This window comes from Biomphalaria glabrata, chromosome 18 (genome assembly GCF_947242115.1).
Source record: "Biomphalaria glabrata chromosome 18, xgBioGlab47.1, whole genome shotgun sequence".
Lineage (NCBI taxonomy): Eukaryota > Metazoa > Mollusca > Gastropoda > Planorbidae > Biomphalaria > Biomphalaria glabrata.
The window spans coordinates 11,095,522-11,223,904 of NC_074728.1; the positions used below are offsets into that span (position 1 = coordinate 11,095,522).

At 37.1% G+C, this 128,383-nt stretch overlaps 3 protein-coding genes across 14 annotated transcripts in view; 2 read left to right on the forward strand and 1 right to left on the reverse strand.

Annotated features, from left to right (window-relative positions):
* The window catches only part of LOC106050710 (uncharacterized), a 12,902-nt gene extending 8,764 nt beyond the window's left edge, over positions 1-4,138 (forward strand). For all 3 annotated transcript variants that reach the window (XM_013205736.2, XM_013205739.2, XM_013205737.2), the window contains exon 6: positions 1,687-4,138. In XM_013205736.2, the coding sequence (XP_013061190.1) occupies positions 1,687-1,835 (149 nt within the window). In that variant the 3' untranslated portion in view covers positions 1,836-4,138. The remainder of the gene's footprint in view (positions 1-1,686) is intronic.
* A 4,960-nt stretch (positions 4,139-9,098) lies between these two features.
* On the forward strand, positions 9,099-67,729 carry LOC106063677 (ras-related protein Rab-27B-like). Of its 6 annotated transcripts, none has more exons than XM_056017756.1 (9): positions 9,099-9,423; positions 9,776-9,831; positions 47,579-47,636; positions 51,786-51,887; positions 57,008-57,114; positions 58,233-58,318; positions 60,571-60,685; positions 62,037-62,149; positions 62,865-67,729. In XM_056017756.1, the coding sequence occupies exons 3-9, from the start codon at positions 47,612-47,614 to the stop codon at positions 63,049-63,051; spliced, it is 735 nt and encodes a 244-aa protein (XP_055873731.1). In that variant the 5' UTR covers positions 9,099-9,423; positions 9,776-9,831; positions 47,579-47,611; the 3' UTR covers positions 63,052-67,729. The 6 variants fall into 6 exon arrangements, with proteins under 6 accessions (XP_055873731.1, XP_055873730.1, XP_055873733.1 ...); XM_056017755.1 differs by having other exon boundaries at positions 9,099-9,397; XM_056017758.1 differs by lacking the exon at positions 47,579-47,636 and having other exon boundaries at positions 9,100-9,423.
* An 8,545-nt stretch (positions 67,730-76,274) lies between these two features.
* Positions 76,275-109,168, reverse strand: LOC106051226 (basic proline-rich protein-like). 5 transcript variants are annotated; one of them, XM_056017761.1, is made up of 13 exons: positions 108,980-109,168; positions 97,226-97,267; positions 94,306-94,356; positions 94,051-94,116; positions 91,245-91,355; positions 90,884-90,982; positions 90,507-90,551; positions 90,311-90,370; positions 86,875-86,919; positions 86,234-86,269; positions 79,320-79,361; positions 78,212-78,226; positions 76,275-76,474 (listed from the first exon to the last, which is right to left on the reverse strand). In XM_056017761.1, exons 1-13 carry the CDS (start codon positions 109,011-109,013, stop codon positions 76,467-76,469), a joined length of 654 nt encoding a protein of 217 aa, XP_055873736.1. In that variant the 5' UTR covers positions 109,014-109,168; the 3' UTR covers positions 76,275-76,466. The 5 variants fall into 5 exon arrangements, with proteins under 5 accessions (XP_055873736.1, XP_055873738.1, XP_055873739.1 ...); XM_056017763.1 differs by lacking the exon at positions 94,306-94,356; XM_056017764.1 differs by lacking the exon at positions 94,051-94,116.
* Between the last annotated feature and the right edge of the window lie 19,215 nt (positions 109,169-128,383).

A 128,383-nucleotide genomic window follows, 5' to 3' on the forward strand; every position in this document is an offset into this window, starting at 1 on the left:
GTAAGCTAACTAATATAATTTTTTGAAAATTATATAATGCGATTTTATAGGTTTTAAATTTTTTTTTAAAAACTAATCTTGGAATTATTTTGTGTCCTTGGATTTTACACGCTTCTTGTAGAAAATATTTTAAAGCACTGACACCCATGTATATAATCTCAAACATAATTACAAACATATTCCATGTTATGTTTTGTTACCTTCAAAGTGTGACATGCAGGCGTTCTATAGAATGCCTGGCATTTTTAGGCAAAGTACAAAATGATTCTCCATTTCTTACTTTGCCTAGGCATTCTATAGAATGACTAGTTGTTCATCAGGCAAACTAAAAATGTCTTGATTGGAAAGTTATTTATAAATTAAGCATGGATGACTATAAACAACAGGATTTCTTAAGATTAAAAATACATTTGTAGGTCTTTACCCTATAAGTGCCACTTCAACTTTTAAATAATCAAATAACTCTTGAAATTAATGAATAGTAAAATACATTAATAAATATATAATTGTTTTATAGTTTACTAAAATGAGAAGTTAAAAGATGCTGAAACATTAAGCAGGTAAAACTATCTACAAGAATCAAAGTAATTCATAAATCTCTATAAAACTGTACACTATATAAACTGCATATTGTTAATTTCTTTTTAAATAGAAATATAAAATCAATATAGTATCTCCATCAGTTGTCTTAACTTGTATTATGAATGTGTTAGACAAACATATCTGTCAATAAAGCCAAGAAAAAAGTTTTGACTACCACATGTTCTGTTTGTACATGTTTTTATTACAGTCCCCAGATTTTTTTTCTTTTCTTCGTATAAATTATCTTGTGTTGAGAAAAACTTACACTTAGGGCTTACAAAATAAAATATGCAACTCCATGTTGGATATTTTCTTCTCATAGTATTAAGTTGGGAAAAAAGCTTTCTATTGGGTAATTTTATTCTATTTAATTTTTCTCTAGGTGGCACTTTTAGACAATTAGATCAACCTGATAACAAGAATTTAAATGAAAAAACACCTTATTATTAAACTCTTTTTTAAGATAAGTGTAATCGGGTGTAAGTTGTTTTTTTTTTCAATGGCAAAATATGTGTCAACATCTCAGACAAAAAATGAATTGCACTGATGCCTTGATTAATGATAAATTAACGTTCGTTTTTCACAATCATCACAACAAAACAATTAATCAGCTTTGAAATCAACATGTAGTCAAGCGGCTCCTTCTTAGTAGTTGTATTTCCCTTCATTAGGCATATTTTCTTTCACAGTCCAAAGAAACACAATATGAAACATCTTATGTATAAACTTTTACCTTGAACAATGCAGTTGCACATAGCATGTAGACTAAGACAGTCGTAATTAAACAAATTCCATACTTTAAACAACAGGACCAAATTATTTATAGTACTGGCAAATAGAAATATTCTGAGAAATGTATATTATTAATAAACAAATGTAAAAAATCATTTCACACATTACCTAAAGCAATTCTAGTCATTCTATAGAATGCCTAGGCATTCATTTGGCTAGCAAGAATCAGACATACCCTTTTGTGTTAAAAATCTTAATGAATTACATGTTATGATCATTATAGTCTTAAATGGTCTTCTTATATTAAAATTTCAGATTTAGAAGAAAAAAAAAGCAAAAGTATTGATTTTGTCTTAACTACATTAATTTCAGGTTTTGTCTGCCATTGTGGAAAATTGTTCTGCAGTTTACATCGCTACTCTGATACACATGATTGTACATTTGATTTTAAGGAGAAAGGACAGGAGGAGATTCGAAAGAATAACCCAGTCATTAAGGGTGAGAAGATACAAAAGATATGAAGTAGGTTGTCTCTTTCTTACCCCCCGTCCCCTTCCCTTTTTGTCAAAGCAGGGCATTTCATGCTGCCCCATAGTGGACTTGTTGAATCAGCCCTTGCCTAGGAAATCATCCTTCCGAGGAGTGAACTCATTTTTTTTTTGTTCGGATTGGATGATTATATGATACTGTATTATAATTATATATATACATGGAATCTTTTTTCCTTCGGATTTTAAACTTGTGCGTTAAAATTATGTCGTATGTGGTGAATTGGGTATAAACTAGTGAAAACCTCCTTTATGTTAGTATGCGTGTATGTTCATTATTTGTACAGATTTATTTGATGTGTATGATTATAGTGTGCCCCTAGTATTCATTTGGTAAATTATTTTACATCTATCATTTTATTTAGTCATTTTAATTGTGGTCTTGCTACCAGCCTAAGACTAATTCTTTTGAAACACATAGTTTTGAAATTTTCTTTTTTTTTTTCTCTGGGCTTTTTATTGAAAATGGTTTTTTTTTTTTTTTCCCTGCAATTAAACAAAATTATTTGGCTTAGTTTTTTCCATTTTTTGTGGTTAAGTGTACCGCATGGTGGTGAAATGTCATATATTTGGAATCTGTGATAGTACTGAAATGACTGCAGTTTGTGTGTGTGGTATCTTTAAATGGGCTGGCAGATAGCTGTCCTAAGTGTGGTACAAAGAAGTGCATATTATGGATTTTATTTCCAAAAAAAAAAGTTTGTGTGTGTGGGTTGAAGGTGCTGGTAATTGATTCTAGTGCAGATGGTGCCATTAATAACTAGGTCATGATTCTGTGATCACATCTGCGGCACTGTGTGGTTCAATAGCATGAAGATTGTGTCTGAGGGTGTTTGCTGTGCAGATGTGGAAAACAAAGCAAATAATAATAAATGTATGAAATTATTTATGATGTTATGTTTTAAATGAGAATTGTAAAATAAAAAAAATTAAATAAAAGGTAGTTAAGATAATTAACCCCCTTTTTAACCGTATTCAAATTGTATATTTTATTCATTGATAAAACACTAAACTATTCTTTCATCATTGTTTAGTCTCTCCATGTTTTTTTTGTTTTTTTAATGACTTTTTTGTTGTGTCTATTAATAATAGTTGTAATTTAGAGGTGTGGACTAATTCAAGAACATTCATTTGTTTGGGATTGCATATATATATATATATATTACTTTAATTTGTAATCAGATGACAGCCTTTGTTGGTTTTTCTCCCAGTAAGCCCATGATTCAAAACATGTCACCGAAACATCTTAATAACTTTATAGTATTTCTTTCCTTCAACACATTTCAAATTCTTAGGTAAAGAGGAATAGATTTCTGCAACTTATCATTACAGAAATTATGATCTTGACAAAGTATGCTTCTGTCTTCAAATGTACTTTATAGGGAAACAACTTTTTTTTTTACTTTCCAATAAAGAACAGTTAATTGCATTATAATGTGAGGATAGTCCACAAAATTGTGGAAGGAAAAAAATGGTTACAAAAAGTTTTTCCAAGCAGCAGAAAGCTCAGTAAATTTGATGAAAGAGAAACAAGTTTGGCCAAATAAAATCTTGTGTTGAACACTATTTTCATAATTTGAGAAAAGTTTACATTTTAAAAAGTTATTCCTCTCTTCAATTTGCCATCACTTTCAAGAAAGAGTTGTAACAAGTCAGTGAAGTTTTCAGAAAGTAATTGACATTATGATTAGTTACACCCATGGGTTATCTTCACATCAAGAACATGTTTGCACTTAAGCCAAGTTTCAGTATTTCACGCACATTATATCTGCTATGAATAATATTGTCATGCTTTTTTTTTTTTTTTTTCTTCAAATACATGAGATTACTTTTTGAAAATAACAAATTCAGGTTGGTTTCAAGATTTGCTATTTTTTTTACTAGGATTTGAAAGATTTTTTTAGTATTTTAATTTTAGATTATTTTTTTTTAAATGCTTTTTGTAAAAGAAAGAAAAAATAATTTTTGTTTGGGTAGTTGCATTACTAGAAGACAAGAAACCAGCAAAAATCTAATATAATCAACAACTGTTAGCTAGCTTCTTGTTTTAAATTACAGTGTCTTGTAGCGTCTGTGACTACTACTTTTATCTTATTAAATGGGTGAATTTAGGGTTTGCTGTTTAGCATGTGTTGGTCTTGTCTTTCATGTCTTGGTCAATGTGTCTGTCCTATTTTAGTTTCTTTTTGCATTTTTCATGTTGATAATTATTATTACTATTCTATTATGCTGATGATGTGAAATTTAAAAAAAATAAATATTCTGATGCAATTAAAGTGGCATTTTTTAATTTGTTTTATTAATTCTATCAGGTATCCTTGAAATGTACTTACTTTTGGTAGTTTATTTATTTCTCCAAGTTTATGTCTTAAGTCCTTCTCAACATTTTAATGTCATCAATAAATGCAAATAAAGTAATGAAGTTATTAGATGGCCAAGGTGTTGGCCTCAGTGTAATCTGCCTCTTGACATCTGGACACTTCTTGCTGGATCTATTTCTAGGAATGAAAGTAATTATTTAAAGTAAAGAGAAAATATAAATAAGCTTGTTGAAAGCAAAGTCTCAGCTACTAAAGATAATGCACACTATTTGTATTCCTACGTTATAAATAGCTACCATTTGGTGTATCTAGGTTATGGAAAAAAATTGTTGATAGGGCTATATTGTTATAATAGAATCATTTTTAACACTGCACAATAAAATTTTCTAAGCTCTTTGTAGCTTTTTTTTAAAATTTAGTTTGCGCCATTAAAGCTTAATGTCTTTGACATTGCCTAGTTTGTCCTGGAAATTCCTAATACTTTTTTTGTTTCAATATTGATTTAAAGAAGCTTATAAAGTTTAAAATAAGCTATTTAAAACAATTATTTATTCTCATTAAAAGTGTCTCTAACATAATTGAAATACATGAAATAGAAAAGTTGTCTTCAACAAAATATTAATTAAAATATAGCCACTAATCATATTTGCTTTTCAAACTTTGTTCAATCAGTTGAAGTATTGAAAACTCTTAGTATCACTATTTGTAATTTCAATAAACTAGACTTGTGTACTAGATTTACTCTCGAATATCACATTTCACATTTTAAATACTGGTTTAGGAACATATCGTAAGATCATAAATCTTGTATATCTCCATACCACTGACTCAATATAAAGTTTCGGACAGGATGGGCTCGTTAGTCATTGCTGGCTACCCATCTAGGAGAAGGAAAACTCTGAATTAAAACTTCTGCTGCCTTGCAGCTATGCCCAAAAGTGGGAAAGACTTCAGGAATCAATCCTGACGAAAAAATCAGGAGCCGGTGACCCTTAGGCAGTTTGCTGCACTCAGTGTTACAACCTAGCAGAACTTGCGACGTTGCTACCCAGAAACTGTATCGGCACTTACGTTGCTTTAGATACATCAGCTGCTTGGAAAAGGGAAAACTGATATGTGGCAAACATCGTTCTGACCACAGCTAATGCCCAGGCATTCATCTCATTTCCATGAGATGATCCATAGTCGCTTCGCGAATGATGGAGTTCGCATATACCACTCCGTACCAGGGAAGATAAATGATTTTTGAAAAGTTTTATTTAGTATTGATTCAATTCAAAATTTTATTTTTAAAAGACTTCTCTTCACCACTTGCACAAGGCCACATTAGATTTCTAAGGACGAGGTCTAACTGTACCTTTTTTTTTTTTTTTTTTTGTAAGGGAAGTCAGCATGATTCTTCATGTCTCTATTTTTCCCATGATTTGTTTTATTACAATTACTGCCCTTGACATTTCGTCTCCTTTATATCAACCGGTAAAATAATTAGAATAGATTCAATAGACGAATACATCGATGATATCTAGAGATAAATACACTATCTTGAACTGTTTGATTTAACAAAAAATTCTAATGTAAAAAAGGTGAGATCACATTCTAGCGTCATAGCCTAACCGTTGAGCAATAGCAAGATCTTTTTCGGCGAGCAGTCATTTTGAAATGTAATGGACTTGCTGTCAATGTTCAAGTAATTAAGTAACAATATCGGTAACTCGAGAATAAATAGCTGTTGGCTAAATTGTCGAAAATAGTTGTCAAAAAAACATCCAAAGGAAGTTAATGAAAATTGCGTTCTGAAAAAAAATTTTTTTTGTTGTTGCAGGGGCTATGCATAGCTCCAGTGCTTCCATCTTCTTAACCGCCCCTCCTTTTTTTTTCCCCCAAATAAAAAAGAATTGAAGCCAAATAGAAAGAAAATATGCGGTAATATTTTTTACTTATCTAAGACTGTTTTATGGATCTTTTTCGGAACACACAAATTAATGGACTTTTTTTTTTTTTTTTTTTTTTTACAAAAGAAGAACAGTTACAATTTGATATAAATAATATTGCGTTGTTTTTAAGTTAAAAGTTGTAAAAATCGTTGGTGTCGCAAATGCGACTTTTGTTATGTGCGAAACGAATGAATGCAGGCAAGAAGCAAACGTCTGGTACAGTCAAAGGTGTGACTGGACTGGAGCTCGAGGCTAAAGAACCTAGCGATTGTACTCAGGTATACACCTATGTCAACATTGTCCTCTTGATGAAAGGGTTTCGGTACGTACTTTGTATTTTTGGTGCCTGTTTCTTTGTTTGTGTACATAGTTGTTGTCTTTTTTTTTTTTCTGTTTGTCTGCGCAAAGGTCATGTTTATTGTTGATTGATAGAATCTTTTCCCGCCTTGTTCCATCTCCATGGAAGGTCCAGTTTTGTGTGTCCTGAAACTTTTTGGTTCTTTGAGCTGTAGCGTTCCCGGAACAGGACGCGGTTTTTCCTGTTTAGCCCCGTTTAAACGGTTTAGACATCTTTTGGGTGCTAAATACTGTAGGATAGCGTTTGCAAGAATATTAATAATAATAATCTTTATTATCCATAAGAAAATTTGTCTTAACAATTTATGCATTACACCAAACAAAACATCATAAGTATAGAAAATCAAAATATACATTCACACCAGACTCACTCATAATTTACATGTGAACAGATTGTTGAATTTTATTTCATGATTTGATTGCCAGAGAGACAAAAGAATTTATTGGTGTCTTGTATCTCTTTTGTGATGGTAAAATCACAAAGTCCTGACCCAAAGGGCGTTTTTTTTTTTTTTTTAGAATCTTTTTAGCTTTCTTATGAGTGTCTTTCTCAAACACTCAAAAAAACAAAGATTTACTGCTGCAGGGGTAAACGACTGTATAGAAAATACGAAAAACATGCATATATGTGACCCTGCCGGACCAAGTAAAACAAAGGACGTTTGGGCCACGAGGCCTTCATCAGCTACAAAACAAACAAAAAATAAAAAACAATTAACACAAAATAGTCTTAAGTTAACTTATCTGTCCGATGTTGTTCTCTATCGAGGCAGAAAAGAAATGAGCTACGCTGGTGTAAAAGCGCGGGAAAACGGAAGGGGGCGGAGATGTCAGGCAAAGATGAATGGGGAAAGGGGGTACCGTAGTGTTAGTGCCCATCGTGTATTAAATAAAAGTGTGCTGGTTGTTGATCCCGTTAGGTTGGAGGGTGCCTGACATGTAAATAAGTTTGTTTTCTATCTGCAGACGGGTGTTTTTGTCGTTGCATTGTTGTATGGCAGTGACGAGGAGGTCGGTGGTACCCCTATGATGTGTGCTATTAAAATGGATCATCCATTTTAATAGCACACATCATAGGGGTACCACCGACCTCCTCGTCACTGCCATACAACAATGCAACGACAAAAACACCCGTCTGCAGATAGAAAACAAACTTATTTACATGTCAGGCACCCTCCAACCTAACGGGATCAACAACCAGCACACTTTTATTTAATACACGATGGGCACTAACACTACGGTACCCCCTTTCCCCATTCATCTTTGCCTGACATCTCCGCCCCCTTCCGTTTTCCCGCGCTTTTACACCAGCGTAGCTCATTTCTTTTCTGCCTCGATAGAGAACAACATCGGACAGATAAGTTAACTTAAGACTATTTTGTGTTAATTGTTTTTTATTTTTTGTTTGTTTTGTAGCTGATGAAGGCCTCGTGGCCCAAACGTCCTTTGTTTTACTTGGTCCGGCAGGGTCACATATATGCATGTTTTTCGTACTTTCTCAAACAGCTGCCCAAATGGAGTTTGTTATTTTGCCAATGCCGAGACTATTGGCGGTGTCTACTGAGCCGGCGTTGTGGCTGTCATGATTGATGCCCGGCTGATAGGTCTATAAGCCTTCAGTGCAATGCGGTCCCGTGTTAGCTGTCATGCCTGCACTAAGGTTATTGTTTCCTAGTTGCGACAATTGTTGTGTAGATATTTTAGAGTTACATTGTTACTATGTAAGCCTATTATGTTTGCCAGTGGACTGGCAATAGAGGGACCTTTCCCACTTTTTGGTATCGTGTCCTTCCTACGGCAGTCATTTGCATAAGTTCTTTTTAATTCATTTGCATTTTATCCATCAATCAGAATTCTGTCTTTCATCTTTTCTTTCAATCATGCAACTTGTACAGAACTAGCAGAAAGTTGGCAAGTTTTTTTTTACAACTTCCTTCATGAAGGGATGTTCGTCTTTACAGGGCAGGATGGCAGCCTAGGTGTGTGGTATATAATATGCTCTTCGTAAGTGGCCACGATGGTCGCGAGTTCGAATCTTGCCCCCTTTCTTTCCCCGCCGTAGCCTACCTACTACGTAACATACTGCAGAGAGTTTGGGACGCACCTATCCCTTAGACTTTAGACTGTTGAACCGTTGGGGCACCACGCATGATCTGCCGACCGTCTCTCTTTATTCCTTTTGCCTTAAAAATAATCTGTTTCAATGGCAGGCCCGTCCATTCTATGATGCTGTCTTCCCATCGCTTTCTCTGCTTCTTCTTTTTCGTGGTAGCTTCTGTTACCTACATGAAGGTCTATGTGTGGGAAGTGTGGTCGAGAGGCTAAGTGCGCTTGAACTTGGCTTGTCTTGGCTACCTAGAAGGGGGCTCGAGGTTCGACACCCGACTCGGGCAGAGTTGCGTTTACTGAGCGCCTAAAGGCAGCACGGAAAACCAACTCCTAGATACCCCCTTCCCCCCACCGATCCACAAATGAGATTGGACCAAAGCGCTCTGATCATGCTATAAGCATGAAAGTAGCGCTATATAAAAGCTATAATAATTATGTGATATATCATTCTAAAGTTGTGTTCGTTGTTCATGTAGAATAGATCTTGATCAAGCTCTCCTTTCACCGTTGGTATTTTTCTCCTCCTCTCGCCCTCATTTTACCTTCTAGCTTAATCAATACTTCATGTTTGTGTGAGTGTGCGTGATGGGAACCGGATCTGCTTCGTGGACTACCTCTTCTCTTTTAGCGAGCAAAATTGTTTTTCCTCTTCAGTTCATAGGATAACCACCGCGTAAAGTAGGCTATTTAGAAAAACTTCTGTTAGACTTGTATATTTACAAATCTAGTCTAGATTTCTAGAGATAGAGTAGATTTATTGAAAATAAAGTTTTTAGATCTAGACTCCACATTCAGTGTCTTTACTCGATCTACAGTAAGTGTCGTAACTTAAAAAACTTCGTAAGTTTTTAAGTTGAACTTATCGTCTTATAGTATAGACTTATACTTTTATAGTTATTTATACTATTAAGTTTAAGTATTATACTAGCCTTTTTATATTAACTTATTAAGCCTGTTACTTTTATTATTTAACTTTTACATACTGTAACATAGCCTCATAGACTATAGCCTATACTGTCTATAGGACTATGTCACTATACTATAGGTTAATTTGTTACTGATAGACATCTAGTTACACTGTTACTGATACTGTGTTAGTGTTAGGTGTAACTATAAACTAAAATGACAAAACTTGTCAAAACTGTAACTTCAATTTCAAAGTGGGAAAATAAACTTGAGTCTTAAATTACAGAGCTACAGCTGAAGACACGGTGACAGTCAAATTCGGCTTAGACTTAGAAAAAAAAGGTACACCAACTTTGTCTTTGTCACACTTTGTGTATGAGTATACTATGAGTATAGTAATAGTGAGTGTAAGAAAATTAAGTAGATCTATTATGACTATGTTACAATGACAATGTTACAATAAAAATGTAGACATAGATCTACACTCTATATAGATAAGTATTTTATCTATATCTAATAATAAATAATCTAATTAATTAGATCTAAACTTTCTAGACAATTTTATAGAATTAATAATAGATCTAATATTCTACAATTACATTGTCATTGATTATTTAAATATCTCTAGAGATTATATTCTATCTAGATCTAAAATAAGAATCTAGATTCTAGATTATTCTAAATCGAGTAATCTAGATATTATCATTAGTCATTATTTATATTATATTAGTATTAGATCTAGTACTGAGTTAATTGTTAATTATATATATATATCTTTCTTTTTGTTATAGTTATAGATCTAGGCCTATAAACTAGATCTAGACTAGGCCTAGATTTAGCTTTAGAGATCTAGATAAATAGACTCGATTTATCGAGATCTAGATGTGCTTAATTTCTATCTAGATCTAGATAAATAAGCTCGATTTGTCTAGATCTTGATCTTGAATCTATATCAACTCTAGTAATGACAAAAACTGCTTTCTGTAAAAAGTGTGGTTATTTTTTTGAGTCAGTCAGTTGATTAAAACTTCATGTTTTATTAATGTTTATTTTAAAAAAGTCATGGAAGAAGAAAAGAAAATGTGTACAAAATGTTTAGTTTGCTAAATATGTTTTGGACGTTCCTTCAGAACTGAAGATTATTACTACATCCTAGTGAATCTCTCATCGATTAACTTTACAAATAACTTTCAACCTAACTATGAAATTTATAATTTAAAATTTGTTCTAATGACTTAAAGCTTAAAAAATTATAATGGAAAAAGAAGAACTTTCTTTCAGTTAAAATTACTTCAACATCATTACTGTATTTTATACAGAGACATTATTGAACAAATATTTAAGGAACAACTATGGTAAAGTTGTTGAATGGGCTTGGCATTGGTTTGTAGCTGGAGACAACTTGTCCAACTTACTTTTCTATTTTTTTTTTTTTTTCAAATTAAATTTTGTTTACATACATATTAAATATATTTACAGCTTTTAATTGCAGTGTCAAAAAGTTTATATACCGGTATTACAGGATTTCAAATGATTTTAAAGCATAAGTCTACAGCCTACTTTAGAACTACTTCCTTTTAACATATAAACTAATCTCATATTGTTCTGTCTTCTGTCTTTTTCTCTTCAGCCACATATATATCCACTCTTCTCAGCATAAATTAATCTCATACATGGTTCTATTTTCTGTCCCTCCTTTTTCTCTTCAGCCCCTTTTGTCCACTCTTTTATCCTCTCATCTGCCATAATCCTGCTGAAAGTATCCTCAGGAACTACTCACACAGACACTATTATATGACTACAACACTACATACAGGCAAAGTTAAAGGCCCCATTTTTGTCCAGTTATGAAGGTGTGACCACTAAGGCTTTCTAGGTTGATTTCAGTTTACACTCAAGTAATTGACAAGGTGTGAGTCAAGCAGATGTGTCTAAAAGAGCAATTAATTTTCAATTGCTAAGAATAATTACATTTGAAAGATGAGCAGATTAAAAAAAAAAAGATTAACCTAAATTATTATCATTATTATTTTTGATGCCCTGCTAGGGTCCTGTTCTCTGGCTCAGTGGCAAGCCAACTAGAGGCTCCTCCCAAACTGTTAAAGAAACGACTTCCTATTCAGTACACATTTCATGGTTCACTATCTATATTTCTGTAATATTTTGTAATCAATGCACAAACAAGCAGCTTTATTTGTTTTAATACCTTATCGAATGAAGCCGGTATAATGCATACACCACTTTTTAAGCTTGTCTTTGAAATCTTTTATTTTTATTTGAATAAACTTTAAGGTTTCATGTTTTGTATTTTTAAAAATCTTTTGATTTGTTTAACTCTCTCTTTTCCCATAATGATGTTTTTTTGTGTGCCTTATAGCAAGTTGCCATGAGCTGACTCTAAGTTGTAATAAGAGCTTTAAACGTATCCCTTTGCTTTGTCTCTACCATGACTAAGTCTTGTCATAGGAAAATGGTGTCTGAAGTGTAGGCCTACTTAAGCTGCCACTCTTGGGGGGATTTCCAGATTGTTCATCATTTATGATAGAGCTGAGATATATAAGATACATAAATACCGGTATATATATATATTTTGATTAGAGACCTTTTTGATAGAAGCCTGTGTATCCCTTTTTGTTTTAACCGGAAAGCACTGACAAAATTTAAGCTTAGCCATGATTTGATTTTCACACGTGTTTTATCAGCTGCGCTGTACCCCTCTTTTATACACCGTACAGCAATCATTCTAATGATTACATCAGCTAACACACACAGGGTGAAGCCTGGTCGTGCGGAATGCGCGCTGGATTGTCGTTCAGACCGGTCGTCATGCGGGAGGTTTGGACTATGAAGTAAATATCTTGATCTCTGAAGTAACATCCGAAACATGTATTACATTGTAAAACAAACACACACAAACTCCATAAATGTTACTAAACCCTTTTTTATTACATTAACTATATTCAGCTTGCAAATTCTTTATGAGAAAAGGAAAAAGAATTAATGCCTGGACACGGTTCTCGAAAACGGCTCTAACGATTTTCCTTGAAATTTGGCAGTTCATTTATATTTTAGGGAAAAGAATTATAAGCTAATTGGTCACACAGGGAAATCTCTGGTTTGACCGTCATAATAGTTGGAAGTAAAATGATTCTAATAATCAAATTGATCTTTAGGACTAGACAATCTTTATCTTGAAAATACAAACTTCAGCGGGTATTCCCGCATGATTTCATTCAAGAATGAAATAAATACATAACTAAATACATAATTAATGCTATCATCACAGGTTCCCTTTTACCTTATGTCGATACATAATTTTAATTTGCATTAAAAAATAATCGCATTCTACTCTTTGATTTCGGATGTATTTCTTCTCAATGATTTGTTCGGAGCGGTACGTGCACATCCTTGGTCCTATGCTTGGTGCCGCGATCTGAGCGAGTGTAGAAGGTGGTTGATGTCTCACAGTTTTGCCTCTTTCAATTCGCATGGTACTAGCCCTTAAGGATAAACATATCTTTTATTTCTTCCGCCAGTGAAACGTTCCAATAGGTACAGACAGCTCTTGTCACATTTAGCACTCACCTTTTACGTACGTACAGATACACTTCTTTGGTCCATGGGGTTGTCTTCCTTAGATTAGGGCAATGATTTCATTATTTAAAATCTATCCCTTTTCTCTCTACCATTCTCTGATTTTTCTCATTCCTTTCTCTCTCTCTCTCTCTCTCTCTCTCTCTCTCTCTCTCTCTCTCTGTCTCTCTCTGTGTCTGTCTGTCTGTCTCTCTCTCTGTCTGTCTTTCTATTCAGACGAAGTAGCATTATACGTCTTCGCCCCCCCCCCCATCCCCCGTGCCCTGTTTTACTAAGCTTAAATGGCGGTCATGTCTCTGCCGATGGAAGTAACAATGTGTCTCTGCTCATGGAAGTAACACTGTGTCTCAGCCCATGGAAGTAACACTGTGTCTCTGCCCATGGAAGTAACACCGCGTCTCTGCCCATGGAAGTAACACTGCGTCTCTGCCCATGGAAGTAACACTGCGTCTCAGCCCATGGAAGTATCACTGTGGCTCTGCCCATGGAAGTAACACTGCGTCTCTGCCCATGAAAGTATCACTGTGGCTCTGCCCATGGAAGTAACACTGTGTCTCTGCCCATGAAAGTATCACTGTCGCTCTGCCCATGAAAGTATCACTGTCGCTCTGTCCATGGAAGTAACACTGTGTCTCTGCCCATGAAAGTATCACTGTGGCTCTGCCCATGGAAGTAACACTGTGTCTCTGCCCATGAAAGTAACACTGTGTCTCTGCCCATGAAAGTATCACTGTGGCTCTGCACATGGAAGTAACACTGCATCTCAGCCCATGGAAGTATCACTGTGGCTCTGCCCATGGAAGTAACACTGCGTCTCAGCCCATGGAAGTATCACTGTGGTTCTGCCCATGGAAGTAACACTGTCTCTGCCCATGGAAGTATCACTGTGTCTCTGCCCATGAAAGTAACACTGTGTCTCTACCCATGGAAGTAACACTGCGTCTCAGCCCATGGAAGTATCACTGTGGCTCTGCCCATGGAAGTAACACTGCGTCTCAGCCCATGGAAGTATCACTGTGGCTCTGCCCATGGAAGTAACACTGTCTCTGCCCATGGAAGTAACACTGTGTCTCTGCCGGACGTTGTAACACTGAAGTTATGAAGACAGCCGGAGATTTATTGGGATTTTTTGTATCCGGTCCTTTCTATTCTGGATTGTCTTTCCCTTTTCTCCGCGCGCGCTTGTCCGCTTGTGTGAGTCCGATCTGATCATCCGCCCCCCAGAGACATCTGGTCTCAGATATTTGCTGACCCATGTTATTGATACAACACGCTGGCTGTATCGTGTTTCTATTTGGTATAAATTAGATGTTTGGTCGTATTTCTGCTTCCTAGAAAATCAAACACATGGTCGTATTTCTACTTTGTATGAAATCAAACACATGGTCGTATTTTTACTTTGTATGAATCAAACACATGGTCGTATTTTTACTTTGTATGAATCAAACACATGGTCGTATTTTTACTTTGTATGAATCAAACACATGGTCGTATTTTTACTTTGTATGAATCAAACACATGGTCGTATTTCAACTTTGTATGAATCAAACACATGGTCGTATTTTTACTTTGTATGAATCAAACACATGGTCGTATTTTTACTTTGTATGAATCAAACACATGGTCGTATTTTTACTTTGTATGAATCAAACACATGGTCGTATTTTTACTTTGTATGAATCAAACACATGGTCGTATTTTTACTTTGTATGAATCAAACACATGGTCGTATTTTTACTTTGTATGAATCAAACACATGGTCGTATTTTTACTTTGTATGAATCAAACACATAGTCGTATTTTTACTTTGTATGAATCAAACACATGGTCGTATTTTTACTTTGTATGAATCAAACACATGGTCGTATTTCAACTTTGTATGAATCAAACACATGGTCGTATTTCTACTTTGTATGAATCAAACACATGGTCGTATTTTTACTTTGTATGAATCAAACACATGGTCGTATTTTTACTTTGTATGAATCAAACACATGGTCGTATTTCAACTTTGTATGAATCAAACACATGGTCGTATTTCAACTTTGTATGAATCAAACACATGGTCGTATTTCAACTTTGTATGAATCAAACACATGGTCGTATTTTTACTTTGTATGAATCAAACACATGGTCGTATTTTTACTTTGTATGAATCAAACACATGGTCGTATTTTTACTTTGTATGAATCAAACACATGGTCGTATTTTTACTTTGTATGAATCAAACACATGGTCGTATTTTTACTTTGTATGAATCAAACACATGGTCGTATTTTTACTTTGTATGAATCAAACACATGGTCGTATTTTTACTTTGTATGAATCAAACACATGGTCGTATTTTTACTTTGTATGAAATCAAACACATGGTCGTATTTTTACTTTGTATGAAATCAAACACATGGTCATATATTTTATTTGTATGAATCAAACACATGGTCGTATTTTTACTTTGTATGAATCAAACACATGGTCGTATTTTTACTTTGTATGAATCAAACACATGGTCGTATTTTTACTTTGTATGAATCAAACACATGGTCGTATTTTTACTTTGTATGAATCAAACACATGTTCGTATTTTTACTTTGTATGAATCAAACACATGGTCGTATTTTTACTTTGTATGAATCAAACACATGGTCGTATTTTTACTTTGTATGAATCAAACACATGGTCGTATTTTTACTTTGTATGAAATCAAACACATGGTCGTATTTTTACTTTGTATGAAATCAAACACATGGTCATATATTTTATTTGTATGAAATCAAACACATGGTCGTATTTTTACTTTGTATGAAATCAAACACATGGTCGTATTTTTACTTTGTATGAAATGAAAAGTTGTGATTGAACGTTTAGTCAACCAATCTTTATTTCTTTGTTTTCACGTCTTTAAAAAAAATCTTGATGTCTATCTACGTCAAAGTTCCCATTTTATAAGCCGTTGAACATGCTTTGATGCCCAAAACTAAGGCCCGCGGTCTTTATCCGGTCCGTGGCGAGGTGTTATCTGGCCTGTTGAAACTTCTATCCGGTTCACATAGAAGCCACCGAGGCTCGGTTCCATTGAACTTGACGACTTTTCTGAGGCGATGAGGCCAGCGACACGTGTGTCTGAAATCTCCATGTCCCCATGCCCAAATAGTTTGAACATCACTACACGTGTCTTGTATTTACTCAACTAAATCCTATGCGTATGGCCTAAAATGTGCCGTTGTGCCCCCCCCCCCCAAAAAAAAAATCAAATCAAATGACCTGGTGAGATTAGGCAGGAAGACGTCTTCTCTAATAATGCATTGTTTAATTATACCAATCAAGTGATCTGTTTTGTTGTTCTATTAACGAGATCTATAAGCCTTGAGTTGAAGACGAAACAGCGCCAGGACCTGTTCGTTTGTGTTGACATAATGGGTAAGACAGGCCCTTAGAGGCAGCCTCTGAGTTTATAGCACAAACTCCTTTGTTGTCTTCATAATAGTGATGATAATACTGAAATTATTTCGAAGGATGTTGTCTTAAGCTTTACCGTTGTTTGTTTTAGATAATGACATTTTGAATAAACATGAAAAATACTTTCATTCGACAACTAATCTCAATGAATTTAAATGGCATTATATACACTATATGTACATGTGTATTTATTACATAAATCACAAAACGTTGAGTTTCAGATATAGATGACAAATGAGATATTGTGTTTGCACTTTTAGCTCATCGATTTCAAGGCCTTATTGGAAGAGAGAGAGAGAGAGTAGCCTGGTGAAGCGTATTAAATTCATGATTTAGCTTTAAATAATTGATTGTAAAACTGTTTTCCACTTCGCACTGTTGTAAGTCCATTGACTTTGACAATATCAGTTAAGAGTCGAGGCCAAGTCTTTTGAGATCCTTTTGATCGCTGAAAAGTCTCTCCCAGAGGTCAGCAATGAGATGAACTCATTGTTTGCAGGGCAGGATTCCTCCCGGGCTTTGCAACGGCAGCCTCCCTTGTAAGAGAGGGGACGCTAGACGTGCCTACTCTCAAGGCACCTTTGGTCTGGAATGAGTCAAGGCTCATGGCTCTCCCTCTGTTGTTGGGGCTCCATTAGTATTAAGATAATAAAATTGGAACATTACAGGATCCTTACCCCCCCCCCTCCACTTCCCTCTGGGAATGGGAAAAAGTTCACATTTACATTTGAATATCTCAGTAATGTTGAAGTTATTTCCCTTTTTGATATAAAAATTAATTATTTCACTTATTGGTTATTTTTTAAAATTGATTCATGTTTTGTAAGTTGCAGTAAATAATTGTTGAAAGTTTCAGCTTGATCCTAGAATGGGCGTGGAAGAAATAGCGTGTTCAAACTTTTTACCAGACAGAGTGAGTTGATATAAGCTTAACACATTATGTATTTAAAAAAAAGGTGTGCATGTATCAATGAAAGTCTTTGAGCCCTTTCTTTCCATTTTATAAAGTTAAAATTAGAGGCAGCCTCTGAGTTTATAGCACAAACTCCTTTGTTGTCTTCATAATAGTGATGATAATACTGAAATTATTTCGAAGGATGTTGTCTTAAGCTTTACCGTTGTTTGTTTTAGATAATGACATTTTGAATAAACATGAAAAATACTTTCATTCGACAACTAATCTCAATGAATTTAAATGGCATTATATACACTATATGTACATGTGTATTTATTACATAAATCACAAAACGTTGAGTTTCAGATATAGATGACAAATGAGATATTGTGTTTGCACTTTTAGCTCATCGATTTCAAGGCCTTATTGGAAGAGAGAGAGAGAGAGTAGCCTGGTGAAGCGTATTAAATTCATGATTTAGCTTTAAATAATTGATTGTAAAACTGTTTTCCACTTCGCACTGTTGTAAGTCCATTGACTTTGACAATATCAGTTAAGAGTCGAGGCCAAGTCTTTTGAGATCCTTTTGATCGCTGAAAAGTCTCTCCCAGAGGTCAGCAATGAGATGAACTCATTGTTTGCAGGGCAGGATTCCTCCCGGGCTTTGCAACGGCAGCCTCCCTTGTAAGAGAGGGGACGCTAGACGTGCCTACTCTCAAGGCACCTTTGGTCTGGAATGAGTCAAGGCTCATGGCTCTCCCTCTGTTGTTGGGGCTCCATTAGTATTAAGATAATAAAATTGGAACATTACAGGATCCTTACCCCCCCCCCTCCACTTCCCTCTGGGAATGGGAAAAAGTTCACATTTACATTTGAATATCTCAGTAATGTTGAAGTTATTTCCCTTTTTGATATAAAAATTAATTATTTCACTTATTGGTTATTTTTTAAAATTGATTCATGTTTTGTAAGTTGCAGTAAATAATTGTTGAAAGTTTCAGCTTGATCCTAGAATGGGCGTGGAAGAAATAGCGTGTTCAAACTTTTTACCAGACAGAGTGAGTTGATATAAGCTTAACACATTATGTATTTAAAAAAAAGGTGTGCATGTATCAATGAAAGTCTTTGAGCCCTTTCTTTCCATTTTATAAAGTTAAGCAGTTAATTGAAACAAAGATACCGGCAGTTATTATTACACTGAACCTCCTCAATCCTGTTAATTGTCTTATTAATTTTGGTGACACTCTTTCCACCTCCGCTATTGCTCACTCTAGATCTAGATAACAAACAAGTAAACAAAACGTACTTGTGTTTGTAAAATAGCTTCGTCAACAGAATGATCCTGTATCCTATTATAAATATTATACATTTTTTTGCAAAAAGTTTACAGTTTGTTTCTTCATACAGGTTCGTTTGTTAAGTAATCAATATTTTGTCCCTCGCTGTCATAAGCTATAAGCCTAGAATTGTCTTGGGACTGGCCCGGCAATGGTTTAGCGTGAGTGCTGCCATTCACTCATTGTTTAATGCAGCACGCTCTCAGCATCAATGAGCAACGCATTGAGTAACATCATTTCCTTGGCGCACACACTTGGTAGCTTTTTATGCTACATGGTGCATCTTATCAATTTCTCATCTTATAAATTACAGCAGTTCCCTCAGAAGAGAAGACAATGGCGTCCCTTGCCTATATATGTGTTAATCATGTCGAACATGTTGATTGGAGACTTCAACTCTGCTAAGGCATTGGCTTTCCTAGCTATGTTCTAGTGGCGCTAGGTACACATGGAATAAGAAAGTGGACTCTAAATAGTCTGACACTTTATAATCCGACACAACGCCGAGGTAAATAAATGCTGTGAATGGACATTATTTTTAATCATTTGGCCGTGTAGCATTTAGCTCTTGAGCTATAAAGAGGGAATAACCCATGGGGGATTATGGGCACGACATGGTCAAAATTGTGCCGATGTGCCAAAAAAACCCAAAATATGAAATATCATAATAAATAAATGCAGTTTTTCATCAATGAATTCTATGCTTTATTTTATACCCCCTTTTCATGTTATAATGGCACTGGGGAAGAAGAACACATGGAATAAAAAATGTGCCTTTATCTTTGAGTCATTCTGAGCACAGTTGAATTTTGATAATCCGACACACTCAGCAATCCGACGTGACGCAAAAGTAAATTGATGCAGATCTACTTATTAATGACTTCTATAGTACCTCTATGTTTAGAATATAGGTAGCCTTAAATTGTAATTAAGTAAAATCTCTGAAAGCTAAGATCAAAACATTTCAATGATAGCCACATTCGTTATCCAGGGGGCTGGAGGCTTTGCACTGGGGTTCTGTGCCTCCTCATGTGGCTGGTGAGACCTATGTGAGCCCGTAATGTTCGGCTGCACACTGGGCAGGTTATTCCAGCTGGAGCTAGTGTCATTGGCCTTGCTTTTTTTTTCTCTGACGCTTTTTCTCTGCCAGCGCTGTTCTTTTGTCCTCAGCAATTTACAGCGCGATGTCATGATGATCTATCATGTGCTTCCGTCTTCCAGGTGGCAGGGTTAATACTGAAGGCTTTCAGAGAAGCTTTGAGGGTATCCCTGCAGCATTTTCTTTGTCCACCTTGTGAGAGCTTCCTTTCCTTGGGCAGGAGTTGTACAGGATTCGGGAATTTTCTGTTCTGCAGATGTAACCTGCCCTTCGCAGCTGGGACTGCATCAGGATTGTGTGGATGCTTTGCAGGACCGCTCTTTGAAGGACTTCAGTATTTGGTATTTTTCTTGCCATTAAAGGGTTGGTATTTTTCTGAGACAGATCCTGTGGAAGTGGTCTTAAAACACCATAAATATATGATATTGACATATTCTGTTAAATTCTTTGTGTCACAGCTAACATTTGGTGTTTTCTGCTCATCGCTTATATCAGAATCTATTGATTTAATTGAAACACATTATCTGCCATAGTTTTAGACTCATTGGTTAAACGGGAACCACGAACACACACACATATGGCATAGATGATCTTGGAAATGAAAATGCTTACACGAAGACTAGTGAACGGCCTAGAAAACTGCTTGTTGATTATTGATTTGTTTTCTCTGCATGTCTGTTAACGTTACTTTCTCCATTGAATTTGCGTTTTATTGAAAGAGATGTGCAGGAAACGTAAAGTCATTGTGATAAGATGTCTGATAAACGTGACATGTAATATAGACGTACATACGCGTAACATGCACTAGCAACACTAGTTAACAGATGAGGACTCGATCTACAGACCCCTGAACCGGCCCACAGTGACAAAAACCTGACTTGACCATCAAATATTCTCCAAAAAAGAACCTTTTCACGTTAATAGTTATACTGGCCCGATATGATGCCTGGTAGCCAAATAAACTCAGGGATTTATATATGTGACATGCTTCCTGGCCATACAATAAACTCGGGGTATAGGATGTCGTAATACTGTAATAAATGTCTTATAGATTTATTCTTAAAAGGAACCTAAATAGCAGTGATGGAAAAAGAGTATTGATTAATTTCAATCTAAATCAAACAGTGTGTTATAGATAAACATGAAACCAGGTCGCTGTTTTAAAATAGATGCACACTGCAAGACTCTCAGGCACAAAACGACGTCCTTCATTGGAGCTTTCCTCTTGGGAGGGGAGGGCTGTGATGAGACAAAGTCTGCTACCATCGCTCGGCTTTACTCTGTTGGTTTGTTTTCCCGATTATACATTTAGGTGAAAACTCCAAGATGTTGCAATACTAATTCTTTTAAGACTCGGTTCCCACCTCTTTAACGCCCTTCTAAAGAGTGAAACAAAACAAAAATAAATGCTTGCTTATTTAAATGAAGTTTATGACGTTGTCCCCCATACTCTTGAATTCGAGTATTCCTGATACTCACACGTGGCTACCTTAAAATAGTTGATGGGCAATGGGTTGTTTATCCCCCTTTTTTAACATTTCATGCCTCGTTGTAACTGCCCCATTATAACGCTCTTCCTTACATACATTTGGGCAGTGAATTCTATTATCTTTTACTGAATTCTACTATTTTCTACTTCAGCTGAATTCTAGTAGCGTTTACTGAATTACTTTTAAATAGGTGACTTGTTTTTGGTTTGCATATATTTAATGGCGGGAAACTTTTGTTTTTACACGTAATAACGCATACTTTTGATCCGTGAATTCTAGTGCCCCCCCCTCCTCACACACACACAAAGATTCGAATATAAGTTGCTTATCACGTTTCATTTTTTTTTCTAGACTTTTGTATTCTAGGATCTATTTTTTTCTTGTTTTTTTTTGTTCAAGTTTATTTACAAGTATGTAAGTTAAGGACCAGTACATTGCTTTCCTTTAAGAAGGACTGGTTAGGTTTTTACCATGCTTTGCTTGGGTTTTTATATTATTCTGTTGTTTTTTTTTGGGGGGGGCATCTGTTGTTTAATAGTAACAATCTATATCAAGATGCCTTATTGACGCAAATCAAGTGACACAAATCATGTAAGCTCTCTTGTTGTAGGGCAACTTGACACATCCTAAGATCACCGCTGTTGTCTAAGGAACGTTCATGCCAAGTTTTATTAAGATAGGTCAGACCGTTTGGATTTCTATGAAAGACATGGATACATAAACCTAACATTAAAATAGAATGTTAGGTTTATGTATGTATATGTATGTATATATATATATATATATATATATATATATATATATATATATATATATATATATATATATATATATATATATATATATATATATATATATATATATATATATATATATATATATATATATATACATATACAGTCACGACAGCCCTTTTTTTTTTTTGTAAAAAAAAAAATAGGTGCCGGTACTCGGTAGTTGATTGCCTAACTTTTAACTACTAAAAATTAATAATGTACGTTAAAATGCAAGAAAAGTAAAATAAAATTTTTCGAAAAGGTGCCGGTACGCCGTGCCGGTGCGTACCGTCACAAAAGACCTGTATATGCATCTAATTTTAACTTTACCCGGTTTTATTCTAGAAGCTTCGATACGGAAGAGCTATGACGTCACCTCATGCTGAGGTGATTGGGCGTGGTTTGTCTGGGGAAATGGGGATTGTTTGAGCTGAGCTAGTTAGTTGTAGACGGGACTTCATAGGAGAAAGTTGTAGACGAAAACTTGTCAATAGAAGTCGCATAGTTATAGAGTTATTACAGAGTTGCCTACAAGTACGCATCTTACGTATTTTGTACGCAAATGGACAGGAAAATACGCGAGTACCGTGTATCATCTAAAAATACGCATTTCCCCCTCTAAAGCAAAAAAAATAAAAAAAAATCACCCCCCCCCCCCCCCAAAAAAAAAAAAAATTAGTTCTTGCTAATCTTATACAGATAAGTGCGTCAATGCCTGGAAATGAACTATTCTTAGTAATCTACCATGAAATAGTATCGTTTGTTTGTTGTTGTTTTTTTCAAGCGCGCTGACGCGCGAAGATTTAAATGTATACTAGTTCTTGCTGATGAAAGTAAGAAGGGCAGAGGTTTTTAATAGAAGAAATATTGATTGAGCTTAATCTCTCTCTTAGCATGATAAAGGGAATCTAACGGATGTTCCCTGACTTGCAGAACAAATCTTGTGTAGCACATCGAAATCTACTATTATAGTCACTAGCGACTAGCTAGGTTCCATTACTTATGAAGGGCTCAATTCAAAGAATGAAATCAGGGGCACTCAAGGCTGATTGTTTTGCAAAAAAGCTTTAATTATGCTGACAAAAACGATTAAATTCTTCATTCCTAGCGCTCTCCTTCATCACATCTGTTTGTTTTATAGAACAACTTCAAGCATCAGAAACCATCTTACAACAGCTATTCAGCAGACTCAATAGACCAGCTTTTCTGTTAGAAACAAGCTCAATGACTAATTAAGAATTACAAATTTCCCTTTTGGCATGTAGGCATCTCTGAGTTGTAGAATTAATACATTTGTTTAAATCTATTTTATTACGAGCTCCGAAGAAGATATTCAACTGAACTATTTCATATTGTGTATGTGTACATTGTGAGTGAGTTCTAGTTCCTGAATTGAAGTTTTTGTATTTTGAATTCAATAATGTTCATTATTTGAATTAGTAGAGATATCTATATCTCCGGCTTAAAGGTGTTCCTTGTTTAAGCGTTTAAACAAATATCAAAGATATGCATCTTCAACAAGTCAAGTACTAAAATGAGCATTGTCTGATCAATACAATCATATTGTAGTCTCAAATCAACTTTCACATTTAGCACTCAAAAGAAACATCCCGCGACATATACATTAGCTTAGAAAATCTTGTACCACAAAGTGTGTAGCTTAGGAAGGTCTTCCGTCAGTCTTTTTTTTTTTTTTTTTTTTATTGTGTGTGGTCATTTTGTTTTACGGTCTAATATCTATGAACTTGAAGTACTTTTGAGATTTTCTCTTGTTCACAAAATTTGAGGCCGTAGCAAGGCTCGCCCCCTCCCCCCCCCCACCCCCCCATTTCTCGCGACGTGTTTGTGGGTTTACTTGTTAGTGAAATGAGATTATCCTTGTGGTGGATATTGATCATGAGGGTGTCCATTACACGGCCGGCAGACGTTGGCGATAACTTCCAGGGCATCCTGATGTCACTTTTTTTTTTTTTTTTTTTTGGGGGGGGGGGTAGTGGATTACTTTGAACTCTACTGGTTGATAACTTTGTTGTATCTAGCTGTGTCGTCTTAGGTTGACGATAAAGTCAGCGATTTTCATTGGTACTCGGTGGTGGATAGAAGCGGTTCTCGAAAACTTCTCTAACGAATTTCCTAGAAATCTGACACTTGTATATCTTTGATTTTGAGAAAAGAATTACTAGCTAATTGGCCACTCTGGGAAAACTCTAGTTTGACATGAATAATTTTTTTAAAGTCTAAAAAAAAATAATCTAAATTTGGCTTGAGGACTACAAAATCTTTCTCTTGAACAGACTAGGTCTTCGGGTATTTCCGCATGTAGGCAATGTTCATGAAAGAGTTGAGAACAATACTATGTTTAGGAACATTTTGCGCACCGTCTTCTAAGTCTAGATCTCTATGTTTATCATTAGAATTTTATAGACTCTGTGAAGATTTATACGTAGACTTAACCAGGAGTGTGTTCGTGAGGAGGGGGAATTGAGGTAAGGTAGAAAATGTTCCTTTTTTTTTGGTATAAATCTTAACTGTCATTAGCTTCATAAAGCATTATCTTTATAAAAAAAAGTATTTTTTTTACATGTTTTTTTTTAAATGTTAAATGTCTGCATAGTTTAATGTTGTAATTTGTTTGGAACCTACCGTAATATATATGACTCGGTTGCGACATACATATTGCCACATGTGATGCAGACAATGCTTTGTCTGCTGGAGGTCCAAGTTTTTTTTTTTTTTGTTTTTTTTTTTTACAAACATGTCTGCATAATGTGAATTTGAAATGTCAGGCAATGTATTTTATATGGAAAAAATAGCACATAAGTTTTATAGGCCGTCGTCATTGTCTCAAAATCTAAGACACGTGTCAGCTTATAGATTTTAGTAAGAAAGTCACTATGTACAAGTATTAATCTTAGTTATAAGAAGAACAGATGACATCGATAAAACCTATAGAGCAGAATGACGCCACAATCTGATGTTCACATGACCGGCTTACTTCAAGACAAGAAAAAGACAAGAGCATTCAGAATGGACTCGCTTTTCGTACAGTTTTTTTTCTCTTTTTTTTTTTTTTTTTACATTCATCTACATCTCCATCTTCTCTTTTTTTTTACATTCATCTACATCTCCATCATCTCTTTTTTTACATTCATCTACATTTCTATCATCTCTTTTTTTTTACATTCATCTACATCTCCATCATCTCTTTTTTTACATTCATCTACATCTCCACCATCTCTTTTTTTACATTCATCTACATCTCTATCATCTCTTTTTTTTTTCTTACGTTGTGTTTCTGTCCGTTGGCAAAACTTGACATACGAGAGAAGAGAAAAAAAAAAGTCTAGCTTTTAGGCCGAGAGCTTTCCTGGCATGACAGAGCTTGCGATGGGTAATCCGTAAATCTTGGGGGAATTGACAGTGGATGTTGCATCGCACGAAAACAGTTTGAGAACACGTCCACATATTCTGGCGTACAGTATGTTGCGACACTTCGTCTGTGACCGACTTTTGTCCATGTACAAAGACACTAAAATTTGAACCCACTTTGGGTCCTAGCATACGTGGCTTCAGTCCAAAGGATGCTACGTTCTTTTTCACTTTGTAAATCTTATGTAATAGCTTTTTGCCTGAAGTTTTATTAAATACACAAAACACACACATTGTGGCGGAAAAAAGACCGCCAAGATACGTGGTCACCTTGTAGATTTATACTTAACACAAGGTTGCCAGTCAAGGCAGTTGAAACCAAACTCGTTAAGCACAGTATTCGTAGATATTTGAAATTTGTATAGATTGTTCCATAAATTATTCAATGAAAAGGTCAGGATGTCCTTTCCTCTGCGATGTGGCTAAATCCGTTACGATCATCAAACCGGGGTGGGGGGGGGGGACTTGCCACTGATGTGGCTAAATCCGTTACGATTGTTTCGGACTAGTCCGTGATTGTATGACCGTAACAGATTGCATTTTGTTTAGGCCCTCGATATTGTAGTGAAACGTATTGGTGACTAGCGTTGACCATTGATAACTTCATCTATAGCAGTGGAATACTTCATTGCCAGTTGACCATTTCTTCATCAATACGTGTTCTACTCGTAGCCTCAGCGATGAAGTTTTGCACCCACATTTTGTTGTACCTCTAATAATTTATTATGCTACATCATACCGCCAAGTTCTACATTGGGGGGGGGGAGAGCGTGGTTTGTCTAACTACGAGGGACAGAGTGATTTGTTTCAATCATGCGAACGAATCATTTTGCCCGTCCTGGAGCCGCTGGCCAGACCTCCCTACGAACGAATTGCTGCACGCATGTAGACCACGCACGCCAGGCCAGATGAAGGCGATAAACTAGATCTTATTGCCAATCTAGGGTTTGGTTGCGGAGTTGATAGTATTGTTATAAACCTGGTGGTGGCACAGATGGGGGTAGTATGTGTGTGTGTAGTCAGCCAACGCAAATCGCCCCATGCCAGCGCTAGACGAGCGGTCAACCGTGACGAGGTACGACTGTCAGGCGAGTCGTGTCAACAGGACGGTTCGAGAAGGATCGCAGCGTCACGAGAGTTGTAGTCAACTGACCACCTAGAAACGTCGAGCGGCGTTCTGTCCGGTTCGAGAAGGCCAGTAGGGACCCTATATAAGAGCGGAGGCGACGCAGTCAAGACGGTTGAGAAAAGGGGCTCAATACAGCAAGGTTCACGACGGAAGGTTCAGAAAGCGGGTTCACGACAGGAGTTCAGAACACGGTCGACTACAGCACAGTTCAACGGTGTGGTTCTGTACGGAGCATTACGACGGTTCAGTGCGGAGTACTGTCAAGTACAGTTGAGACGAACGGCGTCTTGATCTTGGTCTGTGATCGAGTCCGACACAACGAGCCCAAGTGTGTGAAGTCAGTCCCGAACTGTTGAACCCAGTGCAAGCCCGGAACGAGACGGAGAGACCAGTGCAAGACTTGATACGGCGGAACGGTGTGATCGGAGAGATATTTGTTATCGCAGAGCTATTTGTACTGTTCTACGTGCTGCCAATTGTACAGTATTGGCTGTTATTTATGGACATTAAACCTTTACGTTATTTTGGAGCCCTGACTTGTCAAGTTCTTTAAGTTGGTGGTGTATGGTGCAGTTTGCAGAGAGCCTGGATAGAGAGATTCGTAACAGTATGTTGTTGTTTTGTGTGTGTCCCTGCTTGGTCATGTATTACCTCTCGATAAGAAACTCAATAGATTTAATCCTTTCCGGCTGTTCCTAGGAATTGGAGTGCCCCTAGCAGTTTAAAGGCGGGGGGTGGGGGGGGGGAACTAATTGGAAGAACATCAATTGATTGTTTTACGAAACAACTAGATCTAGTTTCAAAGAAAAGCCGTTGATCAGCTTGCGGTGTTTCCACCATACCCCCTCTTCCCACACACAAGCACAGAGACAGATATATGATGATGTATTTTCCATCTATGTTAAATTTGTTTAATAAGGAAATTAAAATAAATGGAAATTAAAAAAACAACAACTACACACCTTCAACTTCAATTTGATTAAAGCAATTTCATAATAAGTATTTTTTTTTTTAAATATCTGGATTAAACTGCTGATACAAAATAAAACAAAGAAATGATATTGTGTTACTAAGCTAAATGTCTATCGCCCATTCTTTCTCCAGTTTTAGCGCTATCCAATGTATCATATATTAGTGAGGATTCTATCTCGGTGATTCTCAAGTCCTTGGATTGTGGTAATGTCCCAGTGTACATCTCAATACTGAACGACCCTCACACTAGTTCTCTTTACTGGAGACCTTTTTGAGAACCTTTTTCTCGGATGTCTAACTTGGACTATCAGGAGTTTGATATTCTGATTCACTGTGACACGAAGTCGCCCCTTGACTGACCTCTTTGTGTCCACCGGGGGACCTTATCACTGTCTACTACCTAGTAGACCGAACCCCTGTTTGTGTTTGTTTCAAATCTGGCCACATGGACTCGTATTTTGTTCTGGCAAATACAATCTGGTCAGACATGACGTCACCAAAGCTAGCTGTTGAAATGTCTCGCTGGTTTTATTTTAATTTGTACGTCTTAGATTTCATATTGTTTGTTCCATTGTTGACATTATCTGGACTGTATTACATTTAAAGGTCGCGAGATTGATTTTTAGTCTAGTTTTAAAAGATACTTAACAATCAGAGGCGACCTTAAGGGTTGCCTAGTGGGGGTGAACCATCAGCCCTTCCTATAAATATGCGGGGCCTCTGCCACACATTTTACTGCACCGCACCAAATCTGTTATAGACTGAACTACGATGTGGTGGATAGCGTGAGAGACAGATGAACTAGTACTTGTTATTCAATGCTCTACAAGCTTTTCCGATGAGCTGTTAGCAAGATATCTTTGTGTTTTGTTTGAAAATATCGTACTAATGACGGTCCTCTATTTCGGTTTTAAACTGAATAAATTGTTAGTTAACAAGTAAAGATAGATTGATTGCAAATATTTTATCGCTGGCCCTTTTTATGATACATAGGCTAAATATCGAGGACTTTGGAAATAGTGTACTTTGGTCCAGTCTTGACTAGCCGGTCATTTGGAAATAGTGTACTTTGGTCCAGTCTTGACTAGCCTGTCATTTGGAAATAGTGTACTTTGGTCCAGCCTTGACTAGCCGGCCATTCGGAAATAGTGTACTTTGGTCCAGTATTGACTAGCCTGCCATTTCGAAATAGTGTACTTTGGTCCAGTCTTGACTAGCCGGCCATTCGGAAATAGTGTACTTTGATCCAGTCTTGACTAGCCGGCCATTTCGAAATAGTGTACTTTGGTCCAGTCTTGACTAGCCTGCCATTTCGAAATAGTGTACTTTGGTCCAGTCTTGACTAGCCGGCCATTCGGAAATAGTGTACTTTGGTCCAGTCTTGACTAGCCGGCCATTCGGAAATAGTGTACTTTGGTCCAGTCTTGACTAGCCGGCCATTCGGAAATAGTGTACTTTATAAATGTTTAAAAAAAACAAAAAAAAACATCACAAGTATTCTTTTAACAAGCCGCATGTGTAGCTACTGTCCACGTTGTCCAGACCAAAAATGTATACAAATGACAAAACTTTGGTCCTGGCTTGACTAACCGGCCATTTTGACTTGATCACATTACATATTTGTACCGGAAGTAGATAAAATTAGACTATTTTCTTGTTCGAAGACCGATGTCAATAAATGATGACTAGCTGGTTCCTTTTTGAATGCATCAGTAATAGCACTTTTAAGTATCGATTGCTTTCTGTTACATTTCCATCTCGCCTGTTTCTTTTTTTTTATATTTATATTAATTGAACGTATAATATTTCACTCTTTTAAAAAAAACTTTGTTTCAGGATTTCATTTTATGTTTTTCAATGTCATTTTTGTTTCTATTTTTACTTTTTATCCATTCTTGTTGATTAGAGCATGGAACTATACTAATGGAACAACAGCTCCTAGTTTTTACTAGGGGAGTGCCGTCGCGCATCATTTTCACGCATGGTGCAATATGGAGAAATTCAGGAGGATGCAAAAGAAGAAATTTACTCCTCCAGTCACTTGGACTGACCTTCAATGAGAGTAAAACTTTCCTACGCTTTATTTTATTAGATCTCTAAAAACTTCATCCATTTTCTCACAATGTTTTGTGATTTATAAAATTTTCCTGAATAAGGGATCGTCACAAAAGTTATTTTTTTAAGGCCACCCCATTAAAATAGCTGTTTTCAGTACTTTCACATTTGGGTATTTTACACAAAATCTGGATATTTTTTTATGTACATTAAATCATTATCATCTGTCCCGCGTAACTAAATCCTCCACTTTTCCCGGTCACCAATGTTCTTAACAAGAGAGAGAGGCTGGTCCATTATTTGCGTAGTCCAGCCAGCTTTTCTTCTGACAAACCATTTTTCGTTTATTCTCTTAAAGGATATTTTTTTAAAAGTTAGTCTTACAAAATACAATTCCAAACCAACTCATGCAGTTATCGTCTTTTCACAGTAGGAGGAGTCATCCTTTTTGCCAGCCAGAGTGTTAATTGGCAAAAGTAAAAAATTCATTATTTTAATTTTTTTAGTAAATATTCACAACTATATCTTTTATATAATAATATATTTTTTTAATAATAATATCTTTTATATAGACATGCTTTAATATATCTAATAAATGATTAACGCGGCCCTACCAATATGGGTATATTAATACTTAAATCTGGGTATTTTAAATTTCGAATGCGCATTTTTAAAAAACCGAACTTATCTATAGATCTCTTATATCTAGAATAATCTAGATCTACAACACCCAGACTTAGACTATGGTTCTAGATCTATTTAAAAGATATTTTTTTAAAAATAACTCAACAGATCTAATAAAGTCATGATTTCCACTCTATTTTCTCTAGATCTAGACCATACATGAGGTCAATATGAATGTTTATAGATCTAGTATCTAGTCTACGTCTAGAACTCAGATCTATCGATCATCATCATGACTATAGTATAGTATAGTTGACTATAGACTGAGACTCTACTATAGTCTATAGACTGTATTATACTGTAACTGTATTACTAGTATTATATTAGTGTATAGTGACGGTAATTATAGTCACTATAATCAATAGTGTATTGCCTGTAGATCTAGTACCTGTACTAATATTAGTAGATGTAGATCTATAATAATAATACTTTTTAATAGTAGAAAGTAGATTTATAATCTATCTAATCTAGATCTAAATCTAGACTTCACTTTCACATCACATGATTATTGATACAGACAGTGAATGAAACGAATGCAGTGATTATATTTAATATATTATAGTTTATACTGACTTATAGCTCTACCAGTTGATTATCATCATCATCATCTGAGGTCATCTCGAATAATAATCTAGACTAGTATGTCAATGTCTCTATTAAAATAATTAATATCATCAGCCATATATCATTTTAAATATTAAAATAGTAGACATAGATTTCTATATTATAAATAGATAGATTAGATCTGATCTATAAAATATAATTTTACAAACTTTAGAAATGATTGATTTTATTTTTAATTGATCAGCCTTCTAGACTAGATCTAGCATCTCTAGCTAGACTCTAACCTGTAGTTTGTAGATCTTGGAATTGGATCGAAATTCACCTTCCTAAATTGTCTCTAAAGTCTGTAGCTGATTTGAGAGGCCCAACGAGGCAAGAGTCTATTACTATTAGTACTCTGTCTCTTGATCTATCTAGTAGGCCTACTTAGTTAGTGCATTAGCCTTAGCCATAGTGTAGTCAAATCTTGACAACTAGTCTTCTAGATCTAAGCTTCTAGAATAATTAGATCTAAATCCAGTTTAGATTTAGAATATAAAAGTATTTTACTAGCTAAAATACTAAATCTACTGATCTAAATTCTAGATAGATATACAATATATAGATCCAGTTTAGATTTGGAATATAAAAATATTTACTAGCTAAAATTCTAAATCTACTGATCTATACTTAATATTTTAGATATTATATGACATCTACAAAAATTATTATTAAGATATAATTATAGAATCTAGACTAGTTATTTATGTACATAAAATATATAAATAAAAGATAAAATTTATGCAGGCCTAGATCCCATAAATTTATAATTGATCCAGATCTATCAGTAAAAGTTACCTTCGATGGGAAGTTTTACCCAATCTAATCTATACAAGACAATTTATAATCCATGCCTCGCGTACACCCCATACATTAAATAATAGTTCCCATTCCATGCCATGCCCAGACCCATGAGTTCATGAAATAATAAATGATGTGGTGTCAAGTTGGATCTATCCCCTGAAATTCAGCACTTTAATATAAAACTCTCATATCTAGTTAATTATTTGCTATGACACTCTGATCAACTTGGACTTGTGTGATACATATATGTTTCTTATCAGATTTAATGAATGAAGTTTTGGTGCATTTTAAGGCTACAAAAGTATCATCAGGTGCATTCTAACCATTGGTATTTTTCCTGGCAACATTTCTATTCTAGTCTGTGATAAATTATAAATTTAAAAAAATGTTTGTAATGTTTCAGTTATTAACAAGTAGAACCATGCCAACCAGTTCTGATGATGTACCAGAATGGCTCAAGGATCATACTTATACTATTTCTACTCTCTGGGCAGACATTAATAATATTAGCATCCATTCAATATTTATTGTAAGTACTACTATACAATTTTTATTTTAGTTATCTAAAAGATGTTTTATGAAGTGTGATTTTCATGGTCAAGCAACATCCAAATATCGGGGGATGGAATTTAACATTTTTCTCTAGTTTTTTTTTTATAACACTCTTAAGCAAATTCATCTTTCATGAATGCCTAATATACTTGGCTGTTGTGCAGGCCATTCCTTTACAATAAACTGTTAGATGAAATTAGGCAAAATTATGTCTGATAATTTGTATGTTTGATACAACAATGTATTCAATTTAATAATATTATTTTTTAATTTTAATGTTTTCAAAAGAAATTAGCCATTATGCCTAATTGTATAATTACAGTTATGTTTGGAAATGCAAGAAAAAGGCATGCATTCCTGACAAGTCAATGATTGGTTGCACCTCTTAAAGGTAAGGTACTGCAATTTTTCCCTATGCACTTTTCTCATAAGCTGAAGTACTTGTATTTTTGAAAAACTAGTTTTCCATGAAAATGTAAATCATAATATATGTTATAGTTGCTTTTAGATGAGTGCAATGTCCATCAAATTAACTGAATATCTGCCTTCACCTTTAGTAATAATTCATAACTATTAAGGTCAGGGCCATGTCTACACATTAACGCAGTAGCTCCTTTTAGGTACAGACTATTTTTAGAATAGCAAAATTATATAATTATACTTAATAACATATATACGTTTAGCATGGTCAACACATATGTCACACATATTTTTATTTTTTTAAAATCCTTTTATTTATTTTTATAACTAGATAACTTTCTGTTATGAGAAAAGATGAGATTCTTGGACTCCTGCATAGCACCACCAGAAAGGAAAATCCCATCATGTTGCAAAATAAAAGTCTTGGACCAATTTTAATTTAAGATATATATATTATACTGTAAGCTCTATACATATTTATGTATATCCTGTCATTCAGCCAACAGGTTTGGATTTAGTATTTCTTTAAATCTGTTTGATATTGTACTTGAAAACTATTAATCTGAGCCCCATTAAAACAATAGGGAGTGCAGTGAATGAGTGGTAAAGCACTTGGCTTCTGAACTGAGGGTTCCTGGGTTCAATTAAGACTGGGATTTTCAATTTCAGAATTCATAAGGCTAGGGATACATGGCAATAGTAAGGAATAAGTAAAGGCAGTTTGGGGATCCATGGCTGAATGGTTAAGTCATGGGTTTGAATCTCTGTGAAGACTCGGGTTAAATTTTTTTTAGATTTTTGGGTGCCCCTGAGTCCACCTAACTCTAATGGGTAGCTGACTTTTGTTTTGGAAAGTAAAGATGGTTGGTTGTTGTGCTGGCCACATGATGCACTGGCCAAAGAATCAAATGACCTTAACATCATCTGCTCTATAGATTGTGACGTCTGAAATGGGATTTTTTTTCAAAAGGTGGTTGGTTGTTGTGCTGGGTACATGACACCCTCGCTAACCATGGGGCACAGAAACTGATAAACTTTATATCATCTGCCCCATAGATGGCAAGATATGTAAGGGAAATTTTACTTTTTTAAAATTAAAATAAGAATCTATCAAAAGTAAACATAAAATATGGTGCATTCTCCTTAAAACTAAAACCTGGTGCGAAGGTTTAAAATGTTGGCAAAAAAAAGCAACATCATATATTCTTAATTCCCTTTGCAAAACTTACTGAGAAGAACATGCATGTTGTTCCCTCATAATTTTCTTGACAGAGGAAATCTTGTTTATATTAGATTTGAATTAAGCAAATTAAGAAAAAAATTATAATCATTATTTCAAATGGTTGTATCTAAACCTTATGAATTATTTTTCCGTTATAAGTATATTGAGATTAATGGATAATCATGAAATTGTAAAATAATTGCTGCTATCATTCCATTGACTAAAGAACCATAATTTTTTTTTTTTTAAATTAATTTCAAAATGATTTTTTTCAAGCATAGAGTTCACATAGATCTGTGAATTTTTTTTTTATTTGACTAATGCTTCAATTTTATTGTATCATATTAGTTGTTAATTTTTATTACCCAGAATATTTAAAAAATGAGTACACTATTTTCATGTAATAATGTAACTTGGTATTCACACAATACTCAAAATACACCATAATCTTTAGGCCATACAGATTTGTATAAATTAACTTGTTTAAATACATTGTAAATGTATACTGTTTGGATAAGAATAAAGTTTTTCTGTAGACAATTATTGTTCAAGATTTGTTGATGCTCCTGCTTAATCAATTATATATACAGGTCATTAGTTTTAACACGTCTGATAATAAATGACAGTACAAGTTAGTGAATGAAAATTGGTCATTATTTCAGCTGCTTTAGTCCTACATCAATGTGAGGTACCAGTACTTTGATTGTGTCATGTAATAATTTAAAGCAATATTTTGAAATGAATAGTCTGTAGAATTGACAGTAAATACATTTAAGTGATGGGCTGTGATCTGCGTGAATTGGGAGCTGATCATGTATTAAATTTGTGTTTTTGATCTTTACTTCAAGTAAATGTTAATGAGCAATTAATTTTTAATGAATAAATAATTTAAAAATAAATACAAAAGAACCATAAACATCTACTTTAGTTTAATAATTTTTTTTCATCAGAACAGAATTTCCAACTTTGCATTCTTAAAATAAAATATAATTTATTAAGAGTAGAGTCAGAACACAAAATCATAGTTTTAAAATATTAAGTAAATTAAGCTAAGCTGTGATCTCTTATAAACATTTGTATATAGACTATACACAATTTAATTATTATTTTTCATCAAATTGCAGGAACTAGTAAAACCATAGTCAATGAAATAGTAATACTAGTAAATGAGATAAAAGTAAACTAAATATCATCAATGCTATTGAAGCCACACTTGTTTTTTTTTTTTTATCTAGTTTGGTGGACTGCAATTAAAGTTGCTATTAATTTTACTGATCGTCTTAGCTGAAGTGCCAGTGTCGTCTCTTTGAAACCTAAGCTTATTTTCTTGGTAACTGGAAGTCCAGATATTTGGAGTTTCATTTTAAGCACCTATACTTTCCGAAATGGCATTCCGATAGGCTAAACCATTTGCCTAACATGTCATGCACGTAAAGAGGTACCACAGAAATGCTTAGGCGCCAACTTACTTTAACTGACATAGAATAAGAGAGCACCTGGTTGCATACAGCTTCAGAACGAGACAGCTGGAGGTCACTTACAAAGGTGTGGTATACACCAATGAAAATTAATTGCCGAGGGTAGATGGCAAAAAAAAAAAAACTGATTCTACCACAGGTGGACAATGGTTATGCCTGTGCTCAGTGTGGCATAATATGTAGGTCACAGCTGGGGCTGAGTAGCCTCTGGAAACATAGCATTCCTCATAAGTCTTAGGAATCAAAGACAAGCCTATCATTTTTGTAGCATAGTTTGTAGCTTCTGTAAATGCATGAAATGCCGACACAAGTCCTCTGTGAGTTTGATGGATTATAAACATCTTACTTCTTTGCCTTATATTAAATGGTCCTTCTCTCTGTTCCTCTAGGTACTTGCGTTTATCTAAATATCATTGATATATCGTAACATGTCATCAAAATAAAAGATAGAATCTCTGCAACTCGTGTACAAGTCAGAAGTCATCAATCACACTTGCCATTTAAAAAATAACAATTTAGATTAGTCAAATTAGTGACTTATTATTCGATTCATTTAGGCCTATAAATTTTTTATTTGAATATATAATGATCCTTTACACTTTGTGACTTTACTAGTATACTTTGGAGTAGACTTGTTGAGCTAAAGTCGGAAGTACACATTGAGTTTTACTGTGATCTACTAGATTACTAGATCTAGATCTATATATATATATTATATAGTTATATTGACGTAGAGAGAGTATCTCATCAATAGTATCTGTCATATCCGATCGTGATCAGTAGGCGGCTGCAGGTTTATAGATCTATTCCATGACAAAAACCCTGGCTAGATTTAGATCTACTGGTCTAGACATCTAGATCTAACTAGAATTAAACTAGAAAACTGAATTAGAGAAGTAGCTTTCTGGATCTAGAACCAGAATCTATATTATTAATATTAGATCTAGTTGCGTCGAACGCTTAATTTTTGGTTGTTGTTTTTAATAAATGCACATAAAATACATTGTATTTTGGCAATAAAAATACCCAGTTGGTAGTCAAGTAATTCTAATAATTAATTAATGAATAGTACTATAAGTATTTGTTTTAGATCTATCAGATTCATATGACTATGACTTATTATTTATACTTATTTTGTATCGTTCGTCCAAGAAAATCTAGCTTTAGATCTATTTCATTTTAGATTAGGCTATAGTTGTTTTTTTTTTTGGTCATTTTTTTTAGGCTACAATATTACCGAGATGAACTTTTTCTTTGTTTCCCACGAGACATGTATGCCTATAGCCTAGTCCTTTCGATAATAATAATAAAAAAAACGATTAGAAATGCGTAGCTTGGAGTGTCAAAACTGTATTAGGCCTCCTATTTTTATTTTTATTTCGTGCAATTTAGTATATCGTAACAAATACGCATTTAGCGGAACGGTAGAAAGGTCTTCATCCAGATTTAGTGTAAATAAACCAAACACAGAAACACTGAAAGATTGTATTTTCGGAATTTAGATTCTATTTTTTTGAAAAAATGTGGCATTTTATAGGGTGGTCGAAAAAAATAACTTTTGTGACGATCTCTTATTCGGGAAAATTGTATCTTTTATATCAGATAGTCAGAAAATGGATGAAGTTTTTACACATCTAATCAAATAGAGCGTACGAAAGTTTTACACTCATTGCAAGGGACTGACGGAGTAAATCTCTTCTTTGGCATCATCATGGATTTCTCCACATTGCACCATGCGCTAAAATGATGCGCGACGGCACTTCGACTCTCTTTGGCTTTGTAAAAAACTCGAAGCTGGTGTTCCATTAGTATAGTTCCATGATTAGAGTCATCTCAAGGCTGAATGACTGCTCACTTCTTCACTTCCGGCGGCTTATGTTTAATCATGTGTTTACGATTGAAGTGCCGACTAAACAAAAATCCTCTACCTAATCTTTCTCTCTCTCTCTCTCTCTCTCTCCCCCTCCCTCTCTCCCCCCTCTCTCTCTCTCTCTCCCTCTCTCCCCCCTCTCTCTCTCTCTCCCTCTCTCTCTCCCCCTCTCTCTCTCTCTCTCCCTCTCTCTCCCTCTCTCTCTCTCCCTCTCTCTCTCCCTCTCTCTCTCTCTCCCTCTCTCTTCCCCCTCTCTCTCCCTCTCCCTCTCTCTCCCCCCTCTCTCTCTCCCTCTCTCTATCTCTCTCTCTCCCCCCTCCCCCTTTTCCTAAACAACTTGCCTCCTTGTTTCTCTTTCCGTTATCTTCTAGGTTATTCTGTTCATTACCGATCTTATCATGCGTCTCCTAGAGAGTGGACAGCACTGCTTTACGCCTGGCATCGATTTTTCTTTTGCTATGTGTGTTTTGCTTCATTACAAAAACTGCTCAAAAATAGAATATTAGTTGTAGGAGAGGAATGGGAAAGGGCAGGGGGTCTGACTTGAACATTTGTGAAGGATGCTGGTATGTGTATCTTCTCCTCTGAACTACTTTGGCCTAGTGCAGTGTTTCCCAAACCTTTGACCAATGTTGACCCTTTTATACATTTTTTAATGCCGAGGACCCCTCGCCCCCCCCCCTCCCACATTTTAATTTTTTTAACAGAACATAATAAATGGGTATTTAAAAAAAATCAGCATAGTGCATGAGGTGCAACGCGTACACCTTTTCCCCCGCCCCCCAAAGGTCCTCCCGTACCCTTGGGGGTACGCGTATCCCACTTTGGGAAACACTGGCCTAGTGAGTAATTGAGTCGTGGAGATAGGAGAGGAGATAGGAGACAGGAAATTGTCTTTGGACGCGTTGACAAAAGTAAACCGGCGAAGTGGTATGTTCTGATGTTAGGGTATTTGGTTGAAGCTGGTAAATCGGACTTGCCCCCCCCCCCTCCCCAGAAATACGTAAGGCAGGAAGCGGCAGATGTTTTGGATTTCATGTTGAGAATTGAGTCAGATTAGATTGACCTTGATGGACATTTGAGCTCCAGGAAAAGGGAAATGTTTGTTTTGCTCTTGGGTTCATCAGAATTCAATATAATATTCAATAATGAATAACTTAGTACTTAACTATATAGAGGAAGGGATTGTGGCCAAGTGATAAAGCGCTTGGTTTCCGAACCGAGAGGTCTCGGTTTTCGAATCCCAGTGAAGACTGGAATTTTTTTTTTAATTTCGGCATTTTCATGACGCACTTGTCCAGGGTGATACACCTCAGCCTCAACGTCAAAGTTAAAACGGTCGTTAGAGGAGACGATTAGGGTTATCAACAAAACAGAAGCCTTGTGTTACTAGCCGGCCATTGGTTTGTAGCGCCAAACAGCTAGTAAGACTAAACCGGTGTAGTCGTATTAAATTCTTTATGTAGATAGATAGATAGATAGATAGATAGATAGATAGATAGATAGATAGATAGATAGATAGATAGATAGATAGATAGATAGATAGCCACCATACTCCTAACTGACCTAGTAGCCACCATACACCTAACTGACCAAGTAGCCACCGTACCCCTAACTGTCCAAGTAGCCACTGTACCCCTAACTGACCAAGTAGCCACCGTACCCCTAACTGACCAAGTAGCCACCGTACCCCTAACTGACCAAGTAGCCACCGTACCCCTAACTGTCCAAGTAGCCACCGTACCCCTAACTGACCAAGTAGCCACCTTACTCCTAACTGACCTAGTAGCCACCGTACCCCTAACTGACCTAGTAGCCACCGTACCCCTAACTGACCAAGTAGCCACCGTACCCCTAACTGACCAAGTAGCCACCGTACCCCTAACTGACCAAGTAGCCAGCGTACCCCTAACTGACCAAGTAGCCACCTTACTCCTAACTGACCTAGTAGCCACCATACCCCTAACTGGCCTAGTAGCCACCATACCCCTAACTGACCTAGTAGCCACCATACCCCTATCTGACCAAGTAGCCAGCATACTCTCCTCACCTCCGTTTTCCACAAATAACAGTTTTCCTTCAAATGCTTTGAACTGACTGGAAACTAGTCGAAACAAAAAAGTTTGCTAGACATTAGTAAGTCACATAGATTCAGCTTGGTAGGCCATAAATAACTTTGGAATGAGTCCAGGTCGTTGGACCATGCGACTATAACGATTGGTTCTCTTGGGGTCAACTTCTCGGTTTTATCCTGGAGACATTCATTTCAATTCTGCTTAGGAGTCTTTAAGTCCGCAAGTCATTGCATAGTATAAATATCTGCTTCACGAATGTGCTTGTGTTAGTGGGATTTATTTTCTTCTCAGGAGAGCTATGCACACTATTGCCATGTTAATTAGCCAGATTAAGCACTTCTTTTTTTTTACTTTACCAGCTACCATATGGTGAACGTTAAGAGCTTTGATAGAATTTATTTTCTAAGATTAGAGTGAATTAATTTTGTCATGGCTTAGGTCCAAGCATACCCACGTGATATAACTGCTTGGCTTTGTTGGTGTCAGTCATGACTAATTAAGAAATTTAAAAACACGCCTTACTATGCAACTTTCCATTCAGACTTAACAATAAACATTATACTAATAATAAGACTTGCTTTCGAGTGATTATACCATATTAGTATTACACATCGGCTGCGCCCGTTGATTTGTACACCGGATATATATTGTTGTTGTTGTTGTTTTTTAGCGGGGGGGGGGGGAGCCCCTCATCTTTATTTATTTGTTTATTTTTGCTCTTCCAAAAATGTGTCCCGCATTTGAACGATCCCCTCTAACATACTTTTAAGTTTGTGAATGCCAGCACTTGAAAAAAGTGGTTCTATAATTCATGGACAAAAAGAATGTATGCGCATGAAAAGGGATGGGGGGGGGGCATTATAAACAGGGCCGTTCCGATTCAACTTCAAAGGGTTTTTAAAAGTGTGGGAGGTTTCCAGATAAAGAAATACGACCGTTCCAATTCAACGGAACAGATACTAGAATTCACGGGTGAAAAAAATGTGGTTATTGGTTTTGAAAGTACAAAAGGAGTTGTTTTTTTCACGGTCAAAATAGACTGTACAAGCCAAGGAACACATCGAAGGGTGTAGTCGGTGTGTAAAGGTAGTAATGTTGACTATTATCATAATTAGGTCTAATGTTAATATAGAAGAAGAATATAATATTAACATTAGAAACCAAATATTTCTTGATGTGATTGTTTTTCATGTTTGTTTTTCGTACAAAAGTTAGTAAACAGCTTTGGAATTTTCATTAATACTTTGAACCTATATTACTGATTTACAACTTGTAGTCTCAGAGTCTAAGAAGCTAGCATTCAATTCCATCACAGAAATGTGATTCGGCATTGCTGCAAAGTGCACCGAAATTAGTGTCTACAAAATATCTTACATAGCTTATGGACACTTCAGGTATTGTGTACGCCGAATTAACCTAGAACACCTCATTTTTGAAAAATCCACTGCGGAAAGAGAACCTGTTTGGAGGCGACAACAGTAGAAAATATTTAGCGAAAAAAACAAATTTAAGTAAGGAAAGAACTGAATAATAACCGTCATATCTCAATGCTACAAGATTAATTTCAAAATTTCTTAATAAAACAAAATTGATTCATTACCGCTAATGAATTAAACTAATAGGTTTATATCTTATCGGTTACTGTGTTGTCATTGACAGTAAATGTACGTGCAAAGTTTCAACTTGATCCAAGAATGGGACGTGGAAGAACTAACGTGTACCAGAGAGAGAGAGAGTCAGGTAATATAAGCTTTGGATACAACACGTAAGCGATGGGCAATAGTCGAGCCGAGCAACTTGCACAGAGACCAAAACAGCACACTTTTCTTTTTTAGATCAAGTTCTTAGTTCATTTAGATTGAGGTTGTATCCTATTATTGACATAGTTATATATGTTTCAGCTATCTTTATTAGGTTTCATAGTAATTTGTTTGTTTGTTAACAGTGGCTAGACAACTAGAGATAGGTGGCATATGCTAATAAGGCGCAGGAAAGCAGAAAGTTTCTGATGAATAACCTCCTTTTGGGTACACGTTTTTATCTTCAGCGACCTTGACCCATGTTAAAATGTGGGTGATTGATCCTGACCCAGCCTGGTAAAGTTCATGAGCATACAAAATTCATTACTTCTTGCACGATTTTATATCGCTGTATTTCTGTTGAGCCAATCACCATTAACCTCCCACCCCACCACCCTTTCTACACCCCCCCCCCTCCTCCAGTTTCACGTCATTGTTTATTAACTGAGCAAAACAATTGCTGCCGTTCAGAGTCACAAAGGCATGCTAAGGTGGCCATTTAAAAACAAAAAGTTTTGTCCTCGCTCTGCCGTGTGTCCCTCTTTCCCCTGCCTTCAGTTGTAGTGTTCAGTTGATCGGAATACTGTATTGATTGATCGCGCAAGTTTATTGCTTTAGTATAGGATCATTGATTGCCTTCCCCTTTTTCCGGGGCTCATCTCTTGTCTGCCATTGATTGGTGGCGTCTGCACTCAGATAACCAACTCTTTGTCCCACCGTATCCAGGATGGCTAATTTCATCGATAGTGATTGATTTTTGTTTCAAAATCAAATCATGCATTGATTCATTTTGTTCTCTTTTATTTTATACATGACCGGGCGCACTTTTAAAATCACCGAAGCGGTTCGTTTTTATATGTAAACTTCTGAGGGCAATTGTATTGAAAACGTTTATGCAAGAGTAAAGCTAAATCTAAAATAGCATTGGACTAGCCACTGGTTTGAAGGATAAAAAAAAAAAAACAATAATAATGCTATAACTAAATGCTAAAGAATGTGTGTAACTAATCAGCGGTGTAATCTGTTAGATCCAGGGTTTGAGGTCCGCCGACTGAAATATTTGTACCCGCACCTGCGGGCTTCTGCCTTCCACCCACATGCCACAAAAACATTCACATACATTTACAAGATGCATTTTTTTAAAATTAAGAGTGTCCCCCCCCCCTGTCGGATACATTCACATACATTTACAAGATGCATTTTTTAAAAATTAAGAGTGCCCCCCCCCTGTCGGATGTGAAGCCAGGACTAGAGTCTTATCTATTGTATGGTGCCACAAATGTCTTTTGTATATGAGCTTTGAAAGCGAATGGTTGTTAAATGGGAATTGTACATTACATCTGTTTAAGTAATTACACACGTTGAACTTATAACATGATATCTTCCTGAACTGTTACATACTATCTCACCTAGCCACTCAAGTCTCTTGTGTGTCAAAAGTAAAGCTGACCCTTTCTGAACTATCTAACTTAAGGGGCCAATGACGCCATACTTATGTTCCTATGGTCCAAGGCTAACGAGAAGTCACGTGGCCAGCACAATGACCAACCTCTTTTTACTTATCCAACTTACGCTAGGTAACCATCAGAGTTGGGGGGGGGCCCAGGGGCACACTAGAAATCAAGCTCAACATATCATTGGGGGGGGGGGGCTCAGGGGCACACTAGAAATCAAGCTCAACATATCATCGGGGGGGGGGGGCTCAGGGGCACACTAGAAATCAAGCTCAACATATCATCGGGTGGGGGGGGGGCTCAGGGGCACACTAGAAATCAAGCTCAACATATCATCGGGGGGGGGGGGCTCAGGGGCACACTAGAAATCAAGCTCAACATATCATCGGGGGGGGGGGGGCTCAGGGGCACACTAGAAATCAAGCTCAACATATCATCGGGGGGGGGCTCAGGGGCACACTAGAAATCAAGCTCAACATATCATCGGGGGGGGGGGGGGGGCTCAGGGGCACACTAGAAATCAAGCTCAACATATCATCGGGGGGGGGGGGCTCAGGGGCACACTAGAAATCAAACTCAACATATCATCGGGGGGGGGGGGGCTCAGGGGCACACTAGAAATCAAGCTCAACATATCATCGGGGGGGGGGGCTCAGGGGCACACTAGAAATCAAGCTCAACATATCATCGGGGGGGGGGGCTCAGGGGCACACTAGAAATCAAGCTCAACATATCATCGGGGGGGGGGGGGCTCAGGGGCACACTAGAAATCAAGCTCAACATATCATCGGGGGGGGGGCTCAGGGGCACACTAGAAATCAAGCTCAACATATCATCGGGGGGGGGGCTCAGGGGCACACTAGAAATCAAGCTCAACATATCATCGGGGGGGGGCTCAGGGGCACACTAGAAATCAAGCTCAACATATCATCGGGGGGGGGGGGCTCAGGGGCACACTAGAAATCAAGCTCAACATATCATCGGGGGGGGGGGGGGCTCAGGGGCACACTAGAAATCAAGCTCAACATATCATCGGGGGGGGGGGGCTCAGGGGCACACTAGAAATCAAGCTCAACATATCATCGGGGGGGGGGGCTCAGGGGCACACTAGAAATCAAGCTCAACATATCATCGGGGGGGGGGGGCTCAGGGGCACACTAGAAATCAAGCTCAACATATCATCGGGGGGGGGGGCTCAGGGGCACACTAGAAATCAAGCTCAACATATCATCGGGGGGGGGGGGGGCTCAGGGGCACACTAGAAATCAAGCTTAACATATCATCGGGGGGGGGGGCTCAGGGGCACACTAGAAATCAAGCTCAACATATCATCGGGGGGGGGGCTCAGGGGCACACTAGAAATCAAGCTCAACATATCATCGGGGGGGGGTGGCTCAGGGGCACACTAGAAATCAAACTCAACATATCATCGGGGGGGGGGGCTCAGGGGCACACTAGAAATCAAGCTCAACATATCATCGGGGGGGGGGGGGCTCAGGGGCACACTAGAAATCAAGCTCAACATATCATCGGGGGGGGGGGCTCAGGGGCACACTAGAAATCAAGCTCAACATATCATCGGGGGGGGGGCTCAGGGGCACACTAGAAATCAAGCTCAACATATCATCGGGGGGGGGGGCTCAGGGGCACACTAGAAATCAAGCTCAACATATCATCGGGGGGGGGGCTCAAGGGCACACTAGAAATCAAGCTCAACATATCATCGGGGGGGGGGGGCTCAGGGGCACACTAGAAATCAAGCTCAACATATCATCGGGGGGGGGGGGGCTCAGGGGCACACTAGAAATCAAGCTCAACATATCATCGGGGGGGGGGGCTCAGGGGCACACTAGAAATCAAGCTCAACATATCATCGGGGGGGGGGGCTCAGGGGCACACTAGAAATCAAGCTCAACATATCATCGGGGGAGGGGGGGGGCTCAGGGGCACACTAGAAATCAAGCTCAACATATCATCGGGATTTGAAATCGACATCTCTCGGTTAGGAAGTCAAGCGTTTCACTGCATACACAGTAGATGTACGCCACTATACTGCATACACAGTAGATGTACGCTACTATACTGCATACACAGTAGATGTACGCTACTATACTGCATACACAGTAGATGTACGCTACTATACTGCATACACAGTAGATGTACGCCACTATACTGCATACACAGTAGATGTACGCTACTATAATGCATACACAGTAGATGTACGCTACTATACTGCATACACAGTAGATGTACGCTACTTTACTGCATACACAGTAGATGTACGCTACTATACTGCATACACAGTAGATGTACGCTACTATACTGCATACACAGTAGATGTACGCTACTATACTGCATACACAGTAGATGTACGCCACTATACTGCATACACAGTAGATGTATGCCACTATACTGCATACACAGTAGATGTACGCTACTATACTGCATACACAGTAGATGTACGCTACTATACTGCATACACAGTAGATGTACGCCACTATACTGCATACACAGTAGATGTACGCTACTATACTGCATACACAGTAGATGTACGCCACTATACTGCATACACAGTAGATGTACGCCACTATACTGCATACACAGTAGATGTACGCCACTATACTGCATACACAGTAGATGTACGCTACTACACTGCATACACAGTAGATGTACGCTACTATACTGCAGACGCCCATACAATCACACACACTCTTATAACAGAACCCCCGGCATCTTTTTTCCTCTGAACATTGCTTCAGAATTCTTCGAAAACCTCTGTGTCTTCTGTAATGGTAAAAAAACTTTTTTTTTCCCTCTGAATAGTAGCTCTCAACTGCGAACAAAATGTTTATAGTAGAGAGCTAGTCTAAAAATTGTCAAACATTCGACCTTACAAGTATTAAATGAGACTGATAGACAGTCTTGGAGCATACAAATGTTAGATTAACTTGCTGCGAAGTTATTCATAGCCCCCATAAGTCTAGCTCACTCTAAAGTCTTGTATCAAAGTTCAGCTACACCTCACCAGATTGTGACCCAGCATGCTCAAATTAGAGTCATGAGTAGACAAAACTCATTACTTCGTGTAGGAGCTCAAGAATAGCGGAGATCTCTCAGTCAAAATCGTCGCAGGAGTTCTAATTTGGTAGCCTTGTCTCGACATTACTGAAGAACTCAATTTTAGAGGGAAAAAAGTCCCTACAATAAAAATATTAATGTAAACTATATTCACAACTAGCTGGGATGACACGCGGTCTGATGGCTTACTTTGGGTGTTACTGATCTAGTGGATTGTATATCGATCAATGTCAAACATGGCGAATGTTGCCTTCATATTTTTTTAAACATTTTGTCCACAAAGAAAATAAAAGTAGAATAGGGAAATGGGTTTACCCGTTAAGCCGACATACTCATTTCTATCAAATAAAGCTGAAAGTTAGGTGTGTGTATGTTTCATGTATGTCCCGAATAGAAATCAAAACCGTTTGACCAATCTTGATAAAATTAACATAAATGTTCCTGGGATACTTACTGGAAAAGTAACATATTGTACACACACACACCTTACATTCAATTATATATATTAAATGGCAAGTGTGCTAGTTGATAGACACAAAAAAAATATTTCTCTTGACTTAAAATCCTAAATGACTCCTTGTTGAAACGTGTTTTTTTTTTTTTTTAAACAAATCTATGACTGGAGTTAACTGGCTGTCATCAATTGATAATGACCTGACATTTTATGAGCTGCGTGTTCCGTACAATTATTTGCATCAATGCGAACGCGCGTGCCGAGTGTGTCGACGTGTTAGGTGACAGGAAGCTCTTGTCTCCCTTTACACTAGTCTGAATCTGGTGACCACCGGAAGTACTTTGGGACGCACTGAAAGTGATGAGTGTCGACGAGCTGTAACGCCATACGATGGTGTAGCCGAGGTATACTTCGATGTAACTTAAATATACATAGATATCATCAAAATAACAAACTACTATCTTGAATATGGATATCACCTTCACATTAACCTACTTTCACCTATCCCTTACTATGTTGGACCGTTGTGGGCTTCATACAAGAACTGTTAACTGTCTTTCTCCATTCCTCTCTGTCCTTTGTCTTGGATAGAATTTCATTCACTGACAGGCGTATCCACTCTTTGATGTTATCTTCCCACCTTCTCTTTCTAGTTCCAGTTGAGAGCTTGCTTTGTTATGTTGGATGCAGGGTGTGACCCTATCCATCTTTCACTTTTAGCACAAAATCATTTTTAACATTTAGTTGGCAGCAGTGATCTTTCCATGTGTCGTTCTTGACATTTTTAGTTTTTAAAATCTCTACAAATTTTCCTTTTTAATTTCATACGTTTTTCTCTATATGACGCCGCCACATTGCTCCCTATCGCTTGTATTCTATAATTTAATTAGAATATAATATATAGGCCTAACAGCTGGAGCTAACAGGTTTCTTTTGAATATTATATAAACAGATTTACTTCATAATGTCACATTTAAAGTACATTTATTAACCTTATAATATATAACATAAATAACCCAGTTTTGACGACCTTGATGCGTTTAAATTGATTTCATTAACGCTATCATTTTGATCAAACTACGCGCAGCGTTATTTCCTAATGGAAATGCTCAAGATAATTATTATCTTAAAGTTGAGATCAGAATTCGGAGCTCTTCACTCGACAAAAACCTACGGTTGAGAGCTTAGCCGTTCGCGTTGGCGTCATCAAAGTTTGCGTACAGATATTAAAGAACTAATCAGCTTTTGGCGTGATTTAAAATCCTATTTCGTCTTTATCATCGTGATTATTTTGTAATTAGAATGTATGTGCATGACTTGTGTTTATATGTCAATATGGTCAATGTTGTTTTTGTTTGTAGGTGTTTTATAGATGTCATTCAGTCTGTCCCGAAATGACGTCTAAGACCAAAGACTACGGTAAGGGAGGATGCATTATTTTATTTTCTATTCAAATCTTTCTAGTTCATGAGGTTGATGGGGACTTTTTGTCCATTTCACTATTTTTCTTTTTTACCCTTTTCTTTTCTTTTCTAATTTTATTTTTTGTTCTTTTTCTTCGCAATATTAAGTCTACTTGCCGAATGATTTGGGGGCGTAGCATTTGAGCTGATGTACTAGCCCAGCCCGGTAGTTCATCCAGGACTTATATTTAATCACAAGTAGCTGCAAAATGTTTACACCGATATCGGTAACTAGGGACGTCCTCTGCGTCATCCCATCTGGTGTCCACGGTATTTAAATCTTGCATAAAGTTCTGTCGCCCTATTTCCGTTTTTCCTAGCTTCAGCTTTCCTGTTGTTGCTTATCTCATGGGAGCGCGTATCATTTAGTCTTAGGTTACTTAGACTTGAACAGGCAAATCTGAGATATAGGGCCCTTTATAAGTCCAGATTATTTAGACTTCAGAAGGCCATAAGTTGGTTGTGATATGGGGCCCTTGATAAGTCCAGATATTATGTCAGTGCTAAATATTTCTTGGGGGCCCTTTGCTGTAGCTAGTGTGGCCTACTGGTGAATCCTGGGCATGTCTCAGTCGTCATTGTATCAATACTTCGCTTAGTGGCAAGTGGCCGATCAGTAATGTATTTCTTTGTTGGTGACTAAGATCTCAGTATGTCACCCCTAGAATTCGTTCCAGCCATCGCTGACGAGCCATGATAAAACCTCATGGATGCCTTCCACGTTTCCCATGCATGGTGGGACAGAGATTGTTTTGTAGAGATGAATTTTCGTCTCCTAGCTAAATGGATTGACTTGTTCTAAATAAGCCGTAATGGTTGGAAGACGCCCATTACCGTTCCCGTTGGTCATGCCATATCGTGGTAATCATCCCCAACGCTTGTAATGACTATGCCTTTAAATAAGTCAGTTGTTCGATCTATTCGAGTTGTGACTGGCCCATGATGACCGGGGTCACAGTTCAACCTTTAGTTTACTCGCAGGACTTCAGTCTTGTCCAGGTTGAAACGGAGCCCCATTCCGAGCGACTTTCTGTTGAGGATCTCTGTCTTATAGTGTAGCCTAAATAAGAGAGGTTACGTGTGTACATATTGATTTATAGCCACGGTTGGTGAATCCGAAGGCAGTTCTATTCGTGTTTTACTCTTTACATATTGGATGACTAGGAGGTAGAGAGAGTCAAACAATATACTGTTCTGCCGCACACTCGCCTTGAACTGAAGCGTATTGGAGAAAAATTGGAGAGAGATAATAAACAAACAAAGGAAAATGTATTTAAAAAAAAAAACGAGAAAGAAAAGTTTTTAATAAGGAAAAAAATGGCATTCGTTTATAAGTTGCTTCCTGACACTTCTCCCCTGTCGCCGCCCCTGACCATTATTTTGTTCTAGTTAGCACTTTTTTTACGAAATGGGAACTTTTTAAAAAAATGGAAATCTGACTTCTTGTTGATTGGAAATCCGTGGACTTTTTTTTTATTCGGAATTTCAGAGTGTGGTTGGAGGGGCGGGGAGGTCTAGCTTGAAATGTGTGATGCATACTGTTAAAGTTTTTTTTTGTTTTTTTTTGGAAGGTATCAATCAAATGTTGTACAACTTAGCTAAAAAGGACATCAACTCGGCTGGGTTATTTGTGGGTTGGGGTGTAGTAGCTAACTTGTACATTTAAACTTGCCAATCGGATTGATTCAGTATCGCAGCGATTCAAAAGAATTCTTCGTTTTTCTCCATAATCTCACCGCTTCCATTGTAATAGACAGTATTTCTGACTGCCTTGTACTGCTCGAGCTTTTCTCTCTCTCTCTCTCTCTCTCTCTCTCTCACACACTCACTCTCCTACTCTTTCCTTCTCTTAATGTTTAATCTATTTTGTCTTTTTCTTTTAAATCTCATTCCTAAACTCACTATTACCTCCCACACTCCTTTGCTTGTTTCTCTCTCTCTCTCCTTTGACGATTTGCCCTTTGTCTTTCCCGAGATGATTTCAATATCAAATGTAACATTTTTTTATAGGGGGACTCTCTTTTCTGTTTCTTTTTTTTTAATTTTCTTTCCAACTCTTGTGTTTTCTATCACCCTCCAGCATTTTTGCGTGCCATTTTTTTCCCTCAAGCATCGTCTTTCCCTGGAGATCCTGTTGATAATGTTAAACAAAAAATCGTTGTTAATTAGAAAAAAAATTACAGGAATTTTTTTTTAAAGACATAATTATTTCCTTCCCTTTTTTTTTTTAAGAGTCGACGAAATTTTTCTTAACATAAAAAAACCCACAGACACCCAAGATTAGTGAAGTATTTGAACACGTTGTTTCACTGCTTGAACACATTGTTTCACTGTTTGAACACGTTGTTTCACTGCTTGAACACATTGTTTCACTGCTTGAACACGTTGTTTCACTGCTTGAACACGTTGTTTCACTGCTTGAACACGTTGTTTCACTGTTTGAACACGTTGTTTCACTGCTTGAACACATTGTTTCACTGTTTGAACAAGTTGTTTCACTGTTTGAACACGTTGTTTCACTGTTTGAACACGTTGTTTCACTGTTTGAACACGTTGTTTCACTGTTTGAACACATTAGTGAAGTATTTTAACACTTTGATTTACTTTTGAGCTTATAACCTGAGGATCCGGAGGTGCGCCCTACAACTGGAGCAGAATGGTTTTTACAAAGCTTCTATTAACTCACTTTGACTGTTTTTGTTTTCCTGTGTGGAATCTTGTATTTCTGCAACTTCCTAGTGTTGGATTCAGTTGAATCTTTGCACGATTTTTCATTGTCAATGAGAATACGTGAATCGATAAAATACGTATTGAACTATTTAATCAATTAGTTGTAATTAATTAAATAAGTTTTATATTGAACATATGTTTGAACACTGTTTGAACACGTTGTTTCACTGCTTGAACACGTTGTTTCACTGTTTGAACACGTTGTTTCACTGCTTGAACACATTGTTTCACTGTTTGAACACGTTGTTTCACTGTTTGAACACGTTGTTTCACTGTTTGAACACGTTGTTTCACTGTTTGAACACGTTGTTTCACTGTTTGAACACATTAGTGAAGTATTTTAACACTTTGATTTACTTTTGAGCTTATAACCTGAGGATCCGGAGGTGCGCCCTACAACTGGAGCAGAATGGTTTTTACAAAGCTTCTATTAACTCACTTTGACTGTTTTTGTTTTCCTGTGTGGAATCTTGTATTTCTGCAACTTCCTAGTGTTGGATTCAGTTGAATCTTTGCACGATTTTTCATTGTCAATGAGAATACGTGAATCGATAAAATACGTATTGAACTATTTAATCAATTAGTTGTAATTAATTAAATAAGTTTTATATTGAACATATACTATGGTTAGGGGAGATAAGACATGCGTTGAGAACTTGGTCGTTAGGTAAAACTCGTAAACTAACAATAGTCAATAAAACCTATTTGAATAGCTCAGTGGTTATCGCGTTGGCCTTCCATCATGGAGGTTCGAGACCACGAGTTTCAATTCAGACACGAACTACTTATTTAAATATCGCTTTTACAAAGCAGCACAGATACCCCCCCCCCCCCCCCCACTTTTCCCCGAACTGGCCCACAAAAGTGATGGGGCATGCTTTTTCTGTAAACTTGTCAGGCTTTATGGATTTTTTCTTATAATTCCTTAGCATTTAGTGTAGGCTTGGTGTTTCCTCAGGCTTATATATATATATAAACCCCGCATTTTAAGGAAGTTTTCGGTCTTGGCATTTTGCTCCAATACTGACGTAAAAGAACATCTGGGTCTAAAAACGTAACCTTAGGCAGACCCTACTTCCACTACAGTCCAACATAACAACAAACGACATTAGCTCCAGCTGGAATAACCTGCCCAGTGTGCGGCCGAACATTCCGGGCTCACATAGGTCTCACCAGCCACATGAGGAGGCATAAAACCCCAGTGCAGAGCCCTCAGCCCCCGGGATGACAAAAGTGGCCATCATCGAACCACGATGGACGAACTATTTAGACGTCGGACACGGTGTGCTTACGTTTGAAATGTGCCAGACATTTTGTTTGTCTAAATGTTTACACTTCGTCCACTTCAAAATATTTCTTTCTTTTGTTCTTGCAGATCTGTGTATGGGGGAAGTAGGTGACAGGATCAGTTCCTCCATGGTTGGGGGAGGTAACACTGCTGCTGACTATGACTATTTGATCAAGTTCTTGGCCCTTGGTGAGAAATTATAATTATTGTAACAGTGAAATATTTTTTTTTTTTAAATGAGTGTTATTGCACGAATAATGTAATTATTTTTAATAGATCTTGATGGACAATAATAAATGCGTGTCATTAGAAATTTGTATTTACTCATCTTGTTTAGGGCAATTTTCAGGCATATAGCGTGTTACGTGCGCTATGATCCAATCATAATTGTTGACCACTTGGTGGGTGGGTGGAGGGGGGTATCTTGGACAAGGTTTCCATGCTGCCTTTTCAACAGCTATTTAAAAAATAAAAGTGCTTGAGTCTGAATTCTAACTCAGGGCACGAACCTCCATTATGGGAGGCCGACGTGCTATAAATAAATAATTAATTACGACTAATTAATTAACTTATTGATTTTTTTCTTATTATTCATGAGTTGTCAACAACATTGAATAATTGTGCAGAGTTTCAACTTGAGCCGAGAGTGGGAAGTGGGAGATATAACGTGTAATACATTCCACCCAGGCTGACAGTCAAGAGCTGATATAAGCAAACAGTCATTCCAGTCATTCTCTGGCACTGCCAAGGCCGAGATTCGTTAAAGGGAAACAAATTCATTGTTCCGTCCTCTTATAAGTATTAGCATTATTAACTGTACGCTTAAAACGATTCGCTGGCAAAATTAATGCAATGAGCATCAGAGTGTTTACGGGTAGATGTTTTACAATCCTGCTTAGGAGGAAACTAAAACTCCCTTCTATTCGAGAGAATTGTCTTATTGCTGCAAAACCAAAAGGTATGGACACATGTTTAAGTGTCCAGATGGCAACGTCTTGATTGGTGTTACGATAACATCGTGTTGATCAAAAACAATGCCTTTTCGTATAGTTCTCTTTAAAAAAAAATCTGAACACTCGAACAATATCCTAATGCCGGAGATACTAAATCTAAAGTGTAAACTCAAGACTTAGATACAAAGCTTTTATTCTGGAACTTGGAATCACTTTAACAATTTACACACTCCATTAAAATGCAATACAATGTAATTTAAATACATTTATTATATTTGCTCTTTGCCTCCAAACTCAATATCCCCCGTCTTTATATACCTGTATCAATCTACGCCTTCCCGCCTTTTTCTGGAACCATCCAATTTCCTTTTGTTCATAACCAATCTTGCTATGTGATATTTTTGAAGCTGACGGAAATTACGTCATCAACATACATCTGTGACCTTGCTACGTGGCAGGTATAATTGATAAACATGGCTATAGAACTGTTGATAATCGGTATACTTTCAACAGTATTACATAACTATAACGAGAACAGAAAATAAAAAATGAAAAAAAAAAATATCTATGACTAAATCAATAGAAACATGCTGAGGCAATAGTTACCTACCTAAGGTGAATAACCTTGTGGAATTTAAATGACTTTTAAAAATGTGTGTGGAATTAATTTTTTAAAATTAGTTAACGACAACAAATGGAGTAAACTTAAATCAGGATATATCTTTTGAAGCAGTCCTTGAAGCGAGTAAAGCTCTGTCTGCCAATTTCTTCCACTAATGATTTAATTTCAAAATTTGGGATCATTAGGAAGCCTCTTATTTACTCTTCTAAAAGCTTGTCAGCCCTATTGGAGTATGGGCAGCCAACAATAGATCCCCATAGTCCCGTGTCCTGGGCCATTCTTTCCATCTTGGTCGAGGTGCAAGCAAACTTTAAAGTGTCGGCCTCTAGTTCGCATCTCCGGGTACTTCTTGGACGCCCTCTCCTTCTCCTGCCTTGTGGGTTCCACCTCAGTGCCTTCCTTGGGATGCTAGTTGGCGACTTACTTGTGCCTACCTCTAATCGGTACCTGACCGAGACCTCCGTGACCCCCTATGTCGAAGGTGCTGACCTGACACACGTCTGGGAAGTAAGGGGAGTTGGTCGTTCACAGTTTGAGTTTTACATTCGATGGAGAAAGGGCTCTACCTTTTTACCTTAAAGCAGAAAGAAAGCGCCAGAGAAGAAAAGCAAGGCCAATGACACTAGCTCCAGCTGGAATAACCTGCCCGGTGTGCAGCCGGACTTTCCGGGCTCACATAGGTCTCACAAGCCACATGAGGAGGCACAAAACCCCAGTGCAAAGCCCTCAGCCCCCTGGATGACACAAGTGGTCATCATCGAACCACGATGGACAAACTATATATATATATAGAGAGAATATATGTATATATATATATATATAATTTGAAAAGAAAAGTTCAACAGATATGAATATATCTATGTAAGATTTGTCATTTTTAGTGTGAGGTGGTGGCCAAGTAGTAAGCGCTTGACTTCCAATAACTTCCATTCCTAGAGATCGCAAGCTCGAATCCTGAAGAAAATTGAGATTTTGGAATTTTTAGGCTGATTTCACCCAACTCTAATGCTGGGGAAAGTATAATCGGTTGGTCGATGTGCTGACCTGACGACAGACCAGAACCTGCTTAACCTTTGATTAAAAAAAAAAAATGGGATTCTCATAATTGGCCTTATAGATCACAAAGTTTTAGATGGAGCGTTACTTGTTTAGCGGCTTCCCAAGAAGGGAAAAGCTGCTACCGGGTATTAGTTTTGTGTGGCTTTTCTGTACGTCCGTCCGTTAAGATCTCAACAAAACTAGAAAATATTTTGAAAATTTGATTTCATGATTTTTGAAGCTTGCAAAGTTGAGATGCAACTGATTTTTTTTTTTGTTTTAAATTGTGAAAACGAAGCTTTTGTTTTTATATTATTAAATATGTAAGCCGTTTTTTTTTTTTGTTTTTTTTTCATAAAAATTCTAAATTTGTTAAGCTACACTGTATAAACTATTAATAGTAAATGTTATACTAATAAAACCTTCAATCCAATTATCATTTATTCTTAATCCTTAGGGCAGGCATACACTGAACCATATCTCCATAAATTAGTTCCATTAATGCATATAAAGGGTTACACCTGTAGTTACACGACAAAACAGCGCTGCTGATTCCTAACTGTATCGGGTATTTGGACACATCAGCTGCGTGGGGAGGGGACGACATTGTTCTGACTATACGCTAATGCCCAGGCTTTTATCTCAATATCTATGAGATGATCCATAGTCGCTCGTTGACTGAACCAGGCCAACCAATGTGTTTTGATCAGAAGATAGGGGAACTATTCAATTCGCTTCGCAATTGCAATAAACAAGGTAAAGAAACCCGGTCATTTTCCCCACTGTAGGCGAACGCCTGCGTGACCAAAGGATATGGGCCCCAAATGACATGAGTTCAAAGGTCCTTCGTCATTCATTAGTCGGACGTCTAGAAACCTTACGTGAAATCCTATTGGAAAAATATAAAATTCTAAATAAAATGTGTCAGGACAAAAATTCTGTGTCTTTGTAGTCCTATCTCCTATTTAGTATCCAACCCGGAACAAAAAAATGTTAGTGTGTGGTGCTGTCTGTCTGTCACTTTTAGATCGGAAAAAATCAAAGCTCTTTTGAAAATTGAGTTTCACCGGCCACATCGTATTGTAAATATTCACATCGACTTCTTTTGGTCTTCTGAAAAATAAACGCTTTAAAGTTCTTGGTTTGTAAGTAAAAAGACATAATATGCACTTCCTATGACCTGACCCCTAAGGTTTGCATAATTTATTGTGTAACTCTCTCATCCACACGAACTCCACTGACCTGACTAATCCCCGGGGGAAGGGGCAGAGAAGCAAAGGAAGCTGGATTGAAAACAACACCCATTGTTTCCCCTTTTCTCTCTCTCGGTGTCTCTCTTTTCTTTTTTTTTTTTTCTCTTTCTGTATTTTGAGCATTTTCTGTAGATGTCTCTTTCTTTCTCTCTCTCTTCTCTGTTCCTCCTTTGTACAAAGCTAACTCACTCTGTCTGTCTGTCTGGTCAGAAGTTTGTACACGTTTATTTCTCCGACACGCAAACTCGGATCAAGTTGAAATATTGCTCAATTATTTCTTGTGTCCGACAATGCAAGAATCAATAATTAAAAAAAAAAAAAGATTTACCAACTCTGTTCGGTATCTCTTATAAGGTAAAGAAATTGTACTTGACTGAATTGGTGGTATAAGTCGAATTAGTCCCCTTTATAGGTGGCCGCCTGAAAGTGTTCACCAAACACACCACATAGCTGAACAACCTTCTAGAGTCATGAGTAGCTCACTGGCGGCCTGGTTAAAATGTTTGGCAGACGAGAGCCAGGGGTTTGAATTCATCCCCCCCCCCTTTTTTTTTAAATGCTTTTAAAAACCAATTACGGTAAAATTATTATTATAGCTTTTTATATAGCGCTACTTTCATGGTTATTCACCCAGATCTGCCTTCCTTTCTTTCACCCCCCCCCCACCCCCTCCACACACACACACACACACACACATTTTCCCAACTGGTCCAGACAAGTGATAAGATCATAGCGTAGTGAGAAAGCTAAAAGCATGAAATAGCGCTAAACAAAAACAATTGGTAAAGACTATTTCTAATAGTAGGCCTACATATTTTTTATTGTTAGTCTAGAAATCTAGATCAATTACAACTCAATTTTAAATTGAATCGCATTACTGATCCAAAATAATTGATACAATAACACTTCATATAAGCTTTTTCTTGTTTTTCTCTTGTATCTGTCTTCTCTTTCTCTCTATCCTCTTCTCTCTGTCTCTTTTTTTTTTGTCTCTGTTTCTCTTTATGTCTCCCCCCCCCTCTCTATTTTTCTTACTGTGTTACTCTCTTTTTATCTCTTCGTGTGCTTCTCTCCTCCCTCCCTCTACCTGTCTCTCCTCCTCCTCCTCTCTGTGACGTCCATCAAACTGAAGTTGTTATGGAAGGAGTGAGAAGAAATAGTGTTTCTATTGACAATAGCAAGGTCTTAGCCCTCACCACCATCCCCCTCCCCACTCCTTGTTAATCCCCCGAAGGAGAGCAGAGAGTGAGGAAGGAGTGACTCGTGAGGAAGGAGGGATGTTATCTGTCTTTAATCATTTGCTCTTAGAAGGGCTGACTGCATTCACGTGGAAACCCCTAGGTCTTAGCAAGCTGACACATTAATGTGGCTCTGGCTGAGCTCAGATCTCTTGAGGGCTACAGATGTTGTCGCTACCTAAATCTGGATTTTTTTTCTCCACAGGCGACTCCGGTGTTGGGAAAACCAGCTTCCTATACCAGTACACAGACAACTTGTTTAATGGCAAGTTTATCTCCACGGTTGGCATCGACTTCAGGGAAAAACGAGTGGTGGGTACTGTAACACTTCTTGGTGGGTACTTGAAGCACTTCCTGGAGGGTACTTAAAGCACTTCCTGGAGGGTACTTAAAGCACTTCCTGGAGGGTACTTGAAGCCTTTCTTGGTGGGTACTTGAAGCACTTCTTGGTGGGTACTTGAAGCACTTCTTGGTGGGTACTTGAAGCACTTCTTGGTGGGTACTTGATGCACTTCTTGGTGGGTACTTGAAGCACTTCCTGGAGGGTACTTGAAGCACTTCCTGGAGAGTACTAGAAGCCTTTCTTGGTGGGTACTTGAAGCCTTTCTTGGTGGATACTTAAAGTCTTTCTTGGCAGGTACTTGAAGCCTTTCTTGGTGGATACTTAAAGTCTTTCTTGGCAGGTACTTGAAGCCATTCTTGGTGGATACTTAAAGTCTTTCTTGGCAGGTACTTGAAGACATTCTTGGTGGATGCTACCCCAGGCATTATCTCCCAAATGTTTAGCAGCTGTGGAGAGTCACAAGAATGTTTGGCTCCACAGTTTCTTTGATGTTATTGGGTTTAGTGACTTCCATATATATATGTAGTGTAACAAATGTTAAAGTAAAATTTTGTTTCAAGATCCTAATGTTCCATGGTTTCTGAGTGGATAACTGCCTGGCTTCTAGATCTATATGTGTGTGTGGGAGTGTTAGGTTTAGGTGAAGATTGGGATTTTGAATTCTGGTATTTTTAGTACATCCCCAGGGTACACCCAACTCTAATGGGTGCCCTGACATTAGTATAAAGTTGTTGTGCTGGTTAGATGATGACCTATTTAACAGTCGGCCATAGAAACAGATGACCTTTACATCCTCTGTGCCATTGATTTACTTCAATGTCCATAGTAAGGATGAACAATGTTCGAGTGTCTGTTTTACAGTGCCGACACAGCAATTTTTTTTACCTTTTACACTTTTCCCCTGCAATTCAATATCTACTATGTTCCATTCAATGTGGTGAACTCAAACTGTCTAGTAAAAATATTGATTTCCAACATTATTTGAAACTGGAACCTTAGGCTTAGTAGCTAAGATATTCATTAATCAAAGTATTCAGACAACTTGTATCTAGATTTATTTCTTGTTTCTCTCTTTTGTTCTTATCAGCTTCACAAAACTGTGGGTGCTGATGGGACACTAGGCAGGAGTCACAGAATACATCTACAACTATGGGATACTGCTGGTCAGGAAAGGTCAGCTTTCTGAACTTTTTTTTTTCTTTAAAGTAATCCTTTCATAGTTCTAATAACTCATAGTTTATTGAAGTAGATCTACATAGGATCACATAAATTCAAAGTCAATAGTTTTATTAGTTAAAAAATGCATGGCTATGAGTCCCTCCATTCTCAATTAGTTGGGTTGAAGAGGTCTACAGTCAATTAATCTACATGTTGTTGTTTTTTCGGTCACATTCGGGGTGACAATTTGTTTCTAAATAGACAAAAACTGGGACTTTGAACTTCTGAATGTTATGAACTCCCCTTGTTTACTCATCTCTAATAGGTACAGAACATACCTAGGGGAAAGTAAAGGGCCTTGGTCATTGTGCTGGCCACATGACACCTTTGTTAACTGTCGGACACAAAAACAGTTGAGCTTTACGTCATCTGCTCTCTTAGTCTAAAAGAGGTATCTAATCCGTATCAAGAATTTAATTTCCAGTCATCTTAGGATTGAATCGATTTAGAAATCAGTGTTTAGATTTATATTGATATCAAAGAAAAAAATAATTGAAAAGGTTGATGATCAATGGGGTGATCAAGCTTGTCAATCTCTAAACCATTTCTACTGACACATTTTTACTTGGTCTAAACAGTTTTAGGTGTACTAAAAAATAATTTAATTGTAATTTAAATTTATTTAAGTAAATGTAAGTGTTCAAAACTTGTGTTTTTGGGAGGGGGGGGGATAAGACTTAGTGGGAACAGAGAATCGTTTACTAGAAGCAGATAACACATAGTCATCTAGCTTTAATGTCATTTTTATGTTTAGTGATCAAATAACATATTGTGTTCCATGGAGAGGAAACCGCAACCAATCAGCATCCTCTGTGTTTCTGAGTGACCTATAGCTGCCAGGCTTAACTAGCATCATCATAACCTGTTATGCAAGAGTTAATTATGCATGATGTCTCCATTAGGCTGAAGGAATAGAGTTATACTCAGCACATTGCTTGGATGAAGACCCTGCTCTTGTATTGATTCAGCTAGATTAGATCAGTTATTGTAATTATCATCTACTCATGTCTAATCAATTGAATTCAATTCTCCCATTACAATATTGACAGTTTTGACATTTTTGGAATACTTAAAACTTGTATTAGAATGAAGAGCTCAATAAATCAATTTTTGACAATTGGCTATAAGCCAGCTGGGATATGAACTACTGAAGGCTACGCGTATGAAATTACTAACATATTTTGTAGAGGATGAAAAAACATCTGAAAAGAACAGCATTAAATTGTGTTCCAAATGTTAGAAATAAATAGATCTACTATTATGAAATATTTGGGTATCTTATGCCATGAATGAAATTTTGATGTATTTTTCCAAGCTGGTATTTGGTATATGAATCTGTTATGTGCCTATTCTTTACTTATGTGAGAAAACTAACATGATCACATTATTTGAGAGCTTGAAAGAGCGATTTTTTTGTCAGAGCCTACCTAATCAACGTTCTTTGGATCTGGATATTTCTAGCACTAAAACTTTTTCTTTTTAGTTACCCGAAATTGATGTTTCTCCAGGGGGTCATAACCTGACTGACAAAAAAGCATAAATCTTGATTCCTGCTTATTGGACACTCGGCTGTAAAAAAAATACAAAGCTTCAGCACCCGAGCTTGTCACACTAAATTTCTTTTGGTGTCAAAAACAATACAACCAAAGGAATCGATGTTTTGGTTTTTCTATTAAATTTAAATACTGGGGAGAGGGGTGTCATTCACCACATCAGAGCTTAATGGAGTTTTGGCTTGTCTACTTGCATTTCATTGTACATTGAATGTATATTGAAATGTCTATTTCAACTGAACACTATAGCAAATGGAGCTGTAGGCACTCTTAGATGTTTGACTAGGTGTTCTTAACCCATTCTTCAATTATTTTGTGTTATTGAAGAGATATCTGTTTCTTTCTTGAGTCGAGTATATTAGTTATGCTTCTTAGATATTTCATAGACTTCAATGATTCATAAAAAAAAATATTTTAAAACAAAAATGCCATTAATGAATTTTGAGTGTCTATTCAATTCTGTTCCACACTCTCATTGCCTACATTCAATTGGAGTCAAATTGAAAATGCAGTCGATTTTAAAATATAACCAATTTTTTTTTCCTATTTGATGTTCATGTGTCCTAAACCTAATCAAGTGATTCACATAAATTGCATAACCCACTAAATTATTGATGTATTACATTGTCATTTGTTCTATTATTTTTTTTACAGGTTTCGTAGTCTAACTACAGCTTTTTTCCGAGATGCCATGGGCTTCTTGCTTTTGTTTGATTTGTCCAATGAAGAGTCTCTGTTGAACATTCGGAACTGGCTGAGTCAGTTACAAGTAAGTTAGCAGACACTTTTTATTGCCACCAGTAAAATGAATTTATTTTCATCACCAGACCTCGGGGGCCTGCTTTGGTTAAAATATTTTGTGTTAGAAATAAACACTTTGTTTCCTGTCATGTTTGATTCACCAGATCTAAAAATAGAGGTTCATTGATTTTGATGCGAGCTGTGTAATAGTATCATAAGCTTTGTAGTCTGTATCAAGCAGAAGAAACAAATTTATGAACCCTGAATCTATTCTTGTCTTCCTTTATATAGATTTTCCATTAGCTATCTTTGGTATAATTTTAGCAGGTTCTATATATTATATGGAATTTCCTGAGCTATTTTTAACCTTACTAGAACTAGCAGTAAGTGATGTTTTACTTATTACAATGTTCAATGTAAATGTCAAGACTGGGTTGTGAGAAAGTAATGAACTGTGAATGATGCTAGAGCTGTTGTCTATAACTCGCTGGCAGAGAGCTGGTTGAAGCTTTAACTAAAAATTCAAGTTTTTCTCACTCTGTATCTAGGGTTGGGCTGTATAAAATAAATTAAGAGATTTTATAGAGATAAAAAAAGTGTTTAACTATCAAGAGCTCCAAGTGTTTTAAATATCAAGGCCTTTATTGTAATTGCATAATGTTTGGGTTAGCACAGTCAGACATGGTCAATGATTCTAACTCATTACAATGCATCTTAGGCAAAGTAACTCATGAAAGTTTTTAGTGCTATATTCATGTGCCTCCACCTTAGGTTATTAGTACTCTTGTTTCATGTAGGTCCTCTTCTTCATTTAGATATTCTTCTTTCATTTAGGTCCTCTACCTCGGGGAAGCTCCATTTAGAATAATCTTTATTGCTGTAAAACACAGAGTTGGCTAGTGGAAAGTAAAGGGAGATTCATGAATGTTTTGTAGACATGTTCATACAATAAAAGTGTTCACTTCTAGAAACTGACTGTATGTTTATTACTTTTCTTTATAGACACATTGGTTTCTTGTCATTAAGTTTGTTAATTGACATTCTTTCATTAAGATACAAGTTGGTTAGTTGACATTCTTGTCATGTCAAAAATATCTGTGCCTTACTCCCTGTGCCTTTTCATGAGCACCCATATATAGAAGTGCATGAAAATCCTGACTTGTGAAAATGTGAATAGATCCCATAATTGTCAGACTTATTTATTTATTTTCTTCCTCTGAATGGACTTTTTGTTTTCAACAATGGTATATTTTTTTTTAGTTTTTCTTTTTTTATAAACTCACCCTATCTTGTTACATCACATAACCTTCTACCTGTATTCAGTTTAGTATAAAACCATAATTAAAATGATAGTTCCTTAAATGTCTTTTTTATAACAGACTCATGCATATTGTGAAAATCCTGATGTGGTGTTGTGTGGTAACAAGGCAGATCTGGAAGAACAGAGAGAAGTCTCAGAGGACAAAGCCAGGGACATGGCAGAAAAATTTGGGTATAAATCTTTTTCTTTTTGATGTTTTTATTGCTGCCCAAAATTTATTTATGAATGTAAGGAATTTGTTTCTTGATTCCCTATAAATTTCTCCTTAAATTACTTATGTCAGGCTTTTATTGCTGCCACAAAATGGAACTTGTGTAAATGAAGCAAAATCTATAAATATCTGTGTCATGAGTCAACTCTATAAATAATTATGTTACAAGTGGGATGTATGGCCCAGTACACTTGAACTTGGCTTGGCTGCCTATCAAGGGGGGCTCGAGGTTCGACACCCGACTCAAGCAGAGTTGTGTTAACTGAGCGCCTAAAGGCAGCACAGAAAACCTTCTTCCAAATACCGCCTCCCCCACTGGTCCACAAAAGAGATTGGACCATAGTGCTATGAGCATAATTTAATCATGAAAGTTGCGCTATAAAAAAAAAGTATCCAAACTAAAATTACTCCATAAATAATCATAATGGCAATGTCTTCAATTCCAAAGATTAAGTATGATTGCAGTGTTTCAGGCGACTCTGCAGACCCAGTTGTGACCTGGAACTAATAAACTTGTTGAAATAAATAAAACCAAATTAAGTGCTGAAATAACTGTTTTTTAAATGCTCAACATCATTAGGTCTTTTCTTGGTGTTCAGTTATGTTACAACTCCAGTGTCAAGGCTTAAGAGTTTTATTTCTTATCTGCATGTTTTTTGTTTTGTTTTGTTTCAGCCTTCCATATTTTGAAACAAGTGCAGCTACTGGACAGAATGTTACTAAAGCAGTGGACTGTCTGCTGGACAGGGTCATGGCCCGCATGGACTTGTGTCTTGACCAGTCAAAAATGCCCAAGTTAAGAAATGCGGATGGAAAAAGAGTGGACCTGCCCCCAGGATCTTCATCAGGCTGTGGATGTTAACGGTACAGCATTGCTAGGCAACTTACAAGTGAAGGAGGTCACAGCGTTAGACAACTTACAAGGAAAGGATGTTATTGTGTTATCACTAATTGTTGTTGGGTATTATTGAGTTGTGGCTGCCTGGTTATGTGATATGTGCCCTGGACTGATGTCATATGGTCCTGGGTTCGGACCCTTCTCATCACTATCCCCTGCCGTCTTGTGGGAGGTCTTGGATAGAAGATAAGGATATATTTTTTTCTGAAGAAACATTTGAAAATTGATGCAGTGATGTTACACAATTTTCTTTTAAATTGAGAGACAATAAGAAGGTCCAATTTTTTTTTTTTTAACACATGTTTAACTCACTTTTCTCATTTACTCTCCCCCTTTTGCCCACAGACTTATCACATATTGACTTATCAACATATGAAAAAGTTTCTTTCTTACAGGGGGGAAAATACTTATCTCCCTTCCCAATGTTCACCATTGTGAGGACTACTCTGTTAAGTACGTATTGAAGAATCAAGGCAACTATGTCGTTGTTGGCCCCAACACTTTTATTCATTCATCACTGGACGCCATCTTGGGCAGAACCACTTGTTCCCAACAAAAGACACCTAACTCACATCTATCAAGTATGAACATCCTTCCCTTTCTATCCACAAAACATGTTCCCAACAAAAGACACCTAACTCACATCTATCAAGTATGAACATCCTTCCCTTTCTATCCACAAAACATGTTCCCAACAAAAGACACCTAACTCACATCTATCAAGTATGAACATCCTTCCCTTTCTATCCACAAAACATGTTCCCAACAAAAGACACCTAACTCACATCTATCAAGTATGAACATCCTTCCCTTTCTATCCACAAAACATGTTCACAAGAAAAGACACCTAACTGACATATATCAAGTATGAACATCCTTCCCTTTCTATCCACAAAACATGTTCACTACAAACATTCCCAAACAAACACATGGCAGAAACATCTTTCATGATTTTAGTTGATCTCTTTTCTGTTGGTGTAAGACTCGTGAGGCATACTCTAAGGGTTTCCCTTCCGCATCAACACGGCATCAAGCCCGTCTTGGCTACTGTTGACCTGATTTTCAAGGGATTTGGCTGCCTTATAGAAACCCAGCACCGGGGTTGTTGTTATCATTTCCTTTAATTTCCTAAAGGCGACTTCGCTTCCTCGTTCCAATCAAGATTCATTTCTTTCTTGGTGAGTTCCCGCAGGGGGTGTGATATGGCTGACCAGTTGCTAAGGAACTTTGATAGGTACTGCACCATACCACAGAATCGTCGGATTTGAGGTACTGCACCATACCACCATACTGCGCGTTTTAGGGTGATCCATGTCCACTGCACCTTCTTGGGGTCTGGTTTGATGCCTTGTGCACTGATGACGTGTCCCATGAATTTGACCGCCTCTTTTTGTTCCAATGTTTTGCTCTCGTTCAATATTATGGATTTTCTTTTGCATCTTTCTCGCAGCTTTTCCAATTTAGCCTTATGGTCCCACAACGCCTCTTCCCTTGTCCTGCCACAACCGACTACAATGATGTCATCTGCAACATTGATGCAGCCGCTGAGGCCATCGAGTGCTTGTGACAGTTTCCTTTGGAAGATCTCTCCACTGACACATAGTTCGAATGGCAGCCTTGCCCATCTATAATGGCCGTAAGGTGTTATCATTGTGGTCAGAATGCTTGATTCTTTGTCGAGGTGAAAATGCTAATAGGCTTCTTTAACGTCGAGTTTCGAGAACACTTTGGAGGTAGGGTATCTTCAAATGTGGGGAGTCTGTAATGCTCCCTTTTCAAGACTGTTCAAGTGTTGTGGGTCTATACTGATTTGCAAATCTCCATTTTTTTTTCTGAACAATGGCCATTTGACTGACCCAATCCGTTGGCTCCTCTACCGGGACCAGTAATTTCCTCTTCACTAGTACATCAAGCTCTTTCTTGACTTTGTCTCTGTATGCGAAAGGAATATTAGGCACGTAGACACTAACTGAGACTTGCTGGTATCAATAGTTAGTTTCACTTCTCCTAGGTCACCTAGGTTATTGTTGGTTGACTGTACTTGAGAGACGAAATTGTTGTCGTTGAGTGTAATGAGGTCCAGTTCTTGACACGTTTTCAAGCCTAGGAGGCATCGGAAATTATTTCCAACGACTACAAATCTCACTACAGTTGTTTTCCCAGATTTTGGGTTGGTCATTGGCAAATCAGCAACTCCTAGTGACTTCTGTTCAGTCATGTTCCACATTCTTATGGTTTGCGTGGTCTCCACTGCTTGACATCTCTTGACAAATCTTTTACAAATGATGTTGACGTCAGCTCCTGTGTCTAACTGGAATTTCACTCTTTGACCATTCACTACAAATTCAGCCGTGAGCCTGTCTCTTGTCGAATTGAGTGCATTTATTGTATTTAGCCACTCTGGCTCGTACCCTGACGCCTTGTGTACAAGTGTGCTTCCTTTTACTCTGTTGCACTTTCTTGCAAAGTGTTTTTTTCCCCGCATCGCTTGCATGTTTGTCCCCAAGCTCTGAGCATGACAGGAGTTTTTCCTGCTTTTTCCTATCTGATGAGAATACTATTTTGTCCTGAATCATTCTGTCTGGCTCTTTGAAGTTGCATTTGTTTGTCTGAGACTTTAGTTGTGTTAGGAAGGTCTCAAATGGGGAGCAGATAGGCAACTTCCAAAAGCGGAAAGTTTCTAGCACTTCATTGTCCCTGGGGTTGCAATAGTCAAGCAGCTTTTTCAATAATGTCCTAGTACCACCTGTCCTACTGTACCTGTTATTAATTAGATAAACACTCATATGTAGCAAACTCTGCCTCCCAACACAATTGCTGCTGATTAGACGACCGTTACCATCAAACAGCCTTTGATAGTGCCCGTGTGATACATTTCTACTGGACCTTTGTGGGTCAGCGAAGAACAGAATTATTCAAATGCAAACGTTGAGGACATTCTGACGATTTGTGGCCTCTCTTTTGCAATTAAAGCAAATAATTTAAGTTACTCTCAACCACTGCCTTATAAATCAACACATCTGACTCAGCAACCTGAAACCCTTCTATTACTTCCAGCATGTTCTCCACTGTACTGTGTTTACTTAAAACCAGTTGTCTGTACATGTTACTCGATACACTAAGATTCTATCTTTAATCAAGAGATCTTTGATCTCATCCACTGTTTTACCAACCTCAGCCATCTTACACCTATTGTCCAACGCGGTTCTCAATTCCGTCATATACCCCCTAAAGTCGTTTTGATGAAGTCTCAGGCTTGGAACCTTTTGCAGCAGGTTTCCATGTTGATGTCAGCGTGGCGAAGAAGTGCCATCTTGACTTCCTCACCTCATAATTGTTGCTAAGGAACAGACTGTCCCTTAACATGAAATTTTTAGTGCGGTGACTCTTTTTTTAGGAAATCAGCTAGGACCACTCTTTTTTTTTTTCAAATTTGCACCTCGCTGCAAGGGGCTCAAAGTGCGCCAGGTAAGCTAGAAGGTCGTCATCTTCTTTCATGCCCTGGAAGCTCTTGTCTAGCCTATCCAAGACATTCTTATATCACACCTGTCTGTCCTGCCGCCCCCACCTGCCTCTGGTGCAGACTTTTCTTTAAGCCAAGCCAGTTTCTACTCCTCTTTCTTCTTATTGCCTCTCTTGCATCCCTCTCTTTCCACCTCTTGTGCTCTTCACGCCTGAACTTCTCCCCGCTCAAACCTAGCCTCTTCCTCCACCTTTGCTTCTTTCTTATATCTATCATATTCGTCTTTCCATTACGCCACATATTTCTCTAACTTTTACCTTCATACCCCATAGCAAGGCCATCACTAATAAACTGGGAAGTTACAGTTAACCTGGTTTCAATGGTCTAAATTGTGCACTACCTTACTGTATTAAACTAACACAATTAATACACTATTAGTATAATATACTAGCATAAGATTTAAACTAAAACCCTGAGTGTGTCAAATAACTAAGAAAGAGAAAATGTATCTGAACAGTATCTAGTGTCAGACGCCTCACTCCAAGCCACTGCGTAGAAAGATCGAGTTCAGTATTACAACTTCAACATTGGCATTCTATAAATAATGAACAAAAAACTCAACTTCTACTATTAAACTAGAAATAGTGATAACCTCATAGAAAATATAATGAGAGATATCACAAATGAAGTAACATACCCTAAACAGGGGTCCAAAATTCCTACCGAATAATTAGTCCCAGGAAATAGTACTTGTTTAAACAAACTAATAATCTTTTACATACCAACACACTGTCCGTTTCAACCAACTTCAGAGGGTGAACTGCCTCTTGAACAAAGTTAACCAATAACCATCACCGGACTTTGTGATGTAGCAAACAATTCAAAACAGAAATACAAGTCGCTCTTCCCCCCGTATAAGGTTTAGGAGTAGAGAAAAAAAAACTTAACAGAGAGGGAGAAAGAAAAAAAAAACTTGTGACAGGGGACAGGGCTGAGTTAAAGAGACCTAAGCTGGTTTAAAACCCTGGTTTAAGAGTTAGGCGACATGTCTCAGTTAAAGAGACCTACGCTGGTTTAAAACCTTGGAGGAGATTGAGTTTTCTCCTTCATGTAACAGAACTTGAGTGACTCTTTCCAACTCAAGAAGGTGCCTGCTAGTTACACTCATACATTCTTACCTTACTGGTAAAAAAAACAACTCAAAAATAGAAATCTTTCCAGTAGTCTTGAGCACTCTAGACGATTTAAACACTGGCTCTAGCCTCTCAACCACTCACTCAACTGGAGTTTGATGATGGTAACATTGGCTCTATAAAGCAAATACTTTTAAATTTCAGTGTGAGGTTTATCTGGTGTTAGGCTAGTGACTTTTCTGGTTTATGGAATTTGTTGATCAAATGTTAGTTTACAGAATAAAATATCCCAAAATATGGAGGTTTTAATCTTGCAGTGTTGTTGTTCTTCCATGTAAACATGGCTTCAACATAAGTAACATTAAAGAAAAAATGTATCCTTACAAACACGTATACACTGCTGCTCTCAAATGTTTGTAAAAGTAATTCTAGTGGGCTATTTTGTTAATAAAAAGCTTGTCTATGTGGACCCTGCTTGTTAGCATAGAGACATATATACACTTGCCACCTTCAGTGTTGAAGACTATGGTTTAGAGCACTTCCTCTTGTAACTGTAGAGCCCAATTCTGGGGAAACATTACCTCATTCATAGATTACATGTAAAAGCGGCGCCTGTTTAAGTGCTAGAGGAGCCAGTCATATTTTGTTTGACTTGTTTATCTCTCAGGGCTGAGGTCATCACAACCTTGTTGTCCATACTGTTCATTGTCACAACTTCTTTCCAGATAGTAGTGTCCAAGGTTAGGTCTTCCCTGTGGTCAGCTTTGATGTCCACCTCATTGAGATCCCATTTTGATTACACCTATGAACTGGAGGTGGAGGCTACCAGTTTTTCTTGGGCCCATTGCTAGTTTTCCATACAAGTAGCCCATAGACTTTTTCTGAATCTTTATATGGTAAAATATGAAAGGTCTCAATAAATGTTTTTACAAGTTTTATGACTGTAATATTGATGTTTTTATTTTGCCTTGATTCTTGTGTGGTTCACTAGTTGATTGTTAATTACATTCACAATTTCCTCTTGAAGTGTTGCTAAAACGTTGCATGTGATAATGTAAATAAAGTGTTGTGGCTTGACTTGAAGCTTCTTTTGTGATTACTTTTAACAATCAAGTTTCAAATGTTTTGTGAATGTTGTTTGTGATTTAAAATTTTTTTTTTTCAAACATTAACTTGTACATTTTAAATAAATAAATAAATATTTTGTATTCTCTTTTTTCTTGACCAATATCTTTTACAATGCTTTTTCATATTTACTTATATTTTTTTTTATTGAATTCCAAAACTCTACACACTTTTCACAACCTATTTAATTCATCAAATAGTATGTACAATTTAGTTCAAGTTCAAGGCACATTCCTCGTCCCATATGCTAGGACAAATTTATACAAATACTCCTTCTTCCCTAGTGTTATTAGAGCATGGAATGGGTTGCCTGAGCTAGCCAGAAAAACCAGTGACTTGGCAGAATTTAAGTCATTGGTTAATATGCATGACTAAATGCATGACGCGTAGGACTTAATCATCTTCTTTTTTGAAGTAACGTCTGTATTATATAAGATAAGAAGATAAGTTTGACAGCAGGAATTTATTTTCACTCTCGAAATATTGTTTGTACTATTTGCACATATTTTGTGTGCTCTATTTTACATTGTAGTTTTTTTTGTAATGGATAATTCTGTCCACTGGTTGGGAATGCTGTCAGGTAACACATTATTTTGTGTGCTCTATTTTACATTATAATTTTTTTTTTGTTATGGATCATTTTGTCCACTGGTTGTGAATTGCTGTCTTTTTATGTTCTATTCTAAAAAAAAAATTGTTATATTTTTGTTATAAGCAGCTGATCATTGTGTTACGTTTACTTCACATTTGTGTATAGAAGAAGATGTTATTTTATTGTTGCATTTAAAACCTAGTTAGGGCTTCACGTTTTTGTTTTTAAATAGCCAATTATTTTAAAAGGCATTCTTACCCTAGTGTAACAACTTTTGTTACTTTGTTTTATTTGCCGAAGATGTCTCTATCAGCTCTGATATCATTGAACAGGATTTAGAGTTCACTTATTAGTTGCACTATGTTCAAAGGATTGTCTATTTCAAAATTATAAGTCATTACAAATATCTTTTACTAAATATAATTTTAATTATTTCTTTTAAATATGAAAACAAAAGAAAATTTGTTTAATGTCACACTTCACTTTCAGTTATTACATGGAGTGAATTTTTGTTTTTTGTAATGCTTATCTAAATAAAACCTTGACATATTGAAAGATTATGAATAACTAAAAAGAATTCTCATTCTATAACATTGAATAACAAAGATCATCAGCTTCTTCATTCCTTTCAATCATCACTCGGTCGTATTGATCTATGAAATTATCAAAGTTATTGAATGCCATAATGTGGGTCAGTGCATTCTTAAAAAACTCTAATTTTACAGCTCAGTTTAAAGCAAGTCTAATTTGTATACACAAACAATATGATAATGCTTTATTATGCAGTTAAATATTTTTCTGATGACAAATGTAAAGCTCACCATATACGCCATTATCCTAAAATGACCTAAATTATTTATACAAAAAAATATAAATTGATTTAAAGTGGTATGGCGCCTGGCTTTAGAACCAAGTGGTACTGGGTTTGAATCTCTGTGAAGACTGGGATTTTGAATTTTTTATTTTTAGCGTGCCCCTGAGTCCACCCAACTCTAATTGGTACCTTACTTTAAATGGGTAAATGCATTGATCATTATGCCAGCCACATGACACCCTTGTTAACTGTTGGCCATAGAACAGATGACCTGAAAGGGGTACTTTAATTTTATTTTAGGACGCTCTGGCCGTACAACACAACTACTGATCCAAGACTTACATATTTCATCCACATTGTGACTACCTCAGTGAACAGCAGTTATAAATAACTTAAGATGTGTTGAGGAATGGTTTTTGTTGGGTTAAAGCTCCAGACAGCTAGTCCAACTAAACCTTTGTTAGGTCGTAGCCGCAGACATCTAGTCAAAACTAAACCTTTCTTAGGTTGTAGCTCCAGACAGCTAGTCCAACAAAACCTTTGTTAGGTTGTAGCTCTAGACAGCTAGTCCAACAAAACCTTTGTTAGGTTGTAGCTCCAGACAGCTAGCCCAACAAAACCTTTGTTAGGTTGTAGCTCCAGACAGCTAGTCCAACAAAACCTTTGTTAGGTTGTATCTCCAGACAGATAGTCCAACTAAACCTTTCTTAGGTTGTATCTCCAGACAGCTAGCCCAACAAAACCTTTGTTAGGTTGTAGCTCCAGACAGTTAGTCCAACTAAACCTTTGTTAGGTTGTAGCTCCAGACAGCAAGCCCAACAAAACCTTTGTTAGGTTGTATCTCCAGACAGCTAGTCCAACTAAACCTTTGTTAGGCTGTAGCTCCAGACAGCTAGTCCAACTAAACCTTTCTTAGGCTGTAGCTCCAGTCAGCTAGCCCAACAAAACCTTTGTTAGGTTGTATCTCCAGACAGCTAGTCCAACTAAACCTTTGTTAGGCTGTAGCTCCAGACAGCTAGTCCAACAAAACCTTTGTTAGGTTGTAGCTCCAGACAGCTAGTCCAACAAAACCTTTGTTAGGTTGTAGCTCCAGACAGCTAGTCCAACAAAACCTTTGTTAGGTTGTATCTCCAGACAGCTAGTCCAACAAAACCTTTGTTAGGTTGTATCTCCAGACAGCTAGCCCAACAAAACCTTTGTTAGGTTGTATCTCCAGACAGCTAGTCCAACAAAACCTTTGTTAGGTTGTATCTCCAGACAGCTAGTCCAACAAAACCTTTGTTAGGTTGTATCTCCAGACAGCTAGTCCAACAAAACCTTTGTTAGGTTGTATCTCCAGACAGCTAGTCCAACAAAACCTTTGTTAGGTTGTATCTCCAGACAGCTAGTCCAACAAAACCTTTGTTAGGTTGTATCTCCAGACAGCTAGTCCAACAAAACCTTTGTTAGGTTGTAGCTCCAGGCAGCTAGTCCAACAAAACCTTTGTTAGGTTGTAGCTCCAGACAGCTAGTCCAACAAAACCTTTGTTAGGTTGTATCTCCAGACAGCTAGTCCAACAAAACCTTTGTTAGGTTGTATCTCCAGACAGCTAGCCCAACAAAACCTTTGTTAGGTTGTATCTCCAGACAGCTAGCCCAACAAAACCTTTGTTAGGTTGTAGCTCCAGACAGCTAGTCCAACAAAACCTTTGTTAGGTTGTATCTCCAGACAGCTAGTCCAACAAAACCTTTGTTAGGTTGTAGCTCCAGACAGCTAGTCCAACAAAACCTTTGTTAGGTTGTATCTCCAGACAGCTAGCCCAACAAAACCTTTGTTAGGTTGTATCTCCAGACAGCTAGTCCAACTAAACCTTTGTTAGGTTGTATCTCCAGACAGCTAGTCCAACAAAACCTTTGTTAGGTTGTATCTCCAGACAGCTAGTCCAACAAAACCTTTGTTAGGTTGTAGCTCCAGACAGCTAGCCCAACAAAACCTTTGTTAGGTTGTATCTCCAGACAGCTAGCCCAACAAAACCTTTATTAGGTTGTAGCTCCAGACAGCTAGTCCAACAAAACCTTTGTTAGGTTGTAGCTCCAGACAGCTAGTCCAACAAAACCTTTGTTAGGTTGTATCTCCAGACAGCTAGTCCAACAAAACCTTTGTTAGGTTGTAGCTCCAGACAGTTAGTCCAAACAAACAAAAAATGTGAATGTAACTTTTATCCACATGTACAACTTTCAATGTCAATGTGAATGCACAACGATTCACACCACTGACTTCAACTCACTAGGATGACTCCGTGTTGGTGTGGTCACAGCTTTGCTTCATACACTTTTGGTTAGTGGAGTAAACAATGTTAGTTTATTACCTCCTTTCATTCTAGTCATGACAGTCACGTGTGTATTCCAATGTTGTTGATTCTAGTCATGACAGTCACGTGTGTATTCCACTGTTGTTGATTCTAGTCATGACAGTCACGTGTGTATTCCACTGTTGTTGATTCTAGTCATGACAGTCACGTGTGTATTCCACTGTTGTTGATTCTAGTCATGACAGTCACGTGTGTATTCCACTGTTGTTGATTCTAGTCATGACAGTCACGTGTGTATTCCACTGTTGTTGATTCTAGTCATGACAGTCACGTGTGTATTCCACTGTTGTTGATTCTAGTCATGACAGTCACGTGTGTATTCCACTGTTGTTGATTCTAGTCATGACAGTCACGTGTGTATTCCACTGTTGTTGATGTTCTGAACCTCTTTCCTTCCAGATGGTTCTAAACATTCCTCTCAGTTGGCTTCCCATCCAATCAAGTCACTGCCTCAAGTCACAAGAAAATGGTGAAAGTGTGTGTGTGTGTGTGTGCTTTACATTCATCTAAACAATGGTCTGTGAGCTCTGATATCAATACAACTGGGACATAGTATAGATTCTTTCAAAGCGGGGGGGGGGGGGATTGATTCCAATGAATTAACCTCTTAACCAAAAGGACAGGGTAAGGATCTAGATATTATTCATCGCTGAATGAAGTTTATTTGCGTGTTAGTCTCTATTCTTAGCAACTCTCAGATACGCTCACTGTTGACAATTAAAGAAAAAAATTTAGCTATAATTTTACACTATCTCAAAGCGTGGCAGTCCATCTTTGCATCTAATCACCTTTATTGCCTTTAGTTAATTGAAAATTTGTTTTTAAATAACTTCTCAAAAGTCTAATGCTTCCTCTATGGGCATTTTTTTTTCTAGAAATGGAAGTGTTGATTCTTCAGTGCACAAAAATTATCAGATACCTTTCAAAACAATAGCTTATCAACACTTTGGTTATTTTGTGTGATAGACATTGCTATCTATTTATAACTTGTCCACTATGTATGAAAATCTCCAATAGATTCAGATTTGGTAGTTCTAATTTCCATACATACACACTTACAAATATTTCTATTTGCATTAGGTTACTTTATATATATATTTTTTTTTTTTTTTTCATTATATTCTTTTGTGAGACTAACCATCTCTTGCTTAGCTATCTGACCAATGGTTTTGGATTGCTAAATCTATGTATATGACTGTCTTCAATAATAAATTAGGCCAACAATTATATTTTTCTATGATATAAAAATAATTGTTTGTTTATAATGTGAAATCCTCAACCTTAATTATTTGTTCTACTTTGCAATTATTTGTATTTTTTAATTACATTTATCATTTTAGTATTATTTACAAAAAAAAAGTTATTGTAACAAAATAATCTTCTTGGTTTTACTTGTTTTTTTTTTATTGTTAACCTTGTTGAAAATTCAATAAATTTTAAATAAATTTCATATAACTGTACAAAAGAAATACTAATGTGTTTTGATTACCTGATTTAACAGTGTACACATTTTAGTTACCAAATTATTTACTGGTATGTAGTTGAGAGTAAATTTAAATTTTATTGGTGATTGTATGGTGTTCAGTTCTAGAAGAAGAAAGCAATTAAGTTTTTCATGCACTAGGTGACAAGCAAATAGAAGGAACAGAATATCTTGATGCAACAATACAAGCTTTTCAAACCTTTGATGATATCTTATAAACAATAATTCATTCCTAAAGATTGCTTTTGGGGTACTTTAGAAAGACTTGGTTCGTCATGATAGTTGTGTATAGTGTTCAGTATTAGGAATGGATAAAGACTCTTGATAACACCATGAGCTAACCCCTTCGGGTGACACCATCCCTTGTGATCTCACTAAGTTAGGGTTAAGGTATACTGGTTTAGGTTTGAGACAGCCCCACCTCTATCCTCAACAGTTCTGGATTTAACATTACTGATAGTTTTTTTTTTTTTTTTCGGTGGGGGGGGGATATTTTTTTTGTTCTTTTGTATACCACTTCTCTCATGCTTATGGAAGGCTCATCAGTGTGCTATGGTCCAATCTCTTTTGTGGACCAGTGGAGGGAGAGGGGTTTCTGGGAGGAGGTTGTTATGCTACCCATAGGCACTCAGCAAACATAACTCAGCTCAGGGTTCAAACTCCAGCAGTTTATGCTTCTCACACATGCCACGTTGGATAATGAAGGTCAGAGTTGGGTCTCATGCAGGGCCGGTCCTAGCGATTGGGGGGCCCTATGCGAAACTAATTGCGCGGGCCTAGTATGGTTGGGAATAAGGATAATATTTATAAGTGAAAATTAAGATTTTGTATTAGAAAATAAATTCGGCTTTGCATTTTATTCATTCTTTTCTAAGTACAAAATTGCGATCAAGTTAATTTTACTTTACCAATCTTGCAACCTATGGCATATTTATATGCCAGTGACTATAAAAGTAAATACAGTATTAGAACTTCCGGTTATGGGGATAATTCGTTCGATTATTACATTTTATTGCATGAAAGCTGACACTGTCTTTTTTTTAATCGCGCGTAGGAATGGCGTTTTCCATAATGAATGACACACAAATTATAATTTTGTCTTTTTTTTATGGGTTTTCAGGAAATTTTAATAAGTGCAGGTTATTTCTAGGAATTTTTCGTATATATTTTGCAATTAATAATTACACATAAAATTAGCGCGGGGCTATGAAAGCGCGGGGCCCACTGCGACCTCATAGGTTGCAGTGGCCTAAGACCGGCCCTGGTCTCATGTGCCAGGTAAACCTCTGGAATTATTTGTAATCTTTAAACTCTCTATTTTTATATTCAATATTCACCCCCAGAAAAAAAATTGGAAAATAAATCTGTACATTTATTGTACAAGGAATATCTTTCTAGATGAACCAAAGTTTTGAATACTTCAAACTTTTAGAGCACAAACTAAATCCTGTTCATTGATTCTCTTCAAGAAATTTAAGACAGAAAGAATAGGAAAAGACAACTTTTGTTTCCTGTATAATTTTAATATGAAAAACCCATGAGTTAATTTCTTCTTGTCATAGCACATTTTGTTGGTTGAAATCTCTGAGATACAAAACAAGATAAGAAGTTAAATGGCAAGATGACAACCATTGTATTTCTTAATCATCTAAAAACTAATACTGGAAATTGATGATCAGTGGGTCTCACATGATTATGCAAATAATGAATTGATCAAAACAAATTTGGGCCCTTATAACAGGGTTGCCAACTGAGTCAATTTATGAATGTCTTAATGTAATGTTTTCATTTATTTGACAATAATGTCTTTTAAAAAAGAAACTATTTAAATATCTACATAGAACTTGTCAAGAATGATTATCTTCCAACCTACATAACATAAAACTTTTATATCTGTCGTTTGCTCCGAAACACTACGAATGGCTTGTTCAATTTGACGATGGACTATTTCTGTTTTTAGAATAGTTTTTTTTTCTACAAAAAAGGAAATTTAAAAAAAAAACTCATTCTTTTTTTAAAATGTAATCAGCAGATAAAATAAATTGCAAGTGCCTTGTATAAGTTTTGATATTGTTAAATACTTGTCAGTTAAATGTAGTCTGGGCTAGTAGGGGCAACCCTGCAGGTCAAGATCTCAGTGATAGAGGAACATCGCATTCTACCAAAGAGGCCTACTTGACTTTTCGGCTGATATAAATGTGTACATATTGGACATAAACTCTAGACTAAAAACAATAAAACAGTCATATTTATTTATATTTCAAAATACATGGAACTACTACTGCAGCAATGAATACATTTGATTGGATGTTAACTCTCTAGGTGAAAGAAGCTCCTTGATTGGTTGAATTTATTCATGGAATTTTTGCAGACGAGCATTGGCATAGAGACGTTAACTTCAGAGTAGCTTCCCTTTCTCTAGCCGGCTGAAACAGAGCAAAATAAAATTATGGACCATGTCTATTGTTTATATATGACATGTAATTGAAATACGCGTTTAATATTATAATAATATTTTTTGAATTAGTCTTCTACAAACATAGTTGACAATATCATCTTTTTGAAAGTAAAAGTAAAGTTCCCTCTTTTAGAACTTGTGTCGACTCCATAAAGATCCCGAAATTAAAAATCCCGGTCCTCACTAAGATTCGAACCCGGGATCCCTCTGTTCGGGGAGCCAAGTGCTTTACCACTAAGCCACCGCGCCTCCCTTTTGAAAGTATGTGTCTTATAAAAATGAAAGTGGGAAAATTGGAGGGGAGGCTTGAGGCATGTTTGTAAAAACAAAATGTTCAAATGTAGACAAAAGTATGTTTTGGACGCTAAGTGACTATATTCGTCATACTTTTTTGTTTTGTGTGTGCCTCCTTGAACTTTATTGCCTGGATGGTTTGTTTCACTTAAAACTATTAACTTTTTTTTTAATAACAATATCATGGACATTTTGAAGCTTCTTAAAAGTCAATTTTTTGAATGCACTTCATAAATAGATGACTGGCTGCATAGCAGTATGTTATTCGCTCGGGACTGTTGTCACGACCATCACAGGTTCAAATTCTTCTTATCGCCATCCTGTAACGTCCTGGCGGAAGTTTGGACCATGACGTATAGGAACAGTCTGAAACTTACAAGGAAACTCAAATTGCGACACCTCTATTAATTCTAGAATTGTAGCACAATAGCTGGGTGTATATGTCGACTCACACAGTAAATTTATTATCAGGATAGTAAATATTGTCAGTTAAAGCCTTTTCACTTATTAAAAAGCTATAAGCATTGTTAGCATTGCTGTTCTGGTTATTTAAATTAGTCAAAGAATGCTTTGCAGTCTTGGCCAGATGTTAGCAATATTGTGCAAAATTAGAACCAGAAGCAGAAGCTAAGACTTTGAACTTTGAACCTAAAATTGTTTCACTTCTCACGTTCATTAAATTTCCTTTAGAAATAAAACTGCGAATCTTTTTTTCTGCCAACTTTGTATCTCTGTTAATGTTGTTTCTAGGAATCAACCCCCAAGCCTTACGAATTGCTGCATTTTCTCTCCAACGGTGAAGGAGTTAATTCGTAGGAATGTTTATAATTTTATAACAACAAGAATTGCTTATGAGACGTACGTTTTGTTTTTGTTTGTTTGTTTTCTTTATAGCGAAAATTGTTTGATTAAAGTACAATGGACCCTTCGTTGAAGAATTTAATGAATTAAACTTATGAGCATGTTGATCACTTAAGAGCAAGAATGTTAAGGCTTAAATCACTGATTGTATTAGCCAAGTGAAGATTAAATCTTTGTAGCAGACGACAAGTGTACTTGTCGTTATAGTTGAGACCTATACAATCATAAAGTGCCTGTTATGTTTGTACCAGAATGGAATTTTGCTGCCTCATTGATTTTAACACGAAATTAAATGCGTATTGTTAGTTCTACTCTACTGTGAATAAGTGATCATTCATTATAAGCTGCCCTAGGTTAATTAGTTATTTGAAGCGTTGCAATATTTTTTAGGATAAGATTTTGAAAACGTCAAAAGAAAACAAAATGTTTGTTACAGTTATTAATTACATTTCTGTTTTGTTTGTTTTTTAATTAGAATATTACAAATAAGTTATTTCCCTTCGTTGTGTCCTATGTTAAGGAAGGGACGTAACTCGAAGCGAACACTTACCATGAGGGGCTCCACCTGTGATTGGCGAAGACATGAAAGAGATTTCATTATTTAGTGTTTACAAGGAAGCAATAACACCTGGTATCTCTTACACTGACCAGGTCATCTCTTGCACTGGCCACATCATCTCTAACACTGACTAGGTCATCTCTAACGCTGACCAGGTCATCTAAAAAAAACTGACCCGGTCATCTCTTCATATTTAAGAAGGATTTAAAAAGAAAACAAGGGAGAATTACCTCCTCTTTTAGTGAGACAGGAATAGACTTCTGGTGAATTATTGAAAAGTTCAAGGGAGCACATAGATCTATGACTTACTAATAAATTTTTAAAATGTTTCTCGGTGTGCAGAATTGGAAACAAGCAAAATGTAAAAGAAATACTTTTTTTTTAAAAAAAAAACAAAGCTTATCTTAGGGGAAGAACTCCACCTTTCTCAATACTGTAAAATTTATTTCCATTTTTTTAAATTTCAATCAAATTAGTTTATATTTGCTAAGCAATTTTTTTTATTGATTTATGTTTTGTTAGGTACAGTAAATAATTGTGTAAAGTTTTAACTTCATCCGAGAATGGGTTGTGGGAGAAATAACGTCTACAAAACTTGTACCAGACAGACGGAGGAGCGAGTTGATAGAAGCTTGGTGAAAAGAAGAAAGAGTCCTACCCTTGTTTCCTGTATCTCTTATTAAATAAATGTCATTTTTGCTGCATGCAACTCCTCCCTTCCCCTTTCATAACACACTTCTCAGATTATCCAGAAGTCAATAATCTTAGACAGTTTAGTTTTATACGTACATTAAGAATTTATCACTAGGGCTACACTTTATACTCAAACAATAACATAGTTTTAGGTATTGAAAAAACAACTGTTTATTAAAATTATTTTTTCACAGAATTTTCTTCTATGTGCGCTGTTAAGAGCGGTCTAGTCAACAAATCAACCAGCTTTAAAAGAATGCAATTTAAATTTGGCTTTTATTTTTTAGCACCTGAAAGTCTACTCTATGAAAGACAATTCTTCTTTCTGAAAGAAACTCTTCTGTATGAAGACAACTCTTCTGTATAAAAGACAACTCTTCTGTATGAAAGACAACTCTTTACTTACCAAAACCCATGAGATGTTGATCTTTGGGATCTCCTAAAAGTGCTGAAAAGAGAAAGCGAAAACATAATGTTTGGTTTACCCTAGAACTCTAGATATCAATGGTCTCTTACCTATCCTACTTATCCTACTATCAATGATCTTCTTATCCTACTATCAATGATCTACTTATCCTACTATCAATGATCTACTTATCATACTTACTGTTCACCCCAATCTTAGTTGCTATTCTTTTATCAAATATTAGATTAAATTTTATGTCAAGTTCCCCTTTCAGACCTTGCGATCTATGGGGCAGATGATGTTAAGGTCATCTGTTTCTATGGCCCACGGTTAATAAGCAAGGGCACCAGCACAACAAACAGACGCCCTTTACTTTCCCAACTAAAGCCCCATTAGAGTTGGGTGGACTCAGGGGCGCCCTAAAAATCCCGAAATTCAAAATCCCAGTCTTCACCGAGATTCGAACCAATGACCCTAGGTTCGGAAGCCAAGGACTTAACCACTCAGTCACCGCGCACTCCAGACACTAGCGGATCCAGAACTTTGGAGTGGGGGGGGGGCGATTTTTTTCCAAACACTAACCCTATAGCCCCGTAAACCCTAACCCTATGCATAAACGTGCGTAAAGCATATATATATATATATATATATATATATAGAGAGAGAGAGAGAGAGAGAGAGAGAGAGAGAGAGAGAGAGGCCTTTCTATTAGAAGCTTGGGGGTCTGGGGGAGCGCTGTAAGCCACGACGCCAAAAGCGTTTTCTTGCATTCTCCACTGCAGAAACGCATTCTCCTGACATCTACAACTTGTTATTCATCAGTGAGGTTCGGGGCGAAGCCCCGACGCTAAAAGCGTTTTTTGCTTTCTTCACTGAAGAAACGCATTCTCTTGACCTAAAGCTCATTATTCATCCTATTAAAATTTGAATTTGAATAATGTTGTACTTGAAAAATATTCTAATATGAATTTATAGGCCCTTAATACATTGCAAATAAAACCGATTTGTTCCTTGAAAAGATAAGAAACATATTTATATTAAGGCTATGAGGATCGCCGCCGTAAAAAAAAATTATTCGATAAATAATATTCAATGAAATTCAGGCGTAAATTGTGAGTTATAGTCCCAAATTTATTTTACTAGAAAAATATCAGATTGAGTAAAGGTTGGAAAAGGGCGACTGAGAAAAAATTATTTGGGTTTAGAACTCATCTCAATCGTGACTTTTAGAATGAAAAATTTCGTTTGAATTCTAACTTTTCCAAAGCAAAGTCTTTCTTAAAATAATTATGATACATTCAAGTGAAATTACATAAACTCTGGAAAAGGGCGGGGGGCGGTAGAATGAAAACACGCAATCGCCCCCCCCCCACTCCACCGAATGGGCCAAGATACCAGAAGGGGAGCGATATAATATAAAATTTATATATTGATTCAGCTAATTTTGTTCACAAACTATGGTTTCTCCATAAAAGTAGGACCGCCCCCCCACACACACACATACTCAAAGGGTTTAGGTGAAAAGGGCAGTAGAGGTATTTGCCCCCCCCCCCCCCCAAATCGGATAACAGGTGAACGGCATAATATAGAACGGTTAAAATATCAATAACAAGTTTTAATCATATAGATATTTAATTGATTCTGTTACCAATTTGTGATTTCTTCAAATAAATTGGACCGCCCCCCCCCCCACTCGAAAGTTTATGGAGGGAGGGGGGCGGTATTGATGCCGTCGCCCCCTCCCGACCCCACCAAATCGGCCAACATACTAGAGGGAGGGGAGTAATAATCTAAAAATAGGTTGAAATATAAATAATTAGTATATATTATTAACATAAGTAATAAATTCGTATACAAATTATGTGAATTCTATACTAAATTTCGTCCGCCCACGTCGGCAGAGTGGGGGGGGGGGCAGTGTACTTCCCTTGGCTAGTAGCTACTTCTTTCCTCTCGCTGGAACCTATGCAGGTAAGTAAAATATCACTTGGAGTGCTCAAACGAACACATTTAAAGTGTTAAACGAGGCCTTCTAAAGAATGCACAAGAAATGTGCGTATAGATGTTTAGTCTATGAACACAAAGTTTGGGAATAAGTCAGCAGGCCTTAGAGCAGGGGGAAGAACTCTGCACACTTTCAATTCTTAGCTACACTTATAAACAAACTAAGAATACGTTGGTTTGTATTGAGAGATTCTATCCAAGGCATAATACAGAGAGAAATGGAGAAAGACGGTCAGCAGATCTTGTGTGGTGCCCATAAGGTCCAACATAGTAATGGATAGGTGAAGGTAAAGATACTGAGACTTTCTTAATTATTCCTTTTCTCTCTCTCACACACACAGACACATTTCTCTTTTTATTTTATCTCCCACTCTCTTCCTCTCTATCGTCTGTCACTCACTGAGTCCCCCTCTCATTCATTCACTTTTACAGACGTCTAGAGATTAACAGACAGACATCCAGGGACGGACCGATATGAAGAGACGAACAAACAGGCATCCAGAGACAGACATGCAAAGATAAACAAACAGACATCAAGAGACGAACATGCAGAGACAGACACACTTGCAGAGACAAACAAACAGACATTCAGAGACAGAAAGACATGAAGAGACAAACAAACAGACATTCAGAGACAGAAAGACATGAAGAGACAAACAAACAGACATTCAGAGACAGAAAGACATGAAGAGACAAACAAACAGACATTCAGAGACAGAAAGACATGAAGAGACAAACAAACAGACATTCAGAGACAGAAAGACATGAAGAGACAAACAAACAGACATTCAGAGACAGAAAGACATGAAGAGACAAACAAACAGACATCCAGAGACGGACATGCAGAGACAAACAAACAGACATTCAGAGACAGAAAGACATGAAGAGACAAACAAACAGAGATGCAGAGACGAACAGACATACAGAGATAAACAAACAGACATGCGAGACAGACATGCAAAGAAAAACAAAAAAGACATGCAAAAGACAGACAAACAGACAAAAAAAAAATACACCGCCAGGGTCCCAGCTCCGTGCAAGTCTCTCCTCAGTGTCAAGATTTCAGGGACAAACATATGTTAATTACGTCAAACCAACGTCACGACACTGTCAGAAGACTAGACAACTGGACACGTAGCTGACATTTCAATGTTAATCCTACATGTCTATCTCTTTATATCTCTCTATATCTCTCTCTTTCTTTCTTTCTCTCTTTCTCTTTTTCTCTCCACACGAAATAATTAAATTTATGATATGTGCAATGTTGAGTAAAGAACACATTTAGTGTGTTAATAATTACTAAATAATTTTAAAACAGGTTCTTATAAAAAGTTTAATCTCGCATTGAACGAAACAAAAGTAACAATTAGTTGCGTGCTCGCCCCTTCTCCCACACTTCCACGCATTTCTTCCTCCTTTTTTTTAAAATTTGGTCTGTAACTCATTCGCCCATACATCCCCTCCCCCCGAAATCACTTTCAAAAGTAACATTTTCAGCTTTTGGTCTAAACCACCTTAACCCTTACCAACCTAACCCTTACTACCTTAACCCTTACCATCTTAACCCTTACCAACCTAACCCTTACCATCTTAACCCTTACCAACCTAACCCTTACTACCTTAACCCTTACCATCTTAACCCTTACCAACCTAACCCTTACCATCTTAACCCTTACCATCCTAACCCTTACCACCCTAAAACTTACGAAAAAGCTTCTATACAATTTGGTGTTTTCATCTGTAAGTTATAATTTCAAACGCTGTCATAACGCAGCGACGTGACAGATCAGCACGAAGGTCTAACATCTTACGTAACAAAGTTACATGACTTAATGTTACATGTAACAGTACACACTGACTGATGTACAGCTCTGCAACGCAAACATTTCACCAGCCGCCCTTAAGACATTAATTAATGTTCTCTTCTTTGTATTTTCAACTCAACTAAACCCAGACGTACTAGACACACACACAAACTTGGGAGAAGAAAAAAAAAGACACTCTTGTTGCACGACACAACGTCTGCAATGGAAAGCTTCCGGTTACGTTTAGGGTTGTATAAATTATAATCTTATATTTTTTATGGTCCTTAAAATGTAATATTGGTTACAATGTATATGAATATAAATAGGATTATTTAAATATCTGAGGCAATTTCATCCTTCCAAAGTAACGATGAACTGTATACACAGTTGTTGTTTTTTGAAGACAAATAGTACTTTAAATTGTAAATTAAAAACAATAATAATGGTTACTTGCTTGTGTGGTATGTCCTCCTGACTGCCACTTTGATGGCCCAGTGTTCGACTAAGCTCACTATCATCCCCTATTTTCGTGTTTTTTTTTACAAAGCTTATAACAATTCAATCTGTCTGTCTGTCTGGTAAAAAGTTTGTATACGTTATTCCACACCCATTCTCGGATCAAGTTGAAACTTTGCACACTTATTCGTTGACGTTGACCAGTGTTTCCCTAACAGTGTTTCGCGGAACCCTAGTGTTCCGCTAAGCATGCATAATAATAATAATAATAATAATAATCTTTATTGTCGTATGGAAATTTGTCTTACAATTTGTGCATTACACCAAACTGGAATAAGACGGAATAGGAGTTGGCCCAGGAATATACGGCGTCGCGATATTGAAGCACATGCCAATCAGATTGGCAAGACGTAGGAACTCGTCCAGAACCGAGACGCCTGGAAGTTGGTTGGTGGCCTATGCCCCAGGCAGGACCAAGGGAAGAGATGAGCTGAGAGCAGAACTCCCCTTTTTTTATCGCTTACAATCTACGATGGCACTCTGTGGTTAACTCAATGCTTTTAATTTCCCATTATCCGTCATGTAGTTGCATAATTTCAGAAACGCCTCTGAATCTAGATGATAGATCCAGTCCTAACTTGGTTTTGAACCCCAGATTTCGGGTCAGTATCTCAAAGAGCTATTCTTCTATCCTATTCCTATACAACAGCCACATGCAGTCTAACACGGGGTTAAAAGAAAATGTCTTTTTCTCTGTCTCTCGCTCTCTATTTCCCCCCCCTCTCTCTCTGTCTTTTCATTTATCTCTCTTTCTGCTTCTCTCTCTCTCTCTATCTCTCTCTCTGTTTCTCTTTTTTTCTTTGTCTCTTTTTTTCTTTCTTTCGCTCTCTCTGTTTTTATCATTCTCTCTCTCTCTCTCTCTATCTCTCTCTCTGTTTCTCTTTTTTTCTTTGTCTCTTTTTTTCTTTCTTTCGCTCTCTCTGTTTTTATCATTCTCTCTCTCTCTCTCTCTCTCTCTCTCTCTCTCTGTATCTCTATCTTTCTCTTTCTCATTATTTACCTTTCTGTCTGTCTCTCTTTCTCACTTTTTCCCTAGTCAATATACTCAATGAGTTCCTATTGAGAAAAAATCGAACTATGTTTCTATAGCACAGACTGCATGACAGCCTCGATCTGAGCGATAAGAATCAGCCAAAAGACCATGAAAAGCTGCGAGCGTAATGTTAGTACGCAGATGTGGTATCAACAGAAGGCTATTCGTCTAGATAGTTATTCGATGTTTCGATTATGATTTTTTGTCATAACTCCACAAAGTACTATTTCAGAGCTTGCGCTCTATGGGGCAGATGATGCAAATGTTTATGAGGGTGTCATGGGGCTAGCACAACGACCAGACGCCAGGTAGTCATTAGAGTTGAGTTGCCTTCATCGGGGTTTGGAAGCAAAGAAAGAGCTTGACCACTCAGCCAACACCTTTTTTTTAACTCCCCAGCCTGTGCTAATTTGTGTCACAAAGTAAGGAAAAGTTCCCCTTTCAGACCTTGCGATCTATAGGGCAGATGATGTTAAGGCCATCTGTTTCTTTGGTCAATGGCTAATGAACAAGGTGTCGTGTGGCCAGCACAACGACCAACTAAAGTCAGGTACCCATTACAGTTGGGTGGACTAAAAATCCCGAAATTCAAAACCCCATACTTCACCAAGATTCGAACCCTGGACCCCAGGTTCGGAAGTCAAGCGCTTAACCACACAGCCACCTCGCCCCTCTCTAGCATGAGAAAACACAAAGAAATTTTTCTCATTCACATTTTGTGTAAATATTTTTTTCCCCAACAAAAGCTAGTTGCTTTCATTTTTTTTTTCCAAAGCATTACATTATTTGTTCTAATATGATTGACTAGACCAGTGATGCCCAATATACGCCCGGGGGCCAGATCCGGCCAGCGACGTGGTTCCATACGGCCCGCCGAAACGTCGGTACAAAGTTTAGCAACTTGCCCTCCAAAAGAAGTTAAAAAGTGTATCTTGACTTACATTAGGGCCCTCATATATGTCTAATGGATTTGTACATGACCTTTAGCATTTGTTTAAAAAATTTGTCTGAATGTAGAATTTACCAAGAACAGTGAACGGATGTCTATTTTTTTAAATTCTATTTGCGGAGCATGGTAATAAGCCATTATATTTTATTTTAAAGAAATTAGAAAGTGTGGTTATTTAAAAAAGCAACAACAACATATAAAAGGCGTTATAAAACAAATGTGACGTCATTTTTGGTTTGAGACGGAAGTAAAAGATTGTTAAACTACGATTAGAGTTTGGAGGATCGAGGAGAATAGTTACGATAAATAGACATGAAAACGAGTCTGCAAGCTACAATAACCTTTTATGTAGAGAAATGAAGCCATTTTCCTACGCGTAAAAAAATAGAGTCCAAATATCCAATTTATTAAATTAAGTTCTACATCAAAATGGTTTCTATTGAAATAATTTCAGGTCAATTTCATTTTGTTTTCATATGTTTTTTGTTGATGTGGCTCGCGACACGAGTGTCGGAAAATAAAATGGCCCTCAAGTTGAATTAGGTTGGGCATCACTGGACTCGACGATCATACTTTATATGTAAATTATTATAACCTAGGTACTTACACATTAATTCTGCTTCTTTAGGAGTTGGAACTCGGCCTGTTAAAATCATTAGGAGAGGCAAATGAGAATATCAGACAAAAGAAAAGTGATTTTAACAATAATAATAATAATTCTTTTCTTCCTTCTCACATACAAGTTTTAAAAGTCTCACCTTTCCACCCACTCCCCCCCTCCCCCCCCCCCACTTTACCACCATCCACTATTAGCTCAAACAACATTCATCGTATGTGAAGTATCTGATTGTACATTAGTGATACGTAAGTAGCTTGGTCTTGGTGATGAGTAAGTTCTCTTTTCAACATATTACTAATTATAAAGAGAACAACTGATGACTTCAATTAGTCTTCTATTTTATTAAAACTCCGATTGAGGAATGTAGGTGACAGCGTGACTACAGCTGATTTAAAGGGTTCTTATTTGGTGGGATGGACTTTGATTACTCAGATGGTAGCATTGTCCCTGTGTCGACGCTGGGAGGCGTTGCCATAATGGAGGTTCCAGTTTGATTGTTTACACTTACCTCACCATCTCTTTCTCAAAAACTCAAGTGCTATCCTAATATGTGAGGCCAGTTAGGCCTATCTGTTAGGTTTATTTCATAGAATTTCATAAGTATATTAAAAAAAATAAACAAGACATACCTGGCCTGGAGTTTACTTTCATCATTAAAACATTTAATGCGGTATCTGTAAACACAAGCAAGAAAAACATTTTAAAAAGTTATTTAAAAAAATCGAAGCTTTAATTAATTATAACTGTATTGTAATTGTATTGATTAATTTGGATCAGTCATGTGATTCAGTTTATAATAGATCTAGACCAGTGGTCTTCAACCTTTTTTGGCCTACCGCCCCCTTTTCGAATTTTTTCTTTACAAAAATTCGCCAGCGCCCCCCTCTAAGAAAAACAGTTATAAAGAAGCGTGAGAAGGCAAATTTGAACAAAATATCATCTATCTATTAATTTTTATGCTGTCAATAACACTTATCCCGCTTGGGAGACGACCGCATGCCAAAGCCGATTGTTGTGAACTCTTGGCTTATGACTGACGAGCTTTGAGGAGGACCGAATTACAGAGGTGCCCCCCTCCCCCGTGAGCGCTATAAAGATTTATTCAGGCGCTATTTCGCTCTCACTGGCATAGAGAAAAGTACCTGGCAGCATTCTTTGGCAGCAGATAGCCTCTGAGAGAAACAGTTCGAGAGCTCTTACAAAAACTGCGGGACAAACATTTGATACTCAAATAAAAGCCAGCATACCACAGCTTTGTCTGCATAAATTTCGGGAAAATATGTAGGTCGCAGTTGGGTTTGCTTAGTTATGTGAAACACTGGACTCAGCCGTAATCTTCGGAATTAAAGGCAAAAACAAGCAATATTATCATTATGCAAAAATTATGTTAAATAATTTGCAGTGATTACACACAAAAATTAATTGTAAAGACTTTCTTTCAAATCCTAAGAATAGTCTCCGTTAAAATTTTGGAATATTAGGGCCTACTGTTTTTAGGTTTAATTGTAAATTTAGATTTACTTTTTAATATAAATATTATTATTGCTGAATTCACTACAAAATGAAATTAAGCTATTGTTAACCTTGTGCCTCCTGCAGTCTGACAATATTAGAAATTTCAAGCTTTAAATTAGCCAAAGCAAGGCGAAGGTCTCCTCTAGTGGCTACATCCAATTTCTTTCTTTGCTTATTCATTAACATTGTTACGCACTAAATCTAGGTTACCCATGTATGTTGAAAAGCTAAAACATAATTCCAATTTCGACCAGAGTTTTGGAATTTTACTGAAACATTTAAATGCAGCCACATCTCTGTTGTGCCCCCTGGGGCATAGCTAGGAATTTGCATCGTTTGGGGTCCAGGGGGCTTGACATCTTCGGGGGCCGCTACATTTTGCGTAATATTTAATTAAATTAATTAAAAAAGCACTAATTTGGGTCCCCTTAAATGGGGTCCCGGGGGATTTTCCATTTCCCCCCTCCCCCCACCATAGCTACGCCACTGTGTGCCTCCTATGTTTACATTCTTTTTACTGAAGACATAGTAAATCTATTTTTTCATGCAACTCAAATTGAACGTCAGTAACAGATGTTTAATAATTGTCTAAAAATGCCATCAAGGTAGAACTTACTTTTTTTCTAGTGGCAATTGACTAAATCTCAAGGAAATTTGACATCCCAGTGAGTTTTCGTAAAAACATTTTATCAATGTTTTTTGTTTTTAAAAAGTTAAATTATTCTATTAAATGTTACCTTTAATGTTTTTTTGCAATTAATATTTTAATATCAATATATTAACATATCTAGATATAATCTAAAAGGCGTATAACCTAGTTTGTTGATCAAATCTTAAACGTTTATACGCGCCAAATCCAAGGACAATAAATACTCTCCGATCACAGTAAAACAGCGATTCTCAACCTATTATGCTCGGCGACCCCTTTTTACAATCCGTCTATCTGCCGTGACCCCCCCCCACACACACACACACACATACGGCAGTAGAAGAATAGACATTAATAATCTATATTTTCGATGGTCTTAGGCGACCCCTGGCAAATCGTGTATCGACCCCTAAGGGGGTCGCGACCCACAGGTTGAGAACCCTGCAGTAAAAGAAGTAAGAATTTAAAAATAGAAAATGGGATTCCCGAACTCATTTTCTAACGATGTTTCTGTTCTTAAATTAGAAGCAAGTTAACTATAATTTGTCTATATATAGTTTCCCAGCTTTAATGTTGAAGAATTTTAAAATTTGTTCTGTTTCAGAGCATCTTTAGTTTCTTCTTTCCGCCTTTATGCCCAGCGCCCCCTTACCGCCCCATTTTGTGCCCAGCGCCCCCCTACCGCCCCTTTGGCTCTCAGCGCCCCCCAAAATCTCGAAAACGCCCCTTAGGGGGCGATATTGCCCCCGTTGAAGACCACTGATCTAGACCAACAACAATAAATCTGTGCGATTAGAAATATTGTTACCAATTGATTTTGTTTAGATTTAAGCTTTTTCAATGCGCTCTGATCCTATCACTTGTCTGAACCAGTTGGGAAAGGGGAGGGAAGAAGGGGGTATCTTGGTGAATGTTTACATGATCGTTTTTTTAAATGCATACAAAAAAAAAGTTCACTCAGGGTTCAAGAGTCCTCAAGGGGACTAATTCAACTTATACCACCATATCTGTTAAGTACGATTTCTGTCCCTTGTTCAAGATACCAAAGAAAATAGTTTATTACCATTAGTTAATAAACTAATTTTTTTTAAATTGATTCTTGTGTTGTCAAGTAAAAGACATAATTGTGCGAAATGTCAATTTAATCCGACATTGGGTGTGGGAGAAATAATGTGTACAAACTTTTTACCATACAGACACAGTTGATATATAAGCTTTGTAAAAAGTGGATACTAATGATACATATCTACAGTAACAGATTTGACTTAACGGATTTTATATTATATTTACTTTACCATTATAGAAAAGTTAATATTGAAAGAATTTTTTTTTAATTTTTACAGTAGGCCTTTTGTTTGATTTACAAAATGATACGAAATGTATTAAAGCATCTCATCCGTAATAAAATGGTGAAGTTAAGAAAACTAATACAAACATAAGTTTGACTTCTGAAACCATTGTCGTCTGCTTGTCTTGTCATTTTCTCATTCCATAGATTCAAGAAATGCTTTTAGACCTTTGTAGGAAGTGACACATTTGAGTATCGCGCCTATTTGTTTATAGATCAATGAACATGCTCGATTAGTTGGTCTATGATATAATAAACATTTCCTCAAACAGAACGACTCTTAACTCTTTCTCTCCGAAATTATTTACCACATTCTGGTGGAATCAACGTTGGTATCGTCAGTTAGGAGAGAAAGAGTTAATTGAGCGCAAAGAAAAGTAGCTTTTAGCGACGAAATGTGACATATATTCACAAACACTTCCACGAATATCAAAGTTCTTTCAGTTTAGAATCGTCAAAATGGTCGGACGTAGTCGTTGACTCTCTGAGACACACATGTAAAGATTAATTCCATAATTCCTAATACTTCTATCAAGGATGATTGAGCTCTTACCTTTTACTGTATCTGGTAAACTTGTATCCCATGGATTCCTTGGCGGCACCCAGTTATACCCTAAAAGGAACAAAAAAAAAGCGTTTATAACTAGAGATAAGAGATAGGCCTATTAAAGCATCAATCAATTTGAACTATTTACCCATTTGTATTTTTTGCTATAAATTTGAAAACGTAATCTATTATCTACACTTACTTGGTCTGCCGTCTGGGTGGTATAAAGCTTCTTGGAGTTTCTGGTCTGTGAAATATAGATTGTAAACAATATTCTTGAATGTAATCTACATTCACAATTTGTAGCAAACTTTCATTCGGATTAGCTTGTTTGATAAAGTTAACACAGTCACGTGACTTGCAGCTAAGAATCAAATATAGAGCATAACAGACAGGCAGCTAAGTCAATAGATAGACAGACAGACAGACAGACAGACAGACAGACAGATAGATAGATAGACAGATAGATAGATAGATAGATAGATAGATAGATAGATAGATAGATAGATAGACAGATAGATAGATAGATAGATAGATAGATAGATAGATAGATAGATAGATAGATAGATAGATAGATACCTTTACAGGCGTCATTGCTGGTGGGCCCAGGCGGGCAGTACCTCATCATCACAGGGGGTGCGTAGCCAGGATAACCTCCAGCGTAACCTCCACCAGTGTCTACGAAATGAATAATAGAAAAAAAAATTCAGATATGAAAACCAAATTTGTAATTAATGTTTGATAAAATACAGATAAAAGGACGCAGATAACTGATGGAAATAGCAACACTAAATGTCTTGGAACGAACTTTTAGATTCTCTCACTCTATTTACCTTAAGAAATACATTATAACCAAACAATTTCGTGAGCTAATTGATCAATAAAAACTTTGTTTTTGAAACTTGATATCGGTTAAAAGCTAAAACTTATCTGCACTTACTCGGTAGATCCATCAAGACACCGCCAGCTGGTCCTGGCATTGGCGCTGGTGGAGCCATCGGTGGACCCGGCTGGAACGGCTGTGGAGGTGGCGCAAACTGTGGTGGGAAGGCTGCAAGCATAAAGGTATTTCTTAATGGCGATACAATAATTAAATGAGCAGGGGCGTAGCTTTGTGTAGCTCCATCGAGACTTAAAATACTAATAAAGTCAGTGGCGACTTTTGCTTTGCTTTGTTTCCTTGCCTTTAACTTGAATTAATAAAATGAGTAACTGTGTGCCATATTGCCCTAAGATTACTGTTGTGACACAAGATTGGATCTAGCTGAAATCAGCTGCTGTAAAATATTTGTTTTCTGTATTTCTGTACACTCTTTCTCCTATTGGGCTTCAAGAGGAGCCAACCTCCTGATGACACTAAAACATGGGATCTTGGCTTTTCTTTTCCACACTTTATTTTCATATATGTAGCGCACCTCCTTACCCCCACCCCCCAGATCACATCATGAGATTTTTTTTTCCTGTGTCATTTTGATGTTTATAATATTGTAAATAATGGAACGAGGTTTAGATGTATATTTGTTGACCTTTATTTCAATGTCCTTACACGCTAAGTAATTAGTGCTAAACAACAGAAAGAGAGAGAGAGAGAGACTTAGTATTTAAAAAGTTGAATACAAATAGACCTTTAGATCATGCAAGAGTTTTTAGTTTGTCTGAGCAAGAAAATTGATCAGTAAATACAGCAAGATAGCGTCGCACATACATGCAACTAAACACATCATAAATAAGCACATATAACTCCTGCTTCGTGTTCGAAGTTGAGCACACTATGAATTACTACCATTTCCTATTAAATCGAAGATGTTTTTGTAAATCTTATCTTCACTAGGTATGGGTAGGTTGTGTCTCAGACAGTGTTCCGATTTGACTCACAGCTTTTTCTGTGATGTGCGTTCTTTGCTGATAGCTAGTCTCATGGATTCGTATCCCAAGTCACCGACATTCACAGTTTTTCTGTGATGGCTAGTCTCCTTGACTCGTCTCTCAAATCATAGACATTTCCAGCTTCAAGCCACGAGAAGCGATCAAGAGTTTTCATTTCCGATCCGTAGATGTCAATGTCACATTCTTGGAGGGAGTTCTTGAAAGTGTCTTTATAATGCTTAGGTTGACCTCCCTGGCAGCATTTTCCTGCACACAACTTCTCATAAAAATCGTGTAGTGGGGGCCGATGTCAGGCATAAGGACTTCATGTACAGCCGAAGTTAGATGGGACTTTGTGCTATAGCCTGTATAATATTCATCTGTGACAGCTGTAGGATCTCACAATATGGTATGTAGTTCACATGGTGATTGTTTTTGTAGACAGTAGAGATGGAAGGAGTTCAGCTTTTTGATATTGCGAGAATATAAGGTTCAGGGCCCTGAGTCACATGAGATGGGCACTACTATAAGTTATAACCTCCTAGGTATTCCTCCCTTCCAAAGAGATTACACAAAAGCACACTGAACATGCTATAACTCCCAAGATATTCCTCCCTTCCAAAGACATTGGACCAAAGCCCACTGAGCATAGAATAGCTTGTGAGATAATTATAATTATAACTATTTTTAAAATGTGCGCCCTAAAGACGCCAAGAAAATGCATTTCTGAAGCTTAAAATATGACTGACTGCTAGCAAAACAAAAACAAAAAAATAATTCATCCATATAATAGAAAAAACAACAACAACTGCATGCTGCATTGGGTGAAGGGAAAGGCTAGGTATATAAAACACCAGGGGAAAAAAGAAGCCTAGCAAAAGTCTGGCAGACGTGAAGATAGTTTCTGGAAGATTCAGAAGACATAGACGTCAACATTTTGCATTTGGCTGTCCAATGATTACGATAAGACCAAATTGAAAACATTCTATTGATAGAAATATTTCCTCCTTTTTTAAATTACAAGATTGAATGGCAAGACGAAACACGCCTGTAACTCCATACTGATACATTGTTTGAATGGCATTTTAACAAATCTCAGTCTATCAATACAAATCGCCATCAAGCGAAACAAAATCTTACTTCGAATTATTGTATTCCCTTTGTTAAAATGCAATTGTCTATTTCTTGAAACGGTTGTCGTTAGATGTGTATTAGGAGTTCCTACAAACTGCCTACAATTACCATTTCTTACCATTTTCTTGTTTTCATTTTATTGTATCGCATTATTACTATTTATCATAACCAGTTGATTTTTACAGAGAGGGGGGAGGGGTGTTAGTAACCGAGTAGAAAAGTAGAAAGTAGCTTGTATACTAAATCGTGGGATCAAGAGTTCGAATCCAATCAAAGACGTATTTTGCGATTCCTTACCAAGAATAAGCTGGGGAAAGTAAAATCGAGTGGTCGTTGTGCTGTCCACTTGGCACTGCTGTTAACCGTTGACCATAGAAATAGATTTGCTTTATATCAACTGCCCCATAGACCACAAGGTCTAAAAGGGGTTTATTACTTTTTTAAATTACTTTCTCCCCCCAAAAATGTTATTGTTGTTGTTATTTTGTTAATTTAAATGAAAAAGTAAGTCTCTGACAGACTTACCGACTGTATCACTTCATTCTAATTGTGCACTAGTCGAAAAAAACTATTCGACCAAAAAACCACTATATTATTGAATTATCGACTCAATGTTTAGAAAATTAAAGTGTTAAAAAATAGTTTAAGCCGTAACCCGAATGCTGTCTAGGTTTCTACGCTACGGGAAAGTTAGGGTTAAAGTTATGTTAATACGTCACACCGGGGAAACTATAAACTCAACTCACGCGCTGCGAGAGACGGAAATTTGAATGGAGCAGACGGCTTCGTCTCCGATTTTAACGCGGGACCACCTGTCGGATACAAACACAAGAGTTAAACATACAATTAGATTCTTCTAGAATTTTTAAAAAATAAAATGTAGCATTGTTTCTGTCTCATGTTAATCCAATGGGACAAACTCTTTAAGTAAATAATCGTTCATAACTTAAGTGACTCAGACTAGCCAATAGAAAAATGTTAGACTATTGCCAAGGTCTCACCTGTCTGGCGGAGGATATTTTTTAGCAATACGTTCAAAATATCCCGTGTTGCTGAAACACAGAGGTACATAAAATGATCAAATGTTTTATTTTATTTTTTGTTTGAAGCTTCATTAAAATGGAGAATAACTTTTTGTAAGTTTAAAAAAAAATAGTTTTTTTTTTATTGTTTTATGTAGAGGTGTGGTGGCTGAGTGCTAAGACGATTGACTACCGTTCCGAGAGGTCCCGGGCTTGATTCATTCTTGAAGACTGGAATATTTGATTTCGGAATTTTAAGGACGCCTCTGAGTCCACACATCTAATGGGTACATTCGTTTTTATTTTCGCCGTTTACAAACTTAATTACAAGGTTATAAGGAGAGCTTGTGTGAAAACACAAACTCAGCATCGGCTCCCTATGTGGTCCAATCAGGCAGGTAAAAAGGAAAAAAATATATTTTGAACATGAATATCAGAAGCTATGAACTACAAACAATCAACCATAACGCTATTTCCGCCACTAGAAAAAGAAGAGAGATCTAGTAAGTCAAAGTGTTGCCGATATTATTGTATTGTTAGGCCGACGGATGGCACGATACCAGAGAATACGGAGTTTATTAATGTCATTGTTATTACATTGTTAATATTCAGTCGGAAGTGGTAATGGATGTAAGCACTCCACTACCTATAACATGCATCCGATTGGCATTCGTCTCAAATAGCCTCTGACAACCAGTCCAACTCCTGGCCTTCACGTGTGGCTCAGATATTGAGTCCGGCGGAACTGCACCCTGGCAGAACCAGCGACGCCGCTGACCCCAAACTGTATTGGCACTGCCGTTCCTTTGGATACATCTCCTTCGTGGAGAGGGGGGAATAGATGTATGGGCGACATCGTTCCGACCACAGCTAATGCCCAGGCATTCATTTCATTTCTATGAGATGATCCATAGTCGCTTCGCGACTGAAGGAGGCCATAGTAATATTCAGTCGACTTACTGTGAAATAGATACGGTTTGATACCTGTTCTAATTGATGTTATTGAATGATTATCTAATTGATGTTTTTGTAAAGGGCCAATCTCTCTTTGAAGGTCTCAAGGAAGAAACTTTTCCCTTTGGTTAAACATGTAAAAGAAAATTGATATGATATCGAATTTTCAATATCTTTCCCATTGTTTTGTGATCTTTATGGGACGGGCGGGTAGACGGACGGACGAACGGACAGACCACAGAAAAGCTAATAGCGGCTATTCCCTTATTGGGGGGGGGGGGGGCGCTAAAGATCACAACATACAGAGTATTAAAACTGTAAAATTGTTTCTAGTTCTCAGTTGCCACGTGTGCATATTTTGTAATTGTGTTTGTTAGAAGTTTGTTAGAAGAGCGACTACTCACTACTTGCGTTATACTAGTACTATATATACTACCTTAAGCCAAGAAGTGAACCCATGAACCAGAGAGCGAGAGAGAGAGAGTCCAAGAGAGAGAGAAAGAGAGAGAGAGAGGAGTGAAAGAGAGAGACAAAAGAGTTATAGTTTACTAAAAACTAAACATTACTCTTATATAACAGGTGCTACACAGTGTGCCAAGGGGCGGGACGCTACCCCCGTCAACTTCCTTAGCGATAGCCACGGCTAGTTTTCTCGAATTTCTTATCATCCTTATCATCATCCTTATCATCATCCTTATCATCATCATCATCTATCCCTTGACTTTCGTCGTAGGGGAGCTGTGACATTGTCGTAACCAAATCCCTCCATTTTTCAAGTCAGCAGCAGTTCTCAGCAGGATATCAAGAGACAGGCCGGTCCATTTCATTACGTTGTCCAGCCAGCTTTTCTTTGGACGAGCCTTCTTCGTGCTCTCTCCACTGTACCATGAAGGATAACTTTTGAAAGTGAGTCATGTCTTACAATATGGATGGCTGCCTGGTCTTGCGGTATGCGCGCTGGACTGCCGTTCGGTCGTCTCGATAGTCCCAGGTTCAAACCCTGCTCGCTGCCATCCCCCGTCGTCCTGCGGGAGGTTTCGACTAGGAAGTAGATTATCTTCCTATGAAGGAACATCTGAAACATGTCAAATATTTTACATTTTTCACAATATGACCGTACCATCTCATCTTCGTCTCTTCACAGTATTTAGGAGTTCCTACAATTTATTGAATCATTTGGACCAAGTTCTTTTTACTTCTTTTTCTTTTTTATTCATAAAAATCAGAACAAAAAAAAATGTTCTCTGCGTCTTTCTTTTATTCATCTTTTGAGAATTCAGTTGTGAAGTTGACATAATGCTTTGAAGCAGTGTTTCCCAAACTGTGTTCCTCGGAACTCTAGTATTTCGTGAGGCCTGAATATGTATTACACAAACTAATGGAATAATTAACTAGAAGGCTACCAAGCGAATTAATTTCTCTAAAAAAAAATAAGCAAAGTGTTTCGCTTAATAATCAGAAGGTGGAAGGTTGGGAAACACTGCTTTAAAATTTATTCATCCAATATAAATCATTTGAAAGTTATTTTGTTTTTAACAAGTGAATCGGTGTTTAGACTTCAACATAAAGCAAAATCTTAACGAAGCCTGATCTGAGTCTAGTAGTATGTTATATCAAATAGAAATAAATTCTGATCGTTGAAAGTTCAAAGTCCAGGCAGTGAAAGAAAGGAAGATGGATGAGGTGGGCTGTCTCCATTACCAGTGCTTTAGAATGTATTTACCACCCAGTGACCATCGAACATTAATCAGCTAAAATCTTCCAAAATCAGCTAAAATCTTCCAAAATCAGCTAAAATCTGCCAAAATCAGCTAAAATCTGCCAAAATCAGCTAAAATCTGCCAAAAATCAACTAAAATCTGCCAAACGAAAGTATAAGGAGAGGTTGCGCTGGTGTATTTTTGTTAAAATGGACACACAATGGACCACTATGTCCACTACTTACCTGGTGGTAGAGGTGGATTGAACTGCGGCGCTGACGCAGCAACTGGAAAGAAAAAAAAAAGCAAAATATTTGTAAAATCCTTTAAAAAAAAAAAAAAAAGCATCTATAAGGGAAAGAACACCGCATTTACAAACTATATCTCTCAATAATGTAGAAGTTACTTTTCTTTTTCTACATTAAACAAAATAATTAATTACCCAAAATTAATTAACTAATTGGTTAATTTTTAATTGATTCATATTTTGTTAAGTTTCAACTTAAATGGGTGTGGGAGAAATAATGTGTACCATTATTTAAGGGGAAAAAAACGACATATTTAACCATATTTGTGAACACTGAAGGATTTATTTTCTTTGTTGGAATCCAACAAATAATTAATAACCAGTAATTAATTGACTAATCGGTTAATTTGCTACTTTTTTTTTCCCTTTATTTCATTTATTGTCTACTCTTTTGAATAATTGTGAAAGTTTCAGTTAGATCCGAGATTGTGTGTTGGACAAATAACGTGTTTAACTTTTTACCAGACAGACAGACAGACAGACAAAAAGAGTTGATATAAGCTTTGTATAAAGGAAAGATACAATTAATAAATAACTTATTTGACAGTTTTCTAGGATAGCGCAAATTATTTCAAGTGTGTGTGCGTGTGAGTGTGTGTGTGTTTTCTACTTTTGTAGATGAAATCATTGCGCTTGGGTTTGGAGTGGCCTTCTCTTGGATGTAGTTCTGTTTCACATCACATTTCTCTGTTCTCTTTGTAATGCAGTGCTCTCTCTCTCTCTCTCTCTCTCTCTCTCTCTCTCTTACTCTTTTTAGCTCTCATTCTGTTTAATTTATCTTTCGTTGTCTCTCTTTCTTACCGTCTCTCTCATTTTCTCTCCAGGTCTTTCTTTGTCTCTTTTATTCTCTGATTTTCTCTATATCTTTTCCTTTCTATTTCTAAAAGCTTGTGTTTTTTTTTCTACTGTCTCTTTCTCTCTTTTTTTTTTTTTTGTCTTTTTTTTTTTTGTCTGCGCTGTTTGTTTGACTTGTATTGGATGTTTCTTTAGAAATACAACTTTTGATTACATCCAAGGCAGCGGGGATGGCAGCGGGCAGGATTCGAACCTGGTATTATTGAGATGGTAGCCCAGACCGCATAGCACTCGACCAGGCAGTTATTCCGACCATCCAGCCATTCTCTCTCTCTCTCTCTCTGTCTCTCTCCCTCTCACTCTCTCTCTGTCTCTGTCTGTCTGTCTGTCTCTCTCTCTTACTTTCTCTCTCTCTTTCTCTCTCTTTACTTCTCTCTTTCTTTTTCTCTCTCTTCATTTCTCTTTCTCTCTCTCGTTTTCTTTTTCCCTCTCTCTTTCTTTTTCTCTTTCTTTCTTTTTCTCTCTCTTTATTTCTTTCTCTCTCTCTCTCTCTTTTTCTCTCTCTTTTTCGCTCTGTCTATGTCTGTCTGTCTCTCTCTCTCTCTCTTTCTCTCTCTCTTTTTCACTCTCTTTCTTTTTCTCTCTCTCTCTTTTTTTCTCTATCTTTCTTTCTTTCTTTCTCTCTCTTTCTTGTTCTCTCTCTCTCTTTCTTTTTCTCTCTCTCTCTCTCTCTTTCTTTCTCTCTCTCTTTCTTCTCTCTCTCTCTCTCTCTCTTTCCTTTTCTCTCTCTTTATTTATTTCTTTCTCTCTCTCTTTCTCTCACTCATACACAAACACATTTCAATATTTCTCTTCTTTTCTCCATTAATTCGTCTCCTTGACAACCTGTACAATAGTATGGAACATTCTTCACTCATAGATTGTTACAAAATGCCCTTTACACAAAGTTATGCAAGGAAATAATAACTTGTGCATCAAATAAATACAAACAATTATGAGTCATCCAACTGAAGCAACCATGAGATCTTCTTTATACACAAATCAACAATAGTTTCTGTTTCAACGGAGATCAATTTAAACACGATTTCAATAAATTGAACTTCACCATACTTATTAATCTAGGTTAAAACCTTTTTCATAACATATTTTTGTTTGTTAATATGCCAAGAAAATTGCATGATACGTTGCGCTGCACAGATTGGTAGAATTAATAGAAACAATTATATTACTCTTCCTTAAGCATTTATTCATGCAGGAACAAACAAATAAGATGTATGTGTCAGAGTTGCGGTTCATGACAAGGAAATGCCTACAATGACCCTTGACAAGAAACCAAATATTAGAGATACATTAAAATACATTTAAAAAAAACCAAGGCATCTAAAATTATAATGAAATGTCCTCCTCGACTCTTCATTATTAATGTATGAATATAGAGAGCATGATTGATGGCGCTGTTCTTTAGTTAAGCTGTGTATCCATTGCAGGCCATAGCTAGGTCTTAAAGCTTATCTAAAGGGGAAAAACTCCATTCTTAAAACTATATGTACCAATATTGCACAAGCTATTTCTCTTATTCTAGATCAAAATAATCAATTACCATTAATGAATTGATTTATTGAGTATTTTTGTTTATTCCTTCATGCTTTGTTAGAAACAATAAATAATTGTTTAAAGTATGAACTTGTTCGGAGAATGCGTGAGGGACAAATAGCGAAAACAACTATTTAAGGAGACTAAACCCAACAAATTTAGCCATGTCTGTGAATACTGAAGCATCAGCTTCCCTTGTTGCTTTTAAGCAAAATAATTAATTACCAGTAATTGCTTATGTCAATGAATAATTGTGCGATGATTCAACTTGATCCCATAATAGGTGTGAGAGAAACAACGTCCACACACCTTTTACCAGACAGACAGACAGAAAGACAGAGTGAGTTTCATATTTATGAAGAAAGAAATAGTAACGTGCCAATTGCATCTCCTTTCCCTTAGTTTCCTATATTTCATATATATATATTTTAAATCTCAAATGTGGGGACCCGGTGAGGCCCTGTACGCTCCTGCACTCTCGCAAATACGGTCATGGATAGGGTCCCGTCCTAGTATTTGTGAAACCTAATTGGACCAAGTGACCCGACCGAGCTTGTTTGAAATTATTCAAATTAAGTAAATTGCTAGCTCCAGTTTATCACTGGCGTTGTATGAGGTAAGTACAACCAGTGAAAGGGATAAGACTTAGATCATCTTAGTATGCCAATCACATAAAGCCTCAGTGAAGTCAGCCAGTGACTCTAAGCCTTAGTGAAGTCAGTCAGTGACTCAAAGCCTCATTGAAGTCAGTTACTGATTTAAAGCATGAATAAAGTCACCCAGTGACGCAATGTCAGAGAAGTCAGTCAGTGACTCAAAACTTCAATAAAGTCAGTGAATCTAAACCTTAGTAAAGTTAGTCAGTGACTTAAAACCTTAGTAAAGTTAGTCAGTGAATCAAAAACTTAGAAAAGCTAGTCAGTGACTCACAGCCTCAATAAAGTCAGTCAGTGACTCAAAACCTTAGTAAAGTCAGTCAGTGAATCAAAAACTTAGAAAAGTTAGTCAGTGACTCAAAACCTTAGTAAAGTAAGTCAGTGACTCACAGCCTCAATAAAGTCAGTTAGTGACTCAAAACCTTAGTAAAGTTAGTCAGTGACTCACAGCCTCAATAAAGTCAGTCAGTGACTCAAAACCTTAGTAAAGTTAGTCAGTGACTCACAGCCTCAGTAATGTCAGTCAGTGATTCAAAACCTTAGAAAAGTCAGTCATTGACTCAAAAATTTATTAAAGTTAGTCAGTATTCTGACCTCTTTGGCCTTTATTATTTATTAGATCACTTAATCCTAACTCTGACAGAGCACACCAAATGTAAATTCTTGAGAACTTTTGGACTGTTTTTCTGAGGCAATGCTGTAGCTCTTGAAAGAAAAAAATCGTGAGGCCCTTACTGCCTTGAGAGTCAGTGTAGAAGCAAAACTTTACAGACACCTAAGATCCGACCTCAGACATGTCAGTCAATCCCGTTGAGTAACAGAGACACAATAATTTTTATTTTTAGCGTCATCGTCCAAAACAAACAAAAGAATTCACAAAGATCTCGGGACATTTGGAAAGCTACCAAGGAAGACATACGAAGATGACAAAAAAGAGTTCTTCATTCATCTACTGGCAGATATAAGGTGTAGTCTACGTTAGGTGTGGCAAAATATGTAGGTCACAGTTGAGTCTGCGTTTCCATGTCATTTTCCTTATCTTCTGACTCGGGGAGAAAGCCTTTATTATCAAAACAACTTGCTAGTACATGTATGTTTTTTTTTGTTCCAGAATTCAATGTACATAATTCTACATGTTACTACCATCGTATTTCTGAGATCTTACTCTGGCCATCTAATCTAATCGAACGCATTATGTATTATTAAGATTTTTTTTTTTTTGGGGGGGGGGGGACTTAGTTTTGTATCTACGATAAAATTATAAAAACACTATCAGTTTCAATGTTCAACAAAGGCGTATTTATTCATTGTGATATTCATTTTATGCACTTTTTTTAAACTTAAAAGGTGTATAATTCTATTAATATAAAAAATTTTCCTATTCAAATTTTGTACCTTCGAACCGGTTAGACTGCCAGAGATAGCCTTAATTCAATACAACATCTGGTGACCGAAGCAATGCTCGATCATATCTTCAGATGTATAATGTGCTTAGCCAACACACAAGTTTTAGTGACCATACTCATAGCCCCACCCACCCCACTGCTCCTAAAGGGACCCAACCTTACAAATTTGTTCAACATAGTCATTGAATATTGTCCCAGCAGTGACCATCCTCATAGCCCCACCCACCCCACTGCTCCTAAAGGGACCCAACCTTACAAATTTGTTCAACATAGTCATTGAATATTGTCCCAGCAGTAACCCAGTACACGTATAACCAACAGCCTGTATGATAGATTCTAAGGGTTTGCAAAGAGCTTCCTTAAGGGAACAGCGCTAAGAAAAAGAAGGACAGAGAAAGCGATGGGAAACCAACATAAAAGAATAGACGGGCCTGTATTTAAAGAGATTCTATCCAGGGCAATGGACAGATAGGAATGGAGAAAGACGATCAACAGATCTTGTATGGTGCCCCAACAATCAAACATACTAAGGAATAGGTGAAGGTGAAGTTAAATAAATATCAATCTTTTCGCTGTAGTACGGCATCTATTAAAGAAAGGTAACTCGGAAAATGTCGTTACAGTATTTTAATTGTAACTCACATGTTAAATGATTCTAATAATAATAATAATTCTAAGTAAATAAACAATGCGAAAGTGAAAAAAAAAAGGAGATAACTTAGCTGGTAAACGCACCAACAAAAACCGATAGAAATGAAAGACAATAACTTTCAAAATAATATCAAATTCAAGGACTTCGTTTGTTTGGCATGAATGAGACATGTGTCTGCAACAGAAAACAATAGACAACCTAATGATCATCAAGTTTGAACAATTTCTGAACAATGTTCACCTTAATTGTTGTGAAAACATGGAACTTTAGGTTTTGTCTTATGTTTTTGGCAACGTAATCCTCTATGTGATAAAAAAAAAGGAGATAACTGCTACTAGCCTACTAAATTAGATTGTAAAGGATCCACCTTTCTTACGTGAATCTCACATGTAATGGTTGCGAAAAACTGTGGGCGGCAGTGGCGTCACTAGGGTCGGTGTCACCAGGTGAGGACCTTTAGAAGGTATAAGATAAATCTTATGCGATTTTGTGTAGCCACTTTAAAATCACATTTTGTGTAGCCACTTTAAAATCAGATTTTGTGTAGCCACTTTAAAATCACATTTATAAGCTCTTTTGTTTGAAATGAAATAGTGTTGTTGTTTTTGTTGTTTGTTGTTTACATTTATTTGGCCAAAGTGATCTATTGACATTGTTTAGAATAAAAACTATATCGTAAAAATGCCTATCAATCCATGCATACGCGTTTTTGCGTGTTCGGTCAAATCGCTTAGGCACTTTAGGTTTTAACTTTTTAAAAAAGACAAAAACTAGTAGAAAGTCAAGCACTAGTCAAGGCGAGACTTATCAGATTTGGCATCCTTAGATAAGCCTGTCGTGTCGGTAGTGCTTGCATCTCTAAGCATTTCTTATGCAACAAATCTGCAACCCACGTCATAATCAACAACTTTTCCTCAGGGATTTATTTTAACCGTGAAAGAAGTTAATCTGGGGCGCTCTTCACAGAGGCGTTGATTTGGTTGTTGTCTGCCCTCCCATGGTGTCACCCAGTGCGTCCAGCACCCCCCACAAACCGCACATAGGCACGTCAGAAGCTATTACGAAGGTATAAATTTAAAAAAGAAATGTTGGCTCCGCTGTCACCGGTGTAATTATGTAAACAGCTCATTTATTAGAGACACAGCGGCACGGTTAGCTCAGGATGGAGGTAGACAAAAGGTGTCCTGACACAATAGACACGAAGTTCTCTTTGTTATAGTCTATTTTTAGAACATTTTCGGCCTCGTTAGCAACATTGGAAACAAGCAAGGGACTTTTAGCCAGGGAGGTGAATGGGAGGTGAATGGGAGGTGAATGGGAGGTGAATGGGAGGGGAATGGGAGGTGAATGGGAGGTGAATGGGAGGTGAATCAATTTGGAAGGAAATCTGAAATGTTACCTCCTCCCCCAGTTTAAGCAAAATGTATATTCCCACTTCCTAAATATCTTTAATATCCACATCTAGTAAGTAACTGACATATTAAAGTGTACACTAACGTTAAAACAGATTTGTAACATTTGACACTGTAACAATGAATGCTGTTACTCCCTGGTACTAACGTTTAGACTAACAGAGTTAAGACATTACTCTGTCACTGGACTAACAGAGTTATGACATTACTCTGTCACTGGACTAACACTGGCCTGACACTATCAATACTGGCCTGATATTAGTTTTCAATGTGCTGACACTGGTACTCTGTTACTGCCCTAACATGGGTCTGACTCCAGTCTGATACTGGCCTTATATAATATGTGAAATGTGTCATCCATGACACAAAAAAATGTTAAAAATAAACTCTCTATGACGCAAATACACTTAACTAGGTCAACACACTACAGAATGTTAATTTCACATTTCTTGCAACTTTGCAATCACCTTAACAAGCAATTTATAAATAGGAATACTCATTTACATACATAAGTTCTGCATTTTTATTCTATTTTTTTTTCTTTATCTATGTTTTGTTTCGTTGTTACCTGCCTGAAAACTTGTTTTTGTTTGTGTTATTATTTACTTTAGGCCCATTTCGTCTGTATCTATCGGACCGACATGTCTGAATGAAATATGATGTTGTTATTGTTATTTTCACATTTCTCTCTTTATTTATAAGACATTGAAACTAGGGAGAATGCGTTCTGACATCTGGAGTTAAATAGAAATTTTAAATTCGATTCTTATTTCAGTTTTTATGTATGCAGGCAGTAGGTCATATGTTTAGACACCGAAAGATAATCTCCAGTGGACGATCCAGACCCTACTAAAGAATATTCCATGTACATATTGACATTTCATATTCAAGGAATATAGATCTAAAACAAATGAAAAGAATTACTAGCTCGTTGGCCACATGGGGAAAAAGTTTAGTTTGACCGTTATAATTTTTTTCGAAGTAAAAATAAAAAAATGTATATTTGGCTGGAGACTATAACTAGGTCTAGAGCCAACATGGCGTTGTCAGCTCTAGTACCGTAATTATGCGATAACGGTAAATTGAAAGTACATTTTTTAAATTATTTTTATTTTATTGTATTAATATTTGAAGTATTGTCTTTAAAAAAAAATATTTTTTAAATGTTGTTCTTGTTTAGAGAGGTCTGATCTCAGTGCAGTCAAAGATTAAACAGTAATAGACGGTGTGCTGGCTTGACTAGATGAAAGAGAACCACTCAGGGCAGTGTAGGAGGAAATGTCAGCAGACGTCAAGATGAATGGGGAACATTAAGAAATGAGTAGGCCGTAGAAAACAACAGTGGAGGGAAACAAATGGCGTGCCGTTGTAAAAGAATCAACAACAACGCCAGCTTGAAATTATGGGATAGAGGAAGAGGTAGCTCATTATATCTGCTTGGGTGTCTTAATAAACTATCACGTAACTTTAATGAGAAGTGAGTGTGTAGTGACACATTGATACCAAGCTGAAGTCTTGGGGTTAAAATCTTTGAATGACTGAACCTTTAAAAAGTTTTAGAACTTCGAGTTGTCTTTAGAATTTTAGATATCCTCATAATCTGATATCAGACAGTGGAAAACAAATTATATTAAGGAGTGCAATCACCATCAGATATTGTTGTCTTTACAGACTCCCAATCTACTCTGCAAGCACTTAACAGCAACACCTCAAATAGCCCAAGAGAGTTGACAACACTAATTGTGATAATCCATCAGATGATATCAAATTTAAATATCAATATCACACTACAATGGATCCCTGGACACCTTGGCATCATGGAAAATGAAAAGGCAGGTTCATCTATGGAACAACCAGATAGAACTGTTAACAACCTCACCCTAAGGTCAATGTTAATCAACAACCACAAAGAGGAGTGGCTCAACCAATGGGCATCAGGAAACACAGGCAGAGCCATGTACAAAGAAATGACTAACAAACTGGACAGTATTAACTTCCTCCCCCGCAAAGAACAATCTACAATCTTCCAACTAAGAACAGGACACACACCTCTATTAAATTACCATCTGAACAAAATAAACTCCATACAACTCCCCCTTTCAGACACTGCGCCCACCCTTATGAAACCTTAAACCATATCCTCTTTGAATGCCCCTTCCTAATCCACCTTAGGTAGACCCTACTTCCACTACAGCACAACATAACCAACACCCTTTACGGCAGTGCTGAACAACTGAAGAAAACAGCACACTATTTTTCCTTGGCACAGTCTGCAAACGAGCTGACAGCTCAGCAGCAATAAAGCTGGCTAGAAGAAGAAGAAGAAGAATATCATTTGGAGAAGAGTAATCTAATGGCCTTTGTCCCATGACCTAACTACACAATGCCAGGAGAATGTCATTCTAGTTCAAAACATAATTCTTTCTTCTAAAAAGAAATCTTTTTTCAACAATTAATGATGGAATTATGTGGCCAGCACAAAGCCGAAAGAAAATTGTCTCAGTCTTGGCGAGTGCTTTAAGTAACTAGAAAAAAAACACGTGACTATTTGATTTGAAAGTCAATTAATTGTGATAATTATTGAGTTGTTTGTATCATAAAAAAGTATTTATTCAGAAGTTTGAATAAAAAATATCCTTGGGTTGGAATACATGAATGCTTGTATAGAACCTTACATCTAGCAAAAGAACTGCCCATCATTTTGGTCTGCTTATGGTAGTCACGTAGTAAGAATGTATAAGAGTCCATCCCCCTGCTTATGGTAGTCACGTAGTAAGAATGTATAAGAGTCCATCCCCTGCTTATGGTAGTCACGTAGTAAGAATGTATAAGAGTCCATCCCCCTGCTTATGGTAGTCACGTAGTAAGAATGTATAAGAGTCCATCCCCCTGCTTATGGTAGTCACGTAGTAAGAATGTATAAGAGTCCATCCCCCTGGTTATGGTAGTCACGTAGTAAGAATGTATAAGAGTCCATCCCCTGCTTATGGTAGTCACGTAGTAAGGTACCCCTTGCAGACCTTGCGATCTATTTTCTATGGCCAACAGTTATCGAGGGTGCCATGTTGCCAGCACAACGACCAACCGCCTTAACTTAACACCAACTAAGGTCAGGTACCCATTCGAATTTTGGTGGACTCAACATTGTTTTAAAAATCCCGAAATTAAAAATCTTAAGAGATTCGAACCCAGGATTTCTTGGTTCAGAAGCCAAGCGCCTTACCACTCAGGTACTGCGCAACCTACATGGAATACGTGCATATTGTTCTGGTAGTTCAATCTTTAAAACAAAATGTGTTCATCAAAAACTTTACAATGCAATTTATTTTGAATATTTCTCGTGTCAAGAGAGGCAATGTGCAACGTGATCATAAGGGGAGACTAATTGGAACAAAAGAAAAGTGGGTTATCTTTCAGAGTATACACTATGTACGGGCGATGGATTGAAATCTTCCAACTTAACTTCCCATAATTTAAATTGAAACAAGTAGACTCAGCTATTAGATGTTTATTTCTCAATACCAAGAAAATTTGGCCATTGTTTGGCTTGTTAATTGCAAGGTATAAACAGAAATGGCTTTCTTCTTTTTCTTCTTTTTTTTTAGTTGTACATTCTTTTTTCATAGATTTTTTTTTAGCGCCTAGTGACTGCCAGGTATAGAAAATGTAATACTTTAAATGTCTCTCTCCTGTAGTGTCATGCAAACAAATACTGATTCTTTTTGTGGATATAAAGTACGTGATAAATAAGTTTCTCAACTGTTTTGACATGAAAATGCTCATGAGTAAACTCTAACTTCAGGAATCTTTTAATTTGTGTGTATTTAAATACATATCTAAAGGTGGCTGAGTGGTAAAGCGCTTGGCTTCCGTGCTGAGAGGTCTCGGTTTCGAATCTGAGTGAAGACTGGGATTTTCAACTTCGGGATCATTAGGACGCCCCTGAGTCCAATTATAATAAGTATCTGACATTAGTTGGGAAAAGCTCAAGCGGTTGATCGTTCTGCTGGCCACATGTCACCCTCTTTAACCGTGGGACACAGAATGAGATGACCTTGACATCATCTGCCCTATAGATTGCAAGATTTGAAAGGGATACTCTTTTACTTTCTAGAAATATAACTTTCTGTTTTAAAAAAAAAATTCTTCAAAAACCAAGGTGTGCCATTGAGTTACCAAAGTTAGCCTGGTGGCTGAGTGATAATAGCGCTTGGTTTCAGAGTCGAGGGGTCGAGTACTTGAATGTCAATGAAGTATGGCATTTAAATTTCTTGGACAACCAGCTCTAATAGGTACATGGCATACGTTCGTTGAGTGAGTAAATTTTGCTAAGAAGGGCGCAGTGGCTGAGTGGTTAGGTGCTTGGCTTCCGAACCTGGGGTCCTGGGTTCGAATCTCGGTGAAGACTGAGCTTTGGTTTTATGGGATTTTTAGGATGCCCCTGAGTCCACTAAACTCTAATAGGTACCAGAGTAGTTGGGGAAAATAAAGGCGGTTTGTCGTTGTGCTGAAAGGGGAATTTTACTTTTGTACGTGCCGTAGAGACTGACGAGCTTGACATCATCTTACCCGTAGTTGTACTATCTACCAGACCACCCAAATGACGGGAATAAAAATAGTGCTCAACGCAAAGCTAAAATTACACAGGAGATTGAATGTTGTACCCTGGTTTAGCACGACACAACGATTAGTTGTTTTGAATTTTTTTTTTACCATGGTTTAATGTGACGCAATGGTTAGATTTTGTGTTGTACCCTGGTTTAACGCGACTTAAAATTAGATTTTTTTATGCACCCTGGCTTAACACGACGCAGAGATTCGATTTTGTATTGTACCCTGGTTTAACTCGACTATATGATTAAATTGTGTGTTGTACCATGGTTTAATTCAACTATTTAATTTAATTTAGTGTTGCACCCTGGTTTAACTCGACTATATGATTAAATTTAGTGGTGTGCCCTGGTCTAACTCAACGCAATGATTAAATAGTGTGTTATACCATGGTTTAACTCAACTATTTAATTTAATTTAGTGTTGTGCCCTGGTCTAACTCAACGCAATGATTAAATAGTGTGTTATACCATGGTTTAACTCAACTATTTAATTTAATTTAGTGTTGTGCCCTGGTCTAACTCAACGCAATGATTAAATTGTGTGTTATGTCCCCTGCTGGCTTACCTCCAAACAAAACAAAGCTGAACAACCACTTCATCGTCGTGAACTTGGTCGTCTGCTGTCTCTCTTCCGTAACTAGAATGAAGTTCTGGGCTTGTAAGAAACTTGCTGGGAAACCTACGACTTGTTTCTGCCGCCCGACCTGCAGGTAGCTTCACTCCCTAACATTTGACTAGATCAGACAACCGAGAAGAACTTTTCCTCTTGACCGTACCCCCCCCTCCCTATCACCCTCACCCCTTTTGTTTTATTTGGTCATGCGCAGACAATATCATCGTGAAAAAAAAAATTAAGCAAATTTATTTTTGGTCTGTGGAATTAATGGTATGTATGAAGAATGTCGCTTTCTGTTAGATGTCTTCCTTCAACGAGTTACTCTGATGAAATACAAAGGAAGGAACGATGGTAATGCTCTATAAGAATTGAAAGTGAGAAAAGAAATGGAGAATAACAAAGGGTCAGGGAGAGAGACAATGTTTGGAGAGTTTAGGAGAGCGAGGGTAGTACAACGAGACATGGAGGACATTTAGTCAGTAGTTCTATATCCCTTCATAATGGGAACGTTTTTTTAAAAAAGCTCTGTCTGTCTGGTACAATTTTTATTTCTTGCACCTGACAAAATAAGAATTAATTTTAAAAAAATTAACTAGTTAGTTAATTAACTATTGGTGATAATTAATTATTTTGTTTGGCATCGAACTAGGGAAATAAATTGTACTTGACTTATGTGGTGGTGTAAGATGAATTAGGCCCCTTTATAAATTGTGTAGAGAATGAGTTCGTGTGAAAACTAACCATAGAGAACTATAAAACATTCTATTTTCGCAAGCACTTTACTGGCACAGTGATTAGTGCCCAAGATTGAGAAGGCTTGAGTTTTTGTGTTTGTATTCAAATCGTACAACTTTTTAATTTTACAAAGCTTCTATTAACTCACTCTGTCTAGTAAAAGGTTTGTACACATTACTTCTCCCACATAGAAAAATCTCGGATCAAGTGGAAATGTTGCACAATTATTTCTTGGATTATTAGATTATATTTGTTCGATATGTCCAACAAGGGAAGGAAATGGTACTTGACAGATGTAGTGGTATAAATTGAATTAGTTCCCTTGAAGAGGCTTGAGCCCTGGGTTTGAATTGAAGTCGTACGCGATCACGATGCATGCTCTAGATACCCCTCCCCCTTCTTCTCTCCCCCCTCCTCCTCAACCTTTTCCCCAACTGGCCCAGACATTTGATAGGATCACAGCGCAGTGAGAAAGCTAAAAGCAGGAAATTACTCTAAACAAAAAAAAAATGGTAAAAATATTTCTAATCACAGATTTATTAATGTTAGCCTAGATCAGCGATGCCCAAACTACGGCCCGCGGGCTTCTAACCGGCCCGCCAAAGCATTGGAACAAAATGTAAAAAAAAAAGACAAAAATGAAAAAAATAATTTATTTATTTTTTAAATTAAAAAATTAGAATGTTGAAAAAATATTCTCTTTCATTTAGGATTCTCACTCATTCTTTGATGAATTCCATCTTTATGTTTGGTATTTTAATATTTATAGTAAATATTTTTTGTATTGTAAGAACACAAGTGTTGTTTTTTTTCAATGGCGATAAAACTAGACAGCTATTTTTACTTCTTGGAAAATTCCGCTACTGTCTTGAGCTAGCCGTGTCCTTGACACCTTGTGTGTGCAACAAAGAGCATCATCGATGCATCATTTTGGGTTGCGTACTTTTGATGTCAAAGCGATTGGTACAGTAGTGTTTAACGTTTGTGATTGAATGAAATGACAGAGCCTAAGAAACGAAAAGTGGACAGAGCTTTACTTATGTTGTGGACTAGAAGAGTTATAGCCAACATGTTTGATTTGTAAAGAAAGTGTGGCTGTTTTTAAAGAACATAAAAGGCATTATGAAGCCAAACACATAAACACATATGGTGGCATTCTTGGTTTGAGCCGCGAAGACAAGATTGGCAAGTTACGACTAGAGATTGGGGGATTGACAAGAATATTTAACAAAAAAAGACAAGAAAAAGAGTGTGCGATAAGGGCCAGCTGAAGAGTTGCTCACATCTTAAGTAGAGTAATGAAGCCTTTTTCCGATGGCGAATGTGTAAAAAAAAGTGCTTGCTAGCAGTGATGGAAGAAATGTGTCCTGAAAAGAAGAATGCACTAGAAGCTGTCAGCATTTCTCGCATGACAATTACAAGGCGAGTGAAAGATATGGGGGTAAATCTTCATTCAAAATTAAAAGACTGAGCTGCAGAATTCGAAATGTTTTCAAATGCTGCTGACGAGTCCACTGACATAACTGATACTGCGCAACTCTTGGTATTTATTCGCGGTAAAAACATCAATTTTAATATAACAGAAGAGTAAGCAGCTATGTGGAGCATTCATGGTACTACACCTGGAGAAGACCTGTTCAAAGAAGTGTCAACCATCACAGAGGACCTTGCTCTTCCTTGGAATAAATTAGTTGGAGTGACTACTGATGGTGCTAGAAATATGGTTGGATGTCACAGCGGGCTGACAGCATGAGTTATTTAAAAAGTTGTTGAGTCAAATGGAACTGAACCCCTGCGGCTTCACTGCATCATTCACCAACAAAATCTCTGTGGAAAGGTTTTGAATCTGGACCATGTGATGATGATTGTGCTCAACACTGTAAATTTCATCAAATCACAGGCGTTGAATCACAGAATTTTCAACGATTTTCTGACAGAAATAGAGTCCGAATATGAAAACGTTTTATTTCACAGTGAAGTGCGGGGCTGGTTAAGCCGAGCAAAGGTGTTTAAACGTTGTTTTTTTATTTGAGACACGAAATTGAAATATTTATGACCGATAAATCAAAACAAGTGCCACAACTGAACGACCCCCTCATGGTTCTGGGATTGGGCTATTTTATACGACAGCACATCTAAATGAACTCAACACCAAACTTAAAAGGAAAGACAAATTGATTTCGCATGTGTATGCAAACATATGTGCTTTCCAAAAAAATTGCATCTCTTCATTCAACAGGCGGAAAAGGTGCATCTTGTCCACTTTCCAAATTGTACCACTCTACAAAATGATAAGCAGCTAAATATGTCTTTCCCTAAAGAAAGAATGATCCAACTTCTGAGGCTCTTGATGAATAATTTCAGTAAAAGATTTGTGGATTTTCAGAATTTAAAAAATGAAATCCGTCTTTTTGAAAATCCGTTTGCAGACGATGTGTCAAGTGCCCGACAGATCTGCAACTGGAACGGATTGATTTACAAAGCCAGACATCCCTGCTTGACAAATTTCAGCAGACCATTGACTTCTACTCTATGTTACCTGCAGAAACTTTTCCAAATCTTCGAAATAAGCGCTAAGGATGATCACAATGTTTTCAAGCACTTATTTGTGTGAACAATTTATTCAATGATGAAACGGGCGAAAACCAAGTGACGTAATCGACTCACGGATAAACATCTTGATTCAGTGCTCCGACTTGGTGTTTCATCTATGCAGCCAGATATTGAAAAGATGGTTTTGGATAAACTTCACGCATCACATTAATTTATGTAAGTAGGTCCACAAATAAAACTTTTAAAAGCTTATTGTATTTTTTTTTCTTTTTGGTGTTATGGCCCGCGACACGAATGTCGAAAATTAAAATGGCCCGCAGACCGAATAAGGTTGGGCATCACTGGCCTAGATCTATTACAAATTTAATCACATGACTGATTCAAACCAATTGATAAAATTACACTCAATATAAGCATTGTTCTTTAAAAAAAGTTGAAACTTTGCACAGTTATTCAATGGCATAGACAATAAGAATTAATAAAAAAAAAAAAAAAAATTTTTTTTTCAACCAACAAGGGAGATTAATCTTTCAATATTCACGGGTATCGCTAAATATTTAGGATTTTGTCCCCTTAGCTAATTGTGCACGTTATTTATCCCATACCCGTTCTAGTATCAAGCTGAAACTTAAAACATTGTACCTAATAAAGCATAAATTCCTTGAAACATCTATTGTACCTAATAAAGCATGAATTCATTAAAAAAATTAAACACTTAGTCAATTAATTATTGGTAATTAATTATTTTGTTTGATATACAATATAAGTTTCAACTTGGTCTGCGGCAGAAATAAAGGTGTACAAACTTTTACCAGGCACACAGACAGACTCTTCACCGGCATTCAAATTCGGGACAGCTCGGTTCTAAAGTTAAGCGCCGTAGCCTCAGCCACCACTACCCCATAGAGAGACATAATTTAGTGATTTAATTGACATTTAGAAGATAAAATTTGAAAGAAAACAACGGAACAATAAGAATTTGGACATGTTGACTGTCGCAAAACGTGTCGTTAGACCTAGAGCTTAGCATCTAGGGCGGATAACTTCTGGTCAACGCGGTATAGAAAGGGTTATTCAGCTAGGAAGGGTTCATAAGCTAGGTATTTTCAAAGGCATAGGATAATTTTGTGCATTTTTTTTTTACAATGAAAAATCACATTTTATTCCTTCCCACTTATGGCTTACTCTATATGTTAGGACAAATTCTTACAAATGATCCTTTTTCCCAAAATGCCTTTAGAGCATGGAACGGGTTGCCTGAGTAATTCAGGAAAACCAACGACTTAGCAGAGTTATAGTCACTGATTAACATGCATGACCAAATAGCTCAAAGTATTAGGGGGGGGGGGCTTACAGAGATCAATATGACGTCCTTGACATTGTTTTTTTGTCTATTTCATTCACAATCTCATTAAATCTTCCTTTTTATTTGTCACGTGATAGGTTTCCTTACAACGCCTCCGCATTCCCTAATATCGTTCTAGTAAGGCTTGAAGAATATAAACCAGATATTAAACATTGAAAATTTACAATGAAGAGATTACCATGTTCAGCCGTGGTTTAACTTAATCTAAGTTAACATAGGCCTATATTTTAAAACGTAGGCTATATGTTTAATATAGGCCTAGGTTTAATACATATGCCTAATTGAGATGTTAAATACATGAAATTTGTAACTTTTCTTTTCCATATTTACAATTCAGTCATTCACAATTCCTTATTATTGTTATTTGTAAACGATAATTTTATTACAATTTGAAATAAAATAAGGGAGCTAAGTCTTGACGCTTTAAAGCCAAAATGCTGTCGCCATTTTTGGCCCTTGTCAAAAGAATATATTCCTGTCAGGAAGGGGGAAGATACTGCTAGGGACACGGGGAGATAAATCTATGTCATGTTTCATGAGGAAAACAGGGTAATTTTATATGACAGCCTCCTGCCATACACTCATCTGCTGGAGTGAAGTTTTAATTTTAGTCTCGCTTATCCACGATATCCGGCATTTATAGAATACGTGTGAGGGGCTAAATGTTGCAAGTACACACGAAAACCGCCCATTTTGTTGTAGGTTGGTCCGAATTTGCGGAAATGTTTATAAGCTCTACCAGAAATAAAAATTGAATGGTCTAGTATTCATTTTGCTTGCGGTGTCCACTATGTGCACCGGAGCAGTCCCACACATTGGACTTTTCAAATCAATATTTTATTGAAGCGCGATGGCTGAGCGGTAAAGCGCTTGGCTTTCGTACCGGGGTCCCGGGTTCGAATCCTGGTGAAGACTGGGATTTTTATTTCGGGATCTTTAGGCGCCTCTGAGTCCACCCAGCTCTAATGGGTTAGGGTTAGGGTTAGGGGTTAGGGTTAGTTGGGGAAAAGTGAAGGCGGTTGGTCGTTGTGCTGGCCACATGACACTCTCGTTAACCGTAGGCCACAGCCACAGAAACAGGTGACCTTTACATCATCTGCCCTATAGACCAAAAGGTCTGAAAGGGGAACTTTACTTTATTTTATTGCTATTGTTAGTAGACAGAAGTGACTAGATTTAAGTGTGGGATTCTAGAAATATGCATTTAACACACACATTTGAAAACGCTGCTTATACTCTTGTTTCTAATTCTTTTTACAAATGTAATGGTCGTTGTGCTAGCCAGATGACACCCTCGTTAACTATCGGCCATGAACTTGACATCATCTGTCCCCATAGATCGGTCTGAAAGCGATACTTTTACCCTTACACTTTTTACACAATGACTACTCCCTATAATACTCGTTGTAGATTTTTTATTGATGCAGGCAATTTCATACAGTTTTATATGTATCCGGTATATGTGTGGTGGGTTTGGCACAGAACAAACTAAATGACATAACGAAGGCAACTCGTAGGACGATTCCAAACTTTATTATACACTAAAGACCTGCCAAAGGCAAACATAAAACATAATTACAAATAAACATAAACTAAACATAATTAATAGGCCTAAATACTAGATCTAACGAAAAACAAAAAGAAAATCTTATAGTGTGAACCAATCATCTCTTTTACAAACACAAGAGAGATATGGAACACCAACAAACATTATAAAAATAAATGACAACATAGTTCTCTAAAAATAAATCAACTAGTTCTACATAACACTAACATACATTGAGTAACATTGTTTGAAGAGTTTCGCTCTTTCCTTTCCTTACAAAAACTATAATTACACATAACAAATCTATACACTCACAAATATACTGTTTCTTAAAAGCCAGTATCTAAACACTTGTAAAAATACATTTACAAAATGGACAGTTGCCATTCTATATAGAATACTGCAGGTACGCATTTCAATAAATGAATTCATCTACATGCTGGCTTCTAAAAATAAGAATAGTCCAACATGAACAAAAACCGCGGTAGTGATATTCTATATAAACTACTACCGGTAATTAAATTTACAAGCTAATATGAATAAGTAAAATGTGATTACCTGCAGCCATACGTGAACACATGGTGTAGAACCAAGCACAAAAGGGAGTGGAGACGACTTAGGTCCAGTAACATACGGACATTACAGCGATAAGAGATGCCGGTCGAATGGACAGTGCCCACGTTGGTCTGCCTTGTCATGCGCGGACACAAGGTGCCATCTAGGGTGAAGGGTCACGTGGATATCGGGGTGGCTGGTGTTTCCTGAAAAGGTATCCACTCCACTACATATGTATTATACATAGACTGTAAAACATAGACAAATTCGTATCTGATCGTTATGTATGTAAGTCTTTTTTAAGCTGTAAGGGAATTCGCCCTGAAACGTGTAAAATCGCTCTTTTATGTCTGAGAAAAGTAATGCCCTACCCAGCGTAACTGTTGGACCATAAGAAGTCTCTCTACACTAGTCTATACGGTGCATACCGGCGTTCGCAAGGACATCGCTGTTTGTAGTTCTGTCTTGCCACCGTATGTTCATGATGGAGCTCAAGCATCTGTGGTGAAAGCGCTCAAGTAGTCTTAGTTGTTTTCTGTATAATACCCATGTCTCAGATGCATATAGAAGGGTTGAGAGAACCACTGCTTGGTAGACACTTTTTTATAGGCAGGCGGAGCGATCTATTCCGCCAAAACTCTCGCCTTAAGGCGTCCAAAAGCACTACTGGCCATGGCCAGACGGTTATCAACTTCCTTAAAAGCGAGGTGTCATTCCATACTATGCATCCTAGATATGTGAAGTGGTCTACCACGTTAAGGGGACGTCCATTTACGGTGATCTTTGGGGCTGAGTAGGTTTTATTGGGTCACTTCTGGAACATGACTTCTGTTTTCCCGAGGTTTATAGATAAACAGAAAAAGTCGGCAGCGTACGCGAATTCGTTGACCGCGATCTGGAGATCATGTTCTTTGTGGGCTAGCAGGGGGCAATTATAGGCTTAGAGAAGCTCCATTATGACCATTTCTTTTGTTTTTGTATGGGATAGTAGACGTCCAAGATTGAACACATTGCATTCTGAATAAAACCTGATGTAGATGCCTTCGTGCAATCGCTGCCTCATTTGACCCAGCACTACGCCAAAAAAAGATAGCGAATAGAGTAGGAGCAAGTACACAGTCTGCTTCACGCCATTTTCTATTGGGAAATGATCGACATGTTACCATTGTGTCTAATCTGTCCCACATGAAACTGCTTGAGAATGGATAGGAGCGTGGTTGGGTATCTGACCCTGGCTAAAATCATCCATAAACCATTGACCGTGTCGAAAGCCTTGGTGAGGTCCACGAAGGCTGCGTATACATAGGTTTATATAGTATACTAGACTGAAACCTAGTCTAAAATCAAGCTAAGTCAAAGACTCTAGACAGGGGCGGACTGGGTATCAAAATCGGCCCGGGCATTACCATATAAACCGGCCCACAAATGAATGGCGTCATATCATGGGCGTTTTTCGGTGAAGGGGATTTTTTCTACCCCCCTCTGCAATGTATTTGTATGTAATTAATCTTCATTACATTCCGACTTTTCATTCTTTCGGGCGTTTTTGTTTAGCCTAAAGTAGGTTCTTCTTTTAATTAGTGGAAAGACAGTACACACCACCAAGAACAGCTAGGCTGTCAGCGCTCCCCCAGCTGGGTCTGAGGCTTCGCCCAGATCCAAGCATTATTTCCGTTATTTTAAGCTTTAAAAAAATGCATATTCTGAGGTAGCCTATCTACAGTGCAATTAGCTTGCTACTCTTCCGCAAAAAATTCATAAACCAAATCTGCTATTCACTGCACTTAATTAATGGAGTCCAGCGACTGCTAGAAAATGGTAACTATAGTTTTGCTTTAGTTTTTGTATTGGAAAGGGGGGGGGGGGATAACCACAAAACTCCTTTTGGCTACGCTTAGGAAATTCGGTGACTGTAGTTTACTTAAGTTGGCTGCACTGGGGCATTAAGTAAAGTTTCCTTTTCAGACTATGAGATCTGAGGCAAATGATGATTTGAATCCCCCCTCCTCCTCCCGGCTACGCCCATAGATGTAAGCCTAATTCTCTTCAAAATATATATAGTTTGATAACTCATCGAAAACTGGATGTATGCTTGCGTAGGATTAAATAATGTATTTTATATTTTATTTTTTATTTTATTTTACATGCATGTAGTCTGAAAACTATAAACAATACAATAGCAGCCTTAATGAGTTTGAAACTTTTTTGGTATTACTTATAGATTGCAGGCGTTTCTTCAAAAAAATAAGGTAGTTACGTCCTACGCATTTCATGTGTCAATCTAGTCATGCATGTTGATCTGTGACTTAAAATATGCTAAGTAATTGGTTTTCCTGGCTGACTCAGGCAACCCATTCCATTAAAAGAAGAGAATGCAGAACGGTTAGAGAGGCACTTACAAGTACATTCTCAAAAACGCGAATTGTATATGAATATATCATGACCCTTTATTGAAAATATAAATCTCCTTTCATTAAATATAGATGTGACAGCGCTATAAGCCTATAAATTATTATAATAATTATAAGAATTTCCATCATTAATGACTTCATACTAAGCATAAGTTTGGCATTAATTATAATAGTAAAAAAGATATGATTTAGATCTAGATTTGTCTTTTTTAAATTAAATAATTTGTCTTCTGTCTTCTAAATCTTATGAATCACAGACGGTCCTTCAAAAGAGAAGTTATTCACGTCCGTTGCGTATTCTCGTGTCCTGGAGTGCGTGCTAGAATTGTTCAGTAGTGGGGACCTAGTGATTATGAGCCTAGTGTTCCGTCTGTCTGTCTTCTATCTGTCTTCTACCTGTCCGTCTGTCTTCTACCTGTCTGTCTGTTTTCCAACTGTCTGTCTGTCTTCTACCTGTCCGTCTGTCTTCTACCTGTCTGTTTTCCAACTGTCTGTCTGTCTTCTACCTGTTTTTCTGTCTGTGGCTACTACTGTCTGTCTGTCTTCTATCTGTCTTCTACCTGTCCGTCTGTCTTCTACCTGTCTGTCTGTTTTCCAACTGTCTGTCTGTCTTCTACCTGTTTTTCTGTCTGTCTGTCTTCTACCTGTCTTTCTTCTATCTGTCTGTCTGTCGTTCTGTTTGTCCTCTACCAATCTGTCTGAGTCTTCTACTGCCTGTCTGTCTTCTACCTGTCTGTCTGGCTTTGTCTTCAACAATCTGTCTTCTGCCTGTCTGTTTGTCTTCTACCTGTCTGTCTGTCTTCTGTCTGTCTTCTACCTGTCTGTCTGTCTTCTACATGTCTGTCTTCTACCTGTCTGTCTGTGTCTAAAACTATCTGTTATCTGCCTGTCTGTCTGCTACCTGTCTTTCTTCTACCTGTCTGTCTGTCTGCTACCTGTCTGTCTTCTACCTGTCTGTCTGTCTGTGTCTTTTACTGTCTGTCTGTCTTCTAACTGTCTGTCTTCTACCTGTCTGTCTGTCTTCTACCTGTCTGTCTTCTACCTGTCTGTCTGTCTGTCTGTCTTTTACTGTCTTCTACCTGCCTGTTTTCTTCCTGTCTGTCTTCTACCTGCCTGTTTTCTTCCTGTCTGTCTTCTACCTGTCTGTCTTCTTCTTGCCTGTCTTCTACCTGTCTGTCTTCTTCCTGTCTGTCTTCTTCCTGTCTGTCTTCTACCTGTCTGTCTTCTACCTGTCTGTCTGTTCAAATAACGGGCCTAGGATGTGGTATTGACGCATGCGTGGAACCCTAAGTTGTGGCCATGTTTTGCTTGCAAGTGCTATTTTGCCTGTCTGAAACTGGAATCTGTTTTGTCTTATGACCACTACGTATAATTGATGCATGTCGTTGTAGTCTATGGGTGGTGAGTGTCAGTATGGCCCCCTCCCCCTCTACACTTTACATTCATGTTTGGACTCAAATAGATTCACGAGAACCTCCGAGAAAACGTTCATGAAATTAGAATGCTTCAAATTAACATTCAATTTTTTTTCTGCCCAACCCTATTGTTATTCATTTAGTGCGCACTATAGGCCAGGGCAGATATACATATACCATAGACTGGCCAAGGAAACAAAAAAGTTTATTGTTTGTTTTTAAAATTCTTATTGTAAAAGCAAAATACTTTTTTGTCCGTGAGGCTGTAACCGTAGTACAACGAAATCGGAGACTGTCGACTTTCACCGGTGAATGTTAACGCGTACATAGTCGCTTGTTGGCTGTCTACAGTACTCTCTACAGGAATATGAATGTTAACGTGTACATAGTCGGTTGGTGGCTGTCTACAGTACTCTCTACAGGAATATGAATGTTCGATAAGTTGTGGTACAGAGAGTCATTATCTTAATCCTAGAAAGATCTTTGGTGATACATCTGTCACTTTCTGTGCTGCATTAATGAGTAGCCTACAATTATAACAAAGTCTACCAATACAGTATGTAAGTTTTCAAATTAAGCATAAATCTCTATTGATAGATTAGAAAGTGTCAAACTTTTTAAGTGAGTAGAGAAGCCGAACCGAATCAACTTCTATATGTGAATATGTGGATCCTTTCATTGAGTATTGGATGGGACAGCGCTGTAAGCCTATACATTATCAATGACTTCATACTAAGCATAAGTTTGCCATTAATTATAATAGTAAAAACAAATGATTTAGATCTAGATTTGTCTTTTTAAAATTAAATAATATTTTTTTTTTGTAAGCCTTAAGTGTAGTATTTTTAGATTGATGTTATTAAAATAAACAAAAAGGAAACTTACTTTTTCTGTATAAATCTCATATTGAGCTGTGAATAAGTTGAGTGGTTTGCAATTTCGTGGCTCTGTGTGTTTGTTAAAGTTGATTCCTATGAAGTAGGGGCCTAGTGTTAAAGAGCTTCTTCTTTTTCCTCGTTCTCATTTTTATGTTGGAACGTTCAGATGACAGACCAATATACGAGATGAACTGCGCAGTGGTTTCCAAATCAGGGAGCTCTCCATATAGTTTTCTTTCTATTGGCGTGTTTTGGGGCCAGTGTATTGTACGGCCTCATGGTAAAGTGAACAGTTTTGAAGGACATGTTGTCTCATTCTGTTGTGTCCGGTTCTGAGTCGTAAGATTAGAGTTTATAATAGGCATCATCTTTCTTGTGATTCGCATGAGAGCGTGTCCATTTCTCATTTATTTTATTTACTATTAGTTTCTTCATTTCTTCTGTGACGAGTGTAATTTAATTGTGAATTTGTTCTCCCACTCTTGGCGAGTGTGTCAGCCTTCTCATTTCCTTCTAGTTCTATATGTGTTGGTATCTGTTTTATCCGTTAAAGAGCTAATTGTCGCCCCAATTGTTTTTCTGCGTTATATCAATGTTTTCTAACTTAACCTATCTCATCCCTCTTTTTCGTTAACTGCCAATGGAACGATCAAAAGACGGGGGAGGGAAGGTGCAAAAACAAAAGGGAGTGTCATCAAACGTATATGCCGACCAGCAAAATAATTAGGCCAAACACAGCCTCGAAGACATCAAAGAAGTGTTGAAGTTAATGCCGCTCGTGCATAGCAAAAAGTACGGTCTAACGTTTTGCAAATGATAATACGTAGGCTACAGTGTATAGTGTACATTTTAAAAAAAGTTTTGTTGAATTTCAAACAAAATTAAGAGTAATAAATAAATTTAAAAAAAAAAGGAAACGTGTTCGGGCATCTGTGTCTCGCTGCTGTAGTTTTTTTTAAAGTTGTCTGCATTGAAAAAAAAAATGATTTTTCCTTGTTCGCGACCAGACCGGCCCATTTGGTACCGGCCCACCGGGCATTTTCCCGTTTGTCCATATAGCCAGTCCGCCCCTGACTCTAAATCTAGACTGCCTAGAGTTACATTCCAGAGTAAATTCTGATTATCTTTGATTCTATTTCTACTATATTTATAACCAAGATATATATTCTAGAAGTAGATCTATACTGATTCTATAGTTACAATTCGAATTCAAATTCGAATTTGAATATTTATGATTATATAGATTACAGATTATTACTAGATTCTATAGATCTATGACTATTATTATAAGGTCCATGGCATGTGTGAGATCGATTTTTCAAAGCAACTTTAATTAATGGACATTATCTAAAACAAATTCATTCATATATTCACATATGAATTTTTTTTTATTTATAAGCTTAGCTTTGTTTTGGACCAATATCTCACAACGACTGATAAGAGAAATTAGGTATAAACATCAGGAGAAAACACGACCCCTGAACTCAAGAAAACATTAAGAAATTAAAACACAAAATAGACACTGGGATTCATAACCAACGAATATTCACAATTGATTACAGTATAAACACCTTTTTAAAAACATCTTTTTAAAAATCATTAAATGTTTTAAAATCACAATTTTTATTTCTACAATAATTTTATGTGTGTGAAATTGTGTATCGAAAAATGCCGGGTACTTGAAGTAAGCTAGTCCTAAAAAAAAGATACACAGATCTTGGGTAAAAGACTCGTCAGATAAAGTACTGTAAATATGTAGTTTTAGGCGCTTGTTTCCGGTCTTTTCTTTCTATGACCTCTATCGGGTTTTATCCCAACTACCGGTATTTTTGTGCAGAATTTTTTTCTCTATCAGGCACACTTAAAATTATAACTTAATAATGTCAGTTTAATTTAAAAAGAGAACTGAAAAATGCAAAAGATATATAAGGAAAAAGGTACTTCCGGCCCAATTTATAATTCTAGTTTTAAACCAAAGAAACGAAACGCATAAGCGCAACTAAGCCCAATGAAAACTCATGAAGAATAGACAAAATTATTTGGTGTGCCAATCATACACGCGATAAAAAAAAAAAAACGGCATTACCAGCTATCACTTACTAAAAAAATTATTGCAAAGACGAATGTACTTTCTAATACAAAATCTTAATTTTAGTATTATGCTAAACTCTACCCAGATTGGGCCCTGCGCATTCCGTTTCGCATAGGGCCAGGCAATTAGATTACGAGACAAGAAAAACATAAAACATTTTTTGTAAACAAAGCTTTTATTATTAAGTGTAATTGTATCAATCAGTCTGAATAAGTCATGTAATGATTGACCTAGACTTAATAAGTCATCGCAATTAGAAATAGTTTTACCAATTCTTAGAGTTTAACTTTTAGCTTTCTCAATGCGCTCTGATCCTTGTTGATGTCTAAGAGCTGAGCCGAAGGCTCTTCGAGCTCTAAGTTTGAAAAAAAACCTGTTTGGTCGTCCAGCCGAACAGTAAAAAAAAACAAACCTGTGGGAACACAGTTCTGTTTGAGAGGGACCCGAGTCAATGCCTATGTAAAACATTGCTGTTTCCAATGCCTTTGGCCCCGACGCATGCTTGGCTGCACATGGCCGAAGGCCGAGGGCACCGGGAGCCACCGTCATTTTCCTTCGTTGTACCAAGCTAGCTGTGTGGGAACCGCCATTGATGTAACGGTCCCTTTGAGGAACAGCGCATGGATGTGTGACGTGTTCGTGGGGACTTTTTTACAACCCCGCCCGTGCTATGGGTTGACTCTCGTCTACCCGTGGGCATCCCCACGGGAGTCATGTTTTGCTACCCATTTTGCCTAGCCAATTCCTCTTATGGCCGTTTCCACGCGGGCGCCACGATGAGGCAGGGCAACGTGCCCGCGGCGCTCTGATCCTATCACTTATCTGGATCAGTTGTGAAAGGGGAGGGAAGAAGATGGTATCTTGGTGAATGGAGCAGAGCTGAGAGAATATGTTCAAGAAAGATGACTAGAAAGAGAGAAACTAGTCAAGGAAAAGGTTGACATGATCGTTTTGTTTTTTTAAATGCATAAACAAATGTTCTCTCAGCTTAAGAGTCCTCAAGGGGACTAATTCAAATTATACTACAACATCTGTCAAGTGTGATTTATTTCCCTTGTTCAAGATATCAAACAAAATACTTAATTACCAAAAGTTAATTAACTGATTTTTTTTTTTAAATTGATTCTTTTGTTGTCAGATAACAGGAATAATTGTGCAAAATTTCAGTTTACTTCTAGAATGGGTGTGGCAAAGATATCGTGTACAAACTTTTTAACATACATACAGACAGGGTTAGTTGATGAAAGGGGGGGGGTGAGCAGGAAGGGGTAAAAAAAGATGATACTAGAGTTAAGTAGCCAAAACTATGTGTGTGCGTGTGTGTGTGTGTGAGAGAGTGAGAGAGAGAGAGAGAGGAGCGTAATAAAACGAGCCGTTCCAATCCAACGAAACAGATACTATAATTCACTAGGTATAAGTATTGTTAAACACTTCTGAGCTGTGTGTAATTCGTGTAGGCCTAAGTCAAACGGAGGTAACACTCAAATAAAAAGAGGGCGGGTTTTACTAAAAGATCAGAAAAATAGTAGGACAATAGAGATTGTAATAAAATCAACGGGCGTAACCGGTGGATAATGCTAGTGTTTAAATAAATGAATAGATCTTAGAATTAACAATAACAAGTGGAGTAGCCTACTTTTTTTTATTTCGAAGTCAACATTAAATGGTATCATGCATTAAGGGAGAGTACTACAGTAAAATAGAATTTGAAATAATATTGCATTATCTACCTTTAGTAAACTTGAAGCAGGTGACCAATGTTGTACCTGTTAAATGTTGGCCTCCTTCAAAGGAAAGACAATGGTTCTTTCTGTAATGAGATAAAAGCCTAGACATGAACTATGTTCGCCAGTTCCACACTCTCCAATCAGCTCATGCATCTAATGGAAGGGCAAGAAATCGATACAGTTGGGATCAGCAGGGTCGCAGGCTCTACCTGGATGAAGCACTGTGTGTTGCAAGATGCCGAAGTGTCACTAGCTCCTTTATTTTTTTCTCCGGATTATCTCCCGAAACCTTTCCCAAGTTTGGGCAACTCAGAAGAGGTTTGATTTCAGAGTTTTCATTCACCTAGGTGGGCAGACAACCAAGGCTAACGAGTCTCACCTGTGCAACCAATATCTGTTCAACACGTGAAGGCCAGGAGTTGGACTGGTTGTCAGAGGCAATATGAGACACAAGCCATTGGAAGTATTTTATAGGTAAAGGAACGCTTGAAACCATTACCACTACCAGGAATAATTGATACACATGCTGTGTACTGTTGCGACACAATTAATTAATAAAGTCTCAAAATGAACATACAAGAGTTAGTGATGAAAAGTAATAGAATCACCTTCACCTATCCCTTAACCTGTTGGACCGTTGGGGGACCACACAAGATTTGTCGACCGTCTTTCTCCATTCCTCTGTCTTTTGCCTTCGATAGAATTTCTTTCAATGACAGGCCCGTCCATTCTTTGATGTTGTCTTCCCATCGTTTTCTCTGTCTGCCTCTTCTTCCTTTTCCCGGTACTGTTCCCTGAAGGAAAGTCTAAGCGCCATGAAGACCTAGTAAAATGGCCATAGAGTTTTAATTTGCGCTTTTTACAGTAGTTAGCAGGTCATATTGGGGTCCAATCGCTGTAGTAACCCTGTCTCTAATCTGTTCGTTTGTGATGCAATCTTCAAAAAAAAAAAATTAGCATTATTTCTTTGATATTTCTAGAACCTTTTTTTTTTAATTTTTAATTGAACAAAAAGATTTGTAATTAAAGGTTGTTGTTCTATTTGACATTTTATGACTTCAAATAATGTTAGTGTCCTCATAAATAAAATGCACCATGAGAGATAGACGAAGTATTGTCTGCATCCTTCTAGTATAATACACCGGATCATCGTGGACCAATCACATGTAAGGTGGTAAACTAAATAAAAAAAAAAAAACATAGTTCATAATAACTGCCCTCCCTCTGCTATCATTTCCACACAACCGATTACGATTGTTTCATCAAATTAATAACACAATTTTTATTAGGATCAATATAGTTCCATGGCTCTATGAAATAAAACTGCACTGTTCAGGGATGCCCCACGCTGGAATATCTCCAACTATTGAGCCAAAGTTAGCGACGGAACAGGATAGAAATATTGGCTAGAGCTATTATCTCAATAAAACTTGTTTATAATTTCATTAGAATTGTAATAATGAATAATTATATTATGTATGTAATTTTTTTTTGAGTGCTTGCTATGTGGAAGTGTTTTATTTTTAAATTGCACTTTCAGCTTTTGAGATCTAACTGTTATAGATAGACGGACAGACATAAGTCTACCACATTAAACATGGTAGATCTTTTAGTGAGAGGGGAAAACCAGCAGTGAAAATACAATCACAGTTTTACTTGCAGATTAACATCGCTTAGCTCACAGTGTTTCTAAAAATGTTACTTGTGACGCCCCCTTAAACAAAAAAAAACGATCGCCCCCCTTCTCTTTTTTGCCGTCTTGGGGATCTCAAAGCTCTTCCACTGGGGTATAGGGAGGACTCTGCCACCTGGGAGATGCAAGCACATGATAAGCATCATGGCGTCGCGGTGTGAAAACTTGCGCACAAATTAAAGAGAACAAGAGAACAGCGCTGGCAGAAGAAAAGCGTCAGAGAAAAAAAAAGCAAGGTCAATGACACTAGATCCAGCTGGAATAACCAGCCCATTGTGCAGCCAAACGATCGGGCTCAGATAGGTCTCACACAGAACCCCCAGGGCAAAGCCTTCAGCCCCCTCAATGACAAAAGTGGTCATCATCGAACCACGATGGACGAACTATTCATATATATGGCTGAACCACAGGGCCATGCGTTTTCCTATATTCTGAACTTCTGGAAGTATTCATTCTCCTACTGTCTAAATGGCACTAATTCTATTGGTAAAAGTTCTCTTGTCAAATAGTTTAAAAGTGGTGGGTGCCATTCAAGGCAATAGGGCATCTTCTTTGAAGTGGGCGTGTTCGTTGAAAGATAATCCTCGTGGCCAGGAAATTATTTTTTTTTTACTCATGCACAAAATGGTAACACTACGATGGTACGTCATTCGGAAGAAGTTTTACTGTAAAAAAAAAAAAAAAAAAGACTCTAGAATTGCATTGGCGAAGACGTATTCCTTTATCTTTTTTAACAAAGCATTTTAAATCAATCCTATTGCAGACGCTTCTCTCGCGAAAACTGTATAAAAGGTGAAGATGAATAATACGACGTATTTTGGTAAGCCTTATTACTTGGACTTATTTATAACCTCAATGCAAATATAAAAGTATTTTGGTCCTTGGAATAAATAATGCGACCTACTTCGACACGTCCACCCCACCCCCAAACACATACAATTTGAGAAACACTGGCTTAGTTATAAGTGTTAGTCGTGGGAATGGTTCACATGTGATCACGTGGGTATCATGATCATGTGACAATGTAGTTTTTCACTGTGTGCACATTCAAATGTTCACTTGAATTCCTACTCCGGCTTATCATCTTTTTTTTGTTGTTGTCTAAGTGCCGTTTTACTCGCTTTCCCATGTGTAGAAGGAAGTCAGTTTTGCTCCTGGCTCAAAGTTGAATCCTATAGCCCTATGCATGAGGACGAAGCAGTGATACTACATGACTCGTAGACTAAATAGTAGGCCTATTGTTTCCTAATGACTAGCTTCACCACCTTCACCTATCCCTTAGTCTGTTGGACCGTTTGGGAACCAAAAAAGATTTGTTGCCCGTCTTTCTCGATCCCTCTCTGTCTTTTGCCTTGGATAGAACCTCTTTCACTGAACAGGCCCGTCCGTTCTATTATGTTGTCTTCCCATCGTTTTCTCTGTCTGCCTCTTCTTCTTTTTCCTGGTACTGTTCCCTAAGGAAGGTCTTTGAGAGCCCTGATGACCTTGTGATCTTTTTTCTGTCTATCTATGGATGAAAGGATAAACACAATCTTTTATTAAGGGCCTTTTTTTCTTACAGTAGTAATCAGATCATATAATCTCTTCGTTTGTGATACGATCTTTGTTGTATCTAGGATCTTTCTGTAGCATCTCAATTTCATTGCTGGGATCCTTTTTAAATCATTCTTGTTAAATTGTGTCCCTTACAGAACCTTCCTTCTTGATCTTTGTCTTTCTATGGATGGATGGATGAAAGGATAAACACAATCTTTTATTAAGGGGCCTGACTTCATATCTAAGATCTTTTCATGCAGTCGTCATCAATGAAGGATCTCCAATCGTGGCTTTACATCCAGTGCTTCAAAAGTATGAGGCCATTTGATTCCTCAAAAGAAACAACTTTAACTGTTATGATTTACTTTCTCTGCACTTATTGAGATACGAATCGATGTTGATGGACAGGTTTTAATGCATTGTTGGTGCTGCAAACTTATTTTGAATTACAAAAGACCTTAATTGAAAAGGCGTGAGAGCATTGAATTAAATATAATAGATAAAAGTAATGAAACTACTAATAAAACTATGGATGGCTACCTGTAGGGTATGTGCTCTGCACTGTCGTTCGATGTTCTCGATTGTTCTGGGTTCAAAACCTGCACGCCGACTTCTCCAGCCGTTTTGCTGAAGGCTTTTGGGATAGGATGTAATAATCTTCGAATCTGATGAAACATCCGAAACATGTAAAACTAGATTTAAATTTTACTCAAAAGGAAACAAAATTTACAAAATATAACTCATTTAAACCTAGAAGGCGGACCTCTCAAAACTTAGACGCAACAAACTGAAGATCGCCAAACATGTCTTGATTGTGTACATAGTTTAGATCTATCGTACCATATT

What these genes read in the sequence shown, in the direction of transcription:
- LOC106063677 (XM_056017756.1), top strand. Translation starts at nt 47,612, where the DNA reads ATGACGTCTAAGACCAAAGACTACG. An exon ending in GTCTAAGACCAAAGACTACG is followed by an intron (nt 47,637 to 51,785) that starts GTAAGGGAGGAT and finishes TTGTTCTTGCAG; the next exon opens with ATCTGTGTATGGGGGAAGTA. An exon ending in GACATGGCAGAAAAATTTGG is followed by an intron (nt 62,150 to 62,864) that starts GTATAAATCTTT and finishes GTTTTGTTTCAG; the next exon opens with CCTTCCATATTTTGAAACAA.
- LOC106051226 (XM_056017761.1), bottom strand. Translation starts at nt 109,013, where the DNA reads ATGAAGTGGTTGTTCAGCTTTGTTTTGTTTGGAG. An exon ending in CAATCCACCTCTACCACCAG is followed by an intron (nt 94,357 to 97,225) that starts GTAAGTAGTGGA and finishes TCTGTGTTTCAG; the next exon opens with CAACACGGGATATTTTGAAC. An exon ending in CCACCCAGACGGCAGACCAA is followed by an intron (nt 90,371 to 90,506) that starts GTAAGTGTAGAT and finishes TGTTCCTTTTAG; the next exon opens with GGTATAACTGGGTGCCGCCA.